The 144,179-nt window shown below is 42.4% G+C and overlaps 1 protein-coding gene across 1 annotated transcript; it reads left to right on the top strand.

Moving 5' to 3' along the window:
* Positions 1-47,396: 47,396 nt before the first annotated feature.
* Positions 47,397-130,298, top strand: AHR (aryl hydrocarbon receptor). Its single transcript, XM_053262818.1, has 11 exons — positions 47,397-48,665; positions 59,839-60,026; positions 100,196-100,311; positions 101,719-101,808; positions 103,142-103,265; positions 108,250-108,380; positions 108,922-109,124; positions 109,706-109,815; positions 110,659-110,800; positions 112,613-113,879; positions 126,853-130,298. Exons 1-11 carry the CDS (start codon positions 48,610-48,612, stop codon positions 127,003-127,005), a joined length of 2,580 nt encoding a protein of 859 aa, XP_053118793.1. The 5' UTR covers positions 47,397-48,609; the 3' UTR covers positions 127,006-130,298.
* The last annotated feature ends 13,881 nt before the right edge of the window (positions 130,299-144,179 follow it).

Here is a 144,179-nt window from a genome sequence, read left to right as displayed (position 1 = left end):
TATTTAGGCCAACTCTCGACTGTGCAAGAGATACAGCATCGTCGGCATACATTAATATAGGTAATTTCCTGTCTGCCAGTTTAGGAGCATGAATGTCGAGTTCCTGCATTCTTTTAATCAAATCATTAATACAAGTATTAAACAAGGTGGGTGCAAGAATACACCCCGTCTTACTCCTTTCGATGACTGGATTACGTTAGAAAGATGGCCACTTGAGTTAAGTCTCACTCGAACAGAAGAGTTTTAATATGGAGTACTGTGTACAGTTCTGGTCACTGTATCTTGAGAAGGACATTGTAGAATTTGAAAAGGTGCAGAAGAAGGCAACCAAGATTATCAGGGGCCTGGAGCACCTTCCTTATAAGGCTAGGCTACAGCATCTGGAGCTCTTTACCTTGGAAAAGAGGCGATTAAGGGGAGACGTGGTAAAGGTGTACAAAATTATGCATGTAGTAGAGAGTGGACAGAGAGAATTTTTTCCCCTCTCTCACAACACTAGAACCAGGGGTGATCCCATGAAACTGAAGGTCAGGAAGTTCAGGACCAACAAAAGGGAAGTACTTTTTGATACAGCACATACTTAATCTATGGAATTCTCTGCCACAGGATGTGGTGATGGCCACTAGTTTGGATGGCTTTAAAAAGGGCTTAGACAAATTCATGGAGGACAGGTCTATCAATGGCTACTAGTCTGGTGTCTATAGGCCCCCTCTAGCCTCAGAGGCAAGATGCCTCTAAATACCAGTTGCAGGGGAGCAACCACAGGAGAGAGGGCATGCCCACAGCTCTTGCCTGTGGGCTTCCCAGAGGCATATGGTGGGCCACTGTGTGAAACAGGATGCTAGATAGGTCTTGGGCCTGATCCAGCAGGGCTGTTCTTATGTGCTTATGTTTACTGATTGGACATATTGTCCAAATTGACCCAAAGGTGTTCAAAGTGTGTACAGGTCCCTAAATGGCCTGGAAGCAGGGTTATCATACAAAGCATCTTTGCCCACATGAGCGTACCCAGCTCTAGGTTTTGCCTCATAGGCTCTGTTATCTAGTCACCACAGCTGACAGTATAAAGACAGAGCCTTCTTGGTGGTAGTGCTACAGCTGTTAAACTCTTTCCCAGGGGAAATCTGTCTAGTGTTCTGATGCTTGATTATTACCACTCCTCATGATTATGCTTTGGCTTGTGAAGAAATTAGCTCAAATTGGATGCAAAAGTGCATACAGCCTTGTAGTTTTATAAGGTAGCTAGGAAGCTGGCAGCGGGTAAAGGTAACATCGGAGTTAGGGCTCCCAGAAGGAGTCAAGACAGGTTGGTTTGAGAAGCAGAGGCTGAGTTTATTAAAGAACAGAAATCTACAAGATACAGTAGTAGTTAATAATCTCTTGGGGAACCAGCAGAAGCACCAGCTATAAGATAAGTATAGAACTGAAGCCTAACAGGTGCAAACTTGAGAGGATCTTCGCAGAGAAGAACAAGGGAGAGAGATGAGGGATGAGTGACTGAGTGAATGGGATACAGTCACAATAATATATACCTATCCTAGACTAGTCTCCAAACCTGGAGTGAGAGGATGACACTGAATGGAAATCTTGCAGCACTCTAGTATAAACTGCAGGGGGCAGCAGTTAGTATCCAGATCTCCAAATGTGCTTTTTGGTCTGCAATGCCATGTTTGAAAATGGCAAAGTGTTCTTAACTGAGACAGCTACCATTTCCCCACTGCAATCTTCTCTCACATTTTTTGTCCTTTGTCAGTCTTGCATACCCATCTGAGCTTTGTATTGTCTCATTTTGCAGATGTTACCATCATCCTCACCTACGTACATCTGCATCTCAAACTGCTTTCATTCGCTTGCAAAAGCATATTAATACAGCAGTGTTCATTGGGAAGCATGCTCCAAAGCCAGGAAATGCATAATTCTGGTACACCTTGGGTAGCATCCAGTACTTCCTCAAGCAAAAGAAGTTCTGTGAGTGCAGGGATAGAATTATTTCCACCCCTTTCCCTTCCATCTGCTGCCTCTGCACACACACACCCCTCCACAAGTCTTCTTCTGTCCCTCAACTCTTAGAGACATAATGGTGGGTGGGGGGAGGCTGGGAACACATTAAATGCCATTATTCCATAAACCTGTCTGGCGAGGCCAGCTGTCCTTACCCCTTACCCCGGGGGCGCCAGGGATGGGTGGCAGCCGAGGAGAAGTGGAAGAAAGACTGCCAATGGGCAGAGACTCGGCTCCAGTGGAGGAGCAGAGCCCTGAAAAGGCCGAAGGGGAGGTGTGTGAGGATAACATCAGCAGCATGCCTCCCAAAGGGAGAGGGTCTGAGCAGGAGGAGGGAGAAGGGGGAGAGGCATTGGCAACAGCTTCAAAGGGTAGTCAATTACCGGGAATAAAAAGGGGCGCTGGCCCCATAATTGGGGGTGGGCGATGCATAGCCTGTGAGGAGGCATATCAGGAGCTGGCGGGGATGAGAGGTTGGCTGGTGGAGAGTGTCAGGGGTCCCCCGGAAAGGGGCAGACACAAGGAGCAAGCAGCCTGGGACGGAGGAGGCACAGGGTGATGCTCAACCCCCTCCCCGCCCCTGCTCTGAGGCCAGACCCGATAAGCCTAGCCAGGCTTGGTAAAGGGGACAGGGCAGTGTAGCATTCTAAGCTTAACATAATTTGAAAGTTTAGATATCAGTGGAACATCCCAAATTCTACTAATTCAACACTGCATCCAGTAAATTAGATGGTTGCGCTAGAGCACCATTGTTTAATTTGTGTACTATACCCCACTTGTAAACCAAAGTTGCTTCCCAAGCAGCTTGCATTTAAAAGCCACAACACATGCAATATTAGGGCAATGTGGAAATATGTATGGCAGTCTCTCCTGGCCCTTTGGAATTGACATTCTAGCCTGGCTTCCAGGCTCCTCCCTCCAGAGGGACAGATAGGAAGAACTGCAGATAGGCTTGAGGCCTGGATGATGGAACAGATGCCAGTCCATAGAAGTAGTTCTTCTGTTCAGACATGTTCCCAGCTGGGATTTGTCCCAAATGCAGGGAATTCTAGCTTTGAAAATCAGGGGAAAGGGAATCCCACCTAAAAAGTGGTGGAATGCAGGGGAAATGCAGGGGGAAATTCAGGCAACGCAGGGAATTTTAGATAAAGTTTCTTTCCCTGTTGTTCCTTTATCTGACTAGAGGAGATCATTTTTCTCCTTTTGAGCAACTACGATTAGACGCAATGCTGTTGTGGACTACTTTTATTTTCATTTCCAAACTCATGAGGCGTGAATAAGCATCGTATGATTGCATGTCCATGTATGTATCTGGTTTGTGTTGCATTTCAGTGAGTAGACTATGTATGTATAACCAAGGGAATTAATAGCCTTTACAGCCACCTAAAGGCGCAGCGGGGAAATGACTTGACTAGAAAGCCAGAGGTTGCTTGTTCGAATCCCCACTGGAATGTTTCCCAGACTATGGGAAACATCTAAATTGGCAGCAGCAATATAGAAAGGCATCATCTCATACTTCTACCAAAGACAACCACAGGGCTCTGTGGTTGCCAGGAGTCGACACCGACTCGATGGCATACCTTATCTTTACTACAATTATGTCTGGGAACGTGAAATATTGTGTATTCCTAAAGTGCACTAATTCTTAAATAAACACATCTTATTATTTTGAAATCAAGTATATATAATTCTGCTAGTTTGTTTTGCTATGGGATGATGGGAAGTGTGTGACCATTTGCTGAGTAAGAATCGTGTGTGCATGTGTGTGTGTTTAGAAATAACTGATCAATTTCCTGTCTATTGCATATATAATGTTTAATTCCTGTAGGGAATTTCGGTTTCCAAATGTAACAGATGGAGAATTAACAGCAACATGATCAAATAGGTTAAGTGTTTCATGTACTTAGGGGTGGTGCTTCACACTTCCAGTGGGGAGGAAAATTCACTTAGAATATATAACACAAACAGTGCAGCAAAGTGCTACTGCGATTTCAAGGTTCTAAAGTGGGACAATTTGTCCCAGCAGCTATTAAGCTGTTGCAAGCCAAGTCAATGGCCCAGTTGCTCTTTGGAGTTCAACTCTGGCATTAAGCTAGAAAAAAGGCGTGTGTTCGGGGTTGCTGCTGTCCTAGCTTACATATCTGCATTAAGTTGCTGACTAAGGTGGCGGCTCCAGTTTTAGTGTCACACCATGCGTATGAAGTGACGCGAGTTCATGAACACTATACCACCATCTGGCAAGCCACTTATTATACAGTAAGAGCCATGTTCAAATGTGCCATTTTCTACTGTGAAATTGGCACTGGTGCATAATGTATAATTTTGTTGTGTACTTATACAAATTCTATAATCTGCATTAGTGCATAATCATGCATGTCTGTGCATCAATGCATAATTGAACATGTCTGTGCACTGCATTCAGTTTCCCTAAATGATAGTATAGAACCTGCACAGGAATGGAAGCACTGTGATCTCAAGTTGAGTTTTAAAAACAGAAGCTTGCTGCCTTCACAAAGCGGAAGCATTTTGTACATGCTCAGAAGCACTTAGCCCAAAGGGCCAGAATGGCTGAGGGCTGGCAGACTTTCATAGAAGTTAACAAACATGAGCATGAAAGTCCTTGTGTTTAAAAGGTGAAGAAATTCATAGACAGGAAAATGAATGTTGTTATCATCATCATCATCATCATCATCATCATCAATATATAAAAGGATTAGGCAGTACATGGCATGTCTAAGGTACTTGACACATCTCGCAAGAGTCTGAAGTCCCCTCTTGCAAGACTTCCAGGCAGCATGCCTTCCTTTTTGGCCAGTGAGCGGCAGTGGCACCTGGATCTTAGGGCAGCATGATTGGGGGCCGCGGTCGCTGCTTCCTCTTTCTCTGGCTGCCTCACCTCTGGAGCCAAGGAGCACCTCCTTCTTCCAGCCCACTGGCAAGTGCTCCAGGAACAGCAGCGGCATTGTGGTAGTGGTGGTCTAGGCCAGCTCCAACTGCTGGCTTCTGTCACATCCCTCCACTGAGTCTCCTTGCAAGGAGGATGGCTGAGCTGGGACTTCCCATCTGCCTGCACAGACAGCCCTTGGTGCGCTCTCCCACTTGGGCCACCTCTGGTGTACCTCCCTCTTCTAGCCCACCTGCCCGCCCAGTGGTGGCCAAAGGAGGTGGTGGTGACAGCCTTAAGGTGCAGATAAACACAGTCCCAGAGGCAACTCTCCTGGCCCACTAGAAATAAAACAACACAAAGACTGACTCTGAGTGGAAATGGAGGAGGAGAGGAGGAGGAGGCCAGGCCTGAGGTTACCGCTGGGAGCTGAATCTCTTGAGAAGGGCTGGGCTGGATGTGCAAAACTCAGGAAGAAAGAGAGAGAAGAGAGGGAGGGAGGGAGGGAGGGAGGGAGGGGAGGAGAGAGAGAAAAGAAGGGAGGGGAAGAGAGGTAGAAAGAAGGGAGAGGAAGAAAGGGGAAAGAGAGAGAGAAAGAAAAAGAAAGAAACAAGGGAGGGGAAGGGAGAGGGGAGGAAAGGGGAAGAGAGAGCAGGGAAGGGAAGGGAAGAGAGAGAGAGAGTAAGTCTTCAGACTGCGTAAAGCTTGAGGACAGGGAGCAATGTTGGGTCATGTCAGGTGTGAACTGAAAAAACAGACTTTATCATAGGTCTCTCATGAGTAAGTTCAAGAGCAGGTGGGTGAGTGAGTGAGCGCCAAGGAGGAGGACGGCCAAGAAACAGAGCAGGGCTGGCAAGTGGGCTGGAGGAGGGAGCTGCTTGAGCCCTGAGGGGAGAAGGAGCAGGTGTGGGGCTTGGGTGAGGATGGGGAGGCCTCTGGGGTGAGGGGCTGTGGCAGGAGGCAAAGGGAGCAATGAAGTATTAGTGTACAGATACTCTGCGGAGGTCAAGCTAGTTGTTGTTGTTGTTGTTGTTTTCCATTGTTTAATAATGCACACAATATATGCAATCACAATAAAACTTAGCATTTGTATATTGTAAGGATTACTATTGTAATCCATAGAGTTACCACATAAGGTGAGTATTATTGGCCCATAATGCAGAAGGGAAGCTGGGTCTGAAAGAGATTGGCTTGCCAAAGGCCGCCTAGTAAGTTCATGGGCAGAAGTGAGAGTTAAGCCAGGAGCTTCCTGGTTTGTAGCTCAGTCTCTCAGCCACTTGTAACTTTGCAAACCACTTTGAAACCAGCTTTAAATAAAACAGGGAAAACATCCAATGATTCACAAAACAGAACCACAAAATGACTAACATTACTTTGTCACCTCAAATAATAATGCATGTGTTTTCAGTTCACAAGACCTATGAAAGCAGGACCACCTCACTTCAGTGATCACTTTGGAGCTTCTGAAGGGTCCTTGATTTGCCTTGGTACTGATATGGAATTGTTTAATCCAAGCTTATAAAAGTGTATCATATAAGTGTATAAAAGTTAGTTTGGTTCATGTCCCTAACAGAATATAGAGCCACTAGGCTTAAAACAAGAAAACTGTTTGAGTCAGGAGAAGTGTTCAAACCAGGAATGTGGGCCCCTCTCAAGAATGTGAGATAGGAGGCCAGAAATAATAAATGCCAGAACCTGTCAGGGGGTAGATAATATAGGTATGCAACTAGTCCATTAGCCAAATCCCTCACTCAAGCAAAAATAGACATCCCTGGCACCAGATACTGATAGGGAGTAAGGTTATCAGAAAAGCCAAGTAGTAACTCATCTTCCCAGCCTCTAAATAGCACCTCTGGAATGTGTATGCTTAATTACCAATGACATGCATTAATTGCTTTACTGATATTCTTGTTTGCTGAAACCTATATAAACTGGCGAACTGCACTGCTTCAATGCGCAGTACTAGCCAGATTCTCTCTGACTGTACTCGTGCCTTTCTTGATCAAGAAATAAAAAGCTTATTTTGAGCACGCATCCTTGCTGCATTTGACTTCATTCATTCAGGCAACAAGTATAATTGAGGGAACTGTCTAATCCTCTTTGGTTCTGGCAAGACGCCCCATTCTCTATCCATGTGATAGAAGGTTGAACGCAAATGGCTAAATCAAACAGGAGGGCAAGGTTCCAGAGGACTTTTTCCCGCTACAATTTCCCCCTTTGGCCTTGCTTCAAGTGGACCTGCTTCACTTCAAGACAAATTCTTTGAATGATTACAGTTGAACCCTTCAGTAATGGCCACAACCTCAGAAAGACTACAAATCTCAGGAGCATCTGTGCCATTTCCTGGGCCTCTAGGGAAAAGGTCAAACGGTGTCCTTTTAAAAGTCAGGCTTCAGAACACAGAAGCTTGCTCCCTCATGGTGGGGAGTGAATTGAGAGTCTATAGCCTTTCTCCATGCCCCTGCTGGTCCTGCTACATAGTTTGAGGGTGGTGAGCAAAAGTAAGGTTGCAGGACCAAAGGGTTCAGCCTGGTATGCTTCACTTCAACCTCATTTTGTCCCCCCAGTGCATCATCCTGGGGCTTGAAGCAGGCTTGAAGCGGATTGAAGTTTCTGAACCCAGATAGGCCCCCAAAGCTTGACACAGACCTATCAGACATCATCAGACTTGAAAGTGGGGGTGGGGTACGGGGTGGATCATTCTTTTTTTGGTAGATTTTTATCTTAATCAGTTTGACTAATATAGCAGCTTCTTGTCAGGCCAGAATGGTATATATGTGGTATAAAGAAAGAAATAATACCTGCTTAACCATTCTGTGGTATATATGTCAAGAAATGATATTGCCTGCTTCTCGAAGTGTGATTGTAGTTAATATGCCCATATACTGTATATCACTTTATAAAAAATAACTGAGTTGCCCCATGAATGTAACTATTTCATATTTGACTGATACACTGGTTAATTAAGACCTTCCCCCGCTCTTATTTTGAAAACCAGGATTATTTATTTCATATATTGTTATTCCACCTTTAAATAAACCATCCTTATGGTGTGGCTAACAAAAATAAAATAAAATTCACAAAACAATTATGCGTTGTGCGTTTTATTTTATTTTATTTTTGTTAGCCACACATCAAGGATGTTTTACTTCACTATCCTGTTGCTAGGATTGCCATTCTGCAGTGCTCCCAGAAGCCTCTCTGCTTATGTTGAGACTACAGGCTTGTAGTTCCCACTCTTAACATGCTCAGGAGCCTCACGGGGTCATGGGCTCCCAATTTCTTGGCATATTGGGGACAGGTCTCTTATCAGGCAGTGGGATGATCACCCCCATATTCAAAAGCTGCCAAGCGAAATGAAAGGAGTTAGCCTTGTTAATCCCTATATTAGGGAATGTCTAAGCAGACCCAAGTTAGCTTGCACGTTAACTTCACTTTCAAGGTCTTTCTGTCCAAAGATTGACCCTTTACTTTCCCCTCCTCTGCATTTTCTTCAAACAAGCTAACACTAATCTCCTCAGCAGGAAACCAGATAAGGCACTGTGAACACAACTCCCTTCCCCATCAAAAAAAGAGCTAAGCGGACAATAGGAGGTGTGCTCATTAAAATTACTAATTAGTTTACTGGGTCCTCCTGACCTGCAGATACCGTCCTTACATGTTCATTCAGTCTATTTACATATAGGTTGTTCTTGACCATTCATGCTATTGTGCTTTACTCAAGCACAGCAAACAAAGACAATGGACCCTTTCAAGAACCTGCAGAATTTCCCTCTGCAGGAAGAAGGAGTAGCTGGTATTTCACCTCAGGGCCCATTTTGGCCATTTTGGGCCCTGGTTTCTTGAACCAGTGTGCTTCACTTGGTCTCTATACTGTGGAGTCACCCACTGTATGGGCAACAGACTTGACATTATCCATAACATGAGGCTGTGTATTGCTCTTCATGCCATTCACGCTCTCAGCCTCCAGATCAGCCTTCCTCACTGGCCCAGTCTACCCAGTTTGCCTCGCTTCTATGAGAAGCTGGCTACATGAAAACAGACACCTTTGGGATTTACCCTTGCTGCCTAACTCCCGAGCTGCTTTCAGTTCTCCACTACTGCCTGGTTCCACCCCTGAGGAAAAAGGTCCTTCAGTTGTGCCTGAGCCATGAGGGTCCAATCGCCACTGATCACCACGAAGGACAAGGTTGTATGATAACCACTGTGCTTCTCTGGGCTCTTCCTATCCCTGCTCATTCTTAAATTTAAAAAAACCTGTTTCTCTAAAGCCTTCTTTTCTCAGCCATTTAATTCGGACACCAAGGTAAATTGCCTCTTTGCAAGTATCTGGTTAATCTTTGTGCCCTATTTTTGGTAGTAATATTGCTTTAAGCAACTCTCTTATTCCGCTGCACCCCTAAACCCTCAAGTAAAACCTTGCTTTATTTTGGACTTCAGCCTCTCTGTCAATCCATTTCCTGAGGACCAGAACTTTGCACAAAACTATTCTGACGTGGGACTGCACCACCCCAGCTTATTAATTCCCCACACAAAGCCTGAATGCATTTAGGGGCGTTTGCCAATCACCCTGGAGCAATTCCACTAACAATCCACACAACACTAAAACTGGAGGAGAAGCAGGAGAACTTCCTTTGCATGGTAGTTGTTGTTCGATGCCCTGCGGTGGAGAGGAAGGTAGGGGGAACAGACCCATTGAAGTAGGAGCAGGGTTTGATCCTTATTTTATTGATTTATTTATTCATCGTATTTCTATACCGCCTGATATAGAACTCTCCAAGGGGTGTACAAGTTAAAACATAAAAAATATAAAAACAATATGAAAGAGTTAAAATTCATAAAACAGGTAAAAAATATTGATGAGTAAAAATGTATTATGATTAAAATTTCAATTAAAAGCCTGGAAAAACAGGTACATCATCAGGGTCCTCCTAAAACAGAGAAGGAGACACTCTAATTTCAGCAGGGAGCACATTCCAAAGCCCTGGGGCAGCCATAAAGAATGCCAATCCCATTGCCACCAAAAGAGTAGGTGGCAACTATAACTGCACCTCTCCAGATGATCTTAATAGACAACAGGGTTCACAACAGAGAAGTTGCTCTCTTAAGTACTCTGGACACAAGCCATTGAGGGCTTTATAAGTAATAACCAGCACTTTGTATTTCGTTCAGAAACATAGCAGCAGCCAGTGCAGTTCTTTCGAAATCAGTGTTATACGGTCCCTTCGGGTAAACCCAAAGACCAATCTGGCTGATGCATTATGTACCAATTGTAGTTTCCAAATTAAGTGCAAAGGCAGCCCCACATACAGTGCATCACAGTAGTCAAGCCTAGAGGTTACCAGCATATGTACCACTGTTTTAAGGCCATTTGTCTCCAGAAATTGGTGTATCTGGCATATCAGCCAAAGCTGAAAACAGCACTCCTGGCCACTGCCTCAACCTGAGAAAACAGGGAGAGTTTGGGATCCAGGAGCACTCCCAGACTACGAACCTGATCTTTTAGGGAGTGTAATCCCATCTAGAACTTTGGGTAGTGTAATCCCAGCCAGAACAGGCAGATCTAAACCATCTCTCTGGTCTTGACCCACTACAGAAAGTACCTCAATCTTATTTGGATTCTAATTCAGATTGTTATCCCTCATTCAGCCCATAATTGTGTCCAGGCAGGCATTTAATGGGGTTGTGACATTTCCTGTTGAAGTTGGTATGGAGAAATAGATCTGGGTGTCATCAGCATATTGATAACATCCCAGAGCAAGCCTCTTGATGATCTCTCCCAGTGGTTTCATGTAGATGTTAAAAAGCATTGGATATAGTGGAGCCTTGTGGAACTCCACACTTTCACTTGCACTTTTCAGAATAACAGTCTCCAAGTGACACCATCTAGAATTTGCCAGAGAGGTAGGAACGGAACGACTGTAAAACAGTGCACCTCCTTCAAGCAACCCAGCAGGATACCATGTCCAATGGTATTGAAAGCCACTTAGAGATCCAAAAGGATCGGCAGAGTCACACTCCCTCTGTCCATAGCCATTTGGAGATTATCCATCAGGCTGACCAAGGCAGTGTCAATCCCATAGCCCACCGAAAGCCAGTCTGAAATGGGTCTAGATAATCTGTCTCATCCAAAACTGCCTGGAGCTGTAAAGCGACCACTTGCTCATTCACCTTGCCCAACCAAGGAAGATTAGAAACAGGTCTGTAATTAGCCAACTCTGAGGGGTTCAATACAGGTTTCTCCAGATGTCTAATAATAGCCTCCTTAAGACAAGGAAGCATCCTGCCCTCCCTCAGATAAGTATTTATGATGTTTACCAGACTGTCTCTAATAATGTGACTACCTGATGAAATAAGCCAAGTTGGGCAAGAGTCAAAAGAATAGGTCGTGGGATGCACAGTCTGAAGCAATTTGTCAACATCCTCAGGAGCAACAAACTGAAAGTGATCCAATTCAGTCCTAAAAGAAGACTTGCTGGACACCTCTACATTAGACTCTGCAGTGACTGTGGAGTATTCAGCATGAATACAAGAGATTTTACCCGCAAAAAGGTCATTTAAAAATCACAGCAAGTGACAGATGGTTCCAAGTTCAAATTCAAGGCGGAGGGGGCATGAACTATCCCCCTCATTATCCTAGACAACTCAGCTGGACGTGAATTTGCAGAAGCAATGCAGGCGGAAAAGAACCACTTCTTTGCCACACGCACTGCCAGAGCATAGATCTTCAAATGTGCTCTTTGTTGCAATCTGTTGGATTTGCACCGAGTTTTCTTCCAATTGCGCTCTAGTAGTCTACCTTGCCACTTCAGCTCCCATAGTTCTTCCGAGTACCATGGGGCTGACCTTAAAGCAGGTTGGAGAGGAGGCTTAGGAGTGATTGTGTCTACCGCTCTAGTAAGTTCATTATTTCATAATAGTACCAGAGCATCGACAAAATCACTAGCAGAGCCAACTTGAAACCCTTCCAAGGCTTCATGGAATCCTTTTGGATCCAATAACCTTCTCAGGCAGACCAACCTAATGGGTCCTTCACCCCTGCAGAGGTAGTTTGTGGTTGCAAGTCTGACCTTAAGCAGATGGTGATCTGTCCATGACAATTTTTGAAATGACAGGAGTCCTAACCCACGGAACACTGCCCTGCTTGGAGCAAAAGACCAAATCAAGAGTCAGTCCAGAAACCACTTAGGATAGGCCCATAGTCATCATGGCTGCTATGAACTCCTGATCCGCTCCCGACAACCCGGTTCTGAAATAGACATTGAAGTCCGCCGCCACCACCAACCTGGGCTGCTCCAATGCCAACTCCACTACCACACCTGTCAGCTTAGGACGGGACTCTGCAGCTGGGTGATCGGTGCAGCAACAGAAGTCCCAATCTATCCTTGGTCCCTAGACAAAGGTACACACATTTATTCATTCATTTATTATTTATTTATAATGGCGCAGCAGGGAAATGACTTGACTAGCAAGCCAGAGGTTGCAGTTTTGAATCCCTGCTGGTATGTTTCCCAGACTATGGGAAACACCTATATTGGGCAGCACTGATATAGGATGTTGCTGAAAGGCACCATCTCATACTGCGGGGGATGAGGCAATGATAAACCCCTCCTGAATTCTACCAAAGAAAACCACAGGGCTCTGTGGTCTCCAGGAGTCGACACCGACTCAACGCCACACTTTACCTTTACATTTATTAACTGCCCCATCCAAAGGCTCTGGGCAGCGCAAAGCAAGTTTAAAAAGACATAAAACAAACACCTTCTAAAATGCACTACTTAAAACAATATAAAAACAATTCTAAAACAATTCAAAACTATTTAAAATCAATTTAAATACCCCCAAACAATTTTAAAATCTTGGGTGACCAGGCCAAACAAATACATTTCGGGGCTCTCTTAAAGGCCAACAGTGAGCATAAACTGCGGATATCTGCTAGGAGTGCATTCCATAGGCCAGGAGCAGCTACAGAGAAGGCCCAGTTCTAAGTCGCCACCAGAAGTACTGGTGGTAACTGGAGACGGACCTCTCCAGGTGACCTCAGCATGTGATGGGGATCATACATTCAATATAGGCCAATTCCCTGACAGGGATCCTAGAAAGGGAAATGGTTTTCTTATAGACCACAACCACTCCAACTCCCCACCCACATCCTCTCACCTGCTTCACCATGGAGTAACCCACCGGGAGGAGATGGGACCAATTTGGGCCATTAGCCTCTCTTGACCAGGTTTCCATAAGGCACACCAGGTAGGCACTCCAGACTTCATCCATGATCAAGTCATGGTAGGTACAATTTCCATTCTAGCATCTCAAATGCATATATAAAACTTGTGGCTCACATGCAGATGAAGGTACTCATCAGCCATCCAATTGGAATTGATGGGCCAAATTATTACTCGGTAGTGCCATCAATATTAAATGGGAATATTCATCAGTAATTTAGTCTGGATGTAATCCTATGTTCCATACAATAAATCACACACGGCACTATGTAGTGTTTTGACGGGTTTACTTGCTTGGGTTCAAGGCAAAGGCAGACCAAAGGACAGGCTGTGGTTCAGTGCAAGTGCCCCCGGTACAACACTTCCATTGGAACAGTGGATAAGGGAGATGTGCCTGTATTTTAGTCCAGTCTTTGTCTTCCCAGCTGTGTTGATTTTGCAAAGTTGTCTTTGGACATTTTTAATGATCCTACTAACTGGCATTCCTGGTTTATTTCTTCAGCTTCCTTTGTATGGTATACATACAGCGATTCTCTATGCTACATCAGCATAGTCTGACTATCACATGTTATAAATTTTCCATATATCCATTTCTATTACCCGCTACATGATCATGCTCTGCCCTGAAAACATTTAATTTAAAGTTTCTAATGCAGTTTCTTTCATCTCATTGCCAAAGGTATCATTCCTTCCTGCACATAGGGGCTATTCATCAGCTGCCAGGTCTACAGAGCAGTTCCCAATTGGCCTTTTTCCTTAAAATGACTATGCTCTGTGCCAGATTCATTCCTAATTTCGTGGGCTTCATAGTCACCAATTGTACTATTTCTTCAGGCTGTTGTTTCCTGGATATGGGCCCAGAAGTCAAGCAACCAGAGTTACAATGTTATGAAGAATGTTTAGTTGAGTCTTGCTTTCTTTCTGTTTTCACACATTCTTCCTGTATTACTATCACTTCCTGTGATGGTAGCAAAAGACCAGCTTCAACAGGTCACACAAATAGAGGACAATGCCCATGTGATCATGTCTTGACATGGAATAAATGATCCGAGATGTTACAGAAATACATTTTTCATGACATCTCCATCTTGTGCATAGCAAGCAGTTCTGCCCTGACTGAGTAGGTAGAGAGTTGTGTTGCTTGTAACTAATTGCATAACAAACTATATATGACAAGTATCTAAAATAGAGAGGCCCAAATGAGCGGTAATGGAAGATCCACAATCAGATATTCTAGGATCTTTTTCATTGCTTAAAAGCAGCTGTTTGGAGCAATTTGGATCAAAGCTGTTGATGCTGGGGAAGAGGGGGCAATTCTTTCCCTTTGTGTGGTTTCTCTATTTCAAGTCCCTCCACAAATGTACTATTAGCTAGAGAGGAAAGAAATACATATAAGTATAAAACAAATACTTATCTTTTCCCTTCCTTTGAGGTCAATAGCAGCTTCAGGAGAGATGGAATACTTATTTACTTATTAGATTATCTTTACTCTGGACAACATCCTAACCCAGTGTGAGTGCTATGTGAGAAGCACTAGTGCTGTTGATGGGTTGGACAGATGCAATACCAGTGCAAATTTCAGGAGAAATTTCTACAGCTTTTCCTTCTCCTAGAAGTGCTCTCTGCCAACTGAAAATATGCCCTTGAGGGTCATACAGCTTCCAGGGGGAAGGGAGATAATTAAAATCCACCTCCTGTGTCAGTGCTAGGGATGCGCATGGAACCAGCGGAGGGCGGTTAAATGGTGGGGGCCAGTTCAACGGCAGGGGGGTGCATGAAGGTGAAACGCGACAGGTGAAACGCGGCAGGGGGAGGAAGTGCATCTTCCCCCACGCTTAAAGCTGCACCCACCTCTCCACTGAACCAGCGGAACCGGCTCAATAAAGAACCTCCGAACCGGTTCCGTGCACATCCCTAGTCAGTGCTAGTGCTGCATTAGTCTGGAACTCAGCATTGGCACCAGGCCATCTTATGTACTACTCATGCCTGGATGTTGCCCTTTCTGTCTTTCTGTAGACACTTTTAGGGATGTGCAGAACCTGTTCGCTCACAAACCGGGCTGCTGGGGACTGGGCCGGTTCTAGTGATTAAATCGTTAACTGCTCCAAACCAGTTCGAGACAGTTTGTTGACCCGACTGGCCCAGCCAGTGGGTTCAACTGAACTGGTTAGGGGACCCACGGTTCAGTCTGAATTTGTTTCTGATTCAGACCAAACTGCAGCAACCAGTCCATGCACACTCCTAGACACTTCTAACAAGATGTCTAGAATGGCTTACATCAGTCAGCATAAACCATAGTATGATCAAACATGAAAACAACAAACATATAATTAAAAATACCCCCAACCAATACAGAAGCATCATTAGTAAAAATTACAGCAGCTACTAAAACAAAATCACCAAAAAGCTATACCATGAAAACGATCAAACCATGCTCAAAGTCTGCTATGTTTACTCACTGTGTGTATTATTTATTTTATTATTATTTATTCACACAGTCAGACAGGTGTTATTGACTGGTTTGTTTTATCCAGACATCGAGTCCTTGACATGACATCGAGTCCTGGGATGTCCTTATCCAGACATCGAGTCCTGGGATGGCTGAATTTTATTGTCAATGTTGTTGCTGTTGTTATAGATATTGTCGCAGAATATAGGCTGTTCCCAGTAAAGCTGCTTTTTGTAATTGGCTGATGGCGATTTCTGTGGCCCCTATGGTGTTGAGGTGCTCTTCGAGGTCTTTTGGAACTGCACCCAGGGCGCCAATTACCACTGGGATTATTTTGGTCTTTTTCTGCCACAGCCTTTCAATTTCAGTTTGTAGATCTTTGTATTTTGTGATTTTTTTCTACTTCTTTTTCTTCTATTCTGCTATCCCCTGGTATTGCTATGTCGATTATTTTCACTTGTTTTTCTTTCTTCTCTACTACAATTATATCTGGTGTATTGTGTGGCAGATGTTTGTCTGTTTGTAGTCGGAAGTCCCATAATATTTTTACATCTTCATTTTCTTCAACTTTTCCAATTTTATGGTCCCACCAATTTTTGGCTAAAGGTAGCTTGTATTTTTTGCAGATGTTCCAGTGTATCATCCCTGCTACCTTGTCATGCCTTTGTTTGTAGTCAGTCTGTGCGATCTTTTTACAACAGCTGATTAGGTGGTCCACGGTTTCATCTGCTTCTTTACAAAGGCGGCACTTGCTGTTTGTGGTTGATTTTTCTACTTTTGCTCTTATTGCTTTTGTTCTTAGTGTCTGTTCTTGTGCAGCCAGTATTAAACCCTCTGTTTCTTTCTTCAGGTTGCCATTCTTAAGCCATTCCCAGGTCTTCCTGATGTCTGATTTTCCACTTATATTGTGCAAATATTGACCATGCAGTGGCTTATTTTTCCATTTTTCTGCTCAGTTCTTGACTTGTTCTTTCTTGTAGGCCTGCTTTGTTTCATTGGTGTTGAATAGTTTCTCGTTCTTGACCATTTTAAGTGCATCTTCTTCACTGTCCCTTATATATTCTTCAAGGCCTCTTTTCTCCTCCTCTACTGTTTGATGGACTTGCAGCATTCCTCTTCCACCTGAGCCACAAGGGAGGTAGAGCCTATCTACATCACTGCGGGGGTGCAGAGCATGAATGATGGTCATGATTTTCCTGGTCTTACAATCTTGCGTCTCTAGCTCTGCCTGGATCCAGTCTATTATTCCTGCAGTGTATCTGATAACAGGTATAGCCCAGGTGTTTATGGCTTGTATGGTGTTCCCGCCATTGAGTTTGGACTTGAGGATTTTTCTAACTCTCCTGATGTATTCACTTCCAATTTTTCTTTTAACTTCAGTGTGTGCAGTGTTATCAGCCTGGAGAATGCCCAGGTATTTGTAATGTTCTTTCTCTTCCAGGTTCTTGATCTTGCTTCCATTGGGCAGTTCTATTCCTTCTGTTTTTCTTATTTTTCCTCTGTTCATTATTAATGCAGCACACTTGTCTAGTCCAAACTCCATTGCTATATTGCTACCGAACATACGGACAGTGTTTAGCAGTGATTTGATTTCTGACTGGGACTTTCCATACAACTTCAGACCGTCCATGTACAGCAGATGGTTGATTTTACTTGATGTTTTAGATGTTTGGTATCCGAGGCCTGTTTTGTTTAGTGTTTGTGAAAGTGGGGTCATGGTGATTACAAACAGAGGGGATAGTGAGTCCCCTTGGAAAATGCCTCTTCTAATGCTAACCTGTCCAAGTGTCTCGCCATTGATTGTTAACTCTATATTCCACATGCTCATTGCTTTTTAAATAAATATCTGAATGTTTTTGCTGACACCAGTTGTTTCTAAACATTTTAGTATCCATGTGTGAGGCAATGAATCGAAGGCTTTCTTGTAGTCAATCCATGCAACACTTAGATTGGTTTTTCTTCTCTTGCAATTTTCTAAAATCATTTTGTCAATCAGCAGCTGGTCTTTTGCGCCTCTGGTGTTCGGGCAATTTCCTTTCTGTTCAACTGGAAGCTGTTTGTTAGTTAATAAGTGTTGCATCACTTCATCTGCTATTATTCCAGTTAATAATTTGAACATGGTTGGCAGGCAGGTTATCGGTCTATAATTACTTGGAACTGCACCTTTTGCTGGGTCTTTCATGATGACATGAGTTTTCCCAGTTGTTAGCCATTGTTCAATATCACCTCCTTGAAAAATGTGATTGAACTGTTTTGACAGTTGTTTATGGAGGCTTGTTAGGTGTTTAAGTCAAAAGCCATGCAGTTCATCGTCGCCTGGCGCATTCCAATTTTTAATTTTCTTTGCTCTTTCACTTATTAATTCTGGTGTTATTATTAGATCTTGCATTTGTTGGTTACATTTTTTGACCTCTTTCATCCAGCCTGCTTTTTGATTATCATCTATTGGATTGTCCCATAATTTCCCCCAGAATTGCACTGTTTCTTCTTTATTTGGTGTTTCTGCATTTCTTGCAGTTTCTCCTTCTATGCTTTGGTAGAAACTTCTCTGATTCGACTGGAATTGGAGATTCTGCCTGTGTTGTGTAATTCTGGCTTCATATCTGCTAATCTTCTTTGACACTGCTGTTATTTGCTGCTTTATTATTTCCAGGACTTCTCTAATTTTCCTTGAATCTAGGTAGTATTTTTCGATAGATACTGTTTGGTGTTTTCATTCTTCAGCTTCTTGTCTTTCATATCTTTCAGTTTACTAGCATCTGAGCTAAGCCTGGAGATTTTATTTTCTAATCTAATCTTCCATTTAGGTGATGTACTACTTTCTTTTTTTACAGGTCCACTGATCTTATATCCGAGCTCTTTTGTTGTTATTGTTGCTGCACTGTACATTAGTTGGTTTGTTTCTTGCAAATTATTAGTTGTTATTTCTGCAAGTACAGCATTTACATCTTTTAATGCCTTAGTAAGTTGTTTTTTGGCAACTGTTTTTAGAGCTGGAAGTCGAACCCTGGTGGCTGTTTGGTTCATGTGCTCAGTTATTTTTTGCTTTAGTTCTTGTTGCTTTTCTGTTGAATGGCATTCGGGTTTTTGAGGTGAAGGCAAAGGGGAAGTTGCCTGGTTTTGATTTTGAAATGGTTCAGCAACAGTGGCATCCTCGATTTCCAACACCTCCTCCACCTGCGCCTGAGCAACTTCTTCAATTGGTGGTAATTCTTCTTCCATATCTTGAGCCTGTGTTGCTCTTTGCAGTTCTTCCAGCTCAACTCCTGTGAATACTTTATTTCTTATTATGTATCTTCTCTGGTCTGCTAGCCTTTGTTCTGTTATATCTGTATCTGGATGCTTCTCTTTCCAAATTTGGTACATTCATTATTATTATTTATTTATTTATTGTTTACACAGTCAGACAGGTGTTATTGACTGGTTTGTTTTATCCAGACATCGAGTGCTTCCCAAGGACCTGGGATGGCTGAATTTTATCATCAATACTGTTGGTTATTATAGATATCGTCGCAAGATATAGGCTGTTGTTGTTGTTGTTGTTGTTGTTGTTATTATTATTATTATTTTACATTTATATCCCACTCTTCCTCCAAGGAGCCCAGAGTGGTGTACTACATACTTAGGTTTCTCCTCACAACAACCCTGTGATGTAGGTTAGGCTGAGAGAGAAGTGACTGACCCAGAGTCATCCAGCAAGTATCATGGCTGAATGGGGATTTGAACTCGGGTCTCCCCGGTCCTAGTCTAGCACTTTAACCACTACACCACACTGGCTCTGTACAGATCTGTATGTACATAATGTGTGAATAACTGTACATATGTACAGATCTGCGTGTGCATACACTAAAGATGTCGAGAAATGTAGTTGCTGATCTTCCATGTCACGTCCGGTTTGGCACTCAGACAGACACACTTTCTAATTACTTTTGCAATGTATGTGTTATCTAGGAGCAGTGGCTGATGTGATGAGTATTCAATCATCCCATTGAAATTAAAAGGACAAGTTAGGCAATGCTTATCAATTTATTGCATTTTATCTCAATCTTCCTTGAAAGACTGTTAATGCTTCTCTTTGCCCTGCTGTGTTTTATCCTCACAACAAACCTGTGAGATAGCTTAGGTTGAGAGAGAGAGTGCTGCCCCACAGTCACCCAGTGAGCTTCAAGGCTAGTGAGCATCTGAAGCTCTTTCTCTCTGGTCCTAGTCAGTACTCTACCAGTGTGCCACATCTGCTCTCGTTAAGATTACATTTTCTCTAGTACAAAATATGTCTCTGAAAGAGTAACACTATCTTGCAGTAAGATATGTAAAAGGTGCACTAGAACTAGGGAGAGAAGAGCTAGTCTCGTGGTTACAAGCATGAATTGTCCCCTTTGCTAAGCAGGTCTGCCTTGGTTTGCATTTAGATGGGTGACTATATGTGACTAGAACTAGGAAGAGGAGAGCTGGTCTTGTAGTAGCAAGCATGACTTGTCCCCTTAGCTAAGCAGGGTCCACCCTGGTTGCATATGAATGGGAGACTAGAAGCACTGTGAGCACTGTAAGATATTCCTCTTAGAGGATGGGGCCACTCTGGGAAGAGCAGAAGGTTCCAAGTTCCCACCCTGGCATCTCCAAAATAGGGCTGAGAGAGATTCTTGCCTGCAACCTTGGAGAAGCCACTGCCAGTCTGTGAAGACAATACTAAGCTAGATAGACCAATGATCTGACTCAGTATATGGCAGCTTCCTATGTTCCTATTACTGCTGTAAGATATTCGGCTTAGGGGATAGGGGTGTAGCTTAGTGGAAGAGCATTTGTATACTTGCATGCAGAAGCTCGCAGGTTTACTCCCTGCCCTGGCATCTCCCAGGCAGAGCTGGGAGAGGACTCCTGCCTGAACCTTGGAGAGGTGCTACCAGTCAATGTAGACAATACTGAGCTTGATGGACTGGTATAAGGCAGCTTCATATGTTCCTAACTTTTAAACAACAACAACAAAAACCTCACATTGTGATTGTGTGGAAAAATATCAGACGGAAAGAAATGCTTAGAGTCAAAGGATATATGAAACCACCCTGTTGTGGACCATAATTTTGCTGTGGATTTCGATTCTGCTTCCTTTATGAGAGAGAGAAAGGCAGGGAGAGAAAAGAGAGGGGGGGAAGGAAGAGAACTCACATGTGAAACGGCCTTCCGAGAACACTTTGCTGCTGCTTTTGAAATTTTAATCTAAACTTTTTCTCTAGAGGATTTGTGTTTGTTTGATGAGGTGTCATGGGAATGCTGCTAATACAGTTGCCCACATGGAGGGCCTGCTTCTGATTTACAGTGAGTGCCTTCTGATGCACATATGCTTTAGGCAAATCAAGTGCTGATTATAAGGCTGGAAAGATAGATGCCTTGTCCCCATGTGAACTTGGAAGAGGGGGAGGGAGGGAGGGAGGGAAAGAAGAATCCCCCTTTCCAGTAACCCAGAATGGAGAAGAACAAAGAGGAAATAGTTATGCTTCTGGCAGTGCTACATATATAGCACAACACTGCCATATGTTTATTTACACACATTCATACATCCTCTCTTATAAAACTGTAAGGATTGCACACTTATTGTCAGTAATGAAAGGAGCACACAGACTACTATTAAACGTAACTATTATCCAGTCTGTTTTCAATTCCTGTCCCCTTTCCCCAGTGTTGCTTAGAATTTTCCAAAATAAATTATTCTACAAGAACCTCTTTAACATTCCAGTATGGTTTAAATTTGCCTTTATAAAAATTGCTGGGCTCTGAAAATCATCAGATGTGTTGCAGTCAGTTACATGGCTTCACCACAAACATTCTGCCTTGACACGGGATATTGCTAGACACAACCCTTGGAAGTAAATGCCATGGATTTAATGGGATTCCCTTCCAAGGAATAGGCATGATTCAGCCACAGCATTGCTGGCTAAGGAGCAGCTTTTGCTTGCAGTTCTTTACCTCCCATAGCTTATAATGGGATTCTTGCTGTGCATCTTTAGATTGCAACCCATGTGTTAAAGATTGCTGCATTAGAACACTTTAAAAAAAGAAAGTGGTTGAATTGAGATGTACTAATATAGCCAGCTACATTCTTGATTATACAATGGAAACTTGTTGTTCTGTTTTATTTGGTTCTATTTTAGAAGCTGTGCCTTTCTGCTTTAATGTATATTTATCCTTGGATTAGTGTAACACAGCTATCTGTATCAGACCTCTCGGAAGAAGGTCCTATTCAAAAGCTTTAGTATGCTTGGGAGTATGCTTTTGTTTAAGTGGGAGTCATCTGTTCTTTACCTTTAAATGAGGAGAGCTGCTCTTGTGGTAGCAAGTATGGCTTGTCCCCTTAGCTAAGCAGGGTCTGCCCTGGTTGCATACGAATGGAAGTGTGAGCACTGTAAGAGATTCCCCTCAGGGGATGGAGCCGCTCTGGGAAGAGCAGAAGGTTCCAAGTTCCCTCCCTGGCTTCTCCAAGATAGGGCTGAGAGAGAGACTCCTGCCTGCAACCTTGGAGAAGCCGTTGCCAGTCTGTGAAGACAATATTGAGCTAGATGGACCAAGGGTCTGACTCAGTATATGGCAGCTTCCTATGTTCCTATGTACCTTCTCCCCACATACTACATACAGTTTTTCTTCACAGAGGTAAATTATTTTCTGTATGAACTGATTCACATAGTCGTTTTGATTGTTCATTCTCAACACAAACACTCCTCAGGTACTTGCAAAAGTGTATATTGTGTAAATTGGCAGTACACAGGTACACACTGCAGGGATGATTTTTGTGTCCATGTTACCTTCAAAACGTAGTGCTGTGATCAGGAATTCGCTGAATTACCGGTTCACACAATATTTTCTTAACACAATTAAAGGCACACACGCGCACACATACCTCAAGGTCAATTACATAGAGAAAAATCAGCACAAGAGCATAGAGGCTGGTTCTCATGGGAGGAGGAGCCCACCTACCCAGTGGGAACCTCACCGACTATTAATTCCCCTATCTCCAACCTTCCTTTTTACAAGCACTCCATCACAAAAGGGGACTGTGCACAGTTCCCGAACTTAGGTAGGAGGCTTGTCCTGCCCAATCAATAATTTCATGAACTAGCCCAATACTTGAAGTTAAAAATAAATAAATAGGTAGTTGTGTTGGTCCATTGCTGGGGGTGGGGTTGGGATCCAAAAGTCACACTCAAGTAATACTTCTATTAGGTCCAACAACAAAAAAGTATTTTATTATTTAAAAAGTATTTTTTAAAGTATTTTTTCTTCAAGATTTTGAGTTTCCAGATCTCCTTCTCAGACTGGATATTAAGCATAGCAAAAAGAGAGAGGAGGTGGTGCATAATGTAATCGTCCTGAAAGTTAGCAGCTTTTGACAATCTTAAGATGGAAACAAGAGGAGTGAAGGAGACTCACACTGATCACTCCCACCAAGTGCCAGACACCATCAGGGCTTCAGGGATAAAGAGGAGACAATAACTGCTGCTCCACACTTCTTAGAAAATAATAAAATCTAGCAGTTACTCTGTTCAATTCCCAGTCTAACTATAGCACACAAACCCCTCATAAGGCACAGAGCAATGGTAAAAGAGAAATTTATTTATTTATTTATTTATTTATTCATTCATTCATTCATTCATTCGATTTTTATCCTTCCAAGCTGGCTCAGGGCGGTTTACAATTAAAAAACAGAAATCATTAAAAACAATTAAAATAGAAATACAAATATAAACATCAAATTTAAAAACATCTTAAAAAACAATTAAACTATCAAAACAATTAAAACCCTGAAAACCAGGTTAAGATTAAAACAGTTAAAACTAAATTAAAAACCCTGAAAGGCCAGGCCAAACAGATAGGTTTTAAGGGCTCTCTTGAAGGTCAGTAAGGAATTAAGATTGCAGATTTCTGCTAGGAGTGCATTCCACAGCCCGGGAGCAGCTGCAGAGAAGGCCTGCCTCTGAGTCGCCACCAGACGAACCGGTGGTAACTGGAGACGGACCTCCCCAGATGACCTTAACGTGCGGTGGGGATCATGTAAAAGAAGGCGCTCTCTAAGTGGTGGTATTTATATTAGTAAATTTGTGGTGGTATTTATATTAGTAAAGCTGGAGGTTAACTTAAAGGTGGTGTACAAGGTAGGAAGATGCTGAAAGGCATAATCTCATACTGCATGGGAGGTGGCAATGGTAAACCCCACCTGTAAGGACCAGGAGATCAGAAGCCCCATGGGTGCAGCTCTCACCCCCACCAATCAAGCGGTTTGGCCAGGTGCAGATTATGAAAGCACAGTTAGAGTGAGCTCAGCCCCTGATAACAAACAGGCTGCAAAGAGGAGGAAAAGAGCACAGAAAAGCCTTGGATAGACCCTTTTCCCTCCCAGAAGGAGAGTGGAGCATAGAAACCAGATAAAAACTCCTCACCCTACAGCACATCTTCCAGTTACCCTTCTGGTTACCCTTAACATCAGAGGTGCACCTAGGTAATTTTGGAGCCTGGACCTAAAAGCCTTTGGAGTCCCCCTACCCCCGCTGCAAGTTAATCATCTTTTTTTAAAAAAAACAGGTAGGTTCTTGAGTGCACAAACCACACCACCCAGCTAGACTAAAGAGGACTTTGGGGGGGCCGGGGGCGTGGAAGCCCTGGACTTCGGCCCTGAAGTCCAGGGGTGAGAACATCTCTGCTTACCATTTTAAGCACGGTTTAAAATCAAGCTTTTAGAATCTGTTGTTTTAGCATTGTTTATCACAGGGATCGCCAAGCTGAGGCTCTGCAGCTCTTGCTGGAATGCAACTCCAATTATCCTATAAATTGTACCAGGGGATGATAGGAGTTGTAGTCCAACAACAGCTTGGCCAACCCTGGCAAATAGGTTTAATGTTTATTGCATTTTTGCTGCAGGCCACCTTTAGCACCTTTCTTTAGAAAGACATGTGTTTCTTAAATTAGTGGTGCTTCTGGTGTTGAATATTCCATGGCCTTCAGCCTTGGACTATGCTGGAGCCCCCCTTGCTTGCTGGAGGGCAACTGGACTGTGCACCATCCCTGGCACATTCATAGTTATGTCTGATAAAGCCCAGATGTAACTATGAATCTCCATTATTTACCATCCATTTCGAAAAGCAGGATCATCTTGCTTAACTGTGAGGCTCTGCTAGGTAAGTCTCTTTTAGATGAACACAAAGGTCTTCCCCTCCCTCAAATGCTACACTTGTATTCATAAACATGGGAAGGAGAGGAGTTAGCCTTGGTGGTGTGTGCTTATTTTCTGTTAAAGAACTGGAACAGAGCCTAAAATGGGCTGCTGTTAGTCCCACGGCTGCAGCTGCCACTTTTTCCATAGATCCCTCTTGCCAACTAGGAGGCCAGATAGTAGTCCTCCAGAAGCAGATGCCCTGGAGCTGCTAATTGCTGATCTTAAATCAAGCCTGAACAACATAAGGCCCAGGGGCCAGATCCAGGCCGCAGGGACTTTTTTTTCTGGTCCACAGAAAGGAAAGTCCTTCAGCATCAGGAGCCACGAAGAGCACTTGGCTTGACCTGTGACAAGCAGCAGCAGCTCAATACATTTGTCCACTTGGGACAAGATGTTCCTCACCCACCTTGCTGGCCCTGCCCCTGTGTCAGAGCCCACCAGCAGCATCCTTTGTCCCTCTTTCCACTCCCTTTCCCCCCTGACTCCAACCTTCTGCTCCCCTGCTTTCATTATTTTTTTAATAATTAATTTGAGGGTAATAATTAATGTGCTGAAAGTTGAGCTTGCCTCCTGCACACCAAATCATGGTTGTTTCTGGCCCACCAGAACATCTGAGTTATTCTGTCTTGAATGCTTGCACACTACCTTGGTACAAGAGCAGAGCATTCAGCTACTAAATCATTTTAAAAGCACTTTAGTAGTGCTGGAATTGAGTCTGCAAAATGATTGTTCATGGCTGTGGCCTTCCCCCAATCTATTTAGTGTCAGCCCCAGACCCATCTGGAATCTGGACCAATCCCACATGGGTGCCTTTTGGTTGATACCCTCTCCAAGGCCTCCTGCACTGTCCTTTTACATTCCCAAAGAAGCATCACAAGACCTTATGGTAGAGCCAGAATATCCTAGAGGCTCTGAGCAATGCTTTTCTCACCCATTGGAGTTCATATAATGAAAATGTTTTATATAATATCTGAGGTTAAAGGAAATATACTTATGAACTTTAGAAATATGCAGCGATTAAGAGTCTTACAAGACACATCTTGCTTCATGCAGTACATGCCATTTTTTCTTTTTTTTTTTAAGAAAGACTTAATGAATATTAAGTTGCATCCTTCCTCCAACTATGTGTATTTGCATATCTCGTGCAGAGAATAATAATCTTCACATCCATAGGACTATATATAGTAGTTATGTTCACTAGTTCTATATTAGGCATTAAGCTCATTATGCCCAAAGGAATTACACCTTATGCCATGGCAATTTGATTAGGTGGAACCAGAACCTTAATGAAATCAAGTCTCAGATGCATGTTCTGACTGTAATGTAACCTCATTAGTCACAAGCTTGACCTAAGAAACATTTCTTTTTTCCCTTCTCAAACCTTTTGAGATGTTTGAAGTCCTTATGCTAGACTTGCACACATGCAAAGTAGCACACATGCAAAGTACATTCACTGCAGAAGTCAGACCACCTATAGCAGTGCCAGCCGCTACATGCAAGTTATCCCCTCTGCTACAGCTTCTGAGGGAAAATTGACTTCCATTTTGACAGACCAGGAAGAAGCAGGAGAAATATAGTTGTGTAAGAAGATGTCGATTGGATCTTATGTGGGGCAACTGCAGCAACAATTATACAGTATTGGGTAAAACAAAATGGAAGCAGAGGTATCTAGAGAAAGCAGACAAAGTAAGGTAAGGTTTTGTGGATGGGGCAGTAATGCTACAAGAAAGATTTTGTTGAAGAGAACTTAATGACTACCGCCAGCCAGTGGACAAAAGGTTCCTACTGCCTCACTGGATGCCCCTATTTAATTGAACTTTCGTTTTTTCTTTTCTTTTTTTAATTGTTTGTTTCAATCAAGTTGCTGGCTCTGTCATTTACTTACTGCTTTCTAAATTGGCATTTTGATTTATTTTATTTAAATTTAAAGCTTGAATTATACTTAATCTGTTCTCTCTTTTTAAAAAATAATCTAATCCATCATTCAGTTATTGCCTCAGTAAGTTTGAAACAGTAGATATTATAATTGTAACGTTTTCTAAAGTTGCTTCAGGTAACATACTTTTAGGTATGATAAGCAGATAGAAAAAGATACTGCTGAAGAGTGCTCATCCTTTACTGGTTGTTCTCCAGGTAAAACAAAAATTCCTGTATAATAAGGGTTTGACTGATCTTCAGTTCAGAAATATGTATCTTTTTATCATATGTGATTGATATACATATTATTGATGAGATTAATACCAATAAAAGACCAAAAACAATGTACTATCTTTGAAGATCTTTTGAGAAGACAACTGACCAAATAATTGGAGGAACATTATAAATGCATTATATTAAATCAGTTTGAAATGCAATTTAATTAAATGTTTATGAAAACTAAATTTGGGGGTCAGGGTCGGGATTGCATGATATAACATATTGTGTTCATTCTAAGGAATTACATTCTTATTTCATACTAATTCTCTCTGGGTCTTTCTCTCTGGGTGTTTACAATAATTACAATAACTGCAATATTATTACTAAATACTGTTATTTATACATAGTTACTTTTTATGCTAAAGAAATTATTTTTGTTTCATTTTTAAAAAATTCCACTTTAGCAAAAATATAATATAAAGCACTTTCAGGACATGTTCAGCTACCAACACATTTGTTCCCTAGGTGTCCACATGACCCGTCCTTATTCTTTCCATAAAATGGAGACTTTACTCCCTCTGCAGGTAATACATAGCTAGGAAAGCACAGACCTTATCCCAGTTATTCACCGAAGGTATCAATCTCCTCTAAAGAGTGACAGCTTTCTGGCAAATAATGTTCAGAAATGAGGTAGCACCAACAAGATAGTTGTATACAGTGATGAAAGACTTGAAACAAGACCACCAGACAAGAACCTATTGCAAGCTAAATCTTGTATCCCCTAGTGGATATGTGAGCACAGCACCACACACCAAACCTCTTGTAGCAACTCAACTATTTATTGCCTATATCTCACTTGAAAAGCCCAGGGCATAAAGCTTAGACTTGTGAGAACACAAACACCATTTATCTGAAGACTGCCTCTAGCCTTTTGTCCATATGAACCTAGAATTGTTAAAGGAGGTTCAACTGCTCACATAGGCTTCTTCTGTGAAACTGAAACTGTTCTCCTCATTGGGCCCCTTTGCACATCATGGCAATGGACTGCAGTTTGCCTCCCCACACCATCCCCATGCACTCCTAGACCATCACACAATCCCAGTTTGGGAGCTGGCAATGGGAACGGGAGGGGCTGGCTGTGCAGGCTCCCTCCAATCTTGGAAGGATAGCCTGCAGCAGCCAATGGAAGATAAACCTGTGGGAGGAGCTTCCTCCATTAATTCCATTTTGGAGTTCAATCCCAATCTGGATGACATGGAGGAGGCAACAGATTCTCAGGCTTCCTAGCCTTGGCTCTTAAGGACACAGGATAAACATAACATCTGTCCCTTTGGGACAAAAATATTTCGTGTGTATGAGAGAGAAAGTGAGAGTGAGAAAGAGAGAGTGTGTCACCATGATTTGTTGCCTCTTAACATCTTGAACTTTAACTATCGTTTTGTAGCCTGTTCTTACTGTTAGCAATAGGAAATGAATAGATTGGGCTCACCAGAAAAATGCAAGAATATTATTTTGTAACTTACAGACTACTTAAATGTATAGAAACAATTTAATATTCAACTCAAAATAATATCGTACAATACTTTACAGAACTATAATCAATTGCTAGCAGGAATATATATATATATATATATATATATATATATATATATATATATATGGAATTCCAAACAGGAATTTTAATAAAATGCAAAAATGATTTTCTCCTCATCACACAGTGACTCCAAAGGAGTGAGGAGCTCAGGTATTTGTAATCCAGATTGTTTGTAATCCAGAAGACACCAACACGTTTTGGCCCAGTGTCGCAGGCAAACAACTTCCAAGTTCAAATGCTAAGCTGATTTCCTAGAAATTATTTTGCTGGCACTTCTCCCTCTCAGGTATTTTCACATCCATCCCCTTCTTCCTCTCATCTACTTCCCTGATATCAACATTCGATCTTCTCAGCCCTTCCCATCAGGTGGAATGCAGACTTCTTCATCACTACCTTTCTTCTTCTTCTTCTTCTTTTTGTTGAAAAGCAGTATATAAATATCCATCACATACATACAGGTGAAACTCGGAAAATTAGAATATCGTGCAAAAGTCCATTAATTTCAGTAATGCAAATTAAAAGGTGAAACTGATATATGAGACAGATGCATTACATGCAAAGCGAGATAAGTCAAGCCTTAATTTGTTATAATTGTGATGATCATGGCATACAGCTCATGAAAACCCCAAATCCACAATCTCAGAAAATTAGAATATTACATGGAACCAAGAAGACAAGGATTGAAGAATAGAACAATATCGGACCTCTGAAAAGTATACAGTGTACTGTGCTTGATTGGCCAGCAAACTCGCCTGACCTGACCCCATAGAGAATCTATGGGGCATTGCCAAGAGAAGGATGAGAGACATGAGACCAAACAATGCAGAATTGCTGAAGGCCGCTAATGAAGCATCCTGGTCTTCCATAATACCTCATCAGTGCCACAGGCTGATAGCATCCATGCAACGCCGCATTGAGGCAGTAATTGCTGCAAAAGGGGCCCAGACCAAGTACTGAATACATATGCATGCTTATACTTTTCAGAGGTCCGATATTGTTCTATTCTTCAATCCTTGTCTTCTTGGTTCCATGTAATATTCTAATTTTCTGAGATTGTGGATTTGGGGTTTTCATGAGCTGTAGGCCATGATCATCACAATTATAACAAATTAAGGCTTGACTTATCTCGCTTTGCATGTAATGCGTCTGTCTCATATATCAGTTTCACCTTTTAATTTGCATTACTGAAATTAATGGACTTTTGAACAATATTCTACTTTTCCGAGTTTCACCTGTATTTGTACTTTATGCGCACAATCAAGCAGTTCTATACCTGTTTTTGGATGAAGTAGAAATTCTAATTTTTGTCACTTTCAATGTATCCATCTTTCAGGGCCCAACATGGTAAAATCACCAAGCAGTAAGCTGACATCCTCATTAATGGTTCAGAGGTGCAGTTTGCAAAGCATTTAGTAATCCAGAGTTGCACATGTAGGGAACGCCATTTTCACCAATCTCCGCACTCCCTGGAAGCACTCCCTGAGACCCAGAAGTAGCTCCCTGAGGGTTGCACAGAGTGCTTCTTGGGGAGGGGGACTGGCAAAATTCCCCTTGTGTACAGTGCTGTTCTGTATTACTATATGTGCAGAGATGCTTTGTACATGATTAGTGAGAATGTCAGCCAGTGTTCTCAAGGATAGTGGTTGCCACAGTCCAATAGGCCAGAGATTAATAGGGTGGTCCAGGGTAGGCAAGATTAAGTTCCAGAGACAGCTGCTGAAAGTCAGGGTGTCTGTGGAGGAACTACTCTAAAGCGCAAGTTACTCAGACTAGGGAACAAAGCTCGAGCCAGCAGTCATATAAGGCTACAAAGCGACCTATTGGCTCACTAAATCACCTGACCTAGCTGGGATGACAAGCTATCCAGACATTATCAGGTAGTGTGCAGAGTAGGGATGTGCAGAATGTTCCATGCACATCCCTAGTGCAGAGGAGCAAGGATCTCATCAATTTTCCTGGTAATACAGGTCAACATGATCTACAGCTCTCTGAAGGAGGACTACAGATCAGCAAGAAGCCTTCAGTGTTCCTAAAGGCCATGCATCCCACAGGAACAGATTTATATGTGGACAGGGTTTTTGGAGGAAGGGAAGAGATGCAAAAATCACTCCATCTCCATATCCAGTCCACTGAGGGCTTCTGGCAGATCTACAGCCCTCTACAGTCTTCCTTCCGTTGCTGCAGATCATGTTGACCACAGATAATAAGGCAACTAGAGCTTGCTGACAGATTTCCTAAGTCAACTGATGCCTTGACTCTTATCATCTATGAATGCTAGCAGGTATCTATTATTCTGGATTCATCAGTGCTAAGTGTGCTTCTTCCATTCCAGGCTTCAGATTCATCTGCAGCTGCTGCAGGACATCTCAGGACAGGGCTCTGAGACAATACAGAGTCTATTGGGTGTTGATCAAATAATTACGTTCTTTGCAGTAAAAACTAAATTCTGAAACTGCTTTTTGAAAGTAGCACCAGTTCAACAAATGCAACTCAGTACTTGCATCCTGATCTGAAATCTAGATTTTAAGCAGGAGTGGATTAAGGTGACCCAGCTAAGTTTGCAGGGGTCATAAAGCCTTTCAGGTATTTCTAAATTAATAAGTATCTGTAAGACTAGAAACAAATTTTGCTTCTCTATGGCATGAATAACCACATATTTGCAGATCTTGCATGACAGTTACGAATGGGACTAAAAAACTCCCTGCCTGGGGCCCCATTTGGTCTAGGCCCACTCCTGTTTGTAAATACTATTGGAAAGAACGGCACCACCCTGATCCTTAATTAACCTTGAATCACAGCTTCCATTAAGATATAATGACCTGCTTTATGCCATTAGACTCATGCCAGTACACTGGCAGCAGAGCTTCAAGATCTCAGGAAGCAGTCCCTTTCCCAGCCTTGTGTGCAGCTGGAAGATAAGAAGCAGGATACTCATCATCATCTAATGGCTATTGGTTTCTTTGGCTTAGCATGCGTAATTTTATCTTGTGAACTCAGCTCTGTCATTCTTTCGCATCTGCGGGTCCCAATTCAGCATGTCTTTCCAGAACCTCAATAAAACTGAAGTCTTGTGATGGGCTTTCAAGTGGCCCTTTTGCCTTTCCAGGGTATTTCCGTCTGGCCTTTGCTCCAGGGTTGGACTTCTGCCAATTCCATACAATTTGAATACATTGCAAAAGAGACAGCTTGTCCTTTTGATTAAGAACATCTTGGTTAACATGAGAACCTATTCACTATTGGTTTTCAGTTAATGTGTTTCTTGCTTTCATTCAGTGTATAAAAAGTATATTAAAAAGTGTAAAACTGAGGGCCAAGATATGAGGATGTTGAATTTCATCTTTATTATCTTGCACACTGGCCATGCTGATTCTTTACAAAACCACAGATGAGGTTTTTGAGGCTCTAGAGGCCTCATTTTCTTTTCTTCTATTCTTTCAAATTGTAGGGAAGGTAGTAATACAAGATATAAGGTGGAATGACCATGTTTTCCAAAGGAAGTGAAAAGTGACTAAATCTCACTAGAAAATGAAGTTCCAGAGTTTGCCTACTGCAATCCGATCATTGTGCATATGTCAAAATTTATCACATTTGACTTAGCTGCAGCCCATGCCAATTTATGTTTGCTCAGAGATAGGCCACATTGAATTCAAGAGGATTAACTCCCATGTAAATATGCATTAGGATTGCAACTTTAATATATTTTAGCCAAACTTACAAGTTTGATATCTATGGATCTAGCTTAATGGTTTGGATCTAGCTTATGCTTTGGATAATCTATGGACCTAGCTTATGCTTTCCATGCAGAAAGTCCTAGTTTCAATCCCTGACATCTCCAGGTAGATCTGGGATAGGGAGACTGCTGTCTGAAACTCTGGACAACAGCTAACAGTGGCCTCACGTAACAAAAAACTGAGGGTCCAATGGACCTGCGGTCCCACTCCTCCCACATCTGGAACACTTACCTGTCTTCATTCAGATGAAATGGACAGAAGCTGAACTGCAGTCAGGGAGTCTGCAGAGAGGAGGGAGAATTGGCTGTGCAGGCTTCCTTCTGGCATGAAGGACAGTCCCGACAGCCAATTACAGCTGGAGAGAGGGAGGAGCTTCCTCCCTCAATCCAGTTTTAGCCAGTGCAGTCTGCAGTTCCACATTCTGATGTATAGTGTATTGCTGGAAACTTTGGGTATGAGCAGTGAAACTCACTACAGCCTGAGGTTTCAAACTGGAGTTGGTGATGGAAACTTTGGGTCACTCTTCTTATGGGACCAGGGTTTCATGCATTCACACATACAAGTTTGTCACTCACCCACTCCTTTACCTCTGGTTTCCTGTTACATGCAAATGTGGCCAGTAAGTGCCAAACTAGACATGACCTTAAATGTGTCAATGTCTATTTGCAGGCTTATTTATACTTTAAAATGGCAGCTGCATGGAGGTCTGATATGGATAGAAACTGCAGTACACAGGTAGGTTTATATAACCCATTACTACCATGTTGTTTTTCCACCAAAAATCCCACCCCCCTCAAGTTCCTATGGGCCCTTGAAGATGCTATTGCAGCTACTGACAGCTTTGGGGCTCCATAGCAGCTTCAGAAGAAGAAATTGTTGTGAAGGAAGAAATGGGGGAAACTGGGTGAATGGAGGGTGTTAAGTATCCCCTACCTCTGCACTCTAGTCCTGAGCTGGAGTGGGGCCCTTGTGTGACTACTGTTCTAAAGTAAAAATAAGCTGCAACTACACAATAATTCATTTAATATCCTGTGTAGTTTGGTCCTCAGTATTGACAATACTGAGCTAGTTTTTATTCAGATAATACTGAGACACATGAGAGGTGGGGTCTGGGCTGTTTTGGCTTAAAAGGACAGGGGAAAGCCAGAGGCAGGGAGGAGGCGAGGGGCTAGCTGATAGGCTGGGGACTCTTTCTCCCATCTGAAACACCCTGGCTTGAGATTGCTGAACCTGGCAACCTCCTTCCTTTAGCCTTGACCAGCAGAAAACACCGGCTGCTGGGATTACTTGCTTGGGCCTCAGTCCTGATTGCCCAGACGATCTACAGCTGTGTGGGGCTCAGTTCCATCAGCTGGGCTCCAGGGCACACGAGAGCTGTTTTGGCTTAAAAGGACTGCAGCAAGCCAGAGGCACAGCCGTCTGCATGGGTGCCATTAGGTGGGCTGCCTGCAGGAATTCGATAAGACACAGCATAGAGCCCATCTGAAGGCACATGTTGTGGCAATATGTGCAGTAAGGAAGCAATTTTATTCTGCACATATTATGTCTGTAAGTTCTCATCCAGCAGAGCTGTTCCAGATTGTTAGGGGTTTAACTCAAGCCCCTTCTGTTTCAAATCTGTTTCCGGAAACAATTTCTCACTGTGATGAGTTCAATGAATTCTTTGCAGAAAATAATTCTCGCATTTGGGCTGATCTGGACTCACATATTTCTACAGAGCCAGTTAGGGGGGTGTCCAGCAACCCCTCATGCAAAATTAGATTGGATCAGTTTCAGTTTGTGACTTCTGAGAACGTGGACAAGCCTACCACCTGTTCTTTGGATCCTTGCCCAATATTTAATCGTTCAGGGAGGTTGTTGGAGCTGACCTTGTTGAGATCATTAACACCTCACGGTGTGAGGGCAGGATGCCAACTTGTTTGAAGGAGGCAGTGGTTATATTCCTTCTTAATATGCCCGCTTTGGATCACCTGGTTATGGATAATTATAGATCAGTCTCCAGTATTTTACGAAGAAACCACATGGCTCTGTAGTCACCAGAATTCAACACTGACTTGATGGCACAATCTTTCCTTTTCCTTTCCTCCAATTTCCCATGATTGGGTAAGATGATTGAGAGGGTGGTGGCTGACCAGCTCCAAGCAGTTTTGGAGGAAACTGATTATCTAGACCAGGGTTTCTCAACGTGTGTGTCCCCAGATGTTATTGGACTTCAACCCCATAATTCCCATCCCCAGTGGCCTTTGGTTGGGAATTATGGAAGTTGAAGTCCAATTACATCTGGGGCCCCACACAATGAGAATCCCTGATCCAGACCAGGGTTTCTTAACCTTGGGCCCCCAGATGTTGTTGGACTACAACTCCCAGAATCCCCAGCTACAAAGGCCATATCTGGGGATTCTGGGAGTTGTAGTCCAACAACATCTGGGGGCCCACGGTTAAGGAACCCTGATCTAGACCCATTTCAAACTGGGTTTAGAGTGGGCTATGGGGTTGAGATGGCTTGGTTGGCCTGATAGATTATCTTCACCAAGGAATTGACAGAGGTAGTGTGACTCTGCTGGTTCTTTTTGATCCCTCAGCAGCTTTCGATGCCATTGATCATGGTATCCTCCTGGATTGCCTGAGGGATTTGGAGATAGGAGGCACTGTTTTACAATGGTTCCACTCCTATGTCTCAGGTAGATTTCAGATGCTGGCGCTTGGTGACAGTTGCTCTTCAAAATGGGAGCTACTATTTGGAGTCCTTCTGGGCTCCATTCGGTTACCAATGCTTTTTAACATCTACATGAAAACACTGGGTGAGGTCATCAAGGGATTTGGTGTTGGGTGTTATCAGCATACTGATAACACCCAAATCTATTTCTCCTTGTAATCAACATCAGAAAATGCTATTTGCCCTCAAATTCCTGCCTACCGGCAGTAATAGGCTAGATGAGGGAGAATAAACTGAAGCTGAATCCAAGCAAGACAGAGGTGCTCATTGTTGGGGGTCATAATCTGCAAGATGGGATATAACGTCCTGTTATGGATGAGATTACACTTACCCAGAAAGAACTTCAAAACTTGGGGATGACCCTTGGACCAGGGTCTCACCCTGATGCCTCGGGTTGAGGCTGTGGCTAGGAGCACTTTTTACCAGCTACGATTGACCACTTTGCCTGTTTCTTGAGGACAATGATCTGAAAACAGTGGTGCACGAGCTGGTAACCTCCAGGTTGTATTACTGCAATGTGTTCTATGTAGAGCTGCCTTTATACATAATTCAGAAACTTCAGTTAATTCAAAATGAGGCGGCCAGCTTGGTCTCTGGGGTATCCCGGAAAGACCATATTATGCCTGTCTTTAAATAGTTGTACCGGCTGCCGATATGTTTCCAGGCAAAGTACAAAGTGTTGGTTATTACCTTTAAATCCAAAATGGATTTAGAGAGAACACTTTTGAGAGAGCACTTTTCTTTACAAGATACCCACTGCTCATTGAGATCATCAGGAGGGGACTATCTTAGGGTGTCACCAGTTCATCTGGTGGCGACCTGGGATGGGGCCAGTGTTCCTTTTAACAGGGATTCCCAGATGTTGTTGCCTACAGCTCCCAGAATCGCCAGCTTCAATGGCTTTTGCTTGGGGGTTATAGGAGTTGTAGTCAACAACATCTGGGAATCCTTGTTAGAGGGAGCACTGGATAGAGCCTTATCTGTTGTCACCCCTAGGTTGTGGAATGTGCTCCCCATGGATATAAGAGGATTGCTTTCCCTTGAGGTCTTCAGGAAAGCCCTGAAGACCCATCTTTTTAGCCCTATTTTTAATGACATTTAGTTTTATTTGTAATTTTAATCGGCTTTTAATTGGTTCTTGATTTTAATTGTTACATATTTCTGGTTTTAGTGTAAACCAACCTGGGCCACTTTGGGAAGGGCAGTATATGCAATCAATCAATCAAATAAATAAATAAATATAAATAAAATAGTTGAACCAATGGACCACCTGCCTCTGTATAAGTCAGTTTCATATGTTCATATGATCCTGATTATCAGACACTCTTAAATAAAACATTTAAGATGCTTTCATGCATGAACTGTATAATAAATGAGACAAAATGGAAACAGACTAGAATGTTCAAGGAAAGGTCAAGTTCCATTGATTAGGGTATGTTACCTAAGGAAAATCATTCAATTATAGTGGTGTTTATAAAATAGAGGATTTGGCTACTGTTCAACTGCATTAAGTGTTGCTAATTACAACATGGTTTTGAATAGTAGAAATATTATGTTCTTTCCTCCCCCCACCAAAAAAAGGCCTGTTATAGACCAGAAATTCCAATACATATCTTGAGAGAATTCATGTTTGTTGTTTTAACTCCCACCCCCACACACCCCTTGAGTAACTACATCCTCAAAAATACAGGCTGACATCAGAGAGAGGTCAGATTATTTTTCTGTTCCATGGGTATGTCAGCACACATTAATCCATGAATTATTGCTAATGTTGGGTTATGGGCAGCAGTTGAAATAAATTTGGAAAGGTCTTCGAGGGTGGGGGGAAGTCTAGTTCCAAGGGTTTGCACAGCTGGTGTGCAACAGCAAATATTGTGACACTTTTATCACTTTCTTACATTTTTCTAACTTTACATTTTTTTCTAACTTTTTCCAAGGGCCCAGTAACTTTTATATATATCTTCTTATCTCATAATAATGTCACATGCCATTGTATGACATGGTTGTGTATGAGACTTAGTGACAATATAGCCTTGATAAAATCATTTTCTCTCTGCCTCAGTTCTTCTATAAGTTAAAGATAAATAATATTAAATTACTAAAGGGAACCTTTATTCAGGCAAAATCAAAGCAGATCAGTTGTAATTGATACATAGATTAAAAATTAATTACCTGAGATAAACAGTTGGACTGGTATTTAAAAATGGACCTTCTGTGTGCAAATGTTCAATCTTATGAGAATTAGGAAGTCTATGATATAAATTATCATAATTTATGACATCAGCGTGTTGCCAGACAGCCCAAATTCAGGGTAGCCCAGAGAGCACCCCTCTATCTATATTACATTGAAAGGCTATACAACCTGAGACTGTGGGATCACAATCCCTATGGTGAACTTTTCACATGCCTGGGTTTGGCACCCTCAGCTGGTTGCCCAGCATGAGCAAAGCATGGGGCAACGTGTCCCAACGTCAGAATAGTGCAGACTGAATGGGAAGCCCCCACCCCTCTCTTTCACAAGAGCAGACAGTAGCCGGTGAACAGACTCCATTTCAAAAGGTGAATTAATCAAGAAAGGAACCCTCCCTTTCATGGGAGATAATGGTGAAGCACTCTTCAAGAGGCACACAGATAATCTGTGCATTTCCCAGCCTATTCCTAAATTAACAATTTAGCTGGCAAGGATTTAGGTAAATGAGCGCATCAAAATTGGAGATGTGTAATCTAGACACCTAGAGGGAGGCATCCTGCTCTTGAGATAGTCAGCCCAGCAGTTCTATTCAACATGTCCAACACATTTACATAACTGTTCTTGTGCCTTTGGTGGGCAAGCTCCCCTCAGAATGATTAGGTTTTAGTGGCAATAGATTTATTTGTCATGCATGGAATCTGCCACCCTCTTGGTAAACAGAATGGCTTGAAAACTGCCTCAAGGCGTGTTTCAAGATATATTAACCTCTGGCCAAAGCACATGGCCTTGGAATCTGTTTGGATCACTATTCTATGGACTCTCATACACTCTTCACTTCTTTCCTGCTTCTCCTCATTTGTCTATTGGTGAAGAGGCCAACCAATGTACAATGAATGCACCCACTTAAACCAGGAAGAATAGGTAAAATAACCTCTTGCCCTTCAGCCTCCCTGCTTTCACACACTTTCCACAGCAAGCCTTAAGACAGGTTCTGCGATGAATCTCCAATTAGGTCTTTGAGCTAAATTATAAGGATTAGGAATGTGCAGACTGGTCCAGGAGTTTGGTCCGGAGGTTCGGGGTTTCGAGATCGAAACAAACCCCACCCTCTCAATTCCGTCCAGACCGGAACTGAACCGAACCTCTGGACAAATCTGCATTTTTTAAAAAAATGAAATAAAAATACTTGTAGCCCCTTTGGGGGGCTTCCTGTAGTTCGCGTGGGGGTGGGGGTGTCCGCAAAGGTTCCCCTTCCCCCCGCCGGCCTCTGAAATTACCGCCGTGGCCAGGTAAAACGGCCTCTTTTCGGCCTACTCAGGCCTCGTAACTGTGCGCAGTGGCCATTTTGCCCTCTGCTGCACAAGCATAAATGGCCTCTGCGAGGCCTGGCATGGCCCATGGCCTCGGAGAGGTCATTTGCACATGCACGGTGGCCATTTTGGAAAAAACAAAATGGCCACCGCACATGGGCAAATGACCTCTGCGGGGCACCGTTGTGCAGTTGGCATTGCTGCTGGAGGTACATAAGATCCCCTCACAACTATGTTACATTAGTGTTAGCTCTGATATAGCAGTCAGCCATATACCTTGTAAATGACGTGTGTGTTAATTTACCTGTCAAAAGACCTCTTGCTTCAAACACTAAATTAACAAATGCATAAAGGAAGGAGTCAGCAGCATACTATCAACTCTTGGCTAATTGTTCATAACAAAGATTGGCTATGCTAATAGTAAGTTGCAGTTTGCAGCTTGATTGTGGGGCTTGATAGAATTTTAGAGGTCTTTCTGAAAGCACAAAGTTGGCTTGAGCCAAAGGCAAAGTTGTCCATGTGAGGCTTTATCTAAACCATAATTCTTTATGGAAACCTAAATAGTAACTGTGACTAGAATTTAGCTATCCACTTAGGCCAAGGCGGCAAGCACCCTCTCAGCTGCCCTCCCATTTCTGTTTCAGAAATCTAACACCCAGAAATGCACTTTACCTCTTCTGTGCCCCCCTCAGTTTTTTAGCCTACTTTCTGGAGGTTTATGAGATAATCCGGCTTTCTGTCTGTCTCTCTCTGTGTGTATTAGCAACGTGTGTGTGTGTGTGTGTGTGTGTGTTATCAACTTGTGTGTGTGTGTGTGTCTGTTATGCAACTTGTGTGTCTGTTATCACCCCCCTATCAACTTCTCAATGCATGGACCAATATGAACCAAATTGGGTATGGTTGTAGGGAAAGATAGAGACACCTCAATGGCATAGTTTGTGATGATGTCATCCACGCTGATCCAAGATGGTGAACTTTTGAGGCACAAGTGGGCTAACTTGTGAGCCACCTAATTGATTTGAACCAAATTTGCTACATAGGGATGCCCTAATGGCGTGGTGTGTGATGATGTCATCCACACCAATTCAAAATGGCAACCACGTGAACATCTGAGGCGCAAGCAGGCTAATTTGTGGACTGCCTAACCCATTTGAACCAAATTGGGTACAGTTGCAGTGAATGACACACAGGAACACCTCAGTGGCATAGTTTGTGATGATGTAATCTACCCCAATTCAAGATGGCGGACACATAACCTTTGAGGTGCAAGTGGTAAACCGCTTAACCAATCTGAACCAAATTTGGTACAGTTGTAAGGATACATAGGGATACCTCAATGTTGTAGTTTGTGATGATGCCATCCACCCCAATTCAAGATGGCAGACATGTAAACTTTTGAGGTACAAGTGGGCTAACTTGTAAACCACCTAACCAATTTGAACCAAATTTGATACGGCTGTAGGGATATCATCCACCAAAATCCAAGATGGTGGTCATGTGAGCATCTGAGGCACAAGCCGGCTAATTTGTGGACTATCTAACCCATTTGAACCAAATTGGGAACAGTTGCAGTGAGTAACACACAGGACACCTCAATGGCATAGTTTGTGATTATGTCATCCTTCCCAGTCCAAGATGGCAGATGCGTAAACTTTGGAGGTGCAAGTGGGCTAACTTGTGAACACTTAACCGATTTGAACCAAATTTGCTACAGCTGTAGGGATACGTAGGAACACCTCAACAGCATAGATTGTGACAATGCCATCCAACCCAAATCAAGATGGCGGACACGAAAACCTTTGATGCACAAGTGCACTAACTTGTGGACAGTCTGACTGCTTTGAACCAAATTTGGTACAGCTGTATGGACACATAGGGATGCCCCAATGGTGTAGTTTGTGATGATGTCATCCACCCCAATCCAAGATGGTGGATGTGTGAACTTTTGAGGCACAAGTACACTAACTTGAGGACTGTCTAACCGATTTAAACCAAACTTGGTACAATTGTAGTGAGTGACACACAGGGACACCTCAATGGTATAATTTGTAATGATGTCATCCACCCCAATCCAAGATGGTGGATGCATGAACATTTGAGGTGCAAGAGATCTAACCTGTGCCAAGTTAACCCCTGCTAACTTGGCAAAGAGGCAACTTTTAATGTGGTGATTCTCTTTATTTAGCAGGGGGAGAGTAACTGGCCCTATCCACCCTCAGCACAGTACCTCCAGTGACTGTTGCTGGTGTCTATCTCATGTTTCTTTTTAGATTCGGAACCCTTTGGGGACAGGGATCCATCTTATTTATTTTATTTTATTTATTATTTCTCTGTGTAAACCACCCTGAGCCATTTTCGGAAGGGCGGTATAGAAATAAAATAAATATACTGTGGACCTCAATTTGAACCACATTTTAGTCCAGTTGTAGAGACAGTGAAAGGAAAGTAGGCTGATTAGTTCTTACCAGAACAACTTGTTTTTTCCTGGTGCCACCACTGGTTGGGACAGCATTTAGTGGAAAGCCAGAGACACTTCCATTTTTGTTTGTTAAGCAAAATACTAGCTTTGTTGCAACATACTCTACTTTGAAATGATCCTGATGAGCTGGAGTATTTAACTGACTCAAGCTACAGCTGTTTGATTGCTATAAAAGGGAAGTATTCCACACAGTTCTATGTAGTCCAGTCATTTCAATACAAGATCTTTATTATTATTGACAAAGCTGTAAATGAACAAGAGATGAGCTAGGTTATCTGAAAGACTATCTTGCTTCTTCTTTTTCCACAGAAGCTGTGTTGGGATGCTCAAAGTGACGCAACACAGATTTCAACTTGTCAAGACTGGAGCCAGAGAATTCTTAGAAGCAGAATTTTTGGCTGTGAAGTGGAGAAATCTTTCCACTTTTAGGAAGTGATGCAAAACCAAACTATTTTGGCATGTCTTCTCCTCGGAAATTGTGTTGAAAAACTACACTATTTGTGTTCTCTTGAGACATTTTAAAGTGGCTCTCATATCAAAAACATTGTAGCAGAAATTACACACACACTACATTGATGGTAGTGTTCATTCACATTCTAAATGCCTTTTCTGCATTAACAATGATCAAACATAACATAAATAGTGTGATAGAGGCAAAAGGTATTTAAACCTTTCATTTTTTAACATTGCCAGACATAAAATTGAAAATATTGAAGCCATTTATTTTGAAATCTATCTATCTATCTATCTGTCTACTTGATTTCTATACCCCCCTTCCAAAATTGGCTCATGGCGGTTTACACGGAGAAATAACAAATAAATAAGATGGCTCCCTCTCCCCAAAGGGCTCACAATCTAAAAAGAAACATAAGATAGACACCAGCAACAGTCACTGGAGATAATGTGCTGGGGGTGGATAGGGAAATAATTGTACCAAAATTAATAGGACTCTAGAAATGGCTTGAAGACCTTTAGGTCTCAAACACTGGATAGCAACAGCTATAGACATTTCACTTTAAATCATTAAATTCGATATGTTGGTGGTACAATGTGCATATTAACCCCAAACTCTCAACAAAAATACCTTTTTATTGCTCATACAAAGAAAAACTAAAAGTTGGCAAACATAAGATGTTCCTGTGTGACACACCATCCTCAGTTTAAATAAAACAATTGAGCACAGATGAAAACCTCGATTCTCTAGCTGTTAAATTCCTAAGATGTGATAACACACAGTCTCTTGACTGGCAGAGAGATAATGAGCAAGGAGATGGGGGGAGAGAAGAGGAAAACACCTGATTCTCAGAGGCTAATAAACTTCATAGCATCGGCCAGTGCCTCCCGAGCATTAAAGTCAGGTCTCAGTTTCTCTACAAATAATGCTTCCTTGATTTTCCTTCTGTGTAGGTTCCTTTCAATCCTTAAAACATATATTTTAGTGGGCACCATTTGGCCTTCATGCTTAATCCTCATATGCAATGACCAGGGTTTTGTTCTCTTTACACAATGCCTCATATCAGCTAGATGTTCTTTCTATCTATCTTTCAATGACCTGCCAGATTCCCCTGTATAGAATGAAGTGCAACCTAAGCATTGAATCTATATAATTAATTCTCTAAGCCAGAATGTGTGGGGATGAGTTCAAGCACATTGCCCCACGCACCGGTAATGGGTGCTGAGACAGAGAAGGATGGGCTGGGATAGAGGAGGATGGGTGGCAGCCAAAGCCCCGCTGCTCTGAGCAGCAGGACGGGCGCCGGGGTGGAGGAGGACAGGCTGAGACAGAGGAGGATGTGCGGTGGGAGGACGTGTGACAGATGAGGATGGGCGACGGGCAAGGACGTACGAGGAGAACATGTGACAGGTGGCTGGGATGGAGCAGGATGGGCAGTGGGAGTTGGGTGGGTGGAGGACGAAGCCCCACTGCCCTGAGGAGCAGGACGGGAGGATGGCGGGACCGTGGGCAGAAGGTGGGGGGGGGGGTAGACTGGGGCAGAAGGTGGGAGGGGGAGACTGGGGCAGAAGGTGGGGAGGAGACTGGGGCAGAAGTTGGGGGAGGGTGGGGGAGATGGGCAGAAGGTGGGGGAGGGTGGGGAGACTGAGGCAGAAGGTGGGGGAGGGTGGGGGAGATGGGGCAGAATGTGGGGGGAGGGAGGGGTGGACTGGGGCAGAAGGTGGGGGGAGGACAGGGGAGACTGGGGCAGAAAATTGAGAACTAACTGGGCCTGAAGGGTGGGGGGAACTAAGTGGGGCAGAAGTTTGGGGGGGAGAACAAACTGGGCCTGAAGGTGAGTGGGTGTGTACTGCCACACACATGCTCTGTGCAGGATCAGCTAGTTTTATATATTGTACCTTTCTTTTCACGGTTTCCTCCCCACCCATCCCTGTTCACAGATTTCACAATCTTGTACATCACACCTCCTATCATACAATCTAGAATTAACTAACAATTGTTTAAGTGTCATTGGTGCTGTGCAAAAACATTAAAGTACTTTTGAACTAAGGAAGATATACTACTACTGTATATCTTTGTAGATATGTATGTTTTGTCTGCTCAAAGTAATGGATCCCAGCTTAAAAAAAAACTTATCTTGTCATCCAGCAAGTGGTCTGAGAATACATTCCATTACAACAGGGAGAGAATGAGAGTGTAGTTAATCTCCTTTAAAATCAAATAAAAAATAGTTTTCCATTAGTTTCTATGGGAGTTGGATTGCTGTGTTTGATAACTTACTGTGCTTCAATCTATTTATTGCATGGAATGGTGAAGAATAAGATTTAGTATGCAATGCATTACTGAGATAAACTTAAATCCGAAGTGAAACTGTAGAGTTTTGAAAGAAATCCCCAGTGTCCCAAATAATACAACAGTTCTGGGAAAAGTTACTGTTGCTATAAAAGACTGTACAAATAATAACATTCATATTGCACTTTAAAGTACTCAAAGTGCTTTGCATTCATACACTGTCTCAAAGCATATTGCCTGAAACAGAAAAGCAAAAAAGCATCTGATTTTAATCTAAATGTCTAATGTAAGTGTGATTAATTTAAGACACATCAGTATGGAGAACTTCTCCGGCTCCAGGTTCATTTTTTTAATGGCACAAATTATTCTTTTTCACTTTTTTGGTTTTGCTATCTTGTAGTTGAATCTGAAACCTGAACGTGCTATTGTTCAACCAATCAATGAGGGAACATTTTCAGCTGCAATGGACTAGCAGCCCAAACTTGTGCATGTTTATTTGGATGTACATCCTCCTACCCATTCTTCAGCCTCAGAATGTCTGGGTTGGTTACCAGGAAGCAACCAGAGGTGCACCTAGGTGATTTTGGAACCTGGACCTAAAGGCCTCACCCCCTTGCATACAACATCGTGACACACACAGTATTTTTAACACGTGGGTTCTTGAGGGCACAAACAGCAACTGAACTCACAAGAATGTAACAATATAAATCAGGTATATTTATGCAAATATGCATTATTAGAAACATTTCAACACGCAACTTAACATATTCCCATCCCACATATTTCTTTCCCCACTCCACCCTGCCGTGTCTAAAGCATCCAGCGCAGGTCACAATCATATTTGGCCACACATCACAACATGGGCTTGTAGCAGGACATGGTGACCACACCACCAAGGAAAGATAAAGAGGATTTTTTTTGGGGGGGGGGTGGAGGCTCTGGACTTTGGCCCCAAAGTTCAGGGGTAAGAGTGCCTCTGGAAACAACCGTACCATTGCTTTTCTCCAGTTTAAACATGAGTGTCCCAGAAGAGCCTCCTTTCTTTCCACAATACAGTTCATTATCTACACTTTCCTAAACTCTACTGGTTCCTAGAAATTGCTATAGCCTGCCTGTACTCAGAGGCACTCTTATCCCTGGACTTCGTGGATGAAGTCCTGGGCCTCCATACCCCCTGGTGGCCCCCAAATCCTCTTTAGTCTGTCCTCGGTGGTGTGGTCACGGTGCCAAGCTGTGGGCCCACACTGTGCCAGGTGTCCGAGTACAATTGTGACCTGTGCTTGGTGCTTTAGAGACAGAGGGGGGAGTGGGGAATGTGTTAAGTGGTGTGTTGAAATGTTTCTGCTAATGCATATCTGCATAAATATACCCATTCTATATTCTGACATTCTTGTGAGTTCAGTTGCTGTTTGTGCCCTCAAAAACCACGTGTTAAAAATACTGTGTGTGTCATGGTGTGTGCAGGGGGATGATGCTTGCCAGGGGGGAAGGGGGGACTCCAAAGGCCTTTATTTATTGTATTTAATTTTATTTAACACATTTTCATACCGCCCAAAACTCACGTCCCTGGGAGGTTTACAACAAAATAAAAACAGAAAGTAAAACATTAGTTAAAACAAAAAGAAAAAGTTTAAAACACCACAACAATTTAAAAATGTTAAAACAATATTCTAAAACAAAGGTCCAGGCTCCAAAATTACCTAGGTGCACCTCTGCTTGTACTAACAGTACCTGCTCCCTGTCCTGCTTCCATATCTAGTCAGCTCCTTCAACCTTCTTGTATCTGAATGATCATTTGATTTGGAGCTTTGTCCTATTCCTCTTGTGTTTCTTTTGGTCATCCTTTTCACACTGATCCATGGACTGGAGCTTGTCAGATTGCAGTTTCCAAAGTACTTCTGTGTAGACCACTGACTTATTTTGAAATCCAAAGAATCACAGCTTTCATTTCATTTCTCATAGACTGTTTTATTTGCATAATCCTCTTACTGTTATTTCTTAGGACCTCTGAAGTATGTTAATACCTGTGTTCCTTGGTAATAATTATTATAATAGCAGTATCTACACAGTAACTTTATTGTGGTGTTCTGAAACTACATGGTGAATATAGATTCTACAGACTCCTACTTATGCAGTTATTAGATTTGTGACCAGAGTCCATTTATTATTCCATCACATGGAACTTTCATGTTTAACTGTTTCTTTACAGTTAAAGCGGATGGTTTCAAAACACTAATGGACATTAAGAAGTTAATAGACATTAAGAAGATAACTAATTCTTCAACTTGCAAGGAAGATAATATGATGTAAAACTTCCTTATTCATTTTCTTTCCTGCATAGTTTTTAAGGTTGTACTGTTGAATTGGTGTCGACTCCTGGTGCCCACAGAGCCCTGTGGTTTTCTTGGTAGAATACAGGAGGGGTTTACCATTTCCTTCTGCCATGCAGTATGAGCAGGGGCGTAACAAGGCTGGAGTGAGCCCAGAGACAAAATTTTAAAATGGGCACCTCGCTGATACACACACACACTTCACAATATTTGGTCATGTGACTTGCCTCTGGGGGGCCCCTCGAGGTGTGGGGGCCCCCAGGCAGCCGCCTCCCCTTGCCTAATAGTAGTTACGCCCCTGAGTATGAGATTATGCCTTTGATGACATGTGCCGGATATAGGAGTTTGCCATATTCTGGGGGAAACACCAGCGGGGATTCGAATCAACAGCCTCCTGCTCTCTAGGCAGGTTGCTTCCCCGCTATGCCATTAGGTGGCAAGTATACATAGTTTACACAGATATTATTTGAACTCCAGCAGTCTGGAAGTAGAACTCCAGCATGCTGGAGCCCTTAACTGCTTTAGAAACAGAATATAGCAGCAAAGCAATATTAGCATTCAGAGTATGTGTTATATTCTACCTAGTAATCTTTTATGTTTTGTTGTTGAGAAGTTTGTCCCAGTGGGGATCCTATAGAAAGTGTAGGGGGTGCCATCAGAAAGGGAAAGTGAAAGAAAGGAGGAGAAAGTGAAGTTGTTTCTGAATAAACTCAGAATAAACTCTTAGTAAAATCTACATAAGATCACTTTATGTTTATGAGGGAAGCCCCTGAACAAGTCTGAACAAGAAAATTTAGTCCATTTATTTCCTTGGTTATTTTCAGCCTAATGCTATCCATGTTTACTCTGAGGTTTGTTTAGGATTACACACTATAAGCATTTGATGTTGTAAGCTTTTGCCTAGGAAATGTAGCCACACTATCTTTTTGTTTTTTTAACTGGAGTTGTGTCCTTCGGCACTCATGTAATGAAATCTGTTAACGTTTTGAGCAGCTGCGATGAAAAAGAGGACCCTTTAAAATTAATGATGTTTCTTCAAGTCCAGTAATCCTAGAAAATAATCTTCAGAGACATTTATGAACTAAAGAAAAGACCATGAAATATCATGGGTGGGATGGTGGTGGCATGGGCTGAAGGGAGTGTTCCATCCCTCTCCCATGTTCTGATCTATCTATCTTTATTTATGGGCAGCCCCCCACCCCCACCCCGAAGTTCGTGTTCTTTCCAAATTCCAGATAAACTGACACAATTTCAAAACACTGTCCCTTCATACAACGGCAGCACTCTATTTATGCCCCATTTCTTTAAAGAGCGAGAGAGAAACTGACCAAATTGAGTTTTTAAAAGCAGCACAAGTCGACCTTGAGAGTGGGGAGGGAAGATATACTTTCACTAAGAGGGGCTTCTGCGGCTTGAATAAAGCCTGTTTCTTTCAGTCAACCTTTCCTTCTCGGAAGAACGCCTTTCTTAATGGTTAATTGCACTTCCACGTGTGTGCTTGGCGATTGTGTGGAAGACCGACAATGATGTAGCAACCGCAGCAACCCTGCGATTTCCTGTTGCTTATTATGGCTGATCTGCGTACGTGCACGAGCGCCTTTTGCTGATTCTACTGCAAAGTTGTCGCGTGGGGATTGGGAATCCACGGGGGCTCCTTCTCCGCGGCCCTGAAAAGGAAGTTGGGGCGGCTTAGCCTCCCGAGGAGGCCGCCCTGCCACCCGCTCCAGCGTGTACGCACCGCAGACACACAACAGTCTGCCGTCTGCCTGCCTTTCCCCGCTTGACCTTCCCAACATGGCGGTGCACCGCCCCTTTGACGCCGGCCGTGGCCACCGCCCGAGCCCCACAGGGGCCTCCGCAGTGGGCGGTGGGGCGGGCCCCGGGGGAGAGCGAAAGGTTGCCTGGGCTGACTTTCAGACCGCGGCAGAAAGAGCCGCTGCAGGCAGGAGAGGCGAGTAACGAGGCCCGTTGGGGACCTTGCTGACGACAACGGCGAGGCGGCGGCGGCGTTTGCCGAGGTGAAGGGAGGTTTTCCTTCCAGTCCTCTCAGTCGGCTCGCTCCAGAGGAGGGAGAGAAGAAGGCACCGAGGAGGAGGAGGAGGAGGAGGAAGGCGGGGAGGCGGACGGAGGGGCAGCTGTTGCCGCTGCCGCCGAGGGAGCTGCGGCCGCCTCCGCACCTGTCTCGGAGCCCCCGCCCCGCAGCCAGAGAGAGAGAGAGAAGGCGACGAGTGGGTGTCGCCGGCGCCAACTTAGCACCTGGCTTCTTCTCCCGCCCTCCTCTCCGCTTCTTCAGTCGGCCGCCCGCCCGCCCGCCTGCCGGCCTCTCGGGGGAGTCCGTGCCGCGGCAGGAGTAGTAGGACCCGCGCGGCGGCGAGGAGGAGCATTCGCAGCAGTCGGGCCGGGAAGCCGCGCTGCGGGCGGAGCCGCGACCTGTTTCGGAGAGAGAGGGAGTGGGAGAGACACACACAGAGAGGGGTCTTTAAGCCGCTTCTGACACAGTTGCTGCTGGCTTTCTCTCTCTCTCTCTCCTGCCCCTCTCGGGTGAAGAGGGGGAAAACTCTGCATCAGGAGGAGCTGGTGGCGCGAAGAGGAGCTGGAGCCGCGGCGTGGGCGGCAGGATGAACCCCAATGTCACCTACGCTAGCCGTAAGCGGCGGAAACCCGTGCAGAAAATGTAAGAGGGGCAGTTGGACGGGTGGTGGAGGGCGTCGAGGTGTGTGTGTGTGTGTGTCTGTGCCTGTTTTGGGGAGGTCAGCGCGTTTTGCATCTCATTCTCCTCCTGCTGCTGCTGTGTTCTGGAGCGCGCCCCCACCTTCACTCTGCAAGCCTCTTTTCTCATGCCCTCCTCCCCGCCGCAGTTAACCTTGCAGCTCGCTCCCTGCAACCTTGCGTGCTAATTGTAACGATCCTTCCTTCAAAGCTCTAGTGCGTCCGCACTGCAACGCTTTTTTAAAAAAAAGCAAAACAATTCTCTCTCTCCGCTTGAAGCTTTGAGTTGGGACTTTGGAGCAGTGCAGGATCGGAGGCCTTCAGGCTGCTGCATAGTAATGCCGCTCGTAGGGCACTTCCCCTCTCCCCCTACCCCTTCCTGGATGGATCGTCCTCTTTCCAAACTAGACACCCTGGATAACACTGATGCATGTGCAGAAGGCTTTTGGTGGCCTGAGTTAGCTGTTTGCGCAATCTGTGTCGCCCCCCCCCCTTTCAGTGCCTCCTTGCAAGCGCTTCTAGTGGCTCGAGGAGATGTTTGTAAATAATTCGTAAAGGGGGATTTTATTTTCAACGATGTTTCTATTCTTAAGTCTTGGCTCAAGGCAATACTTAATGTTTTGCTTCTTCCCTCCCAAATGAAGGGTGCTGGGGTTAAGCTTTCTGAGTTGAGATTTGCCATTCCTCCCCCCCACCTCACCCCGAAACTCTCTTCTTTACCCCTAAATGAGTGAGAAGATGGTGAGGGAGAAGGAACTTCGCGCATGTATAAAGGCCCTTGTTTTTCCATTACACACGCTTTAAGGACTCAGCCCTGGTATTGAAAGCAGATTCTTGTGCTGAGGCCTGGTACAAATTAAGCCCTGGTTCAGGGCCCCATTTCTACCAGGGTCTGATGACCCAGTTGAATTCAAGCAGCTGATTAAAGTCGAAACGGCCGAGAGGTAGAAGGAAGATGAAGGAAAATGGCTTCAGTCTTGAATGTAATGCTGTTGAGTGGCCTACCTGAACGAGAATGGCAGGCATTAAGGTGATTGCTTCCTGGCAGTGTATACAGAACAAGTTTAAAGTAATTATTGAAAGTCCATGATAATTGATGTAGCTTCTGGCTTATGTTGGCTGTGGGCCCCGGCTTGTGTTGTCTAACAGGGATTGCTGATTAGTGCACGTTCTGTCTCCTGTGTGCGTGTGTGTGCAGAATGCCACGTTTTGCTGGCTGTGCTTCTGCCACTGCAGTGGGGTTGTCCCTGATTTGAGGGCTAAGATTTGCTTAGCATCTCAGACTTGGTTTTGTTGACAGTCATCTTGTACCCAATTGTGATTCGTTCTCTCCCCGCCCCCCTTATAAAGTGCTGCAGGCCTTAATACCATACAGCACTGTACAAAATTATTTGAGGGTCATTTTACATTTGCTGGGTGTATGAATGAGGGTTGTGATGTAGATTGAATAACTTGCAGAAAGTAATGGAACTCAATTTGTAAAACTTCTTTCTCTCATTTCTGATTATTTCTTAAAACTTGTAATTACTTTAACAAGCCTTTCAAATGTTCTCTGTTTGAACAAAACCTTGTATATGTCCTTGGATTTTAATGCCATCAAACAGATGTGCTTTCAATGACATTTCTGTTGTATCCTTAAACCATAGAAGACAAACCATAGAAAACAAACCATAGAAAGGGGGAAGATATTTGCAAATAAAACTGTAATTATGTTCTTTAAATGTGAATTCTAAACTGGGAAGTATTTGAATGTCATAAATACAATTCTGTGCATCATTGATTGTATTCTAGACTAGATTTAGTTCAAATAGCTTTCAGGTGTGAAGGTGTACTCTTACATCTTCAGTTTAAATATTAGTTTTTAAGTGTTTCTGTTTTTGAAGAATTCATGAGTGCCAGTTTTCACTAATCTGTGTTTACAGTTCAAGTACCACTGCATGAAATATTTATTCTCTAACACAAAGTAACTGTACTGAGCTTGGTATTATTTCCCTAAGGACTTCAAGAAAGATTAAATGAAATGGCTTTAGTCTCTTTCCAAGTGTGTTTCACCTATGTACTTGTGGACTGGAACTTGCTGGTTTTAGTCTCTTGCAGGCTTTAGTCTCTTTCCAAGTGTGTTTCACCTATGTACTCGTGGACTGGAACTTGCTGGTTTTTTCTTATTATTTATTGTTAGTGTTCCTGTTAATATGAGGAATCTACAAACACAGGAGCAAATTCATTAGAACGATCGGCTCAAATTGAATTGTGTAACCTCTGGCAAAATTAGTGTTGCTCTCAAAGTAGTGGTGCTAATTTTGAGAGATGGGTTCCCCCCCTCCCACCACAGTTTGTTTTTTCTTCTCTTAATATGAAAATGATGACTGTTTACCTCGTTTGCTACTGTGGACTTGAAATAATTGCTCACAATTTTTGATCAACTTTGAGTGCTGACCATAGCTCTCTTCACGTTACATGAAATTTGTTAGCGCTTACTAAGCAGCCTTAGGAGGCATATGATGCACTAGTTTCTGGGCTCCGTAGAACAGCAGCACATTCCCATAAAAAGAATAGTCATGCTCTCAATGTTTACTTTAGAGGTGATAGTTGTTGGTTATGCAACACTTGCTGTTAAGTAACTTGTTATACTGTAGTTTGTCTTGTAAACGGAAGTGGACTGCTGGTGCTCAAATAGTTTTAAATGTTATCTTTGCAGAAGAAAAAATTCCATAGGGTAGTCTTAGGCTATTGTTACTGGAGAGTTCCTGTTTCAGAAAACACACAAAAAGTCTGTTCAAGAGGTCTGAAATAACTCTAGTATTATAAAATACAGCTACTAGTATTATACTCAGTTTTTCAAGTCGGCAACTTGAAAGTTTGAAAACTTGTTTTTGAGCTTCCTTGACTTCTCCAAAGCTTTGTGTTGAATAGGTTTTGCTATGTAGTAGTAGATTCATGAAATGAAGTCAAGTATCAACCAGGTCAGCTTGTAACCCTTTTAATTTATAGAAATAACTTAACTTTGAGATTTCAAACTAAACTTTCTTTGTGAAGGGTCAACACAAACTCTTTATCTGTCTATAGTTTTATGCTTGATAGGGTATCTTTCTCTGTGTCTATATGTGAGATACACACACACACACACACATACAAACATTCACACAGCCACAACATGCACACAACCACTGATAATTGATATACAGTACAAAACTTTATATACAAATTGTAAATGCACTGAATTAAAAGTGCTGTAGCTGCATGAAATGTAGAAATATTATTCACGGCTACTTTGTGAAAGGGAAATGTTTCAAGCTCTTGTTCAAGCAAATTATATCAAATATATATATATATATAGGAGGGTTTTTCCTTTTTAAAACCCTTCTTTCCCGCACTGGTGGAAGACACCTTCGAATTCTTATAGATACAGTAGATAGAACGTTTTGCAGTCTGGAGCTTTTGGGTTTTATTAATGAAATCTCAAATTCGATATTATGGGTTTCCTCTTCGATGACAGGGTAAAATGAACAAAGCTTGCAGACAAGATTTGCAATCGTCTAGTAGTGTGAGCATGTTGGTGTGTATGGAATATAATTATAAACTGGTAGTTTTCTTTGCCTGCAATCTATGAACACTGGCTTGTGAGTAAACCTTATTGAACTAAATTGGACTTATTCTTGAGTAAATGTGCATAGGCTGAACATGTAGGCTGAAAACCCAAGCGCGTCTAACTTGGAAATGATTCATTATTGTATGCAGATCTTCTTCCAAGTAAAGTGTATTAGATTCTGGTGCCTATAAATTACCTATCATTGTCGTCCTCCCACTGTAGTAGGGCCAGGAGCGAATAAAGTATCTTTAAGTTAGGAGAGTCAATACATGCTTGTTTTGTTTTTCCTATCTGCCAAGCAGTCCTAAAAGTGTAAAACTAATCTCTCTTCAGGGGGGAAAAATCCCAGAGTCTGCAGTTTTAAGCAGCAGGAGTTATCGATGAGTAAGTATGTTTAGGATTGCACTGCATATGTCTCTTCTCACCTTAAAGACTATCCCCTTTATTATACCATAAGCTTTCATAGACTATAGTCCATGAGATACATAGCAAATGTATTGGTCTTTAAGGTGTCAAAAAACTCTTTGCTTGGACAGACTTAACTACTCACTCTGAAAATGACTCCCTAAGAGAACGTGTCTCAACAGGGAATAGTACCACCATTTTGATCAGTGCTATACATATGTAATGCTTTCCTCCTTGGTGAATATGTATTTGTTGTAAAGGGGAAATCAACCAATTTTTTTTTTAAAAAAAATGTTTTTAGCTTTTACATTCCTTCTCTTAGGAATGTAAAATAAAACTTCATTCAGACACTTTTCCTTTTTTCTCTCTTTCTTGGCCCCAGATCATATTGAGTGTCAGTCAATTTTTTTTTTTTTGTAGAGAAGAGAAAATTTGACTGACTACAACTCAATATAACTTTGGACCAGTAAGTGCAGTAATTTCAGGGCTCTTTACTGACTTTACTCTGCAACTGCATCCTGTACTTAGCTAGGGAGACAAAGCTATTTGGTTCTGCCTTCACAGGCTTGTGGTTCTTTACTCTTGTCTTACCTATGCCATATAGGAGGGGTTCAGCATCCTCCAGAGGTAAGATGGGCCTAATGTAATTCAGGGGACAAAAAGGGCTATTTCTTGCCTTCACTAGTATGTTGCTGGTGTGTTGGAAGCAGGGGGATCTTGTTGGTGCAGTAATGATAATGGCTTGAAAGTGCTTGTTGAAGACTCACTGCCTGCGGGATCCTAGCAACTGGTCTGACAAGCTACTTGGGACATAGGATTGGATTATTCTGAAGCTCAGACAAGCCTTTTTGTTTCCTTTTCCTCCTTTGACTTGATGAACCTCACTGCAGCATGGTGCTGTAAATTCCTGTCCTAACTTGTGTGTGTTTTGTTCCTTTCCTCTCAGGCTATCATATTTGGCACCTGTCCTTGGATAAGAATTGAAAGTGTTGTGGTTCATTACATTGTGTACATAAGTGTATTTAGGATCACAATTACTTTTAGACATCATTCTGTGACAACAGAAAATATATGAAACAAACTTAATAATAATTGTTGTGTTACAGAGATAGTGGCTGACAATCTACATCATGTATGAGTAGTCCCAATGAAATGAATGGGACAGGTTAGTCATGACTAACCTGTCCCATTAATTTCACTGGGTCTACTCATACATAATGTAGACTGTCAACTACTGTTTGTTTTATGTAAAGGTAAAGTGTGCCGTCAAGTTGATTTCGACTCCTGGTGCCCACAGAGCCCTGTGGTTTTCTTTTTTGCTAGCATATAGGAGGGGTTCACCATTGCCTCCTCCCATGCAGTATGAGATTTTTCAGCATCTTCCGATATTGCTGCTGCCCGATATAGGTGTTTCCCATAGTCTAGGAAACATACCAGCGGGGATTCGAACCGGCAAACTTCTGCCTGTTAGTCAAGCATTTCCTTGCTGCATACATACAAATGTGTTTGTACTTTGTTTGCTTTTACCTTGAGATGTGCAATAGATGTGATAAATAAGTGTAATAGAGCATGATGGAATATAAACTAAAAGGAATTGACATTTACCCCATAACAGGGCCCTTGTGCACCTTTTAAGTTACAGTAGGCCTACACAACATAAGGCCCAGGGGCTGGATCCAGCCCACAGGGACTTCTCTGGCTAACACCCTGGTAGCAACAGCAGAAGCCATGAAGAGGATATGTTGACTGGATCCTTGTCAAAGGATTGTGCCTCTGAAGAGTGGATGGGCTCTAGCTAGGCCCAAAGTCCTGTAGCATAAGACTTTGTGAACAGTGTTCCCTCTAATAGGGATTCCCAAATGTTGACTACAACTCCCAGAATCCCCAGCTCCAGTGGCTTTTGCTTGGGGATTATGAGAGTTGTAGTCAACAGCAACTGGGAATCCCTGTTAGAGGGAACACTGTTTATGAAGTCTCTTTATTTTCCTCTATCCCACTCTTCAGATATCATTCTTACCAATTAAGAATGAAAAGGACTGAAAGACTGAATACCAATATTTAACTATTCTGGGCCCTGATCAGCTCAGTTTCCAAAAAACAAAAGAAACCACACACACAACTCCCCCCAAAATGTTGGAATAGTTTTCATGTTGAAGCTGAATCCTTGCAAAGGCCTAGCCAAGCTCTATACAGCTTGGGACCAGAATAGGGTCGTCATCTTCCATTCTTTAAAAAATAAAATAAAAATGAAGGGTTCTTGCACACTAGCCTTGATCTGTTTGGCAGGAACGGAGAAGAGAGCCACCTTTGAAACAGTGCCCTGGTTGTGAAACTCCTTGTCCCTGTGATGTGTCAAATGCCCTCCTTGTCCTTTTGCTACCTTAAGATCTTTTTGTTTAGGCAGGTGATTGAGCTTGGGAAGCTGTTTTCTGTTTGTTGCCTCTGGTCTCAGACTGTGAGTTAATTTTCTAATTCTTATTTTTAATTGTTTAGCTATGTGTGGCAGCCATGTGCGTGCCTCCGGCGCGCAAGGGCGGGGGGGGGGGTGGCGCCACTCAGCAGGAAGCTGTGGCAAGCAGTGGAGAAGCAGGTACGGACTTGCTTTCCTCCCTCTTTAAAGGTGCCCGGGTTGTGCTGTGAATGGGTGATCAAATCATGATTTGTGCACATCCCTACGTTGAGGTTCCAAGCGCTATTTTGAAGGCCTGTTTTTCCCTTGCTGATTGGGTTCTGGCATTGGCCTGAGATCTCCTTGCTGATTGGTTGGCTTATCATACAGATCAAGTGTTGCCATGGGCAACTGTGCCCCTATTAGGAGGGGAGGGGGACACAAAAGGAGGGAGTTTCAAGATGTATTCAAAGGGACTGGGAGGCAGAGAGAGCCCTTAGTGTGCCTGCCTCTCTTGAAGAAGAGGAAACATCAGGAGAGGAGGAAGGAAGGTTTGATTTTGTGGATTTCTTCTCTCTGCACCGAATATAATATACTATGCTATTGCTGCTATAACTATCTGGTTTTGTTGGATCTCAGATTGACAAATGTAGAACTTGTGTGCCTGCCTGCCTTAAGTTGTGGTTTGTTTTGTTTATGAGATAGTGTTGTGGTAAGAAATGGACAGTGGCAGTGCATGCTGTGTGTGTGTGTGTGTAATATTCCTTGCTGATTGCTGTGATGAGCTCCATGTGTGGCCTTGCGACTTACTTGTGCATCATCCACAGGGTATTGCACTCAGTTAAATGTGGCTGAAGTTGTTGCAGTTGATGGCTTGGGAATAGTTAGGAATATCCTTCCATGATATTGGTCAAAAGATTCATTATAGACAGACGTAGTGATCAGCCTCCCATTGCTCTAAAGAGCTAATAGGAAGAGAACCCTGTCTCTTGACTGACAGGCTGGAGTGTCTGGTAGGCAGGATAGATCTTATGGGCAGCCAGCATCACGGCTGCTTTTTTTGCAGGAGGAGGCTCCTGGAACCCGGAGAGCGGCTGCCGGCCATTCCAAGAGGAGGTGCAGGCTTTCAGTAGCCTCTTGCTGAGGCCAGAGCAGGAGAATCAGTGCTCTCATGTTTATGAGAAAACAATTTCCCCCTCTTTGGCCACAGCAAGGGTATAATGCAGTGGTGGTGGGGGTGAAGACTGCTGGCATTTTAAGCAGCCATTGGACTGTAGTGTGAAACTGCACGGCTGCTGAAATCCTCTGTGCGGGGGGCTGAAATTTTGTGAGCGGGCACGCAGCCACATGCCTTAGAAGGAACAGTAGTTGGGTGGGACAGATTCTTTTTTACTGTGTGCTTCAGTGTTTTTCAAGGAGAGGTTGCAAAATGTGGACTCTCGCAAGACTTGCAATGAAATCTCCAGAGTCCAGATGGAGCCGAGGGAGGGAGGAGGAGGCCCATTTGGGGGTGAGGGGGGAAACTGGGACCCTGCAAGCCACTGACATGTGGTGGCAGGGGGAAAACGTGGCAGTGGGAAAAGGGGGCGAGACTGTGCGGCTGCCATGCTAAGCTGCATGGGGGGCTTGAATTTTATGCGCAGGTGCACAGCTGCGCACCTTAGAGGAAACACGGAACCTAACCCACAAAAGAAATGAGCAAGCGGGAGATGTTTAACCTTTTCTCAAAAAAAACCATAGGATCCTATGTGGGTTCTGGGGAAAGGTTAAAAATGTGCTAAAAATCTCCCGATTTCCCATTCTTTTGTGGGTTGGATGGTAGGTAGCACACAACCTACTTGAATGTCTGTAGGACCTACCCATGGGGATATATGGTGTGTTTTGAGTTTCCCCATTGTTCCCTATGGCCAAAACACTTTAAATATTCTAAGTTTGTTCTGTCGAAACAACTGGTTGGACCAGTTGTTCTTCTGATGAAACATATTGGCCATTTGTGTTTCATTTCAAGCTCAAAACAGAATGCAAAATCTGTTTCATGCACTTCCCTATGCCTTATACACACATACCTTTCCCATATATATACATATATGTGTGTACATACATACACGGAGGCGGGGTCTTATTTAGATGCTGCTTTGTTCTTTGGATTTTATGTTCAGTAAGGTAGTCTTGAACCAGTGAGGATGTAAATTGATTTTTTAACATTTTAAAAGTCAGAATTTTAAAAGTTTAAATCATACTAGCACATCCCACACAGAGCATCTGTGCAGTAGTACACTCCCTCCAAGCCTGCTGCCCCAGTCTCCGGTCCCCAACGCATGCACATGCGCACGCTCCCCCCCGGCCAGGCCGCTTCCCAAGCCACAGTTTATGGCTGGCTTTCCAGTCTCTCCGCCACTTCCTCCACCTTCCGCCCCATTCCGTTCCCCATTCCTTCTCCTCTTGCCATCACCTCCTCTCCTCTCTTGTTGCCAGGGCCAGTCCATCCTGCCGCCTCCTCCCACCTCCTGCTCCTGGAGGCCAGGCTAGGTCACCACCGCCTACTCCTTCACTGGGTGGGGCCAGGGCCAGTCCATCCCACTGCCACCTCCTTCCAGCCAAGGCCACCTCCTCAGGCCGTTTTGTGACCCGCCACCACCGTCCACTGCCATTTTCGTTGCCGGGAACTCTCGCCAATGCTGGGAACTCTCGCAGTGTGTCGCGTGAGTTCTGCCACCAAATCCTAACCACACATGGCTGGCTAAGAGAAATAAGTATATAGATAACCAGGCATTATGTATTATTTCCTAAACTGGTAAAAATCAGGTTATCTCAAAAAATTACCCAACGATACCCTCCCTAGGTATTATAAATGTTCAATTTTTTATTTATTAGAAACATTTAATATACCGCCCACTCCGGGCGGTACACAAAATCATGCAAACAAGGCAACATTAAAAATTACATTCTAAATTAAAAACTAAAGTAACTAACACAAAACAAATAAGTAAACTACAGGGCAAAAGCCTGGTGAAAAAGAAATGTCTGTTCTATTGTTCTATTAAATTGTCTATTCAATGTTCTATTGAGTTGTAGAGTAACACATTTTAGTAATCAGATTGGCATCATTGTTTTAAGCAAGATGTAAGAAGTTGCAGTAGGAAACTTGATTTAAATCAACGATTTAAAAAATCAATGATTTTAAATCAATGAGATTTTCTCTTGGTGGTTTAAATCATAGGAACATAGGCAGCTGCCACATACCGAACCAGACCATTGGTCCATCTAGCTCAGTATTGTCTACCCAGACTGGCAGGGCTTCTCTAAGCCTTCAGGCAGGAGTGTCTCTCTCTCTCAGCCCTATCTTGGAGATGCTATGGAGGAAACTTGAGACATGCTCTACCCAGACAGGCCCTATCCCCTAAGGGGGATTTCCTACAGTGCTCACATGTAGTCTCTCATTCAGATGCAACCAGAGCAGACTCTGCTTAGCAAAGGGGACAATTCATGCTTGCTACCACCAGACCAGCTCTCCTCCCTATCATGATTTCACTTGATAGTTGACTTGATTTATACTTGATTTATATCAACCATTTATACTTGACTTGATTTGTATCAACCAACCTGGCTTGAAATATGTTGTATGATATTTTAATGTTTATAGGGCACTTCAGTTACTACTTGTAGCAGAGAATTGTGGCTTAGAAGTGTTAAAACTGTTCTCATTGCAATGCTGTGTGTGAAAGAAATGCTAGTCTGTGCTTGCTGCTAGGCTTAAAAGGATGGTGAATAGAAGGGGAGGTTCTTATCCGGAGCTCTTGTAGGTATTAAGCAAAAGGCTTAAGGAATAAAGAGGGGAAAAGTTGCTAGAATGGCAATCTCTATCAGGAATTCTTTCTCTCAGCTGCTATCCAGAGGCAGACAGGAAAAGGAACTGGGGATCGGGGCTCTGCCTACACCGAACAGGAAACATGAGGCATGATCGGAATACCCTACATTTGAGGATGGGCTCCCATTATGGTGGAAAAAGAAATGCTAGTCTGTGCTTGCTACATGAAATGAAGGGTGGATGATATTTGTAATGGTGGGGGGAGTAGTAATCCTAGTGGCTACAGTTGATGGCCAAACTATATGAGGTAGAGAGAAAACCATGATCAGCTCTTTTGTAGTTTCTGGGCAAATAGAGGGGCAAAGCCCCCAATTCCCCAATTAGGATTGGGGCCGTGGTGTTGTGGGAAAGCAGCTCACCCCCATACCATCTTCGTGGTCTGAATTGCCTATTGTGGAACCTCTTTATGCCTGTGGGACAAAATGTGCATCTTATTGTATTATTTGTGACATGGGCTGAAGTATTATTTAAAGTATTATTTGTGACATGGGCTGAAGGCACCAAGTTATATATGGCTAAATGATGAAGATTATTAAACATTTGGATTAAGTTAAACACTTGGATTATTCATATGGGACATTCAGAAGTTGTTAAAAACCAAAGCCCTGTGGAATAATGGGGAAAAGGTGGAGAAATTTCTTGGAATACCTTCCAACTCTTCCTTTCTTCCTCCCTCCCCCCCCCCGCCTAGCCTCCAATTGAAAGCAGTGATTTTCCATGGGAGGAGAAATGTGCTTGGGAGCCCATCTCTTCAGTTGAAGTGGCTGTAGTATGGAAGAATTATCATTTTGTTTCAGAACTGAGTGATGCTTTTATTAATGTGAATATAGTCAAACATATAAGTATTTTGAAATGTGGCCTGATACTATGTTCTGTTTCTATAACAGAGTGAAGCCTTCTGCTCCTGAAGGAGCCAAGTCTAATCCATCGAAGAGGCATAGAGACCGATTGAATGCAGAGTTGGATCGCCTGGCTGGTCTCTTGCCATTCCCTCAGGATGTTATTGCCAAGTTGGATAAACTGTCTGTGCTTAGGCTCAGTGTTAGCTACCTGAGAGCCAAAAGTTTCTTTGATGGTAAGAAATTTGAGTTTATTTTTCTTCACTAACTCTAAAATGCATGTTCCGTTGGCCTCAATTTTTAATGCTTTATTAAAGAGTGAAAATAGTAAAATATCAAGTAAGGCTGTAACAATAAAAAGTTGGCTTTTAAAAAATAACCCAGTGTGGTTGCACTTTTTTCTCAAAGATCTACACTTTTGGAGGCAATGTTCTTAATTTTCAGAATTGTAACTACATACAGGAGGGGTTTATCATTGGCTCCTCCCGCTCAGTAGGAGATGCCTTTCAGCATCTTCCTATATCGCTGCTGCTCGATATAGGTGGTCCCCATAGTCTGGGAAACATACCGGCGGGGATTTGAACCAGCAACCTCTTTCTCTCAAGGCAAGTGACTTCCCTGTTGCACCACTAGGTGGCTTGGTGGTCACCAGGAGGCAGCACCAACTCGATGACACAACTTTACCTTCTTACTGTAATTATTCCTAACTGGCTTTACAGTCCTGCTATTGCACATTCCCCCTCGCTGATTCCCCCCTCCTCATACGAATGTCTCTAGAGGCTGCTTGTGCAGTGTGAAAAACAGCTAGAAACCTCACTAAGAGTGAATGCTTGTATGTGGAGGTGTATGTGTATCTGTCATAATTGTGCAATTACTGAATATGTCCTATGAAACACTGACAATTGGGTTGTGAACTGCCTTGAGCTGGTTGGATTGGGCAGTATCCAAATGGATTAAATAAAAAATACAGATGTTAGTCTATTAATTATATAAGGAAACTGAACTCCTTTCCCCCCTGCTCCCAGCTGTGATTTCCAGAAAAGATGCAGTGGAACAGCTTTGACAACATGAGGAATGCATAGTTATGCTCATAGTCTGAAGAATATACGAGTTATTTAACAGATTCTGAATTCCCAAGCAATTGTAGAGAGATCCTAAAAGTGTTTAGAATGGGGCTGAAAAAAACCTACTTGTCCAATGTGTTAAAATAAGGCTTCTCTTAATTCATGACCTGCCATGCCTAAAAATCTTAACCAACCATTTGCATACCTGTTGAATAAAGTCTGCAATGCTTGAAATGGACGAAGAAAAATCAATTGTTCTGGAAATGCCTATGACCTATGCTTCAAGCATCAAAATAAAGAATGGGAACATTGCTGGCTGCTCTCCTTTTTTCTGAACATGTTCCCACTCCATGCAGACACGGCTCCAATCATGTTCAGCATGTTCTGTTTTTATAGACTGCAGTTCAGAGGCAACCAGAGAGGTTAAGAAGGTCTGTATTGGCTGTATACTAGCCCCATTGCTTTCTTGTCCCTTGCTCTGGCTGATCATGGTTACATGAAAGAGTAAACGCAGGAGGAGTAAAAGGAAGTGGGAAACTAATTTTGTCAATGAAGTGGGTTCTTTTGGTACAAAGTGTGTCTTGCCACTGAGAGCTTAAGGAAAGCAGATTGTGTGCAATCTTAAAATACCTGTTAAATGTAAAAGTGAGTAATGTGTCTTGGGGCTTGTGAATTTAGCTAGTAGGCTCTTCTTAACAACTTGCTCAAGTGAAGGGAAATGCTAAGTGAATAACAGGATGCAAATGAGGGGTGTGTGAATTCCTGAGGAAAGTAAAATATAAACGTGCAATCATATGATCACATTTAAAAGGAAACCCTTGTTTTTGCTGTAACAATAAATATTACTTTCAGAGAAAACTCTTGCATTTCCCCAAGTTTAAATAAACCAATTAGGAAGTTCCTTAGTTAGATACAGCAGACTTGCTTAGAAGATATTGGTATGAAATGTATTGACATTGAAGCTAATTTATAAATTGTCCAAATGTAGCTTGGTAAAACTTAACAGTGTAGATTTTTTTAATGATAGTTTCAGTGACACCAACGCGACGGCACAACTTTACCTTTAAAGCTGAATTTAGCAGTTATGTAACTGTATGAAGATTTTTCCAATCTTCCTTCTGTACTTACAAAAGATAAATTTTTAAAAATCGTCCACTGTATGGTTTCAGAAGTATTAAAGGTTAATGTTTATGTGCTATAGGGGAAAGAAATTCATGAATGGAAATTAAATTACAACTGCTTGGTTCTGAAGAGAATAGAAACTGTGAGAAAGTTCTCACGTGCAGCCTAACCCGGTCTACGATGCACAGCCCAGGTTAGGCTGCGTGTGAGAATCACCACCTAGCCCCATTTTCAAACCTGGCTGTTAGCCAGATTTAAGGGCACGAGTGCTCCCTTAACCTGTGCCCATCTCCTGGGAGAATCCCCCAATGCCTCGTGCGTGTCAAACAGTGCATTGTGGGATTCACAGAGGCCAGGACAAGCGGAAGTCACTCACCAACTCCTTCAGGTTCGCTATTCAGGTTGGAGAGCTGGTCTGTGGAAGGAGAACTGGTCTTGTGGTAGCAAGCATGAATTGTCCCCTTTGCTAAGCAGGGTCCACTGAGGTTTGCATTTAAATGGGAATCTTGTGAGCACTCGTAAGATTTTTCCCTCAGGGAATGGGGCTGTTCTGGTCATTTGCAAGCTTGCATGCAGAAGCTTCCAAGTTCCCTCCCTGGCATTTCCAGGATAGGGCTGAGAGAGACTCCTGCCTTCAACCTTGGAGAAGCTGCTGCCAGTCTGGGTAGACAATACTAAACTAGATGGGCCAGTGGTCTGACTTCCTATGTTCCTATCAGAACACAGTGCCGCCAAAAACCAAAGCCACACCTATTCAGGAGGATATAATGGTATCAGATGGATTCAGATAATCAGTTTCATCCTAAAGTGTCTAGAGTTGTGTGCTGCAACCACTCACAAGTGACTTGCCCTAAAGTAAAGTTGTGTTGACTCTTGGTGATCACAGAGCCCTGTGGTTGTCTTTGGTAGAATACAGGAGGGGTTTACTATTGTCGTCTCCCGCTCAGTATGAGAGGATGTCTTTCAGCATCTTCCTATATCACTGCTGCCCAATATAGGTGTTTTTCCCCTGAGTAGGAGATCCTCAGATAGGGGTGATGAACTGCGCATGCTTGAGACAGAACTGGAATCACGTGATTTGATTGTAGGCGTGGTTGCCTCCTAGCCCCATTTCCGGTTCTGTCTCTCTCAGGATAGGATGTATTTTGGAGAGAGCTCTGGTCAGTCTTTGTATTGGATTTCCCTTCTCATATTTGCTCTTTATCTTGACTCTAGTCTCCTTCACCTTACCTAGTGTGCAAGGGTGGGAAGAGAGCAGATCTCGATCAGGACCATAAATTTCGCTCCAAAAAGGTTGCTTTTTGTTTTCTAATTCCAATTGGACAACCAAAACCTTCTTATTTTACTTCGTTTTTTGCAATGGAATCGGCTCATGCTGAGGAGCTCATGCAGGGCTCCCTTTCTGAGAGCACACAGCTGCCGCAGCAACTGGGCACTGCATCGCCGCCAACAGCTTCGCAAGCCTGTCTCTCGGCGCCTCCTGCAGCGGCTTCTCAAGCCCTTCTTTCGGCGCCAGTCACTACGGCCCCTCCTCCAACATTTTCTGCCGCAGCCGATCAGTCTCAGACTTCTAAGTCTTTAGGGCAAGGCTCATCTAAAGCCCTAAAGAAGTCCAAGCATTTGAATGACCAGCCCTCCTCTCCCAAAAAGAGGTGGAAGCGCAAGGACTCGGTGCCCCTGGCCAACAGTTGTAAACGGCTGAGTGAGCGGCTGCTTATTCAAGCGGTTTGCCGCCGCTCGAAGATCAAGGTGGGCAAAAATGGCGCCAAACTGAAGGAATGACTTGAGGGCTCCAAGCGCACTCTGAATGTTGAGGCTGGGGTCTGGAGCCCAGTGGGCATTATTCCGGCGCCAGTTACTCCCCGCAATGGGGACGCAGCGGTTGAGGCGGAACCGGCTGGTCCGCGCCTTCCCTCCCTGCTGCATGACCGTTTGCGCGCTGACTCTCCTCCCGCGCAACCGCAGGCGATCCAAACTGTAAGGACCCCTTTCCCCCCAAAGCTACTCAGTGGCTCAGGGACTTTTTTGCTAGACAGTTTCGTTTAGAGCCACCTGCGGCTTTGGATAATCTGCAGGGGGAGCGTTCCAGCTTGGTTCCTCTAGGCTCTCCTTCCTGCACTATTCCAATACCAACTCGGGGTTATTCGGCCACTCCTAACTCAGAGGGATAGAGGACGGAGACAGGGCAGCGATCATTTCTCCTCATCCTCTCCTGACTCTAGCCCCCGACGTAGGGCCATTCCCCTCTGGGAACGTGGTCTCTTTATGCCTAGACCTCCTGCACGTAGAACCAAGGGCAGGCGCAAGGTGTACCCCTCTTCGTCATCCACTTCACCTGATAGGGAACGGATGCCACCCAGACTGGACCCACCTGTGCTCCCTAATCCCACCCCACCCCCTCTCCCTGTGGCCCCAATTCCACCTCCCGCACCACTCCAAATACCAGTTAGATCTACACCACTGGTGGTTCCTCCTTCATCTGGGGAGGAGTCCTCGCAGTCGCTACCAATTGTCCCTAGGGATCCTGTAGATTCAGGGAAGGAAGAGTGGGAACTGTCGGAAGAGGAGGTGACTCCTCCTATATCTAACTCCACGAGGCTTTTTTCCTCCACAGATTTCGAGATATTACTGGCTAAGGCGAAACGCACAATTAATGATGATTCTCCTTCAGAGGTCACTTCTACAACTACTACACTTGACCAACAGGTCTTTCTACCCGCAGATCCGGTAACCCCAGTGGTACCTTTCCCTCCACTGTTTCAGAGGGTAATGTGTGCTGAGTGGCAACGTCCCACTTCCTCCAAGCCCATACGCAACTTACCAAAAAAGCATTACCAACTACCATCAGAGGTATCCAAACTTCTTGCTACCCCCAGGGTAGACCCCCCGGTGGTCCAAATGGTCTCGGGGGCTGTAGTCCATTCAGAACACCAGGAGCAACTTAAGTCTCAAGAAGACAGACTCTGCAATGTGCTTTTAAAAAAGGCACACAACGCTTCCGCTGCCACCATCAAAATGGCCACAATGAACTCCATTTTCTCTCGGGCGTCGGTTTTATGGGCTAAGGAGTTGGTCAACTTGGTCCCCCCGGAGCTGCCTAAACTACGCCAGGGCATTAATAAGATGGCCAAGGCCGCGGCCCTTACCGCTGGTTCCAGTCTGGACATCATCCAGCAGTCATCTATGGCACTGGTAGCAGGAGTGGCGGTTCGCAGGACCCTGTGGCTGAAGTCCTGGAACGTCGACTCCAAGTCCAAGTCGTCCCTGACTTCAGCACCATTCGTTGGGTCATCTCTCTTCGGCCCGGCATTGGACCTGATCCTCGTAGACACAAAAGATAAGAAAAGGGTCATGCCATCCACACGGAAGGAGTTTAGACCGTCCTTTCGAGGCTCTCATAGCTCCTTTCGTCCCTTCAGACAACAGTTCAACCAGCCCTACCATTTTAATCAATCCTATCAATCCAGGGACTTTCGCCCCCAGTCTTTGAGAGGTTTCAACAGATCCCAGTGGAGACAGCAGTCCAGGGGCGAGGCACGCGGAACAACCTCCCGTCCATTTGCCCTCTACTATCGACATCGAAAGCAATGACTCCATACCAGTGGGTGGAAGGCTGTCGCATTTTGTCCTGACCTGAATGTTGACAGCCGCGGACACATGGGTACTAGACACGGTTTCCAACGGGTACGCCATAGATCTGATATCTTCTCCGCCATATCGCTTCATCCCCACACCCAAATCTTCCATTCCTCAAAAACATCTTCTGATGCAGCAGGCAGTGCATCATCTTCTCCAGATCAAGGCAATAGAATATGTCCCCCCTTTCCAAAGGTTCCAGGGGACCTATTCTATCCTTTTTCTGGTCCCAAAAAAGGACGGCTCCTGGAGGGCGGTACTGGCCCTCAAGGCTTTCAACCACTTCGTACAAAAGAAAAAGTTCTGTATGGAGTCTCTCCGCACCATAAAGGAGGCAGTAAGGAGAGGGGACTATTTGGCCTCAGTGGACCTCTCGGAGGCCTACCTCCATGTGCCTATCAGAACCACCGATTGGAAGTTCCTTCGCTTCTCGTACGATGGGACTCACTTCCAGTACTTCCCTTTGGCCTAGCATCAGTCCCAAGGGTGTTCACGAAACTGATGATCTCTCTAGTATCATTCCTCCGCCTTCAGGGGGTGGGGGTTCATCCGTACTTGGACGACCTGCTCATCAGAGCGCCCTCTAGAGGCAAGGCTATCAGACGTACGCACAATGCTACTGGCTCTGAGGGATCACGGCTTTGTTGTGAACAAAGAAAAAAGTCATCTGAACCCGTCCCAACAGCTGGTCCATCTGGGAGCATTCTTCGACACCGTGCAGAACACGATATCCCTGCCCCCAGAGCGCAGGGAACGCATTGTCAAACAACTCCGACCGCTGCTATTCAAATAAAAGGAGGACATCATGAAGCTGGCTCACTCTCTTGGCTCCATGATAGCCTGCTTGGACTGCACTCCCTGGGCGAGGTGGCACTCCTGCCCACTTCAATGGCTTCTCCTTCCGTGGCAGGATCACATCATGGCAGCTTACAGGCAACACATCGCCCTACCCCAAACGGTCAGACACTCAATTCAATGGTGGCTATCCCAAGCCCTCCTTCTGGGACTTCAGCTTACAGAGCCCAGACGGATTGTAGTCACGACAGACACCAGCCTGTTGGGCTGGGGGGCGCACTGTCAAGGACAGGTTGTACAGGGCTCCTGGTCGACCGAGGAAGCCTCTCTCCCCATAAATTGGCTGGAGCTTCGAGCTGCACGCCTAGCATTACAACACTTCCAACAGGCCCTTCAGGGCCACCACATCCTCCTACTTACAGACAACATTACGGTCAAGGTGCATATCAGCCGCCAAGGGGGAACAAGGTCTCGGCTTCTTATGCAGGAGACCGATCTGCTGTTCAGTTGGGCGGAATCCAACCTTCAGTCGCTCATGGCCGAGCATCTCAAGGGCGACGAAAATGAGATAGTGGACTGGCTCAGCAGGAAGACGGTGGACCTGGGAGAATGGACCTTAACACCCAGGGGTCTTCCATCAAATCACTCAAATTTTGGGGAGTCCCCTAGTGGACCTGTTTGCTGCCCCGGGCAACAACCAACTGCCTTGATTCTTCTTGAGATACCACACTCCATCGGCAGAGGCTACAGACGCCCTTCACTCTCAATGGCCAAATGTTCTACTATATGCCTTTCCGCCAGTCCCCGTAATCATGAAGGTCATCCAAAAGCTTCGCCTGGAGAGGGCAGAGTTGATTCTTGTGGTTCCCTTCTGGCCTCGTCGCCCTTGGTTTCCAGACCTGATCAGCTTAGCGGTGTCTCCCAAACCGTCCAGATCTGTTATGTCAGGGCCCTCTACTGCACCCAGACCCCCAGTGGTTGCAACTAGCTACCTGGAGGCTGAGCGTGTGAAGTTAGCAGCAAGAGGATACTCCACAAGCGTGCAAGCCACCATCCTAGCCTCCTGGCGGCCATCCACTATCAGGGTCTACCAGTCGATATGGTCAGCTTTCTTACGATGGGCCCAGGCTCATGGGAAGGACCCTTTGACAGCAGGAGTGACAGAGGTTCTCTATTTCCTCCAAGCAGGCCTGGACATGGATTTACATCTTAGTACACTCAAACGCCAGGCCTCAGCCCTAGCATCCGTACGACAGATCTCCGTCTCTTCAGCGGGTCATTCACACCTATCCAGATTCTTGTGCGGAGCCACAAACTTGGCTCCCCCTCCGCTTAGGCGCTTCCCATCCTGGAATTTGAACCATGTCCTCAACGCCCTCATGAGGGACCCGTTCGAACCAATATCATCCATCCCTTTGCGGATCCTGTCGTTCAAGTTGATTTTCCTAGTGGCGGTGACTTCTGCTCGCAGGGTCTCGGAGTTAGCTGCTCTCTCAGCACGAAAAGATTTTTGTACATTTCATTCTGATTCAGTCGTTCTTCAGTTGGATCCTACCTTCCTCCCTAAGGTTAATTCTACATTCCACAGATCACAAGTTGTTGTTCTGCCTTCTTTCTGCCCAGCCCCAGTACATCCTAAAGAAAAACTGTGGCACAAACTCGACGTGTGCAGAGCACTATGCACTTACATTCACCGTACTAAGGACATTCGCCGCTCCGATGCCCTCTTCATCTCATTCAAACCATCTAACATCGGCAATAGGGTGTCCAAAGCCACTTTAGCAGGTTGGATAAAGTCATGCATACGTATGGCCAACACGGCCCTTCATCTTCCCCTCCTGGTGGAGTGACCGCTCACTCAACCAGAAGTGTCGCCGCCTCAACGGCTTTCTTGGCCCACGTCCCGCTTTCAGAAATATGCAGGGCAGCTACCTGGTTGTCTACCACACCATTTATAAAACATTATAAAATACCTGATTTTTCTCAAGACCAGGCAGCCTTTGGCCGCACAATCCTCCAGCAGGTGGTCTAAATACATCTCTCCCATCCCGGGATCTTGTTTCTCAGCTTGGGCATGTCCCTATCTGAGGATCTCCTATTCAGGGGAAAAAGAAACATTGGTCTTACCGTGAAGGGTTCTTTTTTCCCTGTAGTAGGAGATCCTCAGTCCCGCCCGGATGTATTTTTCTGGGTTGGGGACTTTGCACTATCTGCGACTCTGTCCCAACTGAAAACAGTTGGGACAGGTTTTCTTGGTTTTTTCCGAGGCTGCTTTCAGGGTTCATAGTACTTAGAACTAGTTTCCTATTCTGTTATCTCTTTTTCTACCTTATACTGTTTTTTCTCAATTCAGGTTGTCTCTGTTGTGTGAGTTCTTACACGCATACATCTATAAGCTCTCTCCCGTCACATCACTATTCCTCGCTCCTCATTCCTGGAACTGGGGCTAGGAGGCAACCACGTCTACAATCAAATCACATTATTCCAGTTCTGTCTCGAGCATGCGCAGTTCATCACCCCTATCTGAGGATCTCCTACTACAGGGAAAAAGAACCCTTCACGGTAAGACCAATGTTTCTTTCCCATAGTCTGGGGAACATACCAGCAGGGATTCAAACCAGCAACCTCTTGCTCCCTAGGGAAGTTACTTCCTCACTGCACCATTTGTGACTGTCCAATAGTTATTGCAATTCCTAGCTCTGAGAGAGTTACACCACTACTCCTTTAAAGCAGCTGGAACCACTCCCTCTCAAAACAAGACCTTGTAGACCTAGTGGTATGCTCCCTTCTACTAGATGTAATGTTATGTGGGCAGGGCAGGTGACCTTGGCTCTCCAGTTGTTGTTGAACTACAGCTTCCATCACCCCCAGCTACAGTTGTCACTGGGGATGATGGGCGTTTTAGTTCAGCAACACCTAAACCAAGGGTGCCTATTTTAAGTACAGGGGTAGGCAACCTTGTAAATATTGAGGAGGCATGTGGTAGACTGCACTCTGTCCAGACTTTAGGCCACAATAACTGAAATTCATCCTACATTTTTCCCTGTGGCTTTTAAAGTATCAACTTGATTTCATAATTAATGGATTATATTGTGTTAAGTTTAGCTTTTGCAAAACTAGCTAGATTTAAAGATGATGTGTAACACTACGTCTTTGTGGGTCCATCTTGAAATTTTATGAAACTTTTTAATAATGTGTTCATTATTTAATAATGTGTTCATTAGAAAATTCAGATTTTCTAAAGCTAATAACTACAAAAACCTGCACTGTCATGTTTATCCAGTTGGCATATTCAACCGATGTTAAGATGGGATGAGAATCTGGTACTTTTGCAGACTGACTAGTTGCTGCATTGGTTCCTGCATTCACTGGCAACTAGTTTCCTTACTATAACTGATAGCCAACAGCCTGAATTTAGTGAAAATAGCATGGATTGCATCTATAATGTTGCATGTGGTGCCATATCTAGATATTGCACTGTTAGTACAGATTGTAGTATAATCTCTTTTTAATGGTGTTTATTCTGCTTTATACAATTTATACCTCTGGCAACAATAATTTCTTTATAATAACTGTTTCAGGTGTGTGCGTGTGTTGCGCATACGTTACCTTTTGATATGGAATGGAGTTCTAGAATTACATTCTTTCCACATTGCCTTGGTTTTAAATACTCACTCTCTCTCTATGTAGATGGCCCTGAACAAGTCAGTTTCTCAGCTTCTGTTGAATAACATCATCAAATGTTCCAGACTTGGAACTAATGTATGAGGAAGTAGTTGGCAATAGCTCTGCACACGGTGCTGAAAAACAAACAAAGATTCCATGCCAAGAAAAGCCAAGTTGTATAACATGTATATGTAGTGCCAATTGTAAACTTGCATATTAGGGAAGAGTTGCATCATGTATGAAAGACCAATTGAAAATGTAACAAATATTAGGTTCTTGGTCTTCTGACAAATTGTCTTCAGACATGTATGTTTCCCCATACATACATGTGTGTAAAATAGTTTAAATGGCTTTTATTAAAGATGATCTTCATTTAGGTTTAGTGTTGGGACATAAAGTGTGTTTGTTAAGGACTACTCTACAACTCAAATCTCTTCCAGCCAAATTCTAAGAATGATAACTTCTGGTTTATTTTAAATGTTGCAAGAAACATTATCTTGCTGATATTACAAACTGTGTAGCTTAAAACATCGCACATCTTTTCAGTAGGCATTCTGTGATGATCATGAAAAATTCATAAAGAATTTGAATTTAATCTTAAATGACACGAAGAACCCTTTGTGTTGCTTAAATGAGAATTCAAGGCAAAACATATATTCAAGATCAGTATCTCCCTCATGACTCAGCATCTTTGCTTAAACTGTGCATGTTTCTTTCAGAGATGCCTGTTTTCCTGTTTGATTTTATCAGAATTCTGATAAGGAAGCAAGACTTTCTTATATAGCTGAACTTTGTAGATGTTTACCATTATAGCCATTTATAACATAATCTGTATTTCTTGTATAAACGAGTTCTTGAGCTTTGTAAACACAAATGCGGCTTTATGAATGCTCTCGCGCAGTAGTAGAAGAGTGACTGGTAGGTGAAACATCTTGGATGTTTAAAGTCGACATTTAGATGGACTCAACATTTGAGGACCCACAGACAGTTGTAATGAGTGGAGATGACAAAACTGAAGGGGGTAAAAGAGCTATTGCTCCATTATACGTGTGTGTATACCCACGTACATGCCATTTTCGGGACAGCTTTCCCTCGCTAGTTTTCCCTCGCTAGTTTCTGAAAGAGTGCTGCTGTTTTAAAGAAAGATACTTTAGTTGTAGCAATGTTTCCAATAGTGCTTTGCTGTATAAAGAATAATACTTATGAAAAAAACAATTCCCTTTAAAAAGTGGGGCGAGGGGGGAAAAACCACAGATTTCTGGAGTAGTTCTTTTTTCTATGCAAAAAGTATTAATGAGCCTAGTTTTGTTTTAAGTAAATTTGTATTTAGGGCACCATTAGTAATAAGTTCACAAATGTTGCTGGCTCTCAAAAAACTGTTCCCATCTTGAGTCCTCATAAGTGCCAGTGTACATCATTTGTGGCAGATCAACAGCCTGGAACATAACATAAGAACAGCCCTGCTGGATCAGGCCCAAGGCATATCTAGTCCAGCATCCTGTTTCACACAGTGGCCCACCAGATGCCTCTGAGAAGCTCACAAGGAAGAGGTGAGGGCATGCCCTCTCTCTTGCTGTTGATCCCCCTGCAACTGGTATTTAGAGGCGTCTTGTCTCTGAGGCTGGAGGTGGCGTATAGCCACCAGACTAGTAGCCATTAATGAACATTCCATGAACATTTTTTGGCAGAGAATCCCATAGATTAATTATGTACAGTATGAAAAAGTACTTATTTTTTGTTGGTCCTAAATTTCCTGGCTTTCAGTTTCATGGGATATGATGCCTAGTTCTAGTGGTAAGTGTGTGTGTGAGAGAGAAATTTCTTTGTCCACTTTGTCTATTACATGCATAATTGTATACAACTCTATTGTGTGTCCTCATAGTCTCCTCTTTTCCAAACTGAAAAGCCCCAGATGCTGTAGCCTTGCCTCATAAAGAAGATGCTCCAGCCCCTGATAATCTTGGTTGCCCTCTTCTGCACCTTTTCCAGTTCTGCAGTGTCCTCTTAAAATATGGTGACCAGAACTGTATGCAGTTCTGGTCACCTACAAATGTGGCCATATCATAGATTTGAATAAGGGCATTATAATACTAGCATTTTTATTTTCATTACCCTTCCTAATGATCCCTAGATGGAATTTGCCTTTTTCACAGCTGCCATGGACTGAGTTAACACTTTCAACGAGCTGTCCACCATGACACCAAGATCTCTTCCCTGGTCAGTCACTGACAACTCAGGTCCCATCAGTGTATATGTGAAGTTGGGGTTTATTGCCCCAATAGGCATCATTTTACCCTTACGTTGAACTGCATTTGCCATTTTGTCACCTACTCCCCCAGTTTGGAGAGAGTTTTTCGGAGCTTCTCACAATCTGTTTGGATTTCATTACCTTCAATAGTTTAGTGACATCTGTAAATTTGGCCACTTTTGCTGCTTACCCCAACTTCTAGATCATTTATGAACAAGTTAAAGAGCACTGTTCCCAGTACAGATCCCTGTGGGGACCCCATTTTTTTCTTCCTTCTATTATGAAAACTGTCCACTTATTCCTACCCTCTGCTCCCTGTCCTTCAGCCAGTTCCCAATCTGCACATGAACCTGTGAATTCGAGAAGAAACTAACCTATCTCTTTCACTGTACAAAAGGTTCTCCTACCAAGATAGATGCTGAAAGGCATCTCGTACTGCGCGGGAGATGGCAATGGTAAACTTCTCCTGTATTCTACCAAAGAAAACCACATGGCTCTGCGGTAGCCAGGAGTTGACACTGACTCGACTGTACAACTTTACCTTTACAAAGCTAAAATTGGACTCCCAGCCTAGTAGGTTCTGCATGTATTCAAACGGATGCTATTTTTTGATGGCTAGGTTCAAAAATGAAAAGGAGGTATTTTTAAATAAACAGATCATACTGTCTGAAATGTGCTAAGTAGCTGAGATGTTGACTTTCTGGGGTGATACTTGGACAAGAAACTGAAGAACAAAAGCATCCTACACTGAAGATATAGAAATTACGTTCAGGTAGTGCTATCAATGCCATGCTGCCTCTTGCCAGAGATACTGCAACTTGGGTCAAAACTGGTTGGTTGGTCTGTTTTCTGTATTGGTGTTGCATTCCAAATAAAGAGAACATGCTTGGTATAATTTAACTCTTGTCCCAGACATTTGTTTAAATCAGGGATTCTCAAACTTGGGTCCTCAGGTGTTATTGGACTTCAACTCCCATAATCCCCAGCCTCAGTGGCCTTTGGTTGGGGATTATGGGAGTTGAAGTCCAATAACACCTGAGGACCCAAGTTTGAGAATCACTGGTTTAAATGTTGCCAACAGCAGCAGTTTGAAAGCAGAAACTCTCAGGGACAGAAATTATGGGTGCTAAATTCCAGGTTTTATTCACGTTTTATAGGTTTGGATTTAGAAATTCAGTTTCAGATGTTTGCTGTGTGTGTGTTTATAAAACATTTGTGTTAGAAAATTTTATAGAATTAAGAATTGTTGGGTATTTTACTGAGGGGAAAAATAGCTTCCATTAAGGGGGAGAAAGAGTCCAAACTGTCATAAGCTTGTCATTCTTAAAAACTGAAGTTCTGCACTACTGTCTGTCTGAGTACTTATCGCCCTCCCCCCCCCCACCAATCCCAGCTTTAGCTGACTTTATGCTTGTTAAGCAGTGTTGTCACTTTTCATATTTATTTATACACAAAGGAACATCCTCCTAGGAAATCGGAGTGACTTTTCTCTGACATTTACTTCTTACTTCTAAGTGCTGTGTAGTATAAGTCAAATGGAAACATTTCTGAAATTTGTTGGTACCTGAATGTTTGATATTGATGATATTTGAAAATTATTCTGGCTTGTGAAAGAATGAGTGTCATTGAGCTTGAAAAAAGGTGTAGGCACTAATAGCTTTAGAATTTAGATCTCTCTCTCCCCTCCCCCTTTTCCTCCATCTCTAGATATAAGTGCTGCAAGTCTAGGCATGGACTGTCACCTGATTTTCTTGTAAGGCACTAGCAAATGTTGCTAGTTTCCCCCTCATCGGAATAAACAATGACTTCTCAAAATGATACATTTTTGGAGTGGATGGATTTGATTTTTAAACAGGAGTATTTCTAGGTAGAAGGGCTGAGGCAAGGATTTTTTTTTAATTAGAGGTGTGGAGTTATTGAAAGGCCTGCATAGAACAGCTGTGGGAGCAAAGAACCTTTCAAAAGAAGGTTTCGGAAGAATTCAGGTTCTTAGTTTACCTAAGTTGTAGTCTCCTGGCATTAGGAAGAACTGTTTCTGCTTGCTTAATATCGTAGGGTTGACTTAAATTAGAGACACAAGGATTGGTGGTGCAGTGTTGTGCCAAACAAAAATTCATTCTGGAGCAGCTCATTGAATGGATCATGGCCATAATCTGAGACAAGACAGGAAGAGTGCCTTCCCCTGTGGTCTGTGGCTTGGGTTATGAGTAGTCAATTTATTTTTCAGAGAGATGCTTCTCTATAATGGAGAGGAGGAGAGCTGGTCTTGTGGTAGCAAGCATGACTTGTCCCCTTAGCTAAGCAGGTCTGCCCTGGTAGCATTTGAATGGGAGACCACATGTGAGCACTGCAAGATACTCCCCTCAGGGGATGGAGCCGCTCTGGAAAGAGCAGAAGGTTTCAATTTCCCTCTCTGGCTTCTCCAAGATAGGACAAGATTTAAAAAAAAAAAAAATAGGACAAGATTTTTTTATTGAACCAACAAACTACCAAAGCATACAGTACGTTGCCAAAGCACAATTATATACAAAGTGGTTGTTTGTACATGATATATCTACAAAGATTTACACACAAGGATTTGGAAACCCACAAGGTTATGAAGTATATGCAGGCAGTACTGTAACTCAGGGGTGGGGGATTTCAAGGCACATCAGAAAATCGGGGGCGGGGGGGTTACGTCCAACGTCCCTTTCCACAATTTGTCCCATTGCTGTTTAGGAGAGATACTCTTGTCTTTTTGCACATAACCATACAAACTTTTCCAGAAGAGATTTACTGTCTCATCTGCGTGAACCTCTTGGTCGCGTCTTCCCTCCCTATTCCTATGCAGGAGCATTGCATAAATGACATACAGGTTTACTAACCTGATTACGAGAAGGGGAACGTTCCAATTCCCTAGTATGAGGGCACCCGTTCCATCCCATTTCCTTGAAGGTTTCTTTCTGGGACCTCGAAAGGAGGTTCTATCACTCAGGCTGCAAGAGATTCCTTCCTGCAACTTTGGAGAAGCTGCTGCCAGTCTGTGAAGACAATACTGAGCTAGATAGACCAATGATCTGACTCCGTATATGGCAGCTTCTGATGTTCCGAGAATACTCTCTCCTTGCAGCAGCTCCAATCTTGTTACTTTAGTATGGCAACTAAAAAACACAAGTTGTGGATCTGAGAGATAGAAATATATTTGCTAGAGGAGGACTGCTCCTAAACTTAGTGTAACTGTTTTGTTTTGTTTTTAAAACCAACAAAGTATTATAGCATTTTAAAGACTAACAGATGTATCATGAACTTCATAGGAAAGAGCCTTTTTCATTGGGTGCATGAAGTATGCTCTTTGTATGCATGCAAAGTTCAAAGATTCTAGGTGGTGAACAACACGAGTAACTTTTTTTAAAAAATTAAAGGACAAAAGCCTGGCGAAACAGGTACATCTTAAGAAGGGCCTTAAAAGCAACTGAGAGGGATGAATGAATCGGGCGGGGGCGGGCGGGAAGAGTGGTGGTCACAGCGGCCTCCTACGGGCCCAGGCATTACGCACGACACCAGGGCCTGGGACACTAAGGAGGACCAGCTAAGAAGACCTCATGGGATGGGATACAACTGGCCAAAAAAGAGGCGATCCCGGAGATATACAGGTGCTAAGCCCATAAGGGTTTGTAGGTGAGAATCAGCACTTTGAATTAGACCCGGAAGCGAACAGGCAACCAGTACAGTGACCATAAAAGAGATTTGACACTATCAAATCTATGGCCACCCATAAGGAGGCGGGCCACTGTTTCTGGACTAGTTGACGCTTCTGAATCATCTTCAAAGGCAACCCTAGGTAGAGCGCATTACAGTAATCCAAACGAGAGGTAACAAAGGCATGAGTTACTGTTTCCAGGGCCTGCCAGTTGAGAAAAGGTCATAGCTGGCGAACCAGCCGAAGCTGGGCAAAGGCACCCTTGGCCACTGCCTCCACCTGCTGTCCAAGCAGGAGCTGCGAGTCCATAAGGACCCCCAGATCATGAACTGTCTCTCTCAAGGGAAGCACAACCCCGTCAAGAGATAAACGTACATGGCAATTGGCCAGATCACAAACTGAACAAGAGCAACTCAGTCTTGGAGGGATTAAGCCTGAGCTTGTTTTGGCCCATTCAGGTCCTGACAGCCTCCAGACACTGAGCCAGTACATGGATGGCATCACCTGTTTGGCCAGGGGTAGTGAAATAAAGCTGAGTATCATCAACATATTGATGAGAACTTACCCCATACTGACAGATAACAAGGCCCAGCGGCTTCATGTAGATGTTAAAAAGAATGGGAACAAGAAATGAGCCCTGTGGAACCCCACAAGAAAGTGTTTTTATCTATCTATCAAATTTATACCCCACCCAAACTTACATCTCTGGGCGGCCAAATTTAAAAGCATGCTGACCCTACTTCATAAAATAGGTGTCGCACTCTGAACAGTAGAAGTGCAAAAGATTAACACCTTAAACATTGCAAGCACCTTGAGATGTGGGAGGATTATGGTTTCTTTACTTAGAAGCTTGAAGGTAATTGACCATGTGTGATCACCTGTTGCTGTTCTGTAATATCGGGCAGCAGGGATATAGGAAGATGCTGAAAGGTATCATCTCATACTGCGCGGGAAGAGGCAATGGTAAATCCCTCCTGTATTCTACCAGAGACAACCACAGGGCTCTGTGGTCGCTAGGAGTCAACACTGATTTGACAGCACAACTTTGCCTTTAGTACTGGTTGATTCAAACGATGGTTGCTGCTAAATTCAAGATGTGAGTCCTCGTGTTCCTAAATGTGAAGTATGGCACTTAAAATTAATTGTGGTTCTGGCAGGGGTCTGGAAAATGTCACTCTGTCACACACCATAATTGCACCAGGACCTGGCACAGGTTGACCCGCCAGTTCTGGAGAATGCCCGTTTCTGATTTTCAGTTGTAACTCTGCCCATATGTTACTAAGTCTAGACTGAGATATGACAACCCAATGTAGGTGATTATTGATATCAGGCTGCCTTGCTTCTTTGCCCTTATCACATCTGGAGCCATTTGGACTCCAGAATAATGAACTAGGCTTCCTGCAGATATCCAGAAATATGATCTAGTCTGTCCAGACTATGTCTGGAATAGAAACAATGGAATTCACTCATCCATTATTTAAATGGCATACTGTCACCAAGATCTATTTAAGGAAATGTTCTTGTGTATTACTATGTAACCCAACTTTGAAACTAAATGCATAAAACATGCCAAAAGAACTTGAATTCTTGTCATATAGTTATCAAACAGATTATCTGTTGATCTTGAAAACGGTATCTTCACCTTCTAAACTGAAATGTAACATCTCTGCTGCTTGTGAGATATCACAAAATGTGGCATTAATACTGTATGTCAATTCATGTTGAAATGATATGCTATCAAAGTTGCTTGAGTTGGTTTTACAAATGCATGATTTTCAGCATGCTACCAACGTTTACTTCTGTGAAATGAAATGTGTGATTCTTAACAAAACTGTGAAAGCTTAATATACTTTAATGTCTTAAGAAAACCAGATAAGGTTAGCCACAATCAAGTATAAAGCCCAGGGTGTGGCAATGTTTAAAAGTAAAAAGGACATACTGGTGAGGGAGATGAGCCCTTCCTCCTCCCACAGTTTCTTCCCACAGTCAGTTGCCAAAGCTCCTCTTCCTTCCAGCCAACCTCTGTTACTGGAAATGAATGTTGCTGAGGAAACAACTGCAGAGAGGTCACCTTAGCTTAGAGGTAGAACATCTGTTTTTATGCAGAAGGTTCAAGGTTCCAATCCCTGGCTTTTCTGAGTCAGGCCGGGAAAGACTGCTGCCTGAAATCTTGAAGTTAGTGTAGTTAATACTGAGCTAGATGGTCTGACTCAATAGAAGGAAGCTTATATTGATGAGAGAAGTCAAGCTCTCCCATCTCCCAACTTTATGTCCTTTTTGTATTACAATCAGTGCCACACTCCACTTTTGGGATGTAGTGGAGGGGGAATGAGCGTTAATGGCTCACCGGTACTTCTCAACGTCTCTGGCTGTCAGGATGGGTGTGGCTATGGAGAGTGCCTGCACTTCTGAAATGGCAACTACTCCACTGAGTTTACACTCATTGACCCACAGAGTTCAAACTCCATGGATCTACTGTAGTAGTGTATTGGCTTATTGGAAAACTCCCAGTGCCAATAGAATGTGTAAATTCTTAAGAGTATGGTGTCCTAAACATTGTTCGACATAGTGAGGAATAAAACTCCCTGAGGCCAATTGCTCAGGGTTTCATAATGTTCTTGTGGCTACTGAAGGATCAGAAGTTACTATAGATGGTACTGGTTTCACTTACGTTTTCATGATGGTTGCAGATTAGATATTTCAAGGATATTTAACTTGCAAATCTAGTTGATAAGCATGGGTTTGAGTGTCTTCTCAACTTCAAAAGGTTTGAAGAGGTATCTTCAAACAGTGAGCACTGATATTTACTTCCTGACGTTAACTTAGAAAAAATGTGCTTTCCTTTTGTGTAAACTAAGTTCTCTTCAATCTCTTGACTAGATTATAGTTATGTGTAATATGTGTGTGTGTTCTCTGAAGAGATGCATACATTTTTATTGTAAGTTCTCATGGTCTTGTGAATGTTGTAACTCAGTTCGAGAGTAATGTGTTGTATCTGCTTTATATTTTTCACTTTGATATTAAATGATAATCACATGGTATTCAGCATGTGATATGTTTGTGTTCCAGCTTGATTTGCATTTAAGACATTCTGCCAAGCTCCCACAGACTTTAGTACAGTATTTTTTAAAGCAGAGGATGTGAAAGTATGGCCTTAAAAGTGACTGAACCAGAGGTTTTATGTAACATAATCTGAAATGTTTCTTCATGTATGATGCTTTTTTAAAAAGTTAGGTTATTCCCACTTACTTGAATTGTGAGAAGATCAGGAGTTGCACTGAAAGATTTTGTTTTCATGAACTGAGGGAGCACTGGGGACTTAAGGTATCTCTGTAATATTTGCTTTAATTTTCAGTATAGAGATGGAGCATAATAGAAGCAAATAGCACTTATCTTTTACAAACCTAAAATTCTTATCCTGTATAGGTTTCTTGTGATGCTAGCCTTATTCATTGTGGCTCCACAAAAGTCTAAAAATATTTCGCTCTGTCTCACGCCCATGCCCTCATCAGGCTTGTGCTAAGATCTGACACAGATTGACACATCCTCCAGTCATGGAGGATGCCCATTCTCACCTCCACCCTTGCAGTGATGACCATGGGCTAGGTGTCACTAAGTCTGGACTGAGAACTTAGAAGTCAGTGTGGGTGATTCATATCGATCTTGTTGTGTAACTGCTGTCCTTTGCCCTTGCCACCATCTGGAGCCATTTGGACTCCAGAATAATGAACTAGGTTTCCTGAATATGTCCAGAAAAATGAACTAGCCTGTCCAAACTGCTTTTCGACTGGAAACATGGGATTCGTTCAACCATTATTTAAATGGCATACTGTCACTAGAATCTGAATCTGACATGTTCTTGTGTATTATTACATAACCTATATTGAGTATTTGAAAGTAAATATACAAAACATGCTATAAGAATTTGAATTTAGTCATTTAGGTATCAGAGAACATGATTTCAGGCAGATATTTCAGTCTCCTACCCATCTCTAACTCATTCCATTTTAAAGTCTTCTCTCTCTCCCTTTCTCTTTGAATTCAGACTGCATATTGACTCCATACAGTTTAGTGGCTCTTAGAGGAAAACTGGTGGATGCTGCCTTCTGAAGGATTGAGAGAGAGAGCTACCATCAGAAGATATGAACAAAACAATAGCAAAGTGCCACACTGATTGCCTATTCATACATTCCTATTTTACCCCTAAACAATTCACTTAGCAAGCTGTTCTTTGTAATGCGTTCCAATAACTGTCTCCCAAGCATCCTCAGCTGCATGGAAGTCTTTCCTTTGTCCCCGGCTCAGGGGCTAGGAGGAAGACTTGGGGCTGTTTGGCTGCTGCATTGCTAGATGCCCAGACCTTCTGCATGGCATAGGACAAAACCATCAGAGCTTCCTGCCAACCTTTAAACTCTAGACCTAGAAAGGATGTCAGGCACTCTGGTCACTGTGTTGCTGGTCAAGGGCAAAACAATAGGGTCCCTACCACCTTTTGTATAACATTGAACCGATTTGGGTGATATTTTGTCAGACCAACTCTGCAAGAAGGACATAAGCACACTGTGAGTATACATGATTTATGTTTATAGCATGTGTAGAGGCACTTCTGATTAACGACATCCGCATGCACAATTAAGGATCTGCATGCCAGGGAAGGGAGAACCTGTGTGGTCATGGTGGGCACTTGTCCTTATTGCACAAGAAGAGCTAGTCGGATAAAATGTCATCCTCACACAGCACACCATTAGGGCATCCCTATGTATCCCAACAGCTGTAGCAAATTTGGTTCAAGTTGGCTAGGCGGTTCACAAGTTAGCCCACGTGCCTCAAAAGTGTATATGTCTGCCATCTTGGATGGCAGTGGATGACATCACAAGCTATGCCGTTGAGGTGCCCCTGTGTGTCCCTATAACTGTACCCAATTTGGTTCATATTGGTCCAGCCGTTGTGAAGATGATGGGGGGGGGGACACACAGACACAGAATGCTGGGTGATCTCATAAGCCTACTGGAAAGTAGGCTAAAAAATTTGAACACTGATGTGGAGGGGTACATAGCTGATGTGCCCAGAGTGTAGTAGTAGTGCAAGATAATCCCCACAGCTTCTGCCACCCTTTCCAGCTCCAGTGCTGGAACTGGGAAGGTGAACAAGGATGTCCCTTGGCTTTTCCAAAGATGCTGTGCTAAGTAGCATTTGGGTCTTGGCAAGCACAATTTTTGGCTTGTGAACTTGTGTTTATGAGACATATTTTCCTAACCAGAATACTATGGTATGTGTGTTCCTCTTTTTCAAAACCCAAGCACTCTAAACATTTGGAGTTAATGATTCGTTTTTGTCACTATGAATGCTGGCTGACATCCAGAGCAGCAAACTGCTGGCAGTGTGAGCAGATTTGTGCTAGCACAAGAAGATAGCTTAGTTTTTGTGCTTAAAAGGGGGATTTTCAGAATTGTACTATGCACTCTTGCACAAATGTTCCATTAAAACAAGTGAGACATGCTGCAGTTCTGCAACTCGTGTATGCAGGCATGTTTCCATTTGCACTGTGCTGGTCTGGAGCACAAGCGCTTAACATAACAAGCTAGTGCAGTGATGTTTGTCTTTTTCCAAGTGGGGCCCACTGTGAAAAATCTGACTTGCTCACAGTCCTCCACTTTCCCTGGTGCTGAAGGGACCTCTTTAAGATAAACGAAGCCCTGTTGAGCCTCAGTACCATCTTGGAAGGCATGCACCGAGTGCGGAGAGGAGGAGTCCTTCTCAGCAGTCCATGTGCACCTTCCAAAATTGTTCTGGGGCTCAACATGGCTTGGTTTCCCTTGAAAGAGCCTTACTGGTACTGGACAAAGTGCAACACTGCATAGTGGGAATGGTTGCTTCTATAAAGTGTCAGGGAGGCTGTGGAGTATTCAGATTCAGCTGAAACTTCTCACAGGCCTTACAAACAATTAAGGAGCCACACTAAGGTCCATGGGAACATAGGGACATAGGAAGCTGCCATATACAGAGTCAGACTATTGGTCTATCTCGCTCAGTATTGTCTTCACAGACTGGCAGTGGCTTTTCCAAGGTTGCAGGCAGGAATCTCTCTCAGCCCTTTCTTGAAGAAGTCAGGAAGGGAACTTGGAACCTTCTGCTCTTCCCAGAGCGGCTCCATCCCCTGAGGGGAATATCACGCTAGTGTAGTGGTTAGAGTGCTGGACTAGGACCGGGGAGACCTGAGTTCAAATCCCCATTCAGCCATAATACTAACTGGGTGACTCTGGGCCAGTCATTTCTCTCTCAGCTTAGCCTACTTCACAGGGTGGTTGTGAAAGAGAAACTTAAGTATGTAGTACACCACTCTGGGCTCCTTGGAGGAAGAGCGGGATATAAATGTAATAATAATCTTACAGTGCTCACACTTCTAGTCTCTCATGCATATGCAACCAGGGCAGACCCTGCTTAGCTTAGAGGACAAGTCATGCTTGCTACCACAAGACCAGCACCTCTCCTTAAGACCAGCTCTCCTCTTCAGGTCCTTCTAATTAATGCTGTGCAAGTTCAATAGTTTTGCACTAGCACAACATCCTTCCACAAGAGGTTCATTGCTCTGGATGTTGGCCACCATTTCTTATTGCAAATCATAAGAATCCTGCTGTCCATAATTTTGTATAACCTCTTTAAGAAGAGAAAGAACTGTAAGAGCAACCTTGCTAGATCAGGGCCAAGTCAAGAATCAAGTCAAGTCAAGAATCCTTTTTCACACTGTGGCCCACCAGATGCCTCTGAAAAGCCCACAGGGAAGTATTGAGGGCATGCTCTCTCTTGCTGTTGCTCCCCTGCAACTGGTATTTAGAGGCATCTTGCCTCTAAGACTGGAGGTGGCCTATAGCCAATGATAGACCTGCCCTCCATGAATTTGTTGAAGTCTCTTTAAAGCCTTCCAAGCTACCACATCCCGTGGCAGAGAATTCTATGGCTTAATTATGCACTGTGTGAAAAAGTACTTCCTTTAGTTGCTCCTAAATTTTCTGGCCTTCATTTTTCGGATGGCCCCTGGTTCTAGCGTGTTGAGAGAGGGATAAAAATTTCCCTCTGTCTACTCTACTCCATGCATAATATTATACACCTCTATCATTTCTCCCCATAGTCGCTTCTTTTCCAAACTAAAAAAGCATCACGTGTTGTAGCCTTGCCTCATAAGGTGCTCCAAGCCCCTGATCATCTGGGTTGCCCTCTTCTGCACCTCTTTCAGTTCTACGATGTCCTTAAGATACGGTGACTAGAACTGTATGCAGTACTCCAGATGTGGCCACAACATAGATGTGTATAGGACATTGTAATATTAATCTTTTTATTTTCAATCCCCTTCCTAATGATCCCTAGCATGGAATTTGCCTTTTTCACAGCTCCTTTCAATGTCAACACTTTCAATGAGCTGTCCCCCATGACCCCAAGATCTAACATAGATTAATTGCTTGTGGCCCATGTTCTCAGTTTGCTAGAAGCCCAGCAGAAGTAAGGAAGAGTCCAGGTGCTTCCCCATTCAGTGCTGCCTGGGGTGAGAGGCAAGGTGGGTGCTGTTGGTTCCGTCTGTTGTTACTGCCTGCTCTTGTTTCCCCTGTGGGGCTGCAGCCTGCTGCCTCTGTGACATCTGTGGGGAGTACGTGCAGGATCGGGACCAGCTCCTGAGTGATTCAGCAGTTCCTGGGGTCACCTGCCCAGCTTTGGGCCTTCATAAGAATGCCCACCACCGGCGAGGTGTGACACCAAATGGGGTTACCCCTTTGGGGGAACCATTTTGGGGGACAACAAGGGCAAGGGCCAAACTGTTTGGCCCAAGGTCCCTCGTGGGTGGGTATTTTAACTCGACTTCTTTTTGAAATCCTGCATGAGTTAAGTTAATGTGTCTGGGTCTGGAGATGGAGAGACGGGGTGTATCCACTGATTATGGGGCAGCTATTCCAATGTTGGTGGGGAATAAAAGAAGAAACTTAATTGCTGTCTCCCCTTCTGGCTGTCCTGCCAGCTCTTTGACCTTGGAAACCAATGCTAACCACCCACAGAGCCTCATCTTGCTCCTTTGTAATGCCAGGTCAGTCCAGAATAAACCTGAAATCATCCATGATTTGATAATGAATGAAGGGGCCGATGTGGTATGTATTATGGAGACTTGGTTGGGGGAGGCTGGTGGCCCAGTCTGGTCCCAGCTTCTTCCTCCAGGGTACTCTATTGAGGAGCACGGTAGGGGAGGTGGAGTGGCTGTAGTCTACAAGAACAATATCTCCTTTGCCAGGATCCCTGTCGAAGTTTCTGACCATATTGAATGTATGTACCTAAGTTTGTGGACCAGGGATAGACTGGGACTTCTGTTGGTGTACCAGTCGCCCCGCTGCCCGACAGAGTCCCTAACTGAGCTGATGGAGCATAAGTAATTACAGGCCTGTCTCCAACCTTCCATGGTTGGGCAAGGTGATAGAGAAGGTAGGAGTGTGCACGGAACCGCCAAACTGCGGTCCGGCACTGGGGTGGGGGGTGGCTTTAAGAGTGGGTGGAGGGTTTACTTACCCCTCCCGCCTCTTTCCCGTTCTGGTGCCGTAAGTTTAGTAGTAATTGGGGTGGCAGGATTCCTCCCTGCCTCCCCTTCCCCGCAGCTGCTCTGCAAAACTCCCAGAAGTCCTTTGCATGCGCACACGTTGTGTGCGCACTTCACGTCTCTGTGACATGCATGCACGCAAAGGACTTCTGGGAGTTTTTCAGAGCAGCAGTGGGGAAGGGGTGGCAGGGAGGTATCCTGCCGCCCCAAATACTACTAAACTTACAGCGCCAGAACGGGAAAGAGGCGGGAGGGGTAAGTAAACCCTCCACCCGCTCTTAAAGCCCCCCACCCACTCGAACCGGACCGCCCAGGTCCGGACCATTCCGGAGTCCTTTAGAATGGCCTCCGGACCGGTCCAGACCCATCCCTAAGAGAAGGTGGTGGCCTCCCAGCTCCAGGCGGTCTAGGAGGAAACTGATTATCTTGACCCATTTCAAACTAGCTTTCGGGCAGGCTATGGGGTGGAGACTGCCTTGGTTGGCCTGATGGATGATCTCCAATTGGGAATTGACAGAGGGAGTGTGACTGTTGGTCCTTTTGGATCTCTCAGTGGCTTTCAATACTATTTACCATAGTATCCTTCTGGAATATCTGAGGGGATTGGGGGTGGGGGGCACTGCTTTGCAAAGCACTGCTTTCCTACCTCATGGGCAGATTCCAGATGGTGCCTCTTGGAGACTGTTGTTCTTCATAATCTGAACTTTGCTATGGTGTCCCTCAGGGCTCCGTATTGTCTCCAATGTTATTTAACATGAAACCGCTGGTGCTTTTTATCAGCTTTGGCTGATCCGCCAGCTGCATCCGTTTCTTGAGATGAACTACCTCAAAACAGTAGTATATCTGCTGGTAACCTCTAGGCTGGATTACTGCAATGCGCTCTATGTGGGGCTCCCTTTGTACACAGTCTGGAAACTGCTGTTGGTTTAGAACGCTGCAGCCAGGTTGGTCTCTGGGTCATCTAGGAGAGACCATATTATTCCTGTGTTGAAGGAATTGCACTGGCTACCAATATGTTTCTGGGCAAAATACAAGGTGCTTGTTATTAAAGCCCTAAACAGCTTAGGCCCTGGGTATTTAAGAGAATGTCATCTTCGCCATGAGCCCCACAGCCTGCTAAGATAATCTGGAGAGGTTCGCCTGTGTCTACCGCCAACCCATCTGGCGGCTGCTCGGGAAAAGGCCTCCTTCGTTGCAGCTCCTGGACTTTGGAATGCTCTCCGTGTTGAAATAAGAGCCTCACCATCTCTGGCAACTCTTTAAAAGGCACTGAAGTCACATTTATTCCCCTAGGCTTCTAATTAGATTTATAGTTTTAAATTTTAATAATGGGTTTTAAATGTTTTTAATCTTTTAAATGATTTTAATTGTAAATAACCCACAGACCCAAGTTTTGGTGGTATAGAAATATTTTAAATAAATAAATAAATCTCTCTCCTGGTATACTGACAGTACAGGTTCTTAAACTCAAAATGATTGAGCAGGTATTTTAAAAAAAAAAAGGCTTGGACTGCATTTTAATTGAAATTACAATCAACAATCAAGATTCGTAGTACAATATGTACCTTGTACTGTGATAAGCTACATGTAATTTTGTAAGTAGTAACTGACTTCAAAGGCATTTTACGAAATAACCATTTTTTTGCATCCGAGAAATTTGGATGTCCAACGAGAAGTTCCCTAATGTAAGAAATTTAAAAGAACACTTTATTGTCAATTTGCAGGATGTTCTATGAATTTGTTAATTCTCAATGATGAACTCTTTTTTTTTTTTTTTTAATAGACATGTACTGTCACTATTCTGTCCACTTAAAAAAGAAGGCAAATAGGGTTCTTGGAAAAGTGAGAATTTCCTATTTTAGCTGAAGATAAAATAGAGTAATGCAAACACTTCTCTAGTGATAGATGGTATGTTGCTGTTTGAAATACTAGTCAAGTAAATAGAGGTACAATTGCTTGCTTACTACTACGAATATTTATATTCTGCTCTTCAACCAAAGTTCTCAAAGCAGTTTACATAGAAAAATAAATACATAAATAAAATGGTCCCCTGTCCCCAAAGGACTCAGTCTAAAAAGAAACATAAGATAGACGCCAGCAACAGCTACTGGAAGGATGCTCTGCTGGAGTTTGATAAGGCCAGTTGCTCTCCCCTTACAAAATATGAGAGAACCACCACTTTAAAAGGTGTCTCTTTGCTCCGTTAGCTGGGGTTACATATTTCCTGGAGCATAATTGGGTCATCAGGTCCTCATTGTGGCATTCTGAGTGGTGCATACAGATGCTAGGGGAGTGCATGGAACCGACTGGTCCAGTTTGGTTCGAGTCTGGACCGGACCCAAACCAGGCCAGTTTGGTCCGGCACCCCCTCGAACCGCCCCCCCCCCACATTTGGTTCGATCCAGGGGGGTTCGTGAACTTTTCTTTTTTAAATGGAAAAAAACAATTTTTTTACTTAGCCCCTTTGGAGGAGTTGTTGGAGCCGGCGGGGTGTGTGTGTTCGTGGAGGTTCCCCCCCCCCACTGGCCTTGCTTCATGCCTATACCAGTCAGCCCTTGGCCTGTTCAGGCCTTCCCCCTCTGGCGCATCAACCATTTTGGAGGCTGCAGCACCTGTGCAATTGACCTCTGCGTGGCCTGGTCATGCAGAGGCCAATTGTGCAGGTGTGGTGGCCTCCAAAATGGCTGCTGCACCAGAGGGTGAAGGCCCGAATGGGCCATAGGGCCGGTATAGGCATGAAAGGAGGCCAGCAGGGGGAGGGGGAACCTTTGTGGACCCCCTCCCTCCCACCGCCTCCAACAACTCCCCTGAAGGGGATAAGTAAAAAAATAAAAAAGAAAGTCCGTGAACCCCCTGAACAGTCAGGGGATGTTCAGTCCAGAGTTTGACTGAACGGGATGGTTCAGTTCGACCCCGAATCATCAAACCTGTTTGCACATCCCCAACAGATGCATGTCCCCAGCAGGGATACCAGCAGCTTACAGATCCCTTCCTGCCTCCCATAAATAGTCAAGTTGTTACTGAATTTGATGAGAATAAGCCAACCATAGAAGAATATTCTATGCTGGAAAAATATTATGAGAATATTCTTCAGTATGGTGAGCTGTCCCCAATACTGCAGTGAACATGGAGTCCCACTCTCAGTGGGACCTCAGTGTGTGCATCAGAGCATCTGGGGAGATTCAGGGAGCTTTAATTTGACAACGGGCATGCTTGGATAAGCGGCCCGCCGCAACATGCAATCAGGATGGGGTTGTCCTGATAGCATGCCCGCCCTAATGTTCCAACACACCCTTGGGGCATCCCTTAATTCTGTGAAATGTTGTTCATCTAAATTACCCCAGGGTTTTTGGAGCCACCCATCACGCATGATGGGTGATTCATATTAACACTCCCCTTATGCTATTACCCTCCAGTGATGTCAGGGTGGGCATGCTCTCAGTGTGACCCGATCATAATCGCGTATTGCAACTGGCAACTTGTCCAGACAAGGTCTGTATCAGTTTGGAAAGTCTGTTCTGGAAACATGGCCATGCACAAAGTGGTATTTCAATTTTTGCAAATGCTGTTCACTAACAGTTTCATATGCATTATGACTCTGGAGATCTTCAATGACATATGTCCAAATCAAAAGTGGCAGTCTCTGACAGTTACTTTAGCAGCAATGCTTTCAGAAGAATTGAAACAAAAGTGAATTTACTTAGCATTGTTAATCAGAAAAGCCTTTGACTAATAAAACCCATTCTTAAAATGTTTTCCACACATCATATTAAGCAGAAGTTGTCATTACTTGGTGTAATGCTAGTGTGTGAAAAAAGCCACTCATAAGATCTGTATGAATGGTGGTTTTTGTCCTGAGATTCTTGCTCAGGAGATATCAGAAGCATATTTGAGCCCTCCTCTGTTTCTCTTGCCACAAGGAGACCAGAGGATATCTTAGTTTTTTCTAGGCTCCCCCTCGCTTCAGAAGACTAAACTCTCACAAATCAGAGCAAATCCTAGTTTAGTGGCTCACATCTACCAATGGCATGGAACATAGGAACATGGCAAGCTGCCTTATACCAAGTCAGACCATTTGTCCATCTAGCTCAGTATTGTCTACACAGAATGGCAGTGGTTTCTCCAAAGTTGTAGGCAGGAGTCTCCCTTAGTCCCATCTTGGAGATGCCAGGGAGGGCATTTGGGACCTTCTGCATACAAGCATGCAGATGCTTTTCCCAGAGTGGCCCCATCCCCTAATTGGAATATCTTACAGTGCTCACATGTAGTTTCCCATTCATGTGTAAACCTGGGTGGGACCTGCTTAGCAAAGGGGACAATTCATGTTGGCTACCACAAGACCATCTCCATGAGGAATGGGGAAAGTGTTTCTTTTCTCCTGTTTTGGGGAGTGAGATGGGAATATCCAAACAAGCACCTGTTATTTTTGTCATTGATTAAGTGCTGTCAAGTCAGTGTCGACTCTTAGAGACTACATAGATAGATTCTCTCCAGGATCATCTGTCTTCAACTTGGCCTTTAAGGTCTCTTAGTAGTGCATTGATTGCTGTTATAATTGAGTCCAACCACTTTGCTGCTGGTTGTTGTCTTCTCTTTCCTTCAACTTTCCCCAGCATTATGGACTTCTCAAGGGAGCTTTGTGTTCGCATAATATGTCCAAATTATGATAATTTGAGCCTGGTCATTTGTGCCTTGAGTGAAAATTCTGGATCAATTTGTTCTATGATCCATTTGTTTGTTTTCCTGGCTGTTCGTGGTATCTTCAAAAGTCTTCTCCAGCACCAAAGTTCAAAAGCATCAATACTTTTTCTACCTTGCTTCCTCAAAGTCCAGCTTTCGCATCCATAGAGTGTCATGGGGAAAACCATTGTCCAAACTATTCTAATCTTTGTAGGTATAGACATGTCACAGCATCGAAATATCCTTTGCAAGACCTTCATTTCAACCCTACTAAGTGTTTAGTCTGCGGTGTATTTCTTGACTGCTGGATCTTTTACTATTGATGGTCGATCCTAAAAGGCAGAAGCTATTCACCACTTCAGTGTCTTCATTATCAATTCTGAGGCTGGTTGCTGTACCCATTGTCATTAGTTTAGTTTTCTTTACATTTATTTAATCTTGATGCTGCTTGGTGGCTTCTGTTTCTCTAAGGGCAGGGTCAAATATAATTAGCACCTTTAATTTTCTTAATATGTTGGCAATTTTAAAAAGAATTTTCTTCTAACCTGCTAACTTGGAGCACGCCATTTAATAAGTTTAGCTTGTCAAAAGGACACCTGCACACCCCCAAATGGTAAAAAGTCTAACAAGCATTCAGTAGAATTTTCAGCAAACTAGCTCCAAAAATGAAAAATGTTCTTTAAAAAGGTACAGAGTATCTAATACTAGGCCCCCAGCTGCAAAGACTTCAACTTTACATACTTTTGTCTCCCCCCCCCGCCCTTCAAAGGGAGTATATAATTCAGATTTGTCAGTGGCATCAAGTGGCATTTTAAATCCTGAGCGTGTTTTTGGCTTCCAAAATTTACTCTTTATTCTCTATTTTTCAGTAAGTAGAATAAGCATATGCTAACTTTATGATAATAATGCAGCACTTGTTAAGATCCTTGTGATGCTTTATCAAACAAAAATTACAAATTCTAGATTGGCATAAAATTAACCTTCGTGTGTTTTGAAATTGGGAAGCTTTTGTGAAATTGTAAACTATTGTTTTATACTGCTTTGTATCTCTGTTTTAAATCTTTCCTGAATGCAAGGCCTCTAAATCAATGCAAGTCTCATGGGTTTCTTGTGATAGCCTTAAAGAGGGGAGAGGTGTGGGCTGGGAATCCAGAATTAACTCCAGCTATCTTCAAATGCATCTTTTGTGTAGTACAACTGTCCTTCACTCTGACCTTCAGACTGCCAGTTGCTAAGGTTATGGGCTTTCTTGATGCGTCTCTTACAGTGTCAGTCATATTGGTGGCTTATTAAATATTTAGGCAGTGGGTCTTAAACTCTGTTCCCAGCATGCTTTCTTGGCCAGTCCTCTGTGGCATAATAGTAGGTGACCACCCAAGTTATATGTGGAGGTGGGCAAGGTGACAACATAACAAAATAGCATGTTCCTGAGGATTTTTTTTTTAAATCTTCTACATTATAAGTAGTTTGCTTTTATTTTTCAGAGACAAAAGGTTCTTAGCTTCAGACAAGATAGCTTAATGGCAGTCTATATTTTCATAGCAAAAGCATTTCAGCCCAGAAACTTAATTTTTTAAAGCCAGTAATTCAGTTTTGGTAATGTGTACTCTTTTATTTGCTGTTTTTAGGAGCCTACTGGAATCTTGACCTCTTTTGGAATTCAGATAATTATATTTGAACCAGACAAAAGAATTATCGTGTTGTGAGGAAGCCCTTTGAGACCTTGTAGGTGTGGCTATAAAAAAAAGGCAGTTTCCCAAGAAAGTCACAACCACAGGCTTAAAAGTCCAAATGAAACTCATTTTATTGAATATAATGAAGACGTTTGAGTATAATGCTAACAAGGGGGTTCACATGTGACTTGGATGCTTCGATGGATATATGTCCAGGTTCAATGTTTTACCTCTGCTATGACTATATGATTATATATATATATATATATATATATATATATATATATATATATATATATATGATTATGGCTAGGGTAGACAGGAATAGGGAAGGGAAGCAGTGGTGGTTGGTCTGCTTTGCGCAGACAATTCAGTGGAAGATTCAAACGCCGGGAAAAGTGAGTGAAACTAGGTCAGTACAGTAACCAGTTAGGAAAAGGGAGATAGGGAAGGAACCCCAAAGGGTTTGGGAAGAGATGGAGGTAGAGGCTGGTGAAAGCTTCAGTGGAAGAGGAGAGAATCCCGAGAAAACTGGGGAAAGGAGGAAAGAGATGAGTAAAAAGGAACTAGCGACATGGCTGAGAGCCTCCAGGATGGGGCCCTCCAGGAGAGTTCGAGGAGGAGGAAGGGGGGGGGAGAGAGAGAAAGAGAGAGAAAGAGTGCGCGCACAGTAAAGAACCAAAGGGAATACTGGGTGCATCCAGATGGAGACACTTGGATAGTTTGGAGAGGGCTGGGTGTTGAAAAGTACTCGAGACGGAGAAGGACAAGAGATCATAGGAACTGTTTTCACAATCTTATGACTGAACCTATGCCACTGTTGGAGGTAGGTCTGTGCTATTGGGAGTATTGGAACTCCCAATAGTGCCATTCCCTCTTTGCTCCATGGGGAGGCAGCAGATCATGGAACAATTGACCCAGATAGTGTGGTGGGTGGAGTTGCTCTAAATCCTGACCCAGCACTGGTGCGTGGGAAGGCTGAGTGATTGGGGAGAATGTCAGGAATGTCAGTGGGTGGGGTGGAGAGTCACACTGGAGAGGCAGGGAACAAGTATGGGGATGCTATGGGACGGCTTCCTTCTCTCATGGTAAAAGTCCATAGGGATTCCCACACTCATTCCCTGCCTCCCTTGCATGACTCCAATGGATGTCCCTGCCTATTGAATTTAGCTAGAGGCTGATTTCTTGGGGTTTCTACCCTGGGCTGTGACTCACTACAGGAGAGCCTTTTAGATCTTTCAAGCACGTTTCGAGCACCCCTGCTGATTAGCTTCCTGGCACTGCCTTCTGATTGGCTTGTGATCTCCTTGCTGATTGATTGGCTTGTTATCATACAAATCTAGTGTTGCCGTGGGTAATTGTGCCCCCATTGTCTAGGAGGAGGGAGGAGGATCCCAAAAGGAGCGAATTTCAAAATGTATTCAAAGGGACTGGGAGGCAGAGAGAGCTCTTATAGCATGTCTGTCTTGAAGAGGATACATCAGGAGAAGAGAAAGGAAGGTTTGACGTGGTTTTCTTTTCTCAGCACTGAGTGTAATATGCTGTGGTATTGCTGCTATAATTTTATTTTATTTAAAATACTTATATTTATACCCCGCTCCTCCAGTACACTACCGCTAGTATTAATAAAACAGATAGAATGAAAATAAGAGACTAATAAAATTAAACAAACTACTTAAAAGCCCAGTCTAAATTGAGGATTAAAATTAAAGCTAAGAACTGAGAACTATAAAAACTAAAGAACCTACCAGATAGAAGCAGCAGATAAAGCCTTAAATAGCCCATTTAAAAAGATGTGTTTAATTGTTTGTTCATTTTAAAAAACACTGAGGCAGCATGGCAAAGATCTTCGGGGAGTATGTTCCAGAGCTGAGAGGCCACATCCGAAAAGGCTCTGTCTCTAGTCCCCGATAACCGGATCTCTGTTAGTTGCGGGGCCATGAGCAGGGCCTGAGGTGATGAGTGAAGGGCCCTGGCAGGTTCATATGGGCAAATGTGGACTGACAGATACCCTGACCCCCAAGCCATATAGAGCTTTAAAGGTTAAGACCAGCACCCTGAATCTAGCCTGGAAGTGGACTGGTACCAAATGAAGTGATCTGGTTTTGATGGATCTCAGATTGACAAATGCAGAACTTGGGTGCCTGCCTGCCTTGAGTTGTGGTTTGTTTTGTTTGAGATAGTGTTGTGGCGAGAAATGGTCAGTGGCAGGGGTGTGTGTGTGTGTGAGAGAGATATTTCTTGGTAATTGCTGTGATGAGCTCTATGTCGGAACTTGTGCTTCACTCACAGCTCTAGTCTTCTATGCAGTCCGCATTGCAAGGTGGTGTACTCAGTCAAAATGTTGCTGAAGTTGCTCTTGTTGAGCTTATGGCTGTGCTGCTGCTAATTAAGGTGCTGCTATGGCAGCTGTTGCAATGCTAGTAGTGTGTGTGTGTGTGTGTGAGAGAGAGAGCGAGAGAGAGAGAGAGCGCACAACTTGTGCCAGTGATGTTACTGCAGTGCAGGCACTGTGGCTGGCACTGGATTCTGGGTCAGGGATTTTTAATTATTATTTTTTTGCCATTTTTGTACTGTGTTTGAAATGCGTGTTCTGTGTTGGGAGGAACAGATTCTCTTTACTGTGTGCTTCTGCAGTGTGATTTAAGGCAGGGTTTCAAAATGCATTACCAGTTGCAATGTAAAACTTGTGTGTGCACTCTGAGTGCAGCTTGTAGTGGTCATAGGGAACAATGGGGAAACTTGAAAAACCTCATTGCTCCCCATGGGTAGCTCCTAGGACACCAAAGTGGGTTGGGTGGTAGGGTGTGACGGGTGCTACCTACCACCCAACCCACAAAGGAATGGGCAAGCTGGCAATTTTAAACAAATGTCTAACCTTTTCCCCAAACCCCCATAGGATCTTCTAATTTGGCACTCTAATGCAGTATCATTGGGTGAACTAGATTGTTCCTCCCCACCCCCCCCAGCAACTGATTTTTTTTAAAATTTGTGATCTCTATTCAGCTTTGGCCAGCAAGAACTGAGTTGGAAGGACTAGATGCCTGCCTACAGGCAGTAATGGGCTGGATGAGGGATAACAAATTGAAGCTGAATCCAAGCAAGACGGAAGTGCTTATTGTGGGGGATTGGAAATCTAAGGGATGAGTTAGATTTTGTGCTGGATGGGGTTACACTCCCCCAGAAGGAACAGGTACGCAGCTTGGGAGTGCTCTTGGATCTAGGCCTCACCATGGTATCTCAAGTGGAGGCTATGGCCAGGAGCACTTTCTGTCAGCTTTGGCTGATTCGACAGCTGCATCGATTTCTTGAAGAGACGATCTCAAAACAGTGGTGCATCAGCTGGTAATCTCCAGGCTTGACTACTGCAATGTGCTCTATGTGGGGCTGCTTTTGTACATAGTTCAGAAAAGGTCTCTGGTGTAACCCAGAGAGACCATATTATGTCTGTCTTAAAACAGCTGCACTGGCTGCCAATATATTTCCGGGCGAAATACAAAGTGATGGTTATTACCTTTAAAGCTCTGAACAGCTTGGGTCCGGGTTACCTTAGGGAGCGCCTACTTCAGTATGATCCCCATCGCTCGTTGAGATAATCTAGAGTGGTCTGTCTCCAGTTACCACCGGTACGTCTGGTGGCGACTTGGAACCGGGCCTTTTCTGTAGCTGCTCCTGGTCTATGGAATGCACTCCTGGCAGATATCTGCAGTTTAGGCTCGCTGTCGGCCTTTAAGAGAGCCCTAAAAACCTATTTGTTTGGCCTGGCCTTCCAAGGCTTCTAAAGTGTTGTTGTTTTTTAAAAGTATTTAATTTGTTTTAAATGGTTTTAATCATTTTTGAATTGTTTTTATATTGTTTTTAGCATTGAGTTTGAATTGTGGGTTTTATGTCTTTTTAAAAAGTTGTACATCACCCAGAGCCTCTGGATGGGGCGGTTTATAAATGTAATAAATAAATAATGAGATGAAAGAATTAGCTAATAGCTTCCACATTCAGTGCCACTACTTACCTTTTGTCCTTGGCCTATTCTCCTTAAGGAAAGTAAGCTTATGAGATCACCTGAGTGTGTGAGTGTGTCCCGCCCATCAACTTTGCAATGCCTGGACCAATATGACCCAACTGGCTGATCTGGCACAGAGCATCTGCGCCCCTAGTTCTCCCTGTCTCTCCCCCATCTTCATTTTGTCGCTCCCTTCAGCCCCATTTCATTCTCCCCAGCCCCAGTTCGTTCTCCCTCGACGGGCGACCTGGCTGCCACTTCTCCTTGCCTGCTTGGCCATTCTCCTGGCCATCAGTTTCTGCCCATCCCCGTTGCTAATCAGCAGCTGCTTGCAAACTCTTGTGAGAGCTGCCACACATAGGATTAGCGACGGGTACACCTTAGAGAAATATATATGAACCAGTTCTGCTAGAGCTCTAGGGACACATAGGGGTGCCTCAATTGCATAATTGTCATCCATCCTGATCGAAGATGGTGGATGTGTAAACATTTGAGTCTTGTGGGCTAACTTGTGAGGATGGTAATTATCAATTAAGAGGAAAGTAGGCAGATTAGTTCTTACCAGAGCAACTTGTTTTTTAGTAAACCGCTTTGAGAACTCTGGTTGGAAAGTGGTATATAAATATTCATAGTAGTAGTACATGGACCCTTTTCTTTAGATGAAATCTCTGCTACTGTAGTAGCTAAATCTTATGTGTGCCATAATCTTCAATATTTTGTTTACACACAGAGAGAGATCTGTAAATTCTAATCTGACTAGATTTGGATTTGAATGATTTGGCCCACTTTATAAAGGTCCAGGGGGCACCAAAGTGGGGTGGTGGGTAGGGCCCCATGGGTACCATTTAGCACCCAAATTTCAAGGCAGTGGGGCACTTGGTTGCTATTTTTGATTTTTTTTTTTTTTTTTAGTTTGTAGCAATTTTGTATATTTTCACCATAGGGAATAATGGGGCCCTAACTCACATCCCCAGATTTCATTTTTTAAAAAAAGCTAAACTCTAGCCCTTGTAGAAGTGAAATTATGGAGAAAAATGTGAGGCAACTATTTCTGAAGTGTTTAGACTCTTTCATGTATAATGAATCCTCGTAGGGGTTCATTATGAGGAAAAACCAAAGAGTCTAAACACTTCAAAAATATTGACCGCACATTTTGATCCATAACTCCACTTCTACAAGAGCTAGAACTTAGCTTTTTAAAAAAATTTAATGAAAGCTGGAAATTGGGGGAATGAATAAGGGAAACTTGAATCTCGAATCAATTTGAATCAAATCTGGGGAGATTCGAGCTCGAATTTGGCCAGGGGTGACTGGGCAGATTCATTTTGAGGTTTCACTTGAATCAACCAGATTACACTTGGATCAATTGAAACAATTCACACATCCCTACTGTACCATGCTTTTGACTATACATCTCTAAAGTATAAGGAGATCATCACCACTACATTCTACAATTGTCCCTTCAAAACTGGTGCTAGGGATTAAGGCTTTCATGCTTGAGCCTTGTCAGGGTCACCATTTACATCTGAAACAAGAACATTTTCTCAGTCTTCTAAAACTTTTCTTGTAACAAAGAGCGAGTAAACTCCTACACAGGTGTGGAAGTTTACTAGGAACAATGACAATTTGATACCTATAGTGCCAACTTGTGTCTGTCTAAGAAGACTAACATGTATTTTAAGACATGTACAGAACAAGTCCAGAACCTGCTGTGTCATGCCATAGGACTCCTACATAATGCTGTGTGTTTCCAATGTGCTGCATTTACTAGGATCAGCTGGATGCTTGTGAATGGAGCATTTTCAATGTGAAAGAGGGCTTTAGGGGAGCCCGGAATGTTTCCCCCCAAACCTCTAAAGACTGACTTTGTGTACGTGCACATGTATGTGTTCACTGTTGTTCCCCGGCAACTTTTGAAAATAGCCCTTTTCCTTGTTAAAGGTGATGTCCTAAATCATTTTACTAGGATGTTGATGTTGAGGGGAAACAAAGCTATAGATTTAGCTTCAGAGTTGTCCTCGCATCCATCCTGCTTCCCCCAAAGGTTCTCTCCTACAAGGTGCATCACATATTTATACTGAATACTGAAAAAAACATTCAGTTTGATTCAGATATGAACAAGCTGAATGAACAGAGGCAAAAAGTAATTCAGTTTTTCTTTTTGCTTAGGATTCGCATCCACAGGCCTCTCAGAAGGGCTGCTTTCAACCGATGAACACTGAATAGGAAAATTGCTCCAAATCCAGAGAAGTTCTTCTGTTTGCACAAACTCTTTTTTCAAGATTTTCAATAGGCCCACTAGTGTTTATATACTCTACAGTCACACTGATGCATTGCGGTACTGCACTTTTGAGAGGTCCGTGGTGCAGGATAACTGTTGTCTCACCTGGCTGAGCCAGCTAATAATTTTTAGAAGAATTAAAATGAGTTTTAAAACAATACATTCTACATGTCTAGTTAAAAGCTTGGATGAATAAATGTGTCTTTAATGTCTATTTTAAAAGCTGTTAGAAATGGGGAGGCTCTTGTTTCTGCAGGCAGTGCATTCAAAGCCTTGGCGTGGCATCGGAGAAGCCCCCATGGCAACAGCAGGAGGACCTCCCTGAATGAGCTCAATATGCAATGCTCATAATGAAGAAGGCATTCTCTTAAATACCCTACTCTTAAAACTCTGCCTAGCTTAAACGTGCATGGTAACTCTGTGAAATAGGTTATAAAATGCCTTTGTCTGAAGTAGACTGCTGTTTTTCTTGAAAACAGTGCTGGTATTCTGTAAGTTGGAGGTAGAATTTAGTAAGCCTATAAGCTATCTAAAATATTTGTTCTTGAACTGGGAGACTGGCTTTAATGTGCTAGAATTAATTTTTTTATTTAATGTGGGATATGTGCAGAAAATGTTTGGACTTTCTCAAACCAATAATAGAAATGTGAAGTTTTAGCTTATTTCAACAATAATATTGCTGTATTGAAGACTAAATATATCATAACTTTATTGTAGACACACAGGCTTGTATTCAAAGAATAGTGTACAGAAGGAGCAAATGACAGTGTTTGCACTCGTGCACAACTGCTTGTGGAAAACCTCAGTGCATTGTTTTGACATTGTAGTAGTCAAGCCATGGCAAATGAGGCAAATAGACTGTATAATATAAACTCAAATGGACAATAAAATGGGTTTAAGTGTGCAGTCGTACATAAATCGACAACTTTCTCTGGATTTGGACTTTGTGTTTCTTGCACAGCAATCTTTCTCTAAGTTGAAAGCAACTCTTCTGAGTGAGAGGTTTGCTAGCAGAAAGGCACCTTTTGATACGAGCCTTAAGTGTGGGATCTAGAGGATTTCTTATACAAGTAGAAGGCACATGCACGTGTGTGAGTCAGTGTCAGAGTCAGTCAGCCCTGTTGAGCCTCACCTCCCAGGTACAGTCTCCTGTGCCACATTCCCTGCCATTCTAGAGGATTCCCTGAGCTGCTGATGGTGCCAGTTGTAGCAGGCCAGAAAGCTCTGTTAGCAGAGTCCCGTTCTGAGGTTGTTTGGATCTGTCTCTCATTGTTTACTGATATTTTTTTTTCTTAAGTAATGAAATATATTATTTCCTGGACCTTTTAAAAGTGGGCCAAATCATTTTCTGGCAGTAACCCTTGAGCAAATCCTTTGATTTAAGAGGTAAACACGCATTCTGTATATTGTTGTACAGCTTTGAGATATGAAATATCTTGGTACTATAATCTACAATTATAAGACAGGACTTTGGAGACTGCTAGGTTGAGGAAGAACTTACAGTACTTGGGTTTTCAGAGACTGGACTGCATTGGCTGAGCCAGGGAAAGCACCTTACCAGAGGCTGAAAAACTACATGTTAAATGGAGTTGTGTGATTTATTTTAAATCTGCAGAATTCCACTTAACACATAGTTTGAGCCAAGGCATCAAAAGGAACAAATACTTCTTCCATTTCCTCCAACAGTTTCTTTTCCAGCAAACATAGGAAGCTGCCATAAACTGAGTCAGACCATAGGTCCATCTAGCTCAATATTGTCTACACAGTCTGGCAGTGGCTTCTCCAAGGTTGCAGGCAGGAATCTCTCTCAGCCCTATCCTGGAGATGCCAGAGAGGGAACTTAGAATCTTCTGCTCTTCCTAGAGCAACTCCATCCCCTAAGGAGAATATCTTACAGTGCTCACACAACAAGTCTCCCATTCGTATGCAACCAGGGCAGACCCTGCTTAGCTAAGGGGACAAGTCATGCTTGCTACCACAAGACCAGCTCTCCTCTATGTGTGTAAGATGACTAGAAAATAACAGATTGGTTATCTTGTCACCCTGTGTTGCTGTCATAGTTTGTTGCTTGCACTAGTCTTTCTGGTGTACATATACACTCTTTGAGAACTGACAAGACATTGCATCAGAAGACATTGTCGTGGCTGGGTGACATGAACTGGGGAATTGATTCTTGCATAAGTAATATACTTCGAAGTCATATATGGGCTGATAAAATTCTGAGTTTATTTTCTTTTAAGATTATTTTCATTTTTGTCTAGCCAAAGTTGGAAATAGGAATCTATTCCAAAACAGTTACAAAACAAGGAAAGGCCTATTACTTAAAATTTGGCCATAAGTCAGGGATCCACATGACTAGTTCTAGATTCCTAGGAAGATTTTTTTTTAAAGACTTCTTTTCGAAGTAACTGAGCAGTCCTTGAAGTTTATCGGTATTAACTTATGCTGTGCGTGCTGTTCTCCTCAGTCAAATTCTGCTGTTGTACGCGCAGTCATCAGGGATTGTGATCTATGTGCATAACCAAGGTTTTAATCGACTTTATTCTGCTTGTAGTTGATAGCTTCAAGTAAGCAAATATTTTCAAGGTTATAGGATCTTAAAATGGATACTCCTCCACAGCATTTTTCCAATTAAATGTGAAATATATTATGCAAAAATGTGAGCTAGCTTCTTCAAATACCTGCATGGCTATTTCCTTTTAAAATTATATATGTGTACATAAACAATCTTTCTTACACTGTTTAAATGCAAAGATCAAAGAAAACTATGTTGTAAGACTTTATAGCAGTTAAAATAGAGTACTTGAATATACTGTTCAAACAGTCAAATGGTTTAATCCAGTTCACACTGAACTTTTATCTGATCAGATTTGCACCATAGGATAACACATCAAGATATTACTGCTTAGTTAATTTGAATATGTCACATAAGTATCTGAGAATTCTCTTATAGAACAATTAAAGCTTTGTTTAATTTGTTTTGCAGTTGCATTAAAATCATCAATTTCTGCAAAGCCTGACAGAAATGGCATCCAAGACAACTGCAGAACTACAAAACCCGGAGAGAACATGCAGCTGCTAGAAGGAGAACTGTTACTACAGGTACTTGCCATGGTTATATTGAATATTTAGAGGAGCGGGGGGAGAGTTTGTGCATTTTGATGATCAGGCAGGCTTAGAGCCAAACTTACTGACATAGTGACAGATCTATGATCAGATTGTCCTTCGTTTTGGAAAAGGTCAAATGTACCTAAGGGACGCCCCAATTTTGATCACCACTTCTACAGAGCATTCTCCTCTAGTGAAGCTGCTGTTTTCCCAATTAGCAACCTCAAGGAGAATAATTTGGATTGGAAAGCAAAACAGGAGCAAGGATTTAAACCCCCTCCCCCAATATTGCAACCCAGTCTGAGTTGGGACTTGCACAGTTGCTTTTGTCCTTTTTAAAAGGCTGTGAACTAATCTCTCACCAAATCTTCTGCGATCTGCTCTTGTCTTAAATAAGCAGAAATGTTGCATTTAGTCCAATTAGTTTGCTAGACTTTTCTTTAATTCATTTTTTCCTCTCGCACTGTCTGCTTTCTCTGAACAATGAATAGAGCCAGAAAAATCTTCATTAGAAGAAGAGCCTTTTGGTGCTTATTTATATATGATCTAATTTTCCTAGGTCTTAAAACACTATCCTGAATGAGTATCATCATTTCAGGCTTAAACACACTGGTAGCCTGGAAAGTACAAGATATAGTAGAATCTGCCAGTAGGGAATGGCATTATTTAATTCTCTCACACATTAAAAACAAAAACTAGCACAGCAGGGAGAGAAGTCTTGGCCTAGCCTACCCTGCTCCCTACTGTGCTCACTTCTATTTGCGGGAGGTTCTTGTGTTTTACATAGAAAAGCATTAAGAACAACAAGGACAAAATGTATCTCAATACTGGCAGGATAAAGAAAATGCATTCTACCACTTCTGAACTTGATCACTTCATTCTTCTGATAGCATAGATCAGGACTTAAGCTGACATTAAAAGGATTACATGCTCTAATGTGCATCAGGATGTTTCAGAGCTCTTTTCTCAGTGCACACCCCCCCCCAAAAAAATCTGTTCCCAAATACGGGAGGACTTTTTGCAGTGGCACAAGAGCCTGCTGCTGAAAAGAGAAACAGTCAGCCTCTCTGCACATTCATAGAAGGATCTTAGCAATAGCAAAAGTGTACATGGGACCTAAACCAGTATTTTCCCTAAGATTTGAAACCTATTCTCTGGGGTACAATTTAATTTAGAAGTAGTATTTTAATATCATTGATGTGAGTGTATAGATATTGGGTGTGCTAACTGTTGTTTTTCTCCAAGTAAGACCTAAAACGTGAGCGGCTAATATATTTTTCAATATGTGTGACTATATTTCTTTTTCCATTTTTTGTAGTGCATATTAAAAGACAGTATTAAATCCTCTTTACAACATGCATCATTGTATTCTAATTAAACTTGTTGATATTCTGTCTTCAGGCATTAAATGGCTTTGTACTGGTGGTCACCTCAGATGCGCTCATATTTTATGTATCTTCTACAATCCAGGATTACTTGGGTTTCCAGCAGGTAAAGACTTCTTCCCCTTTGAATGAAAATGATGAGTTCCAAACTGTTGAGTCTGCTTTGTGTAGTGAAGGGCAACCTTAATTGTCATAGTCACTTGTGGGGGATTCTTGGATACTGTAGTCCTCTGAAGGGACTAGGAACGTCAAACAGAATTATCAGCACCCTTGAAAGCTCGAGTTGTTAGGAGAAGACGTAGCAAGCAGGGATGTGCATGAACCAGTTCGGTACTCCTTATATGGAGTGCCAAACCAGCTCAAACACCGGTGTGGAGGCAGGGGTTCCTTTTTAAGGGAGGCAAGGAAGGTGCCCTTACCTGCCCCACCGCTCCCCCCCCCCGGCGCTCTCTCTAAAACCACTGTCACAGGTTTGCAGCGTACCCCTTTGCAGGCCCCGGTCAGCTTCGTACCCGAAGTGGCTGACGCACATGTGCACACGTACGCAGATCGGCCACTTCCAGTACGATGCTGGTCGGGGCTGTAAGGAGGTATGCTGCAGACCTGCACCAGCGGTTTTGGGGAGAACACTGGTGGGAAAGCAGTGGGGCAGGTAAGGGCACTCTCTCCCTGCCCCTTAAAGGAACTCCCTCACCCTACCTCCCAGGAGTGCACAAACTAGTTTGTGCACATCCCTAGTAGCAAGGTGGTTTAAAACTGGCTTTAGTTTACAGCAGGACTGCACAGCTTTGGTCCTCCAGCTGTTGTTGGATAAGTGGCCATCATCCCTGATGTTTGGCTACTGTGGCTGGAGATTATTAAACTTGTAGACAAGGAACCGCTGGAGGGCCAAAGTTCTGCAGCCCTGGTGTACAGTATAAATATGACACTGAATTGTAATTTAGTCCTTTTGTTTCCCTAAAAACAGATATATTTGATTTAAATCCATACTGAATAATACAAATCAATATTCAATGGTTTACATTATTTATCCTCTGAACCGGCACTCAATTTGGACTGATGTTGAATCAATTGAGTGTGTATAAGAAGAATACTCAAGTTTGAAATATAAAAACCCATTTCAGTTTTCTTCAGCATATTGTTGGTATCTTTTGGCAATACTGCAAGATATTATTATACTTCTTGTTTCATACTCGGTTGGAACAATAATCCTAAGAGAGGCTGAAAAATTACAAGGTGATATTTTATATCACCTTTTATAGTTTTTTTAAAAAAACACCCTATTGCAGGATTAACTCTTTCCTTTATAATTGCAAATTAATCCTATAGTCCTAGTGGGCTACCTTCTTTTTAATTCCACTGAAATGAATGTCAAATCTGTTGAAGGAACCAAATGAAAATGTTAAAGAATTTTATTTCCTGTCCTCTCTTGATTGTAGTCTGACATTATACATCAGAGTGTATTTGAATTAATACACACAGAAGACAGACCAGAATTCCAGCGTCAGCTTCACTGGGCTCTAAAACCTACAGAGTCAACAGATTCTGGGCAGATAATGCAAGGTAAGAATCCAGTATAATAAATAAATGCATTGTTCTCTTCGGGGTCTCTAAGCATATCATAAAGGGTTCTAGCTGGGGTACAACTCCAGATGGTATGGATTGTTTTGAAGTACATTTCTTGATAGTGGGATGGTGTGTGCGTATAAAAACTGAGGTTAAATCACCACACTGGTGTATCTTTCAACCTCCCAAACGGCTTAGCACTGCCAGTGTTCCTGTTAACTATACAGTAGAGCACTGATTCAGTTTAGAACCTGCCTCAGTGCTTCAGAGAGGTCACCAATTCAGTGTGGTATTTTGGGTGACCAGCCTAATTTAAATTGACCTGATTCAAAAGGATTGCTTCAAATTTAAGTGAAAACTTTGGTTGGCATACTTATTGGAATCCCCCACCTGAATCCCTATATTTACTAGCTGGGTAGGAAACATTCTTGTAACTTGATCTTACTATAGTTGCACTTTCAAAAAGACTTCCAATAGACTCCCCAGCCCCACCCCCCACACTGTATTATTTATTCACTCACTCACTCACTCACTCACTCACTCACTCCATTCATTCATTCATTCATTCATTCATTCATTCAGCATATTTCTATACTGCCGAAAACACAAGTTCTCTGGGCAGTTCATAAGACAATTAAAACAACCAATTAAAAGATCAACACACACAAAACAATTAAAAGTTTAAAAGTTTAAACTATTAAAACAATATCTAAAAGTCTGGATGAACACTTGACTGTCCTTTTAAAAGTTGTAAGAGATGGGGAGACTCTTATTTCAGCAGGAAGTGTGTTCCAAAGCCTTGGGGCAGCAATGGAAAAGGCCCATCCCCAAGAAGCCACCAGACGAGCCGGTGGCTGAGTAACATGCAGGATGTGAGGAATCATAGTCTTCTCGGAGACCATTGCTTAAGTCCCTGAAAAGACTACCATTCCTAATGGATCCTGCACGTATCCTAAGAGCACAGGGAAATAAAATTATAACTCTACCATAACTTTTTTTGAAAATAAAGCCACTATGATCACTGCTCCCTTGCTACTGAGAGTACAATAAAATTAAGACAATGTCTCCTGATGCCCAGTAAGTTCAGGGTGGATTCAGAGTGCTGAATTGGGTATAAATTAGGGATGTGCAAATCGATTCGGGTAGAAATCGATTTGTACCCGAATAACTGATTCGGGTGATTTGGAGACAGAATAAATCGACCCTGTGGTCCATTGGCTAGATTCAGGTCCAAATTGAATCGTGCCAGATTCGATTTGAATTGATTTGTGATTCAGATTTTTCCTATTAATTCCCCAGATTCCCAACTTTCATTAAAAAAAAAAAAACCACACACAAAAACCACACACACACCCCTAAGCTCTAGCCCTTGTAGAAGTGGAGTTATGGAGCAAAATGTGTGGTCACGATTTTTAAAATGTTTGGATTCTTTGGTGTCTAATAACTTTTCCTCATAATGTATTCCTATGAGGATTCATTACACACCTTCATTTATTCTATTTATTTTGACTGTCTTTGGACAGTGTCAGCTGTCAACTACCATGTGCCAACTACACCCCCATCCCACCTGCAAGGCACTGGGTACTACTCAGTTCATGTTCTAGGAATTTTTTCAAGTGTTTAGACTCTTTGGTGTCTAATAACATTTCCTCATAATGAATCCCTATGAGGATTCATTACACACCAAAGAATCTAAACACCTCAAAAATTTCTAAAATGTAAACTGAGTACCCAGTGGTTAGGTTAGGGGGTAGTTGTCACATAGGATACCACTAATTCCCCACCCCCATACGCAAAGCAGTGGGGTCAAAATGAACAGAGGAAATGAAGGTGTGTAATGAAGACACCAAAGAATCTAAACACTTCAAAAAATCCTAAAAAATAAACTGAGTACCCCAGTGTGTGTGGGGAGGGGGTGTCGGTGACAGTGTCCAATGACAATCAGAATGAATAGAAGAAATGAAGGTGTGCAATGAATCCTCCATAGGGATTCATTATTAGGAAAAGTTATTAGACACGAAATAATCCAAACACTTGAAAAATAGTGACCACTCATTTTGCTCCATAACTCCACTTCTGCAATGGCTAGAGCTTAGCTTTTTGTTTTTTAATTTAAGCTGAGGCTCCATGTTAGGGTTAGGATAGGGCTACTTTGAATCCCCGTTAGTTTCTATGGTGGAAATATGCAAAACCATTACAAACTTTAAAAAAAAAAATTAAGTCAACCAAGTGCCCTACTGCCATGAAATCTGGGTGGTAGGTGGCACCCGTGGGGACTTACCCACCACCCAAATTTGGTGCCCCTAGGACCTTTATAAGTGGTTCAAATTGAATCTGGGGTGGTTTGGGGGGACAGATTAAGACACAAAACAAATCACGGTGATTCAATTCGGGCACAAACTGAATTTAAAAAACCAATTCGTGCACTGGATTGTGGTTCAGATTTGGATCCGATTAGGCCTCTGAAAGTGCCCTATACAGACAGCCCCAAAACATGCAGGATGTTTTCCCTACAGAGATCAATTTCCTGTGTTTAGGACCTAGTCTTAAGAGTGTTCTCCTCAGGAGCTTTGTGGATGCACAAGTGTACATCTGTATTCTCATTTTAAATATACTTTATCTGTTTACCTGCCACAGTTTTATAATGGAAATTTAGGAACTGAAGGTTCTTGGAGAAATGACTAATAATTCTGTTTCTGAGATTCCAAAGCCAGCTTGCAGAACTATATTTTTGCTTTTGGAGGAGAGAAGTCAATCTTTTGTTTGGAGGGTAGATACAGTCTGACACTAACGTACTGTAATTCAGAATCTCGGGCTGTGTCATTCTTTATAAAAAGTTAGCTCAGACTGCAAAGGAATAGCAGGTATTGTAATCAAAATAAATTATGTAAATAGTTTTTCTTAATATGTATAAGATGTTACTACATTTCCTCTCTACAAGAAGGCCTTTTTATTTTTATTTTTATTTATTAATTAGAAACATTCAATATACCGCCCACTCCGAAGACTCTTGGGTGGTGTACAAAAACGTGCAAAGCAAGACAACATTAAAATTACATTCTAAATTAAAAACTAAAGTAACTAACAAAAAAGAAAAAACCAAATAGGTAAACTACAGGGCAAAAGCCTGGCAAAAAAGAAAAGTCTTCAATAGAGATTTAAAAATTGGTAAGGAAGGGGCTAAACGAATCTGAAGGGGAAGAGAGTTCCAAAGAAGTGGGGCAGCAACCAAAAAGGCCCTTTCACGGGTCCTAGTGCCCCGAACCTCTCGGAAATCGGGGACCGACAAAAGGGCCATCTGAGATGATCTGACCAGATGGTATGTAACTGGATGGGAGAGGCGGGTCTGTAGGTAGACAAGCGCCAAACCCCGCAAGGCTTTGAAGGTCAAAACCAGGACTCGGAAGCGAATAGGCAACCAGTGCAATGACTGCAGGACAGGTGTTACCCTGTCATATTTTCTGGCACCCATGAGTAGGCGAGCCACTGCATTCTGGACCCGTTGTAGCTTCCAGATCATCTTCAAAGGTAACCCTAGATAGAGAGCGTTACAATAATCTAAATGGGATATAACCTTTCTGCCTTCAATGTTTAAAACAGTAATAAACTGTAAGACCTGACTGTTAATTAGCATGCTTTTAGACTGAGTCATCAAATATTTATTTTTCACAGCAAAAGGTGGCATTGCACAGAGAAGGAAATTTTCAATAACAAAACAGTGCTCTCCTTTAAAAAAAAAAAAAAAAAAAAAGCCTTTCACTGCCAAATTGGGATCCATACCACTTTTTAGTGTAAAATATTTGCAAACAGAGAGTGATCCCTTTGAATACTGCATTATCAACACCAGACTGGAAGAGCCACTTGAGAGAACACTATTAACAGCATGGTTCGAATTAGTGATGTGCATGGTCCGGAGAAGTCCGGACCGGCACCGAAGGGGGGCCTTGTTTTTAGGGCGGGGAGGGCTTGCTTAGCCCTCCCGCCTCCTTGCCCCCGCCAGCGCCCGTATTTTCCAGTATAGGGGCGCTGGAAACCAGCCGCCCCCCGCTGCCGCCGCCGCCGCAAAAGAACTCCCAATTGTACTGCCAGCCCTCCCGCCCTCCCTCCCAGCTAGCTGCCCGCTCACCCGCTCACCGCTCACCCGATAGGAAACGAGAGGAGCTCCGGCACAGAGCTCCTCTCGTTTGGAAGGCCTCCGGCATAATGGTGTTTTGCGCGCGCGTGCATGCGCACGCCGCAAAGCATGCCGTTCGCCGGAGGCCCGGTCTACCCGCCGGGAAAGGGCCGGAGGGCCGGTCTACCAAGCGATCGGAGGCCCGGTCTACCCGGCCCTTTCCCGGCGGGTAGACCGGGCCTCCGGCGAACGGCGTGCTTTGCGGTGCGCGCATGCGCGCGCGCGCAAAACACCATTATGCCGGAGGCCTTCCAAACGAGAGGAGCTCTGTGCCGGAGGTCCTCTCGTTTCCTATCGGGTGAGCGGTGAGCGGGCGGGCGGGCAGCTAGCTGGGAGGGAGGGCGGGAGGGCTGGCAGTACAATTGGGAGTTCTTTTGCTGCGGCGGCGGCGGCAGCGGGGGGGCGGCTGGTTTCCAGCGCCCCTATACTGGAAAATACGGGCGCTGGCGGGGGCAAGGAGGCGGGAGGGCTAAGCAAGCCCTCCCGCCCTTAAAGGCATACCCCCTACCAGGACCCGAACCAGGCAGGGCCGGACCGGTCCGGCAGTTCGGCCATTCTTTGGAATGGCCGCCGGACCGGTTCGGACACACTACTAGTTCGAATGTGCTGCCTATCTAATGATATTGCCCCTGTTTTGATTGTTAACCTTTCCCCAATATACAATTATAGTATGTATATTGCTTGTCTGAAGTCTCTGTTTCATTTGTATTCTTGATTAGTATAGGATTTGAAGTATTGTTTATGGGAGGAGTTGGCTTTTTATTGGTAGAGTAGTTCTGAAAACAATTCTAAAATATTTTTCTACAGGAGATAATGGTTTTTCACAGCCAACAACATATTATAACCCTGAACAACTACCTCCGGAAAATTCTTCATTTATGGAACGTAATTTCATCTGTAGATTACGCTGCCTCCTGGATAATTCATCTGGGTTCTTGGTGAGTACAGAGATATATAGCTGCTGCTGCTTTGGTTTTCTATCTGGAAAACTAAATAGTTGTTACCGTGGTGATAAAATCAGTCATCTAGTTCAGGGGTTCCCAACTGGGGATACTCCAGATGTTGCTGAACTCCAACTGGCGTCATCCCCAGCTACAGTTCATTGTGGCTGAGGATGATTGGATTTGTTATTCAACAACATCTGGAGTACCCCCATTTGGGAACCCCTGATTTAGTTCATGGCTTTTGGCCCACTTGTTAATGCAATTTGTTGTTGTACAAGTTCCATTTTTTTGCCCATTTGTTGTTGTTCAAGTTCCATTCTATTTTTTTTTTAAAGTTGGTAAGGGAGGGGTGTCATTTATGATAAATAATAAAATTTGATAATCGGCTTCAAACACACACAACTCTGAAATTTGCTGTTCGAATAAAATTAAAAATACACGGTATCATCTCTTCGGCAATTCTGTCCATGTAAGAATTAAATGCATGTTAATGAGAATTCATCCTATAATTACAACTCATTTTCTTCTTTTGAAGGCCATGAATTTTCAAGGGAGATTAAAATTTCTCCATGGACAGAACCAAAAAGGAAAGGATGGCACTGCTATATCGCCTCAACTGGCTTTGTTTGCAGTGGCTACTCCACTCCAGCCTCCATCGATCCTTGAAATACGTACCAAAAACTTCATCTTCAGAACTAAGCACAAGCTGGACTTCACACCTATAGGATGCGATGCAAAGTGAGTTCAAGATCCATGGAAAACGGAATGCCCTTCTCATTATGCAATTTAACTGAAATTTGCTAACATAGCTTGATGCATAGTTTGATGTAGAAGTAGATCTGTGTAGTACTGATGCTTGCATAGCTTGTTTTAGAAATGGTACTGGTGCCAATTGCTTTGTTACTACTTTAATTTGCTCACTTCCTATTGACGCTGGTTAATCACAGCTTCATTCATGATATACTCCCATGTTTTTCTGACTGCAATGTACACATTCCAGAAAATTGTTGGCTGAAAAAGAGCTTAGGCCAAGTTTTAGGGAGCCGTATGTATATTGTCTTGAGCATACTGCACTGTGGTCCTTAAATGCTCACAATTCCTTTGCCATTAGTATTTTTATGTCATTTCTGAATCTTTCCAGAAATTATGCAAAGCTATGTTTATCTTTGGAGGGCATTTGGTTATCAATATCTCTTGGATAGTGAATTTCTTCCTGTCCAGTCTGTGTTCTAATTCTTGCTATTTTACTATATGCTTATCGAATTTTATTGTGAGCTAACAGGTGGTATAAAGCTACTTAAATGACATCTTTCTTACAGAGGAAAAATCGTTTTGGGTTACTCTGAAGCAGAACTCTGCATGAGGGGAACAGGATACCAGTTTATCCATGCAGCTGATATGCTTTATTGTGCAGAGAATCATGTCCGAAGTAAGTGCTCTTTTGTGTTGAGCTGCGAAGCAGGAAAAAGTGCCAAAATAAATTCTGAAATATATTCTAAGTTAATCTCTTCTTGTTTTTTTTTTAAGTAAGGGCTTTCCTCCAGACATGTCCTTCCTCTAAATATGTAAGCTTATGTTGGAAGAAACAGAATTTAATATTCCCATGTGGATTCCCTTAGTTTGAGTCTCCATGTTCCTGTCACATCCTGCTCTTTGCACTTCCTCTTCTCTGCCTCTGTGTTGGTGCTAGTTCAGCAGTTTTCTCAGGCAGATTGACGACTTTTAAGATACATTTTTTCCAAGTCTAAATTTAGAATGTATTCTGACCTTGATTGGGATTCTTTTATCAGAAACTGTATTCCAGTCTCTACACCTCAGTTGAAAGAGCCTGCTTTTTCCTTGACCTATATAATGTTTTATCACCAATCCTTACCCCTTTGATTGCTTTAGTAAAAGTGCTGAGTTTGTAACTATAGTTTCCCTTCTTCTGGAAAGAGCTCTGTTTTATCAAAACAAGAAAAATACTTAATATAAACTTATATTACCTTAAGTAGCACTCCCCAGAATAAACTCCTGTTTGGTGCATTCATGCTCCATGTTGACGGATTCCAAAACTATTGTTTGCTGCTAAGAGAATACGGACTTGCTCTGTAATCCTCATCTTGCACATCAGCAGGATTCATGCTTAAGACACTTAGGAGACTGAAGTGTTTTCATTTCACTAGTTTGTGACTAAACCCTATTGAACTAACTTGAGTGGTAAGCCCAAGTAAATCTGAATGCCAAATTTAATTTGAGCAAAATTTAAATACGTGTGTCTTTTTAACCATAGTGATAAAGACTGGAGAGAGTGGTATGACTGTGTTTAGACTTCTTACCAAAGAAAATCGATGGGCCTGGGTTCAAGCAAATGCACGCTTGGTTTACAAAAATGGAAGACCAGATTATATCATTTCCACACACAGACCTCTTACGTAAGTAATTGCTGGCTTTTAAACAAAATTTACTTAATTATATCCCATCTTTTCAGCAAGCTCAAAGGCATCTTACAACACTTTCTGATCAGTTAAAAAAACAAAACCACACACAATACCATGTCTAAAAACATTACAATGAAACACTCATGTTTCTGTTAATGGCACATTCGCTATCAATGTATTCCATAATAGTCCCTATTCTTTATTGAGACATGATTTACCACATCATTGACTGCAACTCAATTTTAACAACATTTTATTTGGTACAGGTTGAGTATCCCTTATCCTGACATCCAAAATCCGGAATGCTCCGAAACGGAAACCACCACGGCGTCCGCCATAGCAAAACAAAAAACAAAACTTATTTATTACCTTGGTGAACTGGGCGATCTTTTTACATATTTTTATATGCATTTCCTGATCGCCTTCCTCCGATGAACTAGTAGCTTTAAAAGACCCATTGCAAGTCCCAGCCTGATGGACCTTGTTTATGCCAGAAAGTTACAAAAGTGTGTTTTTTTTAAAGCCTTGATGACTGCTGTAATAATCTCTCTCACACACGCACAGCTCACTAGCAAAAGGAAAACACTTCACTTCCCAAACTGAGCTGGCTGAAGGTGCAAATACCTGCCTTCCTCTCCTCGTGTGTGCTCAATCCATAAGCAGAACACACAGGCAAGCAGAAGCAGACCACCTTTGCAATTGCAAGCCCGCCCACCCGCCTCCTGCCCGGGTCCCTCCCCCCCCCCCTCAGCTTGCGCCACGAGGAGGCGCTGCTGGCTGGATGCTACACATTCCCTTGGGGAGATGATGAGCTCGTCGCCCCGGCTAAAATTGCTGAGATCACTGAAGATGATTTAAAACATTAAATAAGCGGAAGAGGAGAGAAAGAGAGCCCCCTTCACTTGCTCTCAGATTCCCAATTTTGCTGCTTTTAAACATGCTGTAATTTCTAATTCTCTCTAGTTGCGGCTCTTTTTTTATTGTCAAGCTTTTAAATGTTTTTTCATGTTCTCACTTTGGAGCTAGAGGGAAAATACAGTAACATTTTGTGTTTAGACTTGGATCCCATGCCCAAGATATCTCATTATGAAAATATTCCAAAATCCGGAACACATCTGGTCCAAAGCAGTCCAGATAAGGGATACTCAGCCTGTATACCTAGAGGATATTGAAAACATGGATCTGTACATTAGCCTGACAAATACATCAATCTAATTCCCTAATAAACCAAAGTTGAAATATAGATTTTCCCTAACCCTAAGAAATGACAGTTGGAATATAGAATCTGTGGTCTAGGTCTTAAATACTAATTTAACATAATAACCAGGATCGCAAGAACCATTTCAGGCACAATTGGACTGTTAGACGTGCCCAGTGACATTTATTACTCTTTCTTTTGAGCCCCCTTGCCATATTCTAGACTACTCTTGAAACTCTGGTGGGGAGAGACAAAAGTTAAAATTTCCCCATGGTTGTGTGGTTCTTGGACCTAGGTCAATTTGAAATGATGTACAGTGTTCCTTATTTTCCCCTTCTGTTATGGTTTTACTAATGTTTGCTGCTTCTGTTTTATATGTACAATCTTAATCCTTTAAAAAGGCATTCCAGTACAATTCCCCCATCCTGCAACCTAGATGTAGCCAGATCTGTCACCCTGTAACCTCTGGTTTGATCCTGCCTGCCTGCCCTCCATAACCACTTTCTATGCTCTTTCAAGTGGAGATAGACCATTATGACATAAAAATAAAACAATAAAACATGCAATTACTACAGTTAACATTCTACTTTTGGTATTTTGCAATTTAGAGAGGAAGAAGGGGCAGAGCATTTAAGGAAGCGAAACATGAAGCTGCCCTTCATGTTTGCTACAGGTGAGGCTGTGTTATACGAAGTGACGTTTCCTCAGGCTGGCTTAATGGATTCTTCTCAGGCAAAGGTTAAAAGTGGCATTGGAAAAGGAACTGCTTCCAAGGCTACACTGCGCAAAGAATCTGTTGATCCCAATTCGCTTCTGGGTGCAATGTTGCAGCAGGATGAATCTGTGTATCTCTGCCCACCAGCTTCAAATAAAATGTCCTTTGAGAGGAACTTTTTTACAGACATCCAGGATGAATTGGGCAATGTAATTGCCAGTGATTGGCAGAATAATATTTTGCCAGTGGGAAATAACAGCATTCTCAAACAGGAGCAGACTGAGTGTACTCAGGAAAGTAACTTGATCCTTCCTCAAGACAATGTGGAACTCTTTCAGGATAACAGAAACAGCGAACTGTACAACATCATGAAATCTCTGGGTGTTGACTTTGAAGATATAAAGTGTTTTCAGCAGGATGATGAGTTTTTTAAAAATGAACTTTCTTGTGCAGATGACATTAGAGACATTGACATAACTGATGAAATCTTGAACTATGTTCAGGAGTCTTTAAATAAGACGGACGTCTTGTATTCTGGTTGCCGGCAGCAGCCTTTAATTCAGACCTCAAGCTGTCTGATGCAGCAGCAGTTGGAACAGCAGCCACTAGATCAACAGCTGAAACAAGCAGTGGAACAGCTTCCTCACCAACAGGAGTTGTGCCAGAAGATGAAACACATGCAGGTCAATGGGATGTTTGCAAACTGGAACTCAGTCAGCAGTATGCCCCTTAACCCTTCACAGCAACAGACACAATCATATATGTTTTCTGGCATGCAAGAAATAACTCAGGAGTTCCCATATAAGTCTGAAGTCAACACCTCAACATATGCATGCAGACAGGAGTTTATTCCTTACAAGCAGCCCACCAACACGGTGTCACAGCTTTCCGATTTCACACATATAGACTTCCCAGTTGGGAGTTTTGACAGGTCAACCTATTCAGGTTCATCTGGCTTGGAGGATTTTCTGAGTTGTTTGCAGCAGGTTCCTGAAAGCCAGGATTGTGGAATGAACTCTCAGCAAGTTATAGTGACTCCTCAGACATGCTATGCGGGTGCTGTGTCAATGTATCAGTGTGTATCTGAAGCTCAGCCAAACTGCATGGAACAAATGCAGTATAATCCTGTGGTTTCGGGACAGCAACCAATGTTAAGCAAGGTATGGCATTTAAACTTTTAAAATCATGGACCTGTTATTTATTTATTTTAATGTGGGAAGATTCACTTGTCAGAGTTGCTTTCCATAGCAAACTATTTTAAAATCTAATTTGTATTTGTTCAGTTAATTGTTACCATGTATTTGGTTTATATACACATTTGTCCTAGGGGTCTTAACTCTTCTGCTACATTTAACTCCCTCTTAAACCCTTGTTTTAATTATCTTTTGTTACTGGCATTTTCAAGTCATGAAGTCAGCTATCATAAACATTGCATTCAAGGGAAAGGCACTCCCCCCCCCCCCCGCCACCAAGGAATGCTCTTCCTCTGCTTATGCAGACACTTTATATTTTTTATTCTGGTTGGATGAAGAGAATAGCTTTGACTCCTGCATCCAAGAATATCACCTCTGTGCACCCCCCCCTTGACACCAGTGGATGGCAGTGAGATTGATTAGGAGATTCTGTTTATCATATTTTATACTACCTGATATGTACATCTCTATGCAGTATACAGTCAGTCAGTAGGGATGTGCAAACAGGTTCGAGGCTGAATGTGTTTGACGTCGAACTGGTTCAGTTCGATGGTTTGGGGTTGAACTGAACCACCCCGTTCAGTCCGACCCATTCGGGCAGGGTGGGGGGGGGGGTTAGCGGTTGTTTTTAAAAAATAAATAAATAAATAAATCTTTTCAAAAATACTTACCCTCTCCGGAGGTGTTCTCCAAGTTGGGGTGTCTGCAGAGGTTCCCCCTCCTCAAGCCAGCCTCCCTTTGTTCCAAGGCTACACAGAGGCCCCTTGCGCAGGCGTGGTGGCCTCTAAAATGGCCACTGCGCGGGGGGCGGGCCGGTTTTGGACTGAAAAGAGGCCAGTGAGGAGAGGGGGAACCTCCGCGAGACTGACTCTCTCTCTCTCTCTCTCTCTTCAGAGAACACCCCCAGAGGGGGTGCAAAATGGGGTTCCAGAGGGTGCCAGTCTTTTATTATTTGACCAATATCAAAACATCTAAAACAAATGTAAAATTTAAACATAGCCATATTGATAACATATCTGTACACTGGATCTAATCGTTAGTGAGTAGAGCATGCCAAACTTGTATTGCAGAACAGAATTTCGCAGCTGTGTGTTGATTGATGGATTTGCATCTGTTAACAAACATTTGACATAGAATTCGTCTGATCATTCTGGCAAGTTATGAGGATCAATTAACCTTCGCCGTTTCCCAGACTATGGGAAGCACCTATATCAGGCAACAGTGATATAGGAAGATGCCGGAAGGCATCATCTCACACTGTGCAGGAAATGGCAATGGTAAACCCCTCCTGTATTCTACCAAAGATAACCACAGGGCTCTGTGGTCACCAGAAGTCAACACTGACTCAATGGCACACTTTACCTTTAGGACTTTAGACTTTACCAAGATTTTAGTTTTCTGATAATTGATGTCCAATTGCTCTTCCTTTCACTAGAGGGGTAAAGCCTTAAGAGCTATTCTCATCCCCACTTGTGACTGGGATGACTTATGACCATGTCACCTGCATATAAAAGAACAGGAAGCTGTCTGTCTGCCAGCTCCTGTGCGTCTAAGCCCTGCAAACACTTGATTAAAGAGATAACATAGATATTAAACAACAAAGGGGCCAGAATGCACCCCTGTCTGATCCCCCCAATGTCCTAATAGGCCTAAATAACTGGCTCTGCCCATTGCATTTTACTCTAAGGCTCATGTTGCCATACAGTTTGATCAGCAGCAGCAAGAGCCTCTTATCAATCGAGGTGCAACGGAGCCTGGAGCATAGGCATACTCTAAAAATTGAATTGAACACAGCTTTAAAGTCTACAAATGCAGCAAATAAGGTAGATTTGGACGATCTTGTGTATTTCTCAACTAAATGTTGTGCAACCAGACAATAGTCAATCGTAGAATGCTCTGGTCTGAAACCTGCCTGCTCATCTTCCAGGAATTGCTCCTGCTCCAACCAGTCCACGAGTTTCTGATTTAATAGCCTAGCATACATTTTGCTAATAATATTAATTATGCTTATGGGTCTATAATTAGATGGAACATTTCTATTACCCTTTTTGAAGTTAGGTACCACAATTGCCAGACCCCAGTCTTCTGGTATATAGGCCGAATTGTTTATATTTATTATATTTATATAGAGAGCCCCTGGTGGCGCAGTGGTAAAACTGCCGCCCTGTAACCAGAAGGTTGCAAATTCGATCCTGACCAAGGGGCTCAAGGTTGACTCAGCCTTCCATCCTTCCGAGGTCGGTAAAATGAGTACCCAGAATGTTGGGGGGCAATATGCTAAATCATTGTAAACCGCTTAGAGAGCTTCCAGCTATAGAGCGGTATATAAATGTAAGTGCGATTGCTATTGCTATATGGGTAAATAAGGCTGCCAACACTTGTGCCCTCCACTCGGGATTTACCTTGATAATCTTAGCTGGGATAAAATCATTTCCAGGGGCTTTACCACCCTTGAGTTGATCAATAAGTTGTTTGGCCTCTGCAAGTGATACTGGGGCCAATTCTTTCAAATGAGAGCTCTGATTCAGGGGGTGGGATGATAGGCACTACCAAAAATTGCGTTAAAATGTGCCTCCCATAACTTAGCTGGAATTCAACAAGTCGGAAATAATTCACCAGAATAAAGAAGTGTTTTTAAGTTTGGCCGCTTCTATCAGCCGTTGCCAGGATTGTTCCGAAGCTTGTCTTTTTTTCCTTGCCCAGCAGTGATTTAAACTGTCTTTTCACATCCTTTACATAGATTCCAGAGAAGGAACCCTCCTATGTTGTATAAAAATGTCATTTAACTCCCTCTTTGCTGTGCAACATTCATAGTCAAACCAACCTTTCGATTTGAATCTGTTCTACACTCCTCAGAACGAATACCTCCAACTATTTAATAAGGGTTTCATAGAGATCCAAGATAGAGCTTCAGCAATCATCATTGCTAAGCTCAGTGAGGAACACTCTTCCGAGTTCAACCAACCGCTCACCAGTTCACTAATTCGTCCACACCACCTAATTCTAAGGGGCCCAGCTTCCTCTAAAGCAGGGATTCTCAATAGGGATGTGCACGGAACCGGTCCAGAGGCCATGTTGGAGGCCTCCGAACCGGTTCGGAATTGGGCCAGTCCAGCGCAGCGGCATCTCACTTTAAGGGCGGGAAGGTAGTACTTATCCCTCCCACTGCTTTCCCCCCTCCGGTGCTCCACTTCGGAGCAAAGTTTTTGGGGTGGCAGTTTTCCTCCCTGCCGCCCCTGCTTAAAACAATATAAAACAGAGTAAAAACAATTAAAATTTTACATAATGCAATAAACAATCTAATATAAAGACAAATTAATCACCTTAAAATTTCAGTTAAAAGCTGGTGAAAACAGGTGCGTCTTTAGGGTCTTCCTAAAAGCAAACAGAGAAGTAGATGCTCTTACTTCAACAGGGAGTATATTCCATATTTGCTACTATTTGCAGGGTTCTTCTCCTTGAGTCACTTGGGCCAATGACATTCCTTTAAATGGCCAGCTGTCATTTTTCCTTTGTTTTACCTGGAATTCTGAAATAATTTCTTTACTTGAAGGCTTAATGCTTTGAGTCAGTCCTCTATTTCTAAGGCTTATGTAGAATGCTAAGTGCCTGGAATTGGGTTATCAGTCAGCATAAGGTGGTGGCCTAACCATAATCAGCATACTGATTATGGCCTAACCATCAGTGTCCAGAAAGATTAATGGATCAAACGTTGAATGATTTGCTTCATTGTATAACATAAAACTAATTTTGATAAGTTACTTCACACGATTTAATATTAATAAAAAGTGGTAAAGAATGCAGGATAGCATAGGAAGTAGTTGCTTTGCAGTATCTACTGTGTGTTCAAATGATGAATTTGCTAGTGCTGAGAGATCAAGAATTTCCAGCTCAACATAGAAAAGCAAAGTTGGTATTCCATAGTTGTCAAAATACACAGTTGCAAAGCACAGGTTTTTTAAAATTTAAACCCTGTCCAGAAGTCCTGTAGAAATCAATAGCTAGTTATTGTCATTTGGTGTAGATATATCTTCTTCTGATTCTACCTGAGATTTGCTTATGACACACTGGGATTATCTATAAGAATTAATTAGTTGAAGATCATGCTTCAGGACTGAGCATGGCTGTTAAAATTTGGCTATTTTAACATCATAATTCTGTTACAATGTCTGTACTTCATACAAGAAATAAAACATACCTTTTGGTAAGGGTTAATTTTGAAAGAAAATTGAATGCTTTAGATACATGAGAACAGACAAATACTAAATATTAGGATTGTATTGCATAGCTAGAATGGTAGTCCTGTTTGGGGAATATTTGGCATTTTTCTATCATTATTTTGGAATGCAGTAGTAGCTGCCTCCAAGATAAGTTTATTTTGAGTCAGTAGCCCTCTACTTAAGTAAACATTGCTTAATAGAGAGGCACAATTTGTGTACTTGTATTTGGACATCCTGTAACAGAACTTACAGCATATCCTTGTCTATAGGGTTCCATAAGTTACTTATTCTCCAACAGTATTATACAAGAATAGTGTTTCAAAACAAGCTCCATTGCACCAAAACACATGCCAGAGTCCTAGTCTTGGAAGCATTTATTTATTTATTTATTTATTTGAAACATTTAATATACTGCCCACGCCAAAGACTCCGGGCGGTGCACAAAAACATGCAAAACAAGGCAACATTAAAATTTACATTATAAATTAAAAACTAAAGTAACTAACAACACACACACACACACACACACACACACACACACACACACACACAAATAAGTAAAACACAGGGCAAAAGCCTGGCGAAAAAGAAAAGTCTTCAGTGGGGATTTGAAGATCAGTAAAGAAAGGACTAAACGAATCTGAAGGGAAAGAGAGTTCCAAAGAAGTGCGGCAGCAACCAAAAAGACCCTTTCATGGGTCCTAGCACCCCAAACCTCTTGGAAATCAGGAACCGACAAAAGGGCCATCTGAGATGATCTAACTAGATGGGATGTAACTGGATGGGAGAGGCGGGTCTGAAGGTAGACAGGTGCCAAGTCCCACAAGGCTTTGAAGGTCAAATCCAGGACCTTAAATTTAACTTGGAAGCAAATAGGCAACCAGTGCAATGACTGCAGGAGAGGTGTTACCCAGTCACATTTTCTGGCACCCATGAGTTGGCAAGCCGCTGCATTCTTGACCCGTTGTAGCTTCCCGATCGTCCTCAAAGGTAGCCCTAGATAGAGAGCGTTACAATAATCTAAGCAGGAGATAACAAGGGGATGGGTCACTGTCATTAATGCCTGCTGATAAAGGTAAGGGCGTAATTGGCAAATTTTGCCCAGATGAAGCTGAGCAAAAGCACTTCTGGCCGCAGCCTCCACCTGCTGTTCAAGCAGGAGGTGCGATTCCAAAAGGACCCCCCAAATCAAGAACAAGCTCCTTTGAGGGCAGCAACACCCCATCTAAAACAAGGTTCACAGTGAGTGTTGGCCAGTACGAGGGCTGAATAAAAGTAGTTCAGTCTTAGTGGGATTCAGTCTGAGCTTGTTTCGATTCATCCAGACCTTAACAGCTTCCAGGCATTGAGTGTGCACAGAAACAGCATCCCTGGAATGGTCTGGGATGGCAATATACAGCTGAGTATCACCAGCATATTGATGAAATCTCACCCCAAACTGGGAATAGGCCTGACCCAGCGGCTTCATATAGATGTTAAAGAGGACAGGGGCAAGAACTGAACCCTGGGGAACTCCATAAAGGAGTGGCCATGAGTCAGAGCATCTGTCCTCAATGCATACTGGCTGGACATGCCCACTATGGTAAGAATGGAGCCACTGTAAGTAGTACCCCCGATACCCAACCCACGCAGGCGGTCGAGAAGGATAGCATGATCGATAGTGTCAAAAGCCGCTGAGAGATCTAAAAGGACATTTGGATATTTTTATTTGAATAGGGGGAGTAAATTAGGAAAAAATATGGGGAGGTATATTTGATTGGATATACTTGTTCACTCTGTGTGGTGAGTTTAGGAGCGGGGAGATCCTTAGATGGGTTGTGTGTCATGCCTATCTAAACAACATCATCAGGATACTTAATGTCTCATTAAAGTAACTAAGTAGCCCCTTCCCTCAGCCATTAAGTTTTTATCTGCACTGTAATTAACTTGAAACAATTTGAATGCCTGACTCGGAGTCAGGAGTGTACATGAAATAATATTAGCAGTTTGGTTTAAATTTGGACTGAATTCAGTTGTAAAGGGGAATCCTCACCTGATTTACAAGCATAGCCCCTCAAGCCATTGAACAGGTCTGTCACAGACTGGGTTTGGTTTGATTGCAGACTAGCCTGCCTCTCTTGGAGGCTAGTCCAGTTTGCAGTTGAACCAGCCCGGTTCTTGGCAGACTAGTTTGCAATCAGATGGTTCGTGCACTCCCCTAAGTCAAACAATTACATTATTGGGTTCAGATCAGGTTCAGCTGAAGTTGTTCTAGTTTGATTCCAGTTCAGGCCAGTTAGAGGGTTCAGTAACTAGTTTGGCACATATAACAGTTCGGTTTCAGTTCACATGAGAAAATGTAAATATGGCAGGTTATTTATAATCATTTTCCCAATGGAGTAAAGCAAACTAAAAGATGTAAAACTATTGCAATTTAATGTCAGCAATAATACTCTGAAGCATGCATGAAACATGAAACAAATTCTAAATATTTAATAGATAGATGCTTGTTTTATTTGTAATGTTTAATTACAAATTAAATTACTGTCAGAGACATGGAATAGGTAAAGAAGCAACCAGAGTTCTAAAGAGGAAGGAAAGGGCTTAGCAAATAATCACAGAACTGCCACTATGATTAACATATTTCCTCATCTTAATAAAGATTTAATAAAACTAGGGAAACAAAGAATTATCAACAGATTTAAGATACCTTAAACAGATGGGCCTATTGTTGCTTGACTTGCATTGTTTTGTAATCTGTATTACAGCTTTCTGTAATCTCTGTTGAGTCTCACTAATAGAACAGCCTCCAATATTGGCTCCTTTATGCGGGTTCTTTGTGGTGACAATACAGATTTTAAACAAACTGGGGGGTGGGAGCAGGAGCTCTTGGAGCTAGCCCAGAATTGGAACATGTCTTCTCCTGCCTTATGTACCATTCTTCCCCGATACCGGATTTGAACAATCCTTCAAACCTCCTGGGTGTCAGAGAGCCTGTTCACTCACCACCATGCTTCTCAGGGTCTGGACTAGGATGATAGGCATTTACACTGCTCTGCCTGGAGCCCTGAAGGCCTAGCTACCACAGATGTATTAATACCTGCCACCTTCAGAGGTTGCCTGAGCACTGTCAGTTGTGGGAAATACTCTTCATTGCACAGCAGTGGTATCGTCCTTCCTGTTTTCCTTCTGCTAATAAGGTGGAAAAAACCTAGATGCAAACTCTTAAATGTGTACTTATATTCCTCCTTATCACAGTTTGTGTTCCTACTTAATTGTTTGGGCTCAATTTTAAACCTTATCTCTGCTTTTCCTGGCTTTCTGTAGTCTTTTGTTTACTGTTTTCCTACCCCAATTTTGGGGTCAAGATTAAAACCCTAATTCTCCAAACTCATTCTACTTCATTTTGCATTTACATACATATATTTATATTGCATTGTACTTGCAAAGACCAGTGGATAGGAACCAAATCTCTCTTTTTGTTGTCTGTCTTGTATTGTATCACCTCACATATATGCTGGGTTGTGTTCATCCCCCTTCCATGTAGTAGCTGTATGATGACCAAGCCCTTGTACCAAAGAGGAAGCAGCAGAGAGACCTCCAGTCCAATCTCTGCCCTTGAAGAAGGCAGTGTATATAAGCCTGCACCAACCACAAAGTCCATATAGTACATCCTCCAAGATGCCAGTCTTGTTTATCTGTTCATTCTGGTTCTGGTGGAGACAGTAATGTACCTCACCGGGTGTTTAGTTTTGGCTGAACCCTTATTCTGCAACAGTGACCTGGTTTGTTGTTGTTGTTTTGCAGTTCTGTTTCAGTTCAGGTTCAACAGAGTCTTTCAGACAGTGGTTCAAATTCTGTAGTAGTTCAGGGAAAACATAAAGTTCTCCTCTGCCCCTGAAATGAACCTGAAAAGGCTGTTAGATAAGGAGTCCCTTTTAAACAAGTAAAATAAACTTTTCAGGCAGAGCTGGTAGAACTATCAGTCTTGCATTATATAAACAGTGGAAATTCTAAAAAAAGAAATGTTACAAAATTAGAAACTTCCCTAGCTGCAAGAGAGTATTGGAGTATGTTTGTTATTTCTGTACCGCCTGATGATATAGACTTCTCTAGGCGGTGTACAAAGTTAAAACATAGCGAGTGTAAATCAATATGAAACAGTTACAATTCACAAAAACAAAACAAGTAGACAATCTGAAGTAAACATTAATTCAAGTAAAAAAAATTCAGTTAATGCAACTTGTAAGTCAGATACGAAAGTGGGTGTATGTGGTGTCATGATTGTCATCCCTATCGTGCCTTATTACACACAGGTCAAAAGGAAGCCTATATTTTAGATTTTTAGATTTTATATAAAAATACAATATATATGTTTTATATAAATTGTTGTACACTGCCCAGAGCCTTTGGATGGGACGATTTATAAATGTAATAAAATAGATAATAAATAAATATATGAAATATATAAATAAGCGATCAATACAAAAAATACAGCATATAAAACCAAACATTTTAAACTACAACCAATAAAATAGTTTTGTGCAATTAACCTGAGTAACCATTTTTGGCCCACAAAGGCACAGTGGGGAAGGAAATTTTATATCTGGCCAGGGCAAGGTAGAACAGCATTGTATTTTAAGTCTGCATTTCAGGGTCCTGGACTTGGTTACTGTGATTTCTCTGTTATTGACAAAATCGGCCTAAGTTAAACAAAGATGGTTTCCAAAAGATTAAATAGTCTGGAAGCTGCAGCAGTTCTCACTGTGGTTAAATTGCTTAATTTGAGAGAAAGGTTCTAGTATGTGATCTTTGAACGGAAGTTATTTTGATGCACAGTCAGTAGAAAGAGTGTGTTTAGGGGGCTATATCAGAGTATAATTTCCGCTTTTGCTGGTTACATGTGTGAGTGCTTGAAATAAAATATTTGAAATTTAAGACTGTAGAATTTGGATTCAAAACTTGAGGTTTGATCTTTGTCACCAGTTTTAATGATATTTTAGGGATCATCTGACCTCTAAAGCAGAGATGATATACCTAAAATATCCCCAGCAGAAATTTTCCTCTTTCCAAGCTTTCTTTGAGAATATCCCAAGAAAGGATATCCTCTTACCATGCACACACATTTGCAAGCATGCATAACAAACAGATCTCTGTCTCTATGCAGTGGCAAGATACTTTAGACACACTCTTAAAAAATGTGATGTTGCAGATTAGATAAACCTGAGTTAACAGCTATTTTCTTTGTTAATGATAGAGGAGTTGCAAAAAATAATAATCAATGCTCAAATGCAGGCAAATTTTGAAGACTCTTGTAGAAAAGCCATTCTCAAAATAATGTCTGGCTTTTTGTGGCAAGTACTGTGAATGATTCTTCTAGAGTGGGAGGCTTTGTACATATCCCAGTGAGGTTTGGGAAGGGACAACTGAGAGAGAATCATGGTGAGAAGGGAGTAAGCTGGAGAGCAGGGTTCTTTAGGGAAGTCTGTTTGAACACTGAGTGTCTGGATAGACGTAGCTTTCAGTGTTGCACAGATTTGAAGATTTATATCACCTATTACTGCCAAAGTAAACATTTTTTCATGCTGTATATCAGTGTTTTTATGTCTCACTAGCAGTTTGTAAAGGACACATGTAAGATATAAGTTTTTTTTTTCCTCAAGGATATTAACTAATGTCACAGTATGACAGGATACATACACCCGTTGATTAATCCTCTAAACAAAATTCACTTGAGAATTGCTGAAATGCATTCTGTCAAGACGCATGAAACCCTTCCATGACTCTCACTTGACTTTGTCTACATAATGTAGTATTGCTTCTGGATGAGTGATTCTCATAAACTCTGACAGGCTACAGGCTACTTTCATAAAGTTAAGAGAATATGCATTCATTGAAGAATTATTAGAAGTGTAAATACTCTCCAAAACCTAGACTAAATCCAGATATATTAATGTAACAATCGATATTGAATAATTGTTGTGTACTTGTTTTGTGTACTTGTTGTTGAAAGACACTTGTGTGTTCTCAAGAAAACTCACTTTTGAATTCTGTTTTACCTGTTTAAAGCCTTCTAAATTCCTTGAATTATGAAAATGCACTTCAATTAAATATATGAAATGGCTGGCTGATTTGAGATGAGAAGAGCATTCCATGTTCTGTTGCAAAGCTGTATTTGAAAATATCAGAAAGCCAATGTGATGTAAGGCCAGAACTTAATGAACCTTGCTACTAATTCCATAAGCCCAGAGGGATTTTAGACTTGTTTTTCTCAAACAGAAGCTCTCCATGCTGCACAGCAAACTGCTTTTGAAACGGAATGCTGTTTCAAAAGTACTTTGTGAAAAAGCATGGAAGTCCAGCAGTTCAGAGGAAAAGTGTCAAACATTTTTCACACACACACGTGCACACACACACACACACACACACACCCTACCTCTTATATGAGCCAAAGCAACAATTTAAATTCCAGTCTATAATACCAGAAAAGCTCTGTCTTTAGTAGTACTTTGAGGGTTTAGAAGTATAGCACAGATACAATAGATGGTTTGCTGTCGCAACAGAAATATCATAAGGGAGGCAGGGGGAAATGTTTTAACTTTTTTTAAAAAAATACTGCCTGATATATACATCTCTAGGTGCTGTACAAAATTTAAAAACAATGTAAAAGTCACAGATTAAAATCCACAAAACACAATAAAAATAATAGCATAAAACAGTTATTAAAACAAATTATGAACATTAATTCTAATTAAAAGCCTGTGAGAACAGGAGAGTCTTGAGGGTCTTCCTAAAAACAGAGATGATGATGCTCTTATTTCAGCTGGGAGCATATTCCAAAGCCCTGGGGCAGCCAAAAAGAAAGCCCAGGCCCAGGTCGCCACCAGACTAGCCGACAGCAACTGTAACTAGATCTCTCCAGAAATTCGTAACAGGCGGCAGGCTTCATGACAAAGAAGGAGCTCTCTCAAAAACGCTGGTTAAGGTCTGGAACAAATTGGCCAATACCTCCATAGACCCACGATTATCTTCTTCATCCGTATGCTATACAAAAACACCCCATTGAGAGTAAAGTGTAATAATAAAGGACACTTGTCTGAACCTGTTGCTATGCAGAAGGGGGTTAAGCAAGGATGTATTTTAGCTCCCTTTCTGTTTAATTTTTACATTAATTTCTCAATCCACCTCTTAGACAACCCTGACATCCATCAGTCTAAGCTAGCTGGTAGACCCATCTTGATTTTGCTTTATGCTGATGAAGCGGCCATACTGTCAAGAATGCTAGTTGGTATGAGAAGGGCACTATGAAAACTCACACAGTTCTGTGAAGATGAGTCGCTTGTTATAAATACACAAAAGACCAAGGTCATGGTATTTGCCAAGAGACAAAAGAACATAAATGGCAAATTAATGGGTGCAGGGTCAAGCAGGTTAAGACCTATAAGTGTCTGGGTCTAGTTTTCCATGCAAAAGGTCCATGGGGCCCACAATGTGAATACGCGCTGCAAGTGCGCTGAGGAGTGCATCTGCTGTATTCAAATTCTTTCACACGAATGGGGGACATTACATTCCTGCAATGGTTAGGGTGTATCAGGCTACAATACTGGTACAAATATTGTACGGGGTTCAGATCAGTCCCACCTGTAAATTTAAGCCCTTTTTAATTTTAAGTGGGGCAATCTGGATTTCTTCGTGCCATTTTTCAAGTCCCCAGATGCGTATCGAATGCTATCTTGTGTTTAGAAACAGGGTTGACCAGAGTTGAGGCACAGGCGTGGCTTCGTACATTTAACTACTGGCTTAAATTATATGCCTGCCCCCAGGGCCTTGCCCCCTTGGTTTTGAAAGATGAGTTTCACTCATACTGGTGCAAGAGCCTCTGTGACAATTTGGGCAGATATGGCTTCTCACCCCAATATTTTTATTTATTTTTATTTTATTTTTTACATTTATATCCCACTCTTCCTCCAAGGAGCCCAGAGCGGTGTACTACATACTTGAGTTTCTCTTTCACAACAACCCTGTGAAGTAGGTTGGGCTGAGAGGGAAGTGACTGGCCCAGAGTCACCCAGCTAGTTTTATGGCTGAATGGGGATTTGAACTCGGGTCTTCCCGGTCCTAGTCCAGCACTCTAACCACTACACCACGCTGGCTCTCCTATTTATTGGCTTTGGGCCATGATGCTGCCAAAGCAACATGACAGCAAGATTCTGTGCAGCAGCCTGTAAACTGAGACAGGAACAACTTAGTTGTAACAGATTTTTGCATAACCTGATGTGGTGTTATCAAGTTTTACTGTTTTGATTTTGTTTTGTTTTATGCTGATTTATATTTTGGTGTGTGTGTTGACTGGTCATTGAACGTAATAAATTATTACTACTAAGGGCTTTATAGGAGATAACCAATGCTCTGTATTTCACCTTGAAACATCTGTAGCCAGTGCAGTTTGTATGATTGGTGTTATGAGGTCCCTTCGTGGTGTTCTGAAGACCAGCCTGGTTGCTGCATTCTGTACCTATTGTAGTTTCCAGACTACGTACAAAGGCAGCCCTATATAGAGTGCATTACAGTAGTCAAGCCTTACCAGCATGTGTGCTTCCCGTTCCAAAATTTTCTATATTTCAATTTCTCAGGAATTACAAATTTTAAGCAGTAAAATGAACTCCACAAAAATACATATTTTGCTTTGTACTTGATTGCTATATCTTATTCCTCTTTAATGAGATCTTGCTTTTTTCCAGTTCCAGAATAGTTTTAATGGAGGAAACCTAAATGATGCATATCTACCACAATTAGATGTCGTCAACACGCAACCTGGCACACATCTTCAGCCCCTTCATCATCCAACAGAACCAAGATCCTTTCCAGATTTGGCATCCAGCGGTTTTATGTAGTTCATGCCAGAAATTCTGCAGGATTATTAGATCAGGACTGGATTATGAAATGGAGTTTGAGAATCAAATGTGGTTACACTTATATTGCATGCATATAGGATTTGACATCCAAAACCTAACATTTGGAGGTGGAAGTTTGAGCTGCAATCTTGTCCTAAAAATGTGCACGTGTAATTTTCAGAGTGAAAATATGCATGTTGCAATATTATGTACTACATCACATTGTAGAACATAAGATAAGGCAAATGGTTTTATGGAAGATAAAATGGGCACTTTGACAATCTTATTTGGATTAGCATCAGAAAATATTGTGTTGTGTTGGATTATTTTAGGCCTTTCTTTTGGGGACAAAGCCAGAGTTCTAAACAGAGGAGGAAGTGAAGCACTCAATTTTGTTGCATACTTACATCTTTCCTTCAGTTATTTTAGTGTTTTTTTCAGTTTGTCCTTTCACTTTGCATTTCAGGTTCTAGCACTTTATTAAAAGATTTAATACAAGTATTTGATATGCAACTTTAGGTTTTGTATGATTGAATTCATTGCATTCTTCCATTCAATTTAGCCTTAAGTGCCTCACAACGTAGCTACCTTATTTCTGAAAGGAAGTTATAGGGGAAGAAAATAACTATAAACTAGTCATCCATACTTTCTGATGTTCAGTAGGTTCTCTGATTTGTTTTTAAAAGCTAGAAACCTTTAAGCAGTGTATTCTTCCTTTTATTTAAGTGTATATTATGTTTGCTGCAATTTCAGTTGATTGTGTATGTGCTGAGTCTTAAGGACTGAAACTTGTTTTGTGTTTCATTGCTTTTCTGTATTCTTCAGGTAGAACAGGGTAAAAATAGATCCTTGTAGGAGAACATCTCTCATTTTGGGATTAGTTTTGAATTTCAGACACTGAAAAAAACACATGTGCCTTATCTTGTGTTACAACACTTGTTGAATGGTCTTTTTTTAAAAAAAAAGTACAAGGCTGCTCTATGCAAATACTTCCATTAAAACAGCCACATTTGGAGTACTGTGTATCATTCTGGTCACCATACCTCAAAAAAGGACATTATAGAACTGGAGAAGGTGCAGAAGAGGGCAACCAAGATGAGCAAGGGGCCTAGAGCACCTTCCCTTTCGAGGCAAGGCTACAACACTTGGGGCTTTTTAGTTTGGAAAAAAGATGACTGTGGGTGACATGATAGAGGTCTATAAAATTATGTATGGTGTGGAAAGAGAGAAATGATTCTCCCTCTCTAATAACACTAGAACCAGGTCATCCCATGAAACTGATTGCCAAGAAATTTAGGACTGACAAAAGCAAGTACTTTTTCACACAACATATAATTAACCTATGGAATTCTCTGCCACAAGATGTGACAGCTACCAGCCTGGATGGCTTTAAGAAGGGCTTAGATAAATTCATGGAGAACAAATCTATTAATGGATTCTAGTCTGAGGACTAGGCCACCTCCAACCTAAGAGACAAGATGCCCCTAAATACCAATTGCAGGGAAGCAATGAAGGATGGAGGGCATGCCCTCAGCTCCCCGGTGAGCCTCTATGTGAAACAGGATGCTGGACTAGATAGGCCTTGGTCCTGATCCAGCTGGGCTGTTCTTATGGCTATTGCAAGAGGTTAATTTTAAAAACTAGTGGAAAGCAGTGTCTCGGTAGTAAATAGTACTAAAATTTACTTTTGTAAAAATTTCTACACAGAGGGTCAAATTTTGATTGGCTGCTGTTTTTCAGTTGTTGCGATGGGGCGTGGGTCTGCTGGTATTAAATATCCCTTAATGATTGCACTCGAAAGGAAAAGGCTATCTTTCTATGTGAATTCACTTTAAAAGTCTTCATTCAGAATATGAAACTGAAAATTTATTTTAATTCAAATTTAGAGAGAGATGATCCTTGTAATAAAAAGGATGTTTTAAACTTTGTCTTTAAAAATGGAAAACCTTTTTGTGTTGGATTTTTATTGCCAGGTTTTTAGAACTGTAGACACCAGTGTTTGGTGTTTCATAGGAGATAAATGGGGGGTGGGAGGGAATGTGTACATGTTCAAATAACTGTATACTCTTCATGCTGTATAGTAAATATGTAATAAGCACTATGTCTTTGTAAAATATTTTCAACCAGTTAATTTTAAAGTGTTACACCATATATTAAAATGTGTATTGCATACATATGTATAATGTAAATGACAGTGTAGACTCTTTTTAAAAAAACACAAATAAACCAGCTACCTTCAGGGTGGTCTTCAAAATTTTTGATGAAAAAAATAATTTCAGTCAAGTTTTTTTTTTACTTTAAAAAAATGAATTGTAGGGGCACAGTTGTCTAGATATGGGAAGTGGCCATTGGTAGTTCGATTCATTTTTTGTCACTTGGAAGCTAAAAGCATGTATTTGTGGGACTTATGTTCCTGATATTTTTTTAATCGGTTGGAAGTGTGGTGCAATTTTGTGTGTTCCAATTTCTTTAATTTGTCCTTCTGTAAAAGGTGGCTGGGCATTTTGTAGGATTTCAAAAGTAAGATCTAGAACAGTTGAGTAAATCATAACTTTTCAATCATGTTAATGGATTAAGCCAAAGTGTCCTTTAAGGTATTTGCATCTTTGCTTTGGCAGTCACTAATGGTATTAAGTTCAGTAACTTTAATCTTTCCAAATCTTTAATGTGCTCTTGTTTGCAAGAGGGTCCTATAGCATCTTTTTTGTAAAGTGTTGAATTTTTTTTTTAAGAGTAACATTGACAGTCATACTGTAAAACTAAGGTTCAAAGGGATAATGTACATTATTAAATAAAAATACAAGAAGAAAAACCCATAGAACACACCAGTTTAAACCTGTGTATCATATCGCTTCTGCTAAACCAAATATTATCGGATCACTAAGTGCCAAGGATGCAGTACAAACTGTTGTACTGCCTTATTATAAGCTAGTTTAGTTTTGTTATATGCATAATATCAGCTTGTTTTCTGCATTAGCTGTGCCTATATACAACAAACCTGTGTATTGGTGATGCACTATTGATCTACACCAAACTTCTCCTCAAAAGTGATGAATTTCTGGATTTTATCCCACCTCACACTCCCCCCAAGCAAATTAATGCCTAGTTCTAATCAGTATTACTACCCATTTTTGTAGATTGTCTTGGCTTTTTCTCTGTCTTTCAGTCCCACTTTGTCATCTATGTTACGTCATGCAATTAATTCCTTATGTGTTCGGGTATAATTTTATAGCGCTTTTAATGACCAGTAAAACTTGTAAAGCATAATATATGGTAATAAAATTTCACCTGAATATAGCTGATACGTAGTTTATTTCACAGCATGCCATGCTCTAGTTCTATTATAGGAGGAGAATACAAACCCTTGCTATTTATATCAGATAACATTGTTTCAAGTAGTACATCTTTCTTGTGAACTTGAGGATGGGCAAACCCCTAATGAAGGAATGGCCCCCTTCATAAGACCCAGCATTGCTAAATTTCTCCATAAGATGTTGCTCCACTCCTCAAACTTCTGATGTGTACTTCTAATTGATTACTTTATCTACAGCAACTCACTTTGTATTGCTCTCCAGTAATAAAACTCTTTCAAAATCCACCAAAATGATTTTGGTACACTTATCCCCATAGCACATCCATGCCCAAAAGTTCTAAAAGGTGCAATATAACTTGAATAAAGTAAATATGTGCCAAACTTCTTGCTAGAAACATAACTGGAGAAGAGGGAAAGTGTACGGGGAAATTTCTTGGATACAGAATGTATTCTGACCCTGGATCTATGTCTGAACTTTGCTGTACTAAGTACAGGAAAGCCTCAATATTTGTGCATCCTGCATCTGCAGATTTGAGTATCCACGTTCAGGTAATGGACACCCCACTTTGGTATCTGCAGTAAAATATCTGGGGAAAGGGTTTAAACCAGTGAATCCACAGGTCGGGGGTGGTTACCAAGTGGTTACCAACATTTTGTGGAGAAGAGCCATTTTGTGGCTCCTTTTGCCAAAATAAGGGGAGGGGGGGGGGAACATGATTTTCGTCTGACTTTTTAATTGGGGGAGGGCACTGCAGGACTGCTGCTGGGGACCCATGGACAGCACTTTAGCATGCTTTTTGTGTGTTTGGGGGCTGTTTTTCCCCCTTGAGAACCTAACCTCTGTGATGCCATTGCCCCAATGACTTGGTATTTTCAGTTTCGGTATCCAAGGCACTAGCTGGGAAGAGAACCCCCACAAATACCAAAGTTTTCCTGTAGATGCTTGTTAAAATCATACATTTGTGTTGGCGAGAGAGATTTCATACACAGAACCAGGCTCTTGTATGCAGACCTAATTCTGGATTGGAACTTCGTCTGTACAAGGATGCTTAGCACTTGGTTCCTGTGGCTAGATCCCTATATCAGGGCAGTGTGTGTGATTCTGGTTGCTAGACTGGGACCACATGAAAACAATGGTAGACAGGTTATCATTATACAGTACACTGCTATGTGTGGAAGCCTTTGGATTGGGGCCAAAACGTATGTATTAAAATGGTGATGCTGGTAGTCATCTATTTTGTGCCCTCTTGTTATTTCCACTGCTGCTATTTCTCACTTCACATGAGGTGCCTAGTTGAACAGAGAAGACGGTATACATGATGGACATCTATCTCTTCACATGTAACACTGGGGAAAAGCAACAGGAACTGAAAGCTGAGGCTAGTTTTAGCCACTGGTAAGAGAGAGTGCCTTCACTGTATACAACTTTTCCTATGGAATGTAACTATTGCCTGCTTGTTAGTAATGCTCAAAGCTTAAAAGCACGCCCATCAATTCTGCAAATACTTCTGTTGTATTTGCAGCATATTAAGCATTCACTGCTTCAGAGCATTTGCTGAACAGCATAGTCTACTTCAATCTGAGCACTTCACAATTCCATTTGTTTGTCAGTAGTTTGGCACTGCTTGATGATCATCTTTCTTCAGTCAACTCAATGGAGAAATCCTGGTCTGAGATGTGGAGCATACTCGGGTATTCTGAGCAGATAGCAGTGGTCTTAGGAACATAGGAAACTGCCATATACTGAGTCAGACCATTGGTCTATCTAGCTCAGTATTGTCTTCACAGACTGGCAGCGGCTTCTCCAAGGTTGCAGGCAGGAATCTCTCTCAGCCCTATCAGCCCAGAGGACCAGCAAGAGTGCCCTAAAATCTCCTGCAAACAGAAAGCTAGTGAGCTAGGCAAAACATTCAGGGAAACCCACTCACATTTCTTAAAAGAGTGTGTGGTAGCCAAAAGAGTGTGGCAGGGAGTAAGCAAGCTGTTAGAGTGGCCTGATTTGGAAAAACAGACTTGGGAAGAACTAACCTCGGGTTTGAGTGACAGAACCTCCTTTCGAGGTCCCAAAAAGAAACCTTCAAGGAAACGAGATGGAACGGGTGCCCTCATACTAGGGAATTGGAACGTTCCCCTTCTCGTAATCAGGTTAGTAAACCTGTATGTCATTTATGCAATGCTCGTGCATAGGAATAGGGAGGGAAGACGTGACCAAGAGGTTCACGCAGATGAGACAGTAAATCTCTTCTGGAAAAGTTTGTATGGTTATGTGCAAAAAGACAAGAGTATCTCTTCTAAACAGCAATGGGACAAATTGTGGAAATGGACATCGGGCGTAACCCCCCTGATTACCTGATGTGCCTTGTAATCCCCCACGCCCGAGTTACAGTACTACCCGCATATACTTCATAATCTTGTATGTTTCCAAATCCTTGTGTGTAAATCTTTGTAGATATATCATGTACAAACAACCACTTTGTATATAATTGTGCTTTGGCATCGTACTGTATGCTTTGGTAGTTTGTTGGTTCAATAAAAAAATCTTGTCCTATTAAAAAAAAATCAAAAAAAAATCTTGTCCTATCTTGGAGAAGCCAGGGAGGGAACTTGAAACCTTCTGCTCTTCCCAGAGCAGCTTCATCCCCTGAGGAGAATATCTTGCAGTGCTCACACATCAAGTCTCCCATTCATATGCAACCAGGGCAGACCCTGCTTAGCTATGGGGACAAGTCATGCTTGCTACCACAAGACCAGCTCTCTTCTCTCTCATGGTCTTACCATGCAACATAAAGTGGCAGAAAGCAAAACAAGATTACTGCAAAAATGTGATCTGCCGTTTTCTTTTCCTCATGGATGTCTTCCTATGCTTTTTTTAAAAAAACAGTCGAACTAGTTTTAATACTCCGTGTGTAGATATAGTGTGTTTCCCCTCTGGCTTTCTGCCCTTTCATCTACTTCTACTCTTCTTTCTTTGGTTCCTTGCCCTAGAGGCCCAATCACAATGCATTTAGCTCATTCTGCAGTTAAATAAAAAAATTGACTAAGTTGTCAGAAGGTGGCAGGTGAGCTTAGAATTGACCTACCTAGAGATGTTCATTAGAAAGCAATTTGTTTCCCCCCTTTGCTCTACTATAGCATAGGCAAGATTTTTTAAAAGTATCAGACCAAGCCCTTTTGCTGCTACATTAGAAAAATCTGTCTGTAGTGCTCTGTTTCACCCTGCTAGCCCACTCATTCATGTCCATGAAGAAGTACTTCCAGATTTTGAAGCTGAAGCATTTGACATTAATGTAAGACTGTTACGCAAAAGAGAATGCCTCTATGGATTTTATAAAGTCCCTTTTGAAAACCCTAAATCTGGCCTAGTTTCTTAAGCACTGAAACTTATTTCTCTAGATGTATATGAATATTTGGGGGACTCCTAGAAAGAGAGGGGAGCTATTTTATATTCTCCTAATGGCACAGTCCTCAACCTAAAATACAGGCCAAAAGCATTTTGCATCAGTGCAAATATTTCCTCTTGGATGGCAGGGAAGTCTACAAAGCTAGCTCATTGTGAAGTGTTTATACTATTTAGTCTAGATAGTGCTAGAACCAAAACTGATGGGCTTGGATCCAAAGAACAGTGAATGGTATGAGAAAATAGATACGTATATCTTGCTTTTCTACATCCTATGTGTACTCTTTGTGACTTGGTGCTGTTCCAAGAGCTCTTTGTACAGGGATAGGCAACGTTGGTACTCCAGCTGTTTTTGAACTACAGCTCCCATCATCTCCAGCCACAGTGTGGCTGGGGGTGATGGAAGTTGTAGTTCAAAAACAGCTGGAGAACCAAGGTTGCCTATTCCTCTGCTAGTAGGTTTGTTATAGTTCAAAATCACAAACAAGGGTTGCATGATAGAGAAACATGATGCTGGTCTTGTGGTATCAAGCATCACTTTTGTCCCCTTAGCTAAGCAGGATCCACCCTGGTTGCATATGAATGGGAGATTAGATGTGTGAGCTCTGTAAGATATTCCCCTTAGGTGATGGGTCCCACTCTGGGAAGAGCATCTAGGTTTCAAGTTCCCTCCCTGGCTTCTCCAAGGTAGGGCTGAGAGAGATTTGTGTTTGCAACCTTGGAGAAGCTACTGCCAGTCTATGAAGACAATACTGAGCTAGATGGGCCAAAGGTCTGACTCAGTATATGGCAGCTTCCTGTGTTCCTATCCAGATTTAACTAGACATGACTAAGTCTGGTTGAAATGAATGGGGCTTAAATTAATCATGATAAACATATTCCATTAATTGGGGGGGGGGTGCTTATGCATGGTCTAGCTGTGTACACATGCGGCCAATAGGAATATGCACCAAACTCTTTTAAAAACCAAAGTAATCAGCCACTTGGGAGAAGCAGATGACTTAAATTCAATTACATTCCCCTGCTCACCCTAAAGCAGACAATAAGCATAATGACTGCTTTTTGAAGAAACTGCTGTGCATGTAGGCCCTGGCAACTAGCTCAGGAAGGAGCATGCACACCATGCATTTATGCATATATGCTGTTTAGTAGGCAGCTAAAGAGACATGCTTGAAACCTAGTTATGCACACCTGTGGCTTTGAGCTTATTAGGAGACAGGCTTTCACACTTACCACGCTGATGGTAAAGACTCCTAAAAGTAGCAGTACAGCTTCACACACACTCACTCATTCTGTCGATTTCTGCAATGGTGATGGTGGACCACAGCCTATTTTCTTGCTTCTGTGTTTGATTATGTAAAATAAATGTGTCTCTTCAGGGCTATGGTAGGATAAGAGATTAGTCATAAAAATCCCATACAGTTCTGTAATTACTGTTTGCACTTCAGTCAACTTAGAGAACATGAGGATGAAATAAAGAGATTCTAATCACCCTGCCAAAATCTGAAGGTCAGATGATATAGCAGATAGGAAGGCACTAAGGAATCCAGTACATTGCAATACTGAATTAGTACAGATTACATATTTATGTTGCTTTAAGCAGGTCTTTGGCACTGCAGCAACACCCATTCCTGAGTTATTTGAGTTCATGAATTGTGCTTCTGTAGTGTTGAGATGCAATAATGATCAAGGGTCTGTGTGCATGTGAATGTTCTTCACTTGATCACCATAGTATCAAGTTGTGGATTGCATGTGAATGAACTGCCACAGATCTACGGTTCTGGGCAGAATTTTCATATTGGTTGGTGCCTCAAATGTAATTACAGTGGGGTGCTGTTCAAATATTCAAAGTTGTGCATTCAGCAGGAAGCATCAAGTTATGACCACTTGAGTAAGGACAGATTTTGTGTATGTGAACCACCTCAATGATTAAACCATTTTGACTATTTTGAAAATTACACCATGTTCTGCATACCCACGGTATATATTTTCTACCACCAGGTTAAAGGTAGATGAGGTGAAAGGAATTTTCATGCTGAAACCTTTCATCATCAAGCGTGCCTCAAAAAGGTATATAGAGAAAGTACCTTCTTGCTTTCACCGTATGTAGTTGTGTTCAAATGACCTCTTAATATGCTTCAGACTGCTTTTTCCATTTGAATGGGATTACCATATGGATCCTGTGTCAGACCTTCAAACTCAATCTCCGTGATTCTCTCTTGAGGCTCCCCACCCCCACTCCACCCCTGCATCAGCCTGGATCATTTATATTAATCCACTAGCTCTGAATCTAGTAAAAAACAAGATCCATGTGTATTCCAACTGTTACATAAGTTTTCAGGTAAGTAGGTTTTTTTTATTGCACAACATCCATAGCAATCTGCCTTCTAATAATACAGGTAAGACCAACCCACCTATCTTCACACCCACCCACAAAACAAGGAACACTTCTCTCCATCAATCTTCCTTTAAAAAAAACTTTTAAAAAAACCCACTCTTTGACCCTTATTTCAACACGTGTTATTGAGTAAAACTAAAACAATTGCCATTTGAAATCATAGTTTCATGGAGTGATGACATCTGTTTACAGCTGGGTGCAAAGACCAGTGTTTATCTGCACCCTTGAAGCCAGAATGAAACACAGTGTGGTAACATGAGACTTTCCCAAGGCTGCAAGTGACTGCCGTGCCTTAAAATTACAGCCACTATGACCTAGTGCAGACTGGTTCCCTGAAAACCAGAGTGTGTGACCAGAAGGCAGTCCCAAGGGTGTGCTCTCCTTTCTCTTTCTAGCTTTAAATATAATTTTGTATTGTATGTATGTGCAGAGACACAAACCATAGCTTCTGTAAATCAGAGGTTTAATGTGGAACTAACACTTGCAGTAATATATAGATTTGTCAACTCAATTAAATGTAAAACAAGTGTGAAGAGCTTTGGTGTTGCCCTGACTAATTTTTCACAAAGACATGGATACAAACATAACACAATGGTGTCTTCCATCCTAAGAAGCGGATGGTGTCTTCCATTCTCAGTTTTCAGTAATCATTCTTGTTAGCCTCATACGTATAATATATAATTAAGCCTCCACTCAGTACACTGTAGAAACACTCACTTGTCCGTGGAATATATTGGTTGACATCCAGCTAATTTTTTGCATGTTGAGAAGTTCCTCCTGTAGGCAGTGAAGGAGAGGCATAACTTCATACCAATTCAAGTTGTTGTGGTAAGAAATGATCTGCCTACTCTCCTTTCATTATTATCTTAATTGATAATTACCATCCTCACAAGTTAGCCCACTTCAGCCTTAAATATTCATGCATCCTCCATCTTGAATCAGGGTGGATGGTGACATTAAACATTATGCCCTTTGCCATCCCTGTGTGCCCCACACCTGTAGAAAATTTGGTTCAAATCGGTTAGGTGGTTCACAAGTTAGCCCACTTTTGTCTCAAAAGTTGTTTATTACTACTACTACTACTACTACTACTACTACTACATTTATATCCCGTTCTTCCTCCAAGGAGCCCAGAGCAGTGTATTACATACTTGAGTATGTATATTTTATGTGTCCACCATCTTGAATCAGGGTGGATGACATCGTCACAAACTACACCGTTGAGGTATCCCTACAACTGTAACCAGTTTGGTTCATTCTGGTTCAGGCATCGCAAAGTTGATAGGAGGGAACACACGGACACAGAATGCCGGGTATCTCAAAAGCTTACTTTCCTTAAGAAAAATAGGCTGAAAAAGTATACTTGACTAATCTGGTGTTAGGCTCAGATATGCCTCAAAGTAAGTTATAAAAGCAACCACTTTATTGGATTGCCTTGAGCAAAATACCATCTGCAATGAAAAGAACTGATGTTGGTTAACTAGATCTGTAGCCAAGATAATAGTGTCTTTATATGGATATTTCTCACACAGTGTAGAAGGTCATTGGTAACAATGGTGGATCACCCTGTACTTGCTCCTGGTAGACCAGTTAAGTTCAGGTAGAAGAATCAGATAATGGAAAGTACGGCCTCCCCCTCCCCCAGCAGGCATTGGGAGTAAGATCCCCAGTTCCTTTCCTGTCTTACTCCTGACTAGACGTACAAACTGGCATGCCTGTCCCAAGTCCAATGTTTCTTTTTGGTCATACAGAAATTAGACTGAACAGGTGAAGGTCAGTTTGTTTCACATTCAGTGGGGCTAAACTAATTCCAATTCCATCACAGTATATACTTACAAAAAGAAATTCCAAGCGGGATTGCATGAAACACCACATGCAGCTAACCTGATGAAGACTGAAGAATACAAGCAGAATGGAGCTATGGAAGGTTAAAATAAGTTTCATCGTTCTCTCCCTCCCCACCCTTCTTGTCAATTTGATCCCACCATCTGGTGTGATTTATTTATTTTTTAAGGAAAACCAGCCCTACTTTAATCTATGATACAAGCTTGAAGAAAAAAATAGTTAAATTGTATGTTTTTATGATATTTTTAAAAGTGCAGGAGTTTTCATTAGGTATGTAGCAAAGATATTTCAGACCCAAAGGAGGCTGTTTCTGTGAGCTGTATGTGAGTAAAGGTTCTAATTGAAACCGTTTCCCAAAGCAAATGATGGAAACCGTCACCATATGAAAAGTGTAATAAAGTGCCCTTATGGATATGTGGTTCACTAGTTATAAGATTGTTTGCTATAGTTACTCAAAATGTGTAGAATCAAAGGATCATTATTTTCAACTGTCTCTCTCCATTAACATTCCAGCAAATTATGCTTATCCGTGCAACATAAGCTGTTTCTTATTTCTTTTTAAAGGCCTTGTTTAGTGCACTTTCGAATAGGAAAGGATGGCCCTAAGGATTACGAACTGAATTTTCACTTGAGCCCTACATACTTACCAAGCGTGTTCATTTATATATTGCTTTCTGATAGGGCTCTCAAGATGGATTTAAATGTGAAAACATCACAAACGATTACAAAACAAAACAAGCTGTTTGAAAAGTTTTGACTGGAGCTGAAGAGAGGGTGGTGATAAGCAGAGCCCTTTGGAAAAATACTGCTATTGTCAAAACTCGCTTGCTTTTCTTGCTTTTCTTAAAATTCCTCAGAAATATTTTCCAAGCTCACTTTGTCTACGTTTTGTGGAAATGCTGAGAGGTGTCCGCTGACCAAAAGAAAAGTAGAATAAACCTGCTTAATATAAGTGTGCTTGCTTTCTGTAGTCCAAATATTGGATATGAGAAGAAACTTATACTTAGAATGGGTTTCGATTTGCATTAGCCACCTGGGTCTGCTCCAGAAAACAGCAAGGCTAAGATCTTCATCCAAAAGTCCACATTTCCAGAGGACTTCTATTTGTGAGATCTCTGGAAACATAAGAGATGCCACTAAGTCATATGAGTGTACTTTTATAATTGATGAAACTGCATATTCTCCATCAACCATGGTCGACAGTGATACCTCTAATGCGTATCACACCCCATCTTAAGGGGTTTCTATAGCTATCCTACCATCAGGGTTGGCTCTAGATTTCAGGGACCCCTGGCAAGATTATCTCCATTAGCCTTCTCCTGTCCAGGTAGGTACAAAAAGGTTACTCTGCCGCCACCACTTGAAGATTATGGGCACAGAAGTTATTAGGGATTAGCAATAGGTTGTTTTGAATGTCCTGGGTCCACGACAGTTGCCCAGTAATACTGAACCCTGTTGACAGTCCTGATAACTAGGCTTTATAAATACACATTCAAAGATGGTGCCTAGCATTCTGCACAATGGTACACCAATGTCGGGAACCGACCAGGCCCACTTCACAGCCTGAAAGGCAGCTTTGAAAGTATTGTGCACCAAGGCTGTCGTGCAATGACTCAAAACCATCCACACATTTGCACAGTGCAACTTCCATTGGAAACAATGGGTGTTGCGCAACAATGCAGACATGGTTTTAAGTTGCTGTTCAACTTCACAAATACTGTTGAGGCTACCTTTCACATTTCTCAGCAGCAGCCCCATAGGATTCTGGAACCCAGTGGTCCACTATGCTGAACGTTGGCTGTTTCTAGACATTTTCAATGACATGCTGAAAAAGCACACTACTGAAAAACAGCCATATTAGTTTTCATTTGTGTGATTCTTGACAGCATGCTACATTTTTAAAAAAATCCCACAGTTTCTGATGCAATAAGTGCTCATCAGTGCCTTTCCTATCCCCCATTCTTTCTAACACATCTGTGGGGTTGATCTTGAAAAGCCCAATTCATACATTCAACTGTGGTAGTCGTACAAACTTATCACTCTGCACATTTTTTTGCCCGTGGTGAATACTATAGCTGCATAAGAAATCTCTGTGTATGAAATGGGTAGAAAGGTAACATTTCAGGTTTGATCTGCAGTGGAGTTAGCTGAGATGCATGGAGCCAGGAGTTCAACATGTGAAGCTTTGGACCTGGGTTTTCGTCCTTGAAATTCCATGTAGTTTCTATATCCTTCCTCCTTCCCTCACATGGAAATTCGTTTCAGATTCTGGAAGCCCCTATTCTGATGGCAAACTTAGGAATTGAGTGTGCTCTAGAAGTCTCTAAGTCAACAGGACAAGTCATACGTGTAAAGGGCTATCAGTGCTAAGATCGTGCTTCTGCATTACCAGAGCCTTCTTGACTCATAGAGGTCATTCATTAAATCAACAACTGTGTTCAATCTGGGTTTGGGAGCTGTGTGTGCTCCCAATTTTCGGTTGTGTGGAAGCAAGGTAGAAGGAAAACTTGGGTAGTAGTGATTGTGTGGAAGCAAGGTAGGCAGAAAACTCCTACCTTGCTTCCACACAATCACTTCTACCCAGGTTTTCCTTCTACCTTTCTTCCACACAACTGAAAATTGGGAGCACACACAGCTCCAAAACCAGATTGAACACAGTTGTTGATTGTGTGAATGACCTCGTATTAGAACCCACCATTTTAGTTCTATTGTTCTCTTACAGAATATGCCAATTTGCTGCTTTCCATTGTATATTGAGTAGAGCGCTCACATGTTGCCCAATCTTACTTGAAGATCCTGCTTAAACATATCATGCAAAGGGCTAAAGAATGTGCCTAATCTTTAGTAAAAGGTGCAAAGAGATTTCTGGAACTTCTTCATAGTAATTCTTTCCCTGTTTGTGTTTATGACTGCAATTTTACCACTGTAAGCCTGAAAGGTCCTTAACAGATAATTTCAGGCTATAGAGAGTTGGTTGTCAGAATACAGTTGAAATGTAAATTTAAAATGAGTGGCTGAAATGATTTGGGGAAAAATTGTTTGAAAATATGCTCTTATGCTTGCCTGTTATGTTTAGCATCTTAAACTAGCTATACAGGAATCGTTACTGCTGTGCTCTTATCAGAAGTTATTTTGAGAGAGGCCCAGAGACCATTTATTGGTTTTCTGTGCCTACAGTGTGGTTGAAATCAACTTAGCTCTTCTCTGCAGGCATATAATGTAAAGCAGATGTTGTCCACCCCCCCCCCCCCCAAGGAATGAGCACATTAAAATCCTCGCTATACTAAAACATATATAGCGCTTCTAGATTAATGCTCTTGCCTGTCAGATTTGTAGCTTTGATTCTCCCTGATTTTTAGCGCTTAGTGGGATTTATTTCAGTGATTCTGTCCTTGGGCCAAAATGAATCAGCTTTTATCTGAGATGATCATATTTCAGCTAAGCTCTATAGCTTTTTTTAAATAAATAAATAAATAAACATGTAACCTTAGACTCCCATTACACATACAGACAATGCAAACATAAAATTGAATGAATTATCCCAAAACACTGCAGCCAGAACAAGAATCCACAAAACTCATGATGGGATTTGTGCTTAGGGTGATGTAAAGAGTGTCTTTATTTTGTGCCATTTTTATTTCCCCTGCTTGCTTCAGATGACTTTTAAAACAAACAAAAAAACCCTTGGATTTATTCTTTGTTACAAATGTAGGACATGCATTAGTCACAGATACTAATAGAGCAGATGCCTAGGCTCCAGAATTCATGACACAACAAAGACTTTGCTCCAAATAGCCATTTTGAATGAGACATTTTGGCTTCATATTGTAATTTTTTTCCAAGCATGTGTTCTAATTGTTTAGGAAAATCTTAAAGGAATTTTGGCTTTGCCCATTAAATCACTATGTTTCCAGGCTACAAAAGCCTTAAATTGCATCAGGAAAATATTTCAGTGCTAATTATTTGCAATTGCAGAGTCTTGTACATTCTTATCTTGCTCATCATCACAGAGAACTTGAGCAGTAGATCACAATTTTTGTGTAACAGAAGAACGAAGTAAACTGTGAGAACATACTCAAGTCACCCTGGGAACTATTGATAGCTGTGTTGCCGTTTGAGTTCCAGCCTCTCAGAACCAGTCCAGAATTATATCCCGTATTATTGGGATATCTGACATAAGCTTATTTCTCCAGACTTTATTTTATATCCAGGCTTTACTGATACCTTTTATTTGAATTTTATTTTAGCAGATCAGAACAAAGTTAGGTCTCATAATGTTGCTAAGTTTTGTCTTATTGCGAATAAAATTCAGTTAGAGCTTATCAATAGCTAATATCTTTGGGATCTATTTCTGCTTGGCTTTAAATATTGAATCTGGTTGCTTTGCTAATATGGTTTATATTATATTATTTCCTCTTCTAATTTATATTCAGTTTTACCTTCATAGTCTTAAATCTTAGTAGCTTTATCTATCACATTATGGAAATTTAGTATGTAATTGCTGATTGAGTTTGTTTTGTTTGTTTATAGGTCAAAGACCGAAATAAAGACTGACTGAGTGAGTTATATCCACTTGACAATACCTTCCCTTAAAGGTTTACTTAGTGTTCTATAGGGATGTGCACAAAACCGGTTTGTCCGGTTCGGTTCGGATCCGAACCGGGTCCAAACCAGGAGGGGGTGGTTCGGTTTTGGTTTTGTCCGAACCACACCCTGGTTCGGTTCAGATCTGAACAGAAACCAGTTCAGATCTCAAAAAGTAGCTAGGATGGTAGCTGGCATCCAGCGGTACCTGTCACCCAAACCCCAAAGCAATCGAACACTCGTACGATTTTTTATGAATTTTTGAATATTATTTTTATTTTTTAATCATAGGATATAATGGGACTCGAACCAGGCCATTATTCCTTATTGTGGAGCACCCATGGGTACCAACAACCATGCAAACCCTGAAGCAATCAGACGCCCCTATGATTTTTTACGAATATTTGAAATATTTTTAATTATTTTTCTCATAGACTATAATGGGACCCGAACCAGCCCATATCCCCTATTGTGGACCACCTAGGGGCACAAAAGCGGGATGGGTGGTAGACAGGTAGGGGTGCCTACCACCCAAAAAATCCCAAGGCAATTTGACACTCCTCTGATTATTGGTGAATTGTTAAATTATTTTTGAATTCCTCATAGAGAATAATTAGGATTGCAGCAAATGTATAGCTTCACATCAGGGGGAAAGGGGTGTCGTAGAGTGGAGTGTGGTGGGTGGTAGTTCCTAGGGTGGGCAAGGAAGCTACCTGAATTATTTGAAAGGAATTGGGGAAAAGGGTGATTTTTGGTTAATTGTTGAAGTTTACGCATCTTTAAGGTTTTCCCCCATTAGATGAATGAAGGGTGTATAGCTTCACGTCGGGGGGAAAGGGGTGTTGTAGAGTGGAGTGTGGTGGGTGGTAGTTCCTAGGGTGGGCAAGGAAGCTACCTGAATTATTTGAAAGGAATTGGGGGGAAGGGTGATTTTTGGTTAATTGTTGAAGTTTACGCGTCTTTAAGGTTTTTCCTCATAATAAGTTATAATGGAGCTTTCAGCAGCCCCATAAGTGCACTTGGGGGGTGCTGGGGTGGCCCAGAGCGAGTGGTGGTTTAGTGCACATAGGGTGCCAACCACCCCCATGGTTTCTAACCCATGGGGTACGGGGTTCTCTTGTTTCTGAGGTATTGAGTGTGGATTCTATGATAGCATATTAGAGTGGATTCATGGTGTCTCATTTAAAATCTCATTTGCTATCATAGAATCCACACTCAATACCTCAGAAATAAGAGAACCCCGTACCCCATGGGTTAGAAACCCATAGGGGTGGTTGGCACCCTATGTGCACTACATCACCACTCGCTCTGGCCCACCCCAGCACCCCCCAAGTGCACTTATGGGGCTGCTGAAAGCTCCATTATAACTTATTATGAGGAAAAACCTTAAAGATGCGTAAACTTCAACAATTAACCAAAAATCACCCTTCCCCCCAATTCCTTTCAAATAATTCAGGTAGCTTCCTTGCCCACCCTAGGAACTATCACCCACCACACTCCACTCTACGACACCCCTTTGCCACCGACGTGAAGCTATACATTTGCTGACACCTCCATGCTTCTTTATGGAGAAAAAGACGCGTAAACTTAAAAAATCACTTAAATATCACCCCTTTGCCCAATTCCTTTCAAATAAT

This window comes from Hemicordylus capensis, chromosome 6 (assembly GCF_027244095.1).
Source record: "Hemicordylus capensis ecotype Gifberg chromosome 6, rHemCap1.1.pri, whole genome shotgun sequence".
Lineage (NCBI taxonomy): Eukaryota > Metazoa > Chordata > Lepidosauria > Squamata > Cordylidae > Hemicordylus > Hemicordylus capensis.
Note: the sequence above shows the minus strand (reverse complement) of the source record. Positions and strands in the feature narration are given on the sequence as shown.

What these genes read in the sequence shown, in the direction of transcription:
- AHR (XM_053262818.1), top strand. Translation starts at nt 48,610, where the DNA reads ATGAACCCCAATGTCACCTACGCTAGCCGTAAGCGGCGGAAACCCGTG. An exon ending in TTCTGGGCAGATAATGCAAG is followed by an intron (nt 103,266 to 108,249) that starts GTAAGAATCCAG and finishes ATTTTTCTACAG; the next exon opens with GAGATAATGGTTTTTCACAG. An exon ending in CCTATAGGATGCGATGCAAA is followed by an intron (nt 109,125 to 109,705) that starts GTGAGTTCAAGA and finishes TCTTTCTTACAG; the next exon opens with AGGAAAAATCGTTTTGGGTT.